Source organism: Gopherus evgoodei, chromosome 8 (genome assembly GCF_007399415.2).
Source record: "Gopherus evgoodei ecotype Sinaloan lineage chromosome 8, rGopEvg1_v1.p, whole genome shotgun sequence".
NCBI lineage: Eukaryota > Metazoa > Chordata > Testudines > Testudinidae > Gopherus > Gopherus evgoodei.
In genome coordinates this window covers 7167172-7304492 of record NC_044329.1, presented here as the reverse complement: position 1 = coordinate 7304492, position 137321 = coordinate 7167172, and the positions used below count along the sequence as shown (strand labels likewise).

The window sequence follows — 137321 nt, the reverse complement described above, 5'->3', positions numbered from 1 at the left end:
CTGAAGAGGGTGATCCATTTTTCTCTCAAATCTCTGAATTTTTGAGAGACAGTGGCTTGGGAGTACTGGGGAGATGATGCTTTCTGTCTCCAAAGGTGGCCAGCGTGCACATCTTTGTACCCTTCTGTGGGCCAGTAATGGAGATCTTTAAATAGCAATGTTCTTTTTCTGTTTCTCAAAACACTATTACAGCAGGATGGAAAAAAAATTCTGACTGCTGGTGTCACTTTTCAGAAATTAAGCTGTATGCCCGCAGGATCCTCAGAAATGTCCACTTTAAACAAAAACTTTCATTTCAAATGCAACTGACAGCATATACAGAATGAGAAACTTAGCTAAGAACAATGTGCAAAATGTAGTACTTTCTTTCAAAGAAGACATTTTCACTTGTTTCCTGTGTTTATGAAAATATTTACAGATCAGCCCAGTGAACTCAGTCAGCCTTTCCACCCCTAAAATAATGATATACAATATCTAATAGCCTGACATTGCTCTGGGATCAATTTGTGGAATGTATAGGACTGCACAGGGTCTTAAAGCAGTTTCATACTCAATGCAGAACAGTTTGCCACTAATTACACATACACAACAGGTCAACAGCACAGAATTTCAGCAGGATAACTGCCTGCACTAGCAGCTGATTTTATTAGATGAAAGGAGCCCTTATTCTAATGCTCAGATTTCACGTTTATACTTCTGGGATGGATGAGGGTTGGATTTCCCTATCTTTAGAGGTGGAACACCTGTAAAATATATAAATAAACAAATGAAACCAAAACCAGAAGCAGACCCACTAAATAGCACCAAGAGTGTACCTTACCTTCAGGCAGCTCTTGGAGAGTGTCTGAATTAATTATCAGAGAAAGAGTTGTACGTATAGAGCTCTCTGAGATTATCAATTCCCCTAATCCTCCTTCTGGGGGGGCTGTGTGATAGTTCTCTCTGTCAAGCTTTCAGTTAGAATAAATCTGGTTATTTTACTCTGCTGTTTCAGGGCTGACAGGCATTTAGTGGAAGCGAGAGATGGAATATAGGAAGGCTGTGGCAGCTGGGGTGTGAGTTGCCAATGGCTATGTCAGTTGCGCCTAGGGGGAACATTAGGATCAGGAAGCAGCGACTGTTCTTTTGTTCTGTTTGTACAGGATCTACCTGGTCCATGACTGGGATTCTTAGGCACTATGATAATACAAGTAATACATGATATAAGCTCCCCTGATAGAGTCTGTGTCTGTTGGGAGTAGTTATGGCAGTTGAAAAAACACTTTGGACTGGATGTGTCATTTAGAGTAAGAGCAGGGACTGGCTGTGAGTGCTGCAATGAGGCAGGAGTGGCTGTGCAGATTGGGATGAAATTGGGAGTGGTTGTGTGAACTGTGGGGATTGGATCTTGTGAATTAGGAACCTTGGTGATTGCCAGGGTGGCCACTCATGCATTCCCAGAATACAAGACATTTGGTAATTCCAGGAATGGCATGGGCCTGCCCCTGCTAGTGTGACCTACCCCCGCATCATGCCACATGGGGGGACGCCATTTTGAGGAGTTCACTTCCCTGCTTCGGTGATCTCACCTGCATGGTGTGGTAGGTCACACACAGGGCCAGCTTTAGGCCAATTCCACCAACTCCCCCAAATCGGGCTTCGCGCCTAAGAAGGCCCTGCGCCCAGTGGCAGGGCTGCCAGAGGGTGCAAGTGGCCAAGAATCCCTTCCCTGGCTAGAGGCTCCTTTTTAATTTTTACTCACCCGGCAGTGCTCCAGGTCTTTGGCAGCACTTGGGCAGCGGGTCCTTCACGCGCTCCAGGTCTTTGGCAGCACTTCAGCAGCAGGTCCTTCAGTGCCGTTGAAGACCCGGAGCGAGTGAAGGACCTGCCTCCGAAGACTAGGAGCGCCACCCAGTGCATACAAGCCCCACGTGTTTTTTTGTGTCTGTTATTTTTTTTCACTCATCCCTGCTGGGACTCCGTTTGAATTGGGCACTGCTCTTGCTAAAGCAGGCACAAGTTAGGGTTCCTATGGACATGGCTTCCCGACCTAGGGTTAGGGTTCATAAGGGTAGGGCACTTGGAGCTAGGGTAAGGGTTCCTATGGGTAGGGCACTTTGAGCTAGGGTTAAAGTTCCTATGGGTACGGCTTCCTGCCCTAGGGTTAGGGTTCCTATGGGTAGGGAACTTGGAGCTTGGGTTAGGGTTCCTATGGGTAGGGCTTCCCATCCTAGGGTTACGGTTCCAAAGGGTAGGGCACTTGGAGCTAGGGTTAAGGTTCCTATGGGTAGGGCACTTAAAGCTAGGGTTAGGGTTCCAAAAGGTAGGACATCTGGAGCTAGGGTTAGGGTTCATAAGGGTAGGGCACTTGGAGCTAGGGTTAGGGTTCCTATGGGTAGGGCACTTGGAGCGAGGGTTAGGGTTCCTATGGGTAGGGCACTTGGAGCGAGGGTTAGGTTTCCTATGGGTAGCACACCCTGCCCTAGGGTTAGCGTTCCTAAGGGTAGGGCACCTGGAGCTAGGGTTAGGGTTCCTATGGGTAGGGCTTTCCGCCCTAGGTTTAGGGTTCCTAAGGTAGGGCACTTGAAGGTAGGGTTAGGATCAGGGCCGGCTTTAGTCCAATTCCACCAATTCCCCCGAATTGGGACCCGCACCCAGTGCGACGGCTGCGAGGGGGTGCATGTGGCCGAGAACCCTATCCCTGGCTAGAGGGTCCTTTTTAATTTTTACTCACCCGGCGGCGCTCTGGGACTTCGGCAGGAGGTCCATCAGTGCCGTCGAAGACCCAGAGTGAGTGAAGGACCCACCTCCGAAGACTAGGAGCGCCGCCTGGTGAATACAAGCTCCACGTGTTTTTTGGTGTGTCTTTTTTTTTCCCCTGTCACCCCTGCTGGGACCCCGCTGAAACTATTCGAATCGGGCCCTGGGCACACAGTGGCACAGGGTGCTGCTCATAATGGTGTCTCCAACAGCCAATACGGCACAAATCCATGTCTGGTTTTGTCTCAGTCCCAGAGACGGAACAAACCCCCAACAGGTGGCCTGTCAGGTTTAAAAGCTCACCAGCAGCTTCCCTGGTGAGAGCTGGGGCAAAGGCTGGAGCGGCTGTGCCCGCTGGAATCCATGCGCAGCGCTGTTGTAGCCGTGCTGGGCAGCCAGGCCTCTCTTGCGTCTCACGCAGGGGAGGGCGGCCGTGCTGGGGCAGGCAGCGTCTGGCTTGAAGGGGGTGGCACGAGGCACAGGCCTTTCCAGACAAGCCAGGCAGCTGGCAGGGGCCATCAGCCCAGGAGGCTGGCTCCATGGGCTGCCCCCTGGGCAGGGGAGAGTCTGGCCCTGGGTGGGGCGAGCACATGGGGCCCGGCTCAAGGGCGGCTCACACCACCTGGGGCGGGGGGGGGGTCCCCATTCACCGCAATGGGGCGTTCCCCTGACACCTCTCCTCCCCCCTCACTCCTTCTTCCCAGGGACTCCGCCCCAGCTCCCTTTTTCCCGCTCTTTCTTGAACCCCGCCCCCCCAGGCTACACGACGCTTCCCTCCAACGCCCGGACGCCGGAAGGAATCCTGCCGTCGGGCGTGCTCTGACCCCGGAAGGGCTTGTGTTCGGGGAGGAACTTCCGGTGCGGCGGCCGGGTTCTTCCCGGTGTTCGGTCGCCAGAGGCGGGGGGTTCCTGTCCCCGCGTCCCGGGCCGGGCCGTCTCCCCGGCATGCTGAGGCGGCCGCCCCCGTCGCCGAGCGCAGCCTCCTGGGCCCGCGGCCGCCTATGTCGCTCCACGCTGCTGCGCCGGACTCTGTGCCCCGGCTGGGATGTGACCGGCCCGCGCTCGCCCGGTGCTGCCAAGTGAGTCATCGCCGTGGCCGCGGCGCCCTGGCCCCTCCCGGCTGCCGCTGGCTCCTGGCAGCTCCCCGGGCTGCCCCCGGCTGCCCAGCTCCTGGCGCGCCGCGTTCCCCCAGCAGCCCCGGGCTGCCTCCCTGGCGCGCCGCTGGCTCAGGCAGCTGGTATCCGTGACAGCGCCGCAGTCCCTCGTGGAGCGGCTGGGGCAGACCACGCACTGCTTGCAGCCTGGGTCTCGGCTGGTCGAGTTTGCATTTTGCATCTCAATTTAGGTGGTTGTGCCCTGTCGAGGCATCAGGCAGGTCTGAGGCCTTTTTCCGTATTCTGTTGGATTTTGTTCTGCTGTTGTGGGTCATGTGGATCCCGAAATCCTGACTCTCGTGCACTTACTTAATAAAACCTGCTTCAGAGTAAATGGAGTGGGCACCTCTCTGGATAGAAGGATTATTTAGCCTCCCTGCTCCTTCAGTGTTTGGCCTTGCTTTTGTGAGCCTGGACAATCAGATAAAGTGTTTTTTGGAACTGTCCACTGACATGTGGGTTAAAAAAAATCAAACACATTTCATGGTGGCTGCCCCCAAATCTGGTGCATAACAGCTTTTAGGTGCAAATACCCTGGACTGGACTTGAATTAGCAATTTAAAGGAAAAGGGCTGGTCCCATGAGCCACCTAATCTTATTGTTATTACCTTGAATACACTGGAGGTCTGGGCTGTACTTATGTCCACTGTGTCCCTCTGTGGTTTGTACTCTACAAAACTCAGGGAATAAAATTGTAAAAATAAATCTAAATATCTGATCTGTTAATGGAATCAAGGTTCAGTGCAGTCTTCTGTTTATGAAGATGAATTAAAGACAATTTACTAAAACTGAAGTAGTGTTCGAAATTATTGAAGTTATACATTTTTAAATAATGATCTGTTTTAGCAATGGAGGCTCAGTATGATGGCACTGAAGTAACTGTAGTGATGGAGGAAATAGAGGGCACCTACACCTATGCATCTCCAGTACCATCTAAGAAGAAGAAAAAATACAAAAGTCCTGGAGATCAAGGGGAAAAGGCCAAAAAACCCAGGTGAGCGCCTCTGTCTTCCTTGTTTAGGGCTTGGCTACACTGGAGAGTTGCAGCGCTGGTGATGGGGTTGCAGCGCTGCAACTCACTCTGTGTCCACACTTGCAAAGCACAGCCAGCGCTGCAATCCCTCGCTGCAGCGCTGGCTGTACACCTGGTCTGCTTGGGGTGTAGCGATTCCAGCGCTAGTAATGCATCGCTGCTCATTAAGTGTGGCCACCAAAAGCGCTGTTATTGGCCTCCAGGGTATTAGGAGGTATCCCACAATTCCAGTCCACAACAAACCGGAAGAATGGCTGAACTAGGAGCTCCCCAGCTAAAAAACAAACACAGCTGCTCTTTGCTCCAGCGAGCGATGAGCGGAGGCAGGGGAATTGCTTTGGAATGTTCACAGCTGTTTGCTTGAGGAGAGAGGGGAGGGGGGAGTCCGTGTTGAGCAGCTGCTTATGTGGTCTGAAGGCTATTTAGGAGTGCATAATTTGCATTTAGTGAATAAGAGAGAGGTAGGAGAAGGGTCAAAACTTGTAAAATGATTGAAGGTAGGTGCTGTGTATCTTCCAGTCCTTGGAACTTGCAAGGCAGGGAGCTGACACAGTGTCAGCGCCAAAACCCCACTCTCTCTGTCTCCCCCACGCTCCCTGTCACACTCCACCCCACTTCCCTGTTTTGAAAAGCACGTTGCAGCCACTTGAATGCTGGGATAGCTGCTCACAATGCACCACTCCCAACAGTGCTGCAAATGTGGCCACACTGCAGCGCTGGTAGCTGTCAGTGTGGCCACACTGCAGCGCTTTCCCTACACAGCTATACCTACCCAGCGCTGGCGCCGCGACCACACTTGCACTCCAAAGTGCTGCTGTGGGAGCGCTCCCGCAGCAGCACTTTGGAGTTTCGAGTGTAGCCAAGCCCACAGTTTCCCAGGTATCTGTCCTATCTAGAGAATTACTGGCCTCTTCCTTGTATCCCCAGGCTTGGCCTGAGTTAGTCACATGACCTTCCTATCACATGACCAAAATCACTTTGCCACCTGTGGAATTGAGCTGATCTTGTCACAAGTGGGTCTGAGGCCCATCTCCTCTTAGAGGCCATCCATCCATTTACAGTACCCAATAATTGCATGTTTAATTTGTGATCTACCACTTTGTCCACTAAATGGTTAAAGCACTATTAGTGACACAAGTATTTTTCACATTTTGTTGAATGATATTGGTCTGTGCGCCCTGTCCCCTAAGTCTTTACTTTTATTAATAAAGACTTTTCCAGCTGTCTATGGAAAACAAGCCCATAAAAGTTCTCATAATTGCCCTTGAGGCTAGTACGTGACTGGTGGTGTCTTTGTTTCAGGTGTGTTGTTAAGGCATAGACTTTAAGTTCACTGTCCACTTGTGTTTCAGATCTGCTTACCTCCTGTACTATTATGATATATACTTGAAAGTACAGCAGGAGCTCCCCCACCTCCCCCAATCTGAAATTAACAAGAAGATCAGTGAGAGCTGGAGGTTGCTCAGTGTGGCTGAAAAAAGCTACTATTTGGAAAAGGCCAAACTGGAAAAAGAAGGATTGGACCCGGTAAGTCAACTTTCTTAAATAGCTTCTCATTTCCTGCAATCCCTAGGCATATGAATCATCAGTTGCTGTATTCTTTGCTTTCTCCTGAAAATATGATGAGTAAAATATTAGGAAAAATCCTGAGTTGCCAGCTATTTTTTTTACTTAATGGAAATTTGATGTTTGTGTCAAATAAGCATTGTTTCCAGTGTAGTCAGAGGTAGTTGAGATGACCTCTCCATTAGAATTGAAGAGCTTCCCCTTTCCTTTAAATTTGCAAAGCATTTTGAGTCCAATGATATTTGATTACGCTGGACTAAGTCACATTATAGAGAAGTACAGTGTAAGGTAACCTGACAAAGCACAGTGGATAAAAGGACAGAAGCAGACTAACTGTATGTATGAGATGGATGTTTTAGACCAGTCCTAGAATATGGCTGGCTTGGTGGCAATGCAGATCATGATTATGTGGGGGAGACACACTTAATTACAGATTTTGGTCTGTAGTCCTGCTTGGGTTAGGATTGTTGTAGAGGCTTGGGGGTGAAAAGAAGGTAACTTCTTCTGTTGCTGCAGCCAGCTAGCTAAGGAGCAGCGTTGGCAGACTCCAAAAGGGTCCTGTCCAGTACCTACTGGTCAGAGGAATAGTGACTTTCTGGCAAGGCCTCCAGGATGAGTGGGATTAATGTAGGGGATAAGAAGAGGGGGGATTCTGAAGGCTCTGTTAGAGATGTGAAGGACTCGCCAGCAATCTGCCTTTGGAAGTTATCTGAACGGTAATGGAGGCACTTAAAAAAAAACAAACCCACCCCTTATCCGTAATCATGAACCAAACCTACTTCCTTCTATGTCCCTTGCTTCTCTCTATTCCATGCTTTGTCTTGTCAACAGAATTCCAAGCTGTCCACTCTGACTGCTGTAGTTCCAGACATTCCAGGTTTCCGTAAAATCCTCCCTCGTTCGGATTACATAATTATCCCCAAAACCACTCTTCAGGAGGACAGGAGCAAGCAGCACCTAGAACTCTGCGTGGCACAGGGCCAAACAGCATCTGATGGAGTAACAGCTTCCACCAACATCACGAATGTTGCCCATGATGCCATGCAAAACATCCTTTCTATGGACTCAAGCCATGTTGGCATTTCTGAACAGTGCATCGCCATTGAAGGACTGGCGGAAGAGACTGCCTCATTTGGTCAGTCAGACACTATAGAAGAAGTAGTTGCTTCAGAGATCCTCTCTCATTATGTCAGACCCATAGCAGATAAAATGACTGGAGATATCCTCCTGGATGAGGCTTCTTTGGAAATAGGAGAGGGACATCCATATCAGACTACTAGTGTGGTTATTGAAGAGACTCTGGTTAGCAGCTGCAGAGACATCTCCAATGGGAGCATTGCTGTGGCACAACCCCAGGTTTCTGATGGTTTGTCTGTGGTAACAGTGGTGACCGGGAGGGTAAGCTAAGCTAGTGATAACTAGTAACTCTATTTCTATTCACTTATTGCCTGAATTTTTTCCTATAGCTGCTTAAAATCTTTATAGTTTCAGAGTGGTAGCCGTGTTAGTCTGTATGAGCAAAAGGAACGGGAGTACTTGTGACACCTTAAAGACTAACAGATTTATTTGAGCATAAGCTTTCGTGGGCTTTAAAATATTTATAGTGATTCATCCTGGCTGAAAGTGACATTAATAAATTACATCACTCCTGCCCCAAAGCTCAACTAGCTCAATAGTGATGGAAACAGCAATTTTTGCTCATTATAAGCTAGTCAAAAATGCAGTGCAGTATCTCCTCTCCTCCCTTTCACTATTCCCCTCAGACCTAAAAGATGAAGTGCTGGATCAAGTTGTGAGGTGTGGGTTGGATTCCACAGATATACTAAAGCACTGTTCTACGGTAGCTCTTGTGTTTTCTCTCTCTGTCCCATGTGGCTAACTTCCCAGCTGCAGAGAACTGAATGAGGACTCCTTTCGAATCCCTAGTTGGTGTTAAGGATTCAGTGACATAAAGCAGTTTCTGTTTAGGAACAGAGTCTGTTGCTTTCATAGTGCTCAGATTGTGAAGAGAGTGACAATTTGATAATCCAATCTGCAGAACGCTCCTACTAGGCCTTCACTCCTGAAATTCTGTTAGTTGTACTGCCGGTGCCTCACTGCTCTACTGTATGATATGCTCTTAAATCTGATGTTAAAGAGACCCTCAATAAAAGGTCAGAACACAGCTAGCTAGATGTGTCCCCTGTCTGTTGCATATCTTTTCCTCTTCCTCTTTTTATTTTTAGGACACAGATGAGAGCAGCTCCTCCATGCCCACCACACAGTTTATTATGCTACCTCTCCCAGCTCACTCTGTTGTGGAGAACCCAACATCAATCAAACTGGTGAGTAAAGGAGGAGTTTGTATGTTTCTCTTGGGGCTTATCCACAGTAGTATATGGAACGTGTTAGTACCTTAAGGTAGACAAGGCACACTAACTTGTTTACATTAGTCTGTTAACATATATTGGTACATATATTGACACCTTCCAACTCCTAGCCTGGACGTAGCTTTAAGATGTTTTATCATGTTCTGCTCCTTTACCCTGACCAGATGGCTATAAGTTCCTATATACTCTAGTGCAAAAGCTTCAGATAAACTTAAAAAAAAAAAGTTTTATAATGAATATGGAAACAAATAATGCAGTCAATACAACTACCTTCTGTGCTGCTTACTTTGATTATTTTAGGCTGTCTTCATGTTTTTTTGTAATGCTGCATGACTATACTGTATAGATTGACTGAGGAAGATGGAGGAGCTGGTAATTGTACCGAGAAACAATTGAGGCTTTTGGTACCTAAGGAGAAATGGAAGGCAGTTCAGTTTTTTGTTAAAATCACCATCCGTGAGATATTTCACAATTTTTAAGAGTCACCTTCAGATATCAGTTAGCACCCACAGCGATGAATAGAGTAGTTCATGTCTCTTAGCTATTTACAGAGAGGTATGGCAATGAATCAGCTTATGCTTGGTTCATGTTTCTTCACTTTCATAAAGGATTGAGATAATTTTTAAAAATGCAAGTGTAGCTCCTGCAGCAGGGGTTATATCCTGTGCCAAATTGCACAGCCACAGAAAATATGGGCCTTGATAATACTTAGTGATCAGTAAAGGGACCTAGACTTCTGAACCTCTAGGTTCTGACTATAACTCTGACTTTCACTGACCTTTTACAGACAAAATATTTGCCCTTTGTGTGCATCAGTTTGTCATCTGTAAAATGTGTAGTATTACTTGGTTTATGGAGGATTGTGGTGGTTATGGAGTTAATGTTTGAGTGCTTACTGGTAGAGAATGATGATTGTGATGTGGCTTTATGTACCTAATTCTGCAAAGAAATTGTTGGCAACCCTTTTGTTTCAGACAACCACTTACACCCGCAGGGGCCATGGAAACTGCACCAATCCTGGTTGTTCTTTTACTTATGTCACCAGACACAAACCACCAAAGTGCCCAAAGTGTGGGAACTTCCTGGGAGGGAAATGGATCCCAAAGGTACCTTTCCACATAACTTTCTTTTATTTCCAATGACTGAGTCTGATCTGGAAAGTGACACTTGTGTGAATACCTGTGAAACCCCAAAGCCTGTGTGCTGGGCAAGTCAGAGACCTGGGGAAGTGAATCCCTGTCCTTTTCTGCCAGTGTCTCTGCTAGAGCAAGTCACCAGTGAGATGGTTAGACTTGTTTTCTGTCAGAGCTCTTTTCTGGATTTCTTGTCTCTGTGCTGAGGTAGTAATCATGAATCAAAGGGACAACCTTGGGAAGCCCTGACCCTTAGACAGGACACTGTTCCTTTCTTGCTTTCTGACAGCCACATGATGCCAGTATCTGAAAGGTGCCCATCAAACCTGCTTACAGTATCAAATGAGCTTAGGGACTCAGTTCAACTACTTGTCTCATAAGCATTGTGTTGTCTGGTATGGAGCCATTTTAGCAGGGTAAGATTCCACTACAGCCATTTTACCATGATCTCAAAGGGAAACAGACTTCAAAATACAAAGGACAGTTAGATCACTTGGGCACCAAGCCACAAGAATTTCAGAATCACCACCCTGCTCCCCACTACAGTCTGGGTCAGCAAGGTCCTGTGTGTAACAGACCTGGCTGCTCACTTAATATGCTTAGCTCCTAGATTGTGTGTGGTGGAAAAGGCAGCTCTAGGGAGCTGTCACTGTAAAAGAGAGGGCATCATATTTAGAGAAAGCAATGGATGAATGAGTTCTCAGGTGGCTACTTTGATAGTAATGCTGATGTCCTGAGTGGATTTAAAAAATGACTAAAGCCTGGTCTATGCTTAAAATTTAGAACAACCTAGCTGTGGAAAAAAATAGATCACACCCGAGTGCCATTATTAAGCCAACCTAACCCCTAGGAAGGATGTGGCTAGATTGGCGAAATAATTCTTCCATTGACCTACCTACTGCTGCTTAGGATAGTGGATTACCCACATGGGCTGGAAAACCCCCTCTTTTGCCATAGCATGTGTCTACACTATGGCACTACAGCGGCGCTGCTACTGTTGCACCTTTAGTATAGACATGGCCTCACGCAGTACAGTGACAAGTGTTTGTGAAAAAGGCATGACGAGATAGAACACTTTGTATGTAATGTTAGCAAGGATCTCAGTGTATGAGGGGTTAATGTTTGTTCTGGCTTTATATACACGTGTACTGCTCAGACCCTTGCCTTGCTGCTCCTCTAGCCAATGTTAAGTAGCTATCACCGAATCAGCCAAGATATGGATACGTTTTGGATGTGAAAGTCTGAAGCTCTGAAACATCTGGGATGTTCTGATCTTCTTGTTCTCTTTCTAGGAAAAGCAACCAAAATGCAAAGCTGAGCAGAGTTCAGGTATCCCCCTCAAAGCGCCAGGGGCTAAAAGAAGCCAGCAGCTCATAGCCACAGAGAAGGCAGCTGCTCAGGAGGATGCCACCAAGTCTACCCTGGAAAGTTCTGAAGCAGTCAGCCAGCTACTGAACGCAGTGCCTATTCAGGAGCAGATACAGGACACTGAATGGGAAGAAGTGATCATCTCTGAGGCTCACATCCTTGCAAACAATGGGCAAGCCCAGGACAGAGGGAATGCAGCAGCAGTAATGCTGGCTAAAGATAGCGATGTGCAGGGCAACTCCTTAGAGCAGCCCGAGAAAGACAACATAGGGATAGGGTCACAGCCATCTGCTGAGATGACAAGTCCACTTGCCAGTCCTCCTGCCACTGTAAAAAAGCCAATGGGGTGAGTCAGTTTTGAGTGATTCATAGAGCTATCACACTGAGCCATCACTTGTGTGTGGCAGTGTTCATGGTACGGATCAGTAGTGGCCTCTGAGCTTCTTGGATGGCTCATTTAGGTAACAAGTGAATCGGGATAAATCCAAGGTCAGAGATTTGTTCTTCAGAAACATTGTAGCTATTCGTTTTGGTCTCTTCCATTCTACCCTCTGCCATGGTATATGACTGCGCTTCACTGACATAGTGAACTTTTGCTACAGCTGCTCTTCTTGTCTTTCAGAATTGATGCTCTTGCTGCTGCTCCCAAAGGACAAGAACTGAAGAGCAAACCAAAACCCAAGCCCTCTTTACTGGCTGCTGCGAGACCCATGAGAGCAATCCTACCTGCCCCTGCTAGCTTGGGGAGGGAAGCCCGCACAGAGCAGCTCAGCAGCCGACAGGGCTTTCCAAGTAACGGTAAAAGCAAGAAGCCATCCACAATAGGCTTAGACAGCAGAAGCTCCTTAAGCATGGGGAGAAGGAGGCAATTAGCGCATGGCATGTTGTGGAATGCTATATTTGGAGTGACTTGCTGGCTTGATGTTACAGTGTTAATGCTCTGCAAAGACCTTTTAGAAGTACTTGTTTGGATTACAGGTGGTTTCGAGTTTAGTGGGTCTGTTGTAGTCACCAGTGGACTCTTTACAAAGTTAGCTTTCGACAGCAAAGGGCTACTTCACCTGACCCCTCAGCTGGACAAATGGGATTTACAAAGCCTGATTTGATCAGTTCAGGTTCAGAGGACGGCAGCTCCACTGTGTCCCATGGCTGCATTTGCCAAAGGTGTCAAAGTAAAACAAAAAGCAGATTTCACACACTTAACCTGCTGTTTTGTTTCCTTCTTCAAGATAAGCATTCCCCTGTGAGAGCCTCGGGCCTGAAGCCCAGTACGCTGAAGCAGTTGGGTCAGTCTGTCCTACAGACATCTAGCATTAGTGAGCGAAAGGTGAGTGATTCTTGCTTTTCCAAATTCACCTTCTCTTGCACTTGGATTTCTCTGCTAGGTTCAGGGTAGGATTTCACTCTTCTGACCCGAATGTGTAGAAACTGAGCATAAATCTGGTAACCCCTTGATGGGATTTGTGTCTGTTACTTCGTATGTGAGATTTGAGGCGGCATAGGCTAGTGGTTGGAGCACAGGACTTTGGAGCCAAGAAATGCTGAGATCTAATCCTGGGTCTGGTGCTCTGTGGCCTTGGACTAGTCCTTCCATTTGCTTCTTTGATAACACCTCCTTAGTTATCTCAAAGGGGTATTTTGGGGATCTGTTACTGCTTTGAAGATGTGGTGTGCGATACAAGTACTAAGTATTATTACTGCATGTGTGCGGTGAGACTGACTGGTTAAGAAGCAGAGCTGTTGGAGTAAGGCTGAATTTTAACCCTATGATTTGTGGGGCGGGGGGCAATACTAAAATCCTTTGTTACTTAAAGCTGTTCACTGGTCTTTTAAAGCCATTAATAGTTCCTGCTTGTGAGCTGCAATCCATGCCAGGTCTCTCAAATGTTTGATTTAGATGCTTTCCCTCCCCCCTCCCCCTCTTCAACTGCTTTCAATCTACAGCTCCACAGCAGCCCAACCGGCAGGGCATCTCAGGTGAAGGTAGTGGAGGTCAAACCAGACGTATTTCCCTCCTATAAGTACAGCTGCACCGTAACTTTGGTAAGGGTCTTTTGGTCATTTGATTCCTGATGTGGGGCATCATTGAGCCTGTTCTGAGAAGTGGCAATATTCTTGAAAGGCAGTTTGCTTTCCTCTTCATGGTTAGTGCTTTGGACCTGATAATTCTAAACTTGACAAGGGTGTTGTGCATACTCAAACAACCACTTCTGGCTCTGCAGTCTGCTCCAAAGGCACTGCTTAGGATTTGGGCGCTTTTAATTTTTAAATGCAAGTATTGTCTATGTAATATGCTGCATTAACAGCACTAAACATCTCAGGCTCCTGCATGGGTAATGGTAGTACCTGCATGGCAGTACTAATATCTCAGTTCTATCCTGGAGGAGCCATCATTAGTGGGAAGAATGAAGGCCACAGTTTCCATGCTGATGAAATATTTCTCTTGAGACTGCCATAAGAAACACCTGCAGTGGTGGTTTTTGTGAAGTGACACCTCTCTAACAGGACCTGGCCTGAGAGGTCAGATCCAGCTCATTTTTTCCATGAACTGCTCTGCTGGCTTCAGCAGGTAGTGATTTCAGGTCTTTACTGACCTGGGCTGGGTTTGAGCCAGTGACAAAGTTGAACGGTTCTGTGTGGTATTACAATTACTCTAAGTCGCACAATCCTTGTGATTGGCTTCTCAGTTAGGCTTATCTCTCTAGAATGGCTCTACTCCTGCAACTTTCAGGCTTGCATGGAAATATCCTGGCTCCTCGTGTGAGGGAAAACTCATGCTTTAGGTGTTTCACTGCTGACTTACAACAGCTGCATTGAATTAGAAAGTTTAGTGTTGTGTTGAAATCATATTTGCTACTAACCCCTTAAAAACTGGATTTTTCTTGGTTCCCTTAAGCAATTGTAATTCCCCCTTGCATTAATTCAGGAGGGTCAAATATCCTATTATTGCGGAATTTGTTTCCTCTGCCAAGTATCTGTGGTATTTGAAACTAGACTTAAAGCATACAGATTAATTGAACTGGTCCTCAAAGTAAGTGGCCATGCCTGTGTTTTATCCCCTGCAACTAAGTGTTAGACATTGGGGAACAGCACGTGCTATTCTAGCAGACTTCTGTTATCTTGAGCCTGTTGGCATATGAATGTAAGATAGAATAAAGTTTTGCCTGTCTCCTTCCAGGATTTGGGATTGGCAACATCACGTGGCAGAGGGAAGTGTAAGAACCCCTCCTGTAGCTATGTATACACAAATAGACACAAACCGCGGATCTGTCCCAGCTGTGGCTACAACCTCGCCAAAGATAGAGCTGAGAAAACTGTGAAATCCCTGGTGAGTTATATTCTTTCTCGCTTGTTGAACTATTGAGTTAACTGTATTTGGTCTTTTAGATTCATAGATTTCAAGGCCAAAAGAAACCATTGTGATTATCTAGTCTGACTTCCTGAGTAACACAGGTCATAGAATTCCCCTGAATAATTCCTAGAGCATACTTTAAAAAAAAAAAAAAAAAGCATCCCATCTTGATTTTTAAAGTTGCAGGTGATGGAGAATCCACCACAACATTTGGTAAATTGTTCCAATAGTTAATTACCCTCACTGTTTTTTTTAATTACCTCATTTCTAGTCCAAATTTGTCTAGCTTCAGCCTCTAGCCACTGGCTAGTGTTATACTTTGCTGTAATCTGTTGGCTTTCTCGGTTGTCTATAGAGCTGGTTGAAGCTCAGAATTTCCATTCTGTGGGAAATTGACAGTTTGAAATTTGTGTTTTGCTCTGAATTAGAACAAAACCAAAAAGATTAAAATTTTTCCACAAAAATGAAATTGTTGAAAAAATTTAGTTTCAGGTTGATAGCAAGTTTGGTTCTGATTTTGACTTCAAAAAATTTCTTTGTTTCTAAAGGACTATTCACTTCAAAGTAAAAACATTAATTCCAAGAAAGTCTAGAACTTTTCTACCCTATTAAACCGCTTGTGTAAAAATGAAAAATTTATCAAAATTGACATTCTCATCTAAACATTTAGATTTTGATATAACAGCATCTGGTGACTGAAAAATGATCTGCTGGAAAATTGTCAACCCACTGTAGATGTGTAGTGACCTCTTTTTGGGGCTATTCACTGCCCACAGCTGTGAATGGTAGTTTTCACTTAGAATAGGTACTGCAGACTAATTGAACTCAATCTTACCACTGGGGGCACTCAGCAATTAAAAAAAATGCCTCATGGAGGTTTTGCCCCATATTCATCTGCGCCTAAGACTAGTGAGCAGCATCAGCCTTGTCTGATTTGTGCAGTCTGAAGGAGGTGAGGTCCCACTTTTGTAATCTGATGCTGCCTTTGTGACTGAGCTGCGGTGGCAAATGTCAGTTCAGTCTGTCTGTTGTGTACTACAATGTCATATTTGCAAGAGCTTGTAACTCAAATTTATGCTGCACCTGAATTGTTGGCAGATAAAGTCTCAGCTAGGATTTTGTCTTTATTCAAGTTAAAAAAAAAAATTTGCTTTGGCTACTCTTATATCTAAAAGTGCTAATAATGAACTCTGGTTTCTTAAGCTGCTTTTTTGCCACTGTGAGCAAATATCTGCTTCTGGATATTATAAATTTAGTTTTGAAGGTCATTCGTGTTTTTGGTTTTATTCAAAACAATTTTGCATGTAAGAGTTTGCCCTGTTCTTATATGCTGACTGAGCCTGCTAGGTAAGCTAGCTGCATGCCAGTCTGTACAGTAAACTTGTTTACTTCAGAGTAAAATACGGCTGAAGGACAAAATTGTTCTGCATACTATGTGAAAGCTACCCCCCACCCCGAAAAAAACACCTCAAATAACCCCATGTGAAACTCTCACATAGACAGATAGTTAAAGAACAGAGTGCTTTCCTTTAACTGCTTCCTTAATGCACTAAGATGGGTTGGCATTTTTGAGAGAGACTCTGGTTTGGTTTTCTCCTTGTTTTTTTGAACTTTTTTGTTTTGGTCACAGCCCTAACATTCCTGTAATATGGTGGCTTTGTTTTTTTTTGTTCTGGAATTAATGCTGTCTGCTCTTTTCTTGACAGGTCATTTATCTTATCACTAGGCTAGACAGAAACACAAGCTGAAGTATTGACAGGATGGTTTGTTTTACTGATGAAGTAGATTAGAGGCTGTAATGTTCTGTGTCCTGTTGAGCCCCCTAGTGTTTTGATTCTTCTTTTCCTATGTACTTAATTCCTTGAACTTCTAGTCACTTCTATTTCCATAGACTGCAACATCATCACTTTTTTAAATCACAGTGCATTCAGTGCTGGACACTTCGTTTTCTCTTAACATTCAGTAGCTAATCACCTCCTCTGTGGATTTTTATCTTCTATGGACCATGCATTGTGTCTGACCATGTTTTATAGGGGAAGAGAATTTATGCAGTTGCCTGTCATTAAGTAAATAGTTTGCAGAAATGTTAGTGTAGATACCTTTGCTGTGCTCACCCCACGCTCTCCGTTATCCAGTCTATATGATAACACTTCATCACCAAATTTTCTGACGGCCTGCAAAGAGTTGTTGCTCATGCAGGAGCTGGTAAACGATGGTAGGTGAGGTTTACTCACTCCTGCATTCTACCTATTTTTATAAAGCAGTTCTACTGAGATAAAAATAAATAACCCAACCCTTAAAGCTATGAGCTGCAGAGACAGTGCACTGTCTAGCAGAGCAGGGGACTGGAGTTGGCATTTCTGGATTCTGTATTATGCTGTTCTGACCGAGGACAGATTACTTAATATACCTCTCAGGAGTGTTGAGGCTTCATGATCAGCTTTTTACTCCATATTTGTCTGACAAAATCCAAGTGACATTTTGGCTCTCTTTCTAGGAGGTCAGCTCTGGTCTTCCTGATGTGTTGAACACCAGTGAGCCCCTAACACAGTCTCAGAAAGAGATCCAGCGCCAATCAACACTGCAGCTGCTGCGCAAGGTAATGCAAATCCCAGAGAATGAGTCGGAACTGGCAGAGGTCTTCACACTCATCCACGAACTCAACAGCTCACGGCTTATCCTGTCCAACGTGAGTGAGGAGACGGTCACCATCGAGCAGACCTCCTGGTCAAACTATTATGAGTCTCCATCTACGCAGTGCCTCCTCTGTAACAGCCCTTTGTTCAAAGGGGGACAGAAGTAAGATTCTGTTTTAGATTTGTGACTCTCCTATTCACCCTTATTCTGATGTTCTGTATTAAAAATGTCTTTGAAGAAAACACTGCTTTATCCTCTCCATGTGAAAGCCATTGCAAACACCATGTAACCTACACCTCTGTAAGAAGTGCACGTTTCCCTTAGCTCCCAAAATCAGCCCTTACTCACATCTATGCTTATGTGAGTTTGGGAGTAGACGTATTGTAATATGTACTATGCCCTTTCTGCATCTGGGGTGGGTGATGATGTTGAATGTAGTTCTTCTGAAAGTGAAGGTCTTGCAAATGCTAACCAGAGGCAGGCAGTGTGTAAATTTTCTATCCATGCACCTCAGTCCTGATCCTGTAATACCATCTGCTTACTCCAGTTCTTTATTGTCTCATAGCTCTGCCTGACCTGCAGGATTTCTGTTACTCAGAACACTTCAGTCCTGAATGCTCACGCCCTTGTGTCAAACTGTGTCCAGGCATGAAAGCTGACAAGTATTTAATCCTTGTGCAGCTACCATCTTTGAGATTAACTCCAGATTCTTTTGAAGTGCAGCAACAATGATGCTCATCCTGTCACAGCTCTTGCACTCTTTTGCTCGTTAGCTTTCAAATGAATGCTTGAAGTTTAACACATGATGCATGACCACAACCTTAAACTCTCTTCTTCCATTGAATTACTTGTCCCTATGGCCCTTTTTGTACTTCGAGATTTAGGAGATTGGGTATGAGCTGTTTCTGGGTTCATCTGAACCTGGAGAAAAGTTTCACACCCTGGAGGTTTGCTTTCCTACAGTAGGCGAGTTCAGTGGGTTGAGTGAATGTTAAATCTAGATTTAAATCTTATTTGACATCGGCTTCTGGTTGCTAATCCCATTTTATTTCTCCATTTCTGATGCTTTGTGAAGTGCACAGTGAGGCAGATGTGAAAGATGCAGTAGTGTAAAGCTGCAGGATTATAGATGTGCTGTAATATCACATGTTCTCCCTGTTCTCATTTTGTTGCTGGTCAGAGTGCTTGCTGTGTGGATTCTGTTAGTTGTGGTGGGTCGTGCATAGATTCTCAAAGTTTAGCCTAGCTCTTGAGTTCTAAAGACAGAACCAAACTGATGGTTTTGGAAAGATTCTTGGCAATCAGTTGCCTTCCTATCTCCTCAACTAGTGGCTGGTGTGGTTGCTCGCTGGTGGGATAATAGCGTTTTGGTTTTTTCCCCTGCTTGTATGTTACAGTTCTCTCGCTGGTCCGCAGGAGTGCTGGTTGCTGACTTCGAACCGTTTACAGGTGGTTACTGCCCAGGTCAAAGTGTGTTTGAATCTGCAGTGCCTGGCCCTGCATAGCTTCACAGATATATACACAGGTAGGAAAAAACAAGCTATCAGTGGGCTAATCTGTAGAGACCAATATGCAGAAATCTAGGGTTTCTGGACTAGGACAGAAGAGTCCTCCTTGTACAGAAAAGATCTCTTCTCTCCACCCTACCAGACTTGAATTTTTGGATCAAGAAGTGAGCTGCTGCTCTTCCTTATCTGAGGTATATGTTAGTCACTACGTCTTTGTATGAGCAAATAGTAAATCATTCTTTCTGTGTTGCAGACCATGAGTGCTCAGGCTCAGCTGAAAAATTCTGAAATTCCATGGGCTTCCCAGCCCTTGTTGGCTAAGGGAATTGAAGCTGGGATCATTGTAGGTTTTGTAAAGCAGTGCAGGGCTGGGTGCTGTTACAATTAAAGGCAAGACTCGAAAGGGAGCTAATCCTGCTGTAGTGCAAGGAGAGGGAGTACACACCGCAGAAGGCCTTTTTAGACATAATGTATTTGACCTTCTAAACCAAACTCAGCATGACTAGTTTAGCAGTAAACAAGTGTGTTTTATGTTCGGTGTCTGTGGAATTCTAAATCTTCCCCAGTAACTGCTGTATTGTTTGTTAAATTGCAGGCCTGTTCAACGTGGGTAACAAGTTGTTAGTGAGCCTGGACCTTCTGTTCACTGTCCGAAACCATATTAAACTTGGAGAGGATCCCAAAGTAGCAGTTGGCAGCATCCTGGAATCTGTGCAGGAACAGACTGGTAAGGTGCTCCCCTGGTCCTTTCTTGAAACAGTGACTATTCTGAATTTGCTGACCTCTCTCTTCTCTGAGAATTGTGTGGAGAGGTGTTTGGGTTTAATTTTAGGTCAAAGTAGTAAGTGACTATTGGATTATAAAACTCAGTCTTTCTGAGGATTAATGTATTTCTGTTGAGCTGGGTAGGATTTTGGTTTTGAAAGAGGTTTCTACTGTGTGTGTTTAAAGAGATACTGAATTCTCTGTATCCAGACCAAAAGAAATGGCTCTAGTTAGCAATGAGTCAAATACATTGTTTGGTGGCTGCCATCTTCTGTGAAAGGGGCAAAACTGTGTCTCCCTCTCAATCTTTTACCTAAACTCTACTGGCTCCATCCCCATCTTCCCAGCATATAACATCCTGCCTGGGCTTCCTTAATGTCTCCTCTGCAGAAAGGAAGGGTTATTCCTTTCAGTGGCAGTTTGCAGGCAATAGGGGTGGGCTTACTCTGGCAGCTAATCTGTTTGCAATGCTAAGAACAGCAGGGAGTGAAAGAGGAGAAGGGGGAAAATAAGGCCTGAGTTCTTTGTTCAATCAGGTGAACCAGGCAGCTGGCCTGGAGACTTCACAGTGTGGTGAGTTCAGGCTGAGAAGGCAGCTAGGGTCCTAGGTTAGGCTGGAAGGGAGAGCGATCATAGATGCCTGGGGGGTGGGTGTTTGGAGCTATGGAATGTCACACACTGGGCAGATGGAGTTGTTGCTGGAAGTGTCCAGGTGATTTTGGGAAAGTGATGTGGCACCAGGGAATAGCCTTCAGGAAGTGAGATCGGAGCCAACCTTAACCATAGGCCTACTGATGACACCGGTGTTTCAGTGTTAATGTTGTATTCTTTCTGAACCTTTATTCATTCAGCCTTTGATAGAAAATGGCCCGTATAGCTATTAACTTCCACCTTTCCAAGCAACGGAACATGCTGATCTTTGCTTCTTGAAGTGCTTTGGTTAGGGGTTACTTGGGTTAATTTAAAACCTTGTTTATCTAAAAATCCTTCCTGGGGGATGTTTCACTTTAAAATGGATTGGACTATGTGTCTGCATCTTGTTTGCAACATGTCACTGACAATCTTCGTGAATTATAGATGCTTGTTCTTATTAAGTTGGGGTTTTATGGTCATACTCTGCTCTCTGAGGAATCCAGAAACATTATGTGCATCTCTCTTCTGGAACTGTCCAGCTGCCTCTGTGAGGCTTTTTCCTTATCAGTGATCTCAGCAATTGAGATTCCCAAGGGGAAAGACACTGACACCTTGAAATAAAATTGTTTCCAAGAACTACTATAGATTTTTTTCTTGTCCAGCTGTTCGGAGAGCTTGCCTTTGAAAGTACTCATGTTAGATCCAGACTTGGTCTGTTGCTTAGAAAAGCTTTTCAGCTGGCTGCGAAGGGACTTTGGACTAGGAAAGAGCCATTTCAAACAGTACCTTTATGACCAATTCTCCCCAAACGTTTCATGGAGATAAGTCTATGGAGTGTGCTTTCTCTGATTAATGAAATGTTTTTTCGTTGGTGAATAGTGTGCTCTGTCTCCGTTGGCTTTAGGAAGTGAAAGCTGTGTGAATGCAGTTTGAGTAAACAGTGCAAATTACCTCAAAAGTAAACTGCTTTTTTCTTCCCAGAGAAAACCCTGAGCCCCGAGGAGCTGAGTCAGCTCCAGGAGCTGCTGTGCAGTGGCTATTGGGCCTTTGAGTGCCTCACTATTCGGGACTACAATGATATGATCTGTGGAGTCTGTGGCATTGCACCCAAGATTGAGATAGCTCAGAGGAATGCAGAAAATGTCCTGGCACTAAAGAACATTGAGGTATTAGACAAAAGCTGGAGGAAGCATTTGTGACAAAGCATGTTTCTGTTCTACAGTCGCACCCCTGAGCAATCCCCACATGTGCAGAAGTGACTCACCAGTTAGTGCCTCCTTGTGGCTGGGTGCAGAATTGCTGGGCCTTCCCTTTGCCTCCTGTTGGTTGCCTCAAATGGTGTCTTCCATGGGCTAGCCCTTAGGCCATGCAAATGTTCCCTCCCCTTCTGGGTTATCTAAGTCCAGCTGTAACACAGGCCCCACGCTGGTTTCTCCCAGCTGGCCTCTTTATAGTCTCTTTGGGCCAGCAGCAAAGTCCTTCCAAATCAATGAGAATTGCACTCTTCTTTCGCAGAGGAGCATATCCTAGAGCTCCAGAATAAAACACAGCTAAATATCTTTCACCCCTCTCTGGGCTTTAGCTTCTCATCATCAGCTCCTGGTTCCCCTTATGGAATACTGGCCCCAGGACAGCCTGCTGGAGCCCAGCCCTTTGTTTCAGGGGACCCACCACAGAACCTAGCTCCACTCCTGTGGCTTAGCTCTCCAGCCACAACCCAGTTCAACTGCTCTCCTCCACAGCCAGCCCCTAACTGCTGGGTTTCCTCCCTTTTAAAGTCCTACACCCAGCACAGGTGTGGCAAGGTAGGGCTAATTAAAAAGGGCTGGCTAACCCCCAGGTCTCTTGGCCATAAAGGGGCAGACCCCCAAGTAAAGTCTCAGGAAGATGTTTGCTCAGTCTAATCTTAGTAATTCATAGTCATTACACTCAAGGGCTTTGTCTAATGTTTTCTGCTGATGTCTAACAGGAGCATGCAGCCTGACCCAATGCCGTCCACATGTTGTTGTCCTCTCGCGGGAGAGAGATTGGAAAAATAGAGTATGTCCTACTGTTTCACACCATTGATCCAACAGGATTCTGGTGTAAGAGAGCTGAGAGGAACTTTCAGATCACCATCCTCTTATGTATTGACTTAGAAGCATCCTTCTGATTTTGTTAGTAGCAGTTTCTCTGAGGTGTCATGGGGTATTTTCCTAACACACAGGGAAGCAGATAGTGCTATGTAGTAAACCCTGTTTCTGGTTAAAGTAAATTGGTCTGAATCCTTGTAGGCAGAAAGGTCCTGTGGACTCCAACCCCATATACAGTAAGGAGACCCCAGGCTCCTCTTCCTACTCTGGACAGTGTGCATGTTAGCCTTATGCCTCTGTTTCAAGTCACAAGCAGATACAGAGCTGTTTAGAAATGAAGCATGTGTGCTGTTGAATATATGATGTTTGTTCTCTCACCTCTGTTAGTTTACCTGGCCGGAGTTCTTGTCATCCAGCGAGGTAAATGTGGAAGATTTCTGGTCCACGATGGAGACAGAAGTGATAGAGCAGGTGGCGTTCCCATCTAGCATCCCGATCACCAAGTTTGATGCCTCTATTGTTGCCCCCTTTTTCCCACCACTGATGAGAGGAGCTGTGGTTGTCAACACTGAGAAGGACAAGAACCTAGATGCACATCCGGTGCCAGGTAACTCACTGCCACAGAGCCCCTAGGGTGGTACTGCTGGTGGATACCTGTAGGTGACCCATCTGCAGTTAAGAGCTGAGGGTTTTGTTACATGATGCTCTAAAGAGAAGTGCTTGGCACTTAGGGGGAGGGATAGCTCAGTGGTTTGAGCATTGGCCTGCTAAACCCAGGGTTGTGAGTTCAGTCCTTGAGGGGGCCGCTTAGGGATCTGGGGCAAAATCAGTACTTGGTCCTGCTAGTGAAGGCAGAGGGCTGGACTCGATGACCTTTCGAGGTCCCTTACAGTTCTAGGAGATTGGTATATCTCCAATTATTAAAATAAAATTAAATTTATTAAAATTAAAGCACTTCCTGGTGGAGTCTTTAGATCCACCAAAGCCATAGGGGGATGTGTAGGTCAAGTTTTGGTATTTCTAATTATGAATTCCAAATGGGGGACTTTGTCTACCCAGGGAGTCTGAATGCTTAGCTGTGATTTGCTGGAGACAAGATACAGGGAAATTTAAGTGAACATCCTATTGCTCCAAATAAAGTACATCAAAGTCTATAACTAGAATGCATGTTCAGAATGTTACATGGATATTAGTCACTCAGCACTTGCTGCAACTGTTAGAATATTCTTCGTTCTGTTTTGTGAAAACTTGTATTCTGTAGCTGCAGACACTACCTGCTGCTGAGACACCAGAGGGGAGTGTCTTAGGTCTGTATGGGGAGTAAAAGGAAGAAAGGACCAGATGATGGGCATAATACAGCTCCGATACCACAGCCTACATTTATTTCTGGTTAATGCCTTTAATATGCTGGTTCAGGACATCTTGTGTTTTAATCATATAGAATAGTGAGCCATGAGTGAATAACTTGCATCAGAGTTGGATTCACCATGACCAGCTCTTTCCTTACAACTCTGGTTAGTGGAGACACTGAAACTTTACCTTGCATTGGAGAGAACTGACTCACTCCCCCTTAAGTTAAAAAGCCTTGGGAATTTAAAAAAAAAAAAAAAAAATTCACCTCTTCATTCCTGAACTGAGTTTGAATTCCAGGGAAAAGGCGCAGGGCAGAGTTGATGATAGCATGTGGCCCTCCTGAAGCGGAAGGTGGATAATGGCCAATTTTTGGGGGAGGGAACTGGAGCAAGAAAGCTGGTGGAGAAACAGGAGCATCAACCCTTGGAAGTGGCTGGCTGGCCTAGGAGAGGGGCTCCAGCCAGGAGCCAGCACTGTGCACTGGAGGAACAGCATGCTGGCAGGCCTGTGTGGAAAAAGAGTTGTGGAGATCCAAATGAAGCGGTAGGCCAAAGGGTAGGCCTGGAGCTGCTGAGCCAGCTCTTAAAAGAAAGGGACTTGCAATGCAGTGGGAATGCAGCAGACTGGTCTCCAAGCTTGTCTTGATGCCCACTTAACACTTTAATCCCAGCAAATTACTTGAGAATATTTGGAAAGACTATGAGTGCTCCTTTGGTGACTTGGTCCTCCTGACTCCTAGAATTGGTGTGTGTTAAATGTCATCATTCTGTCAGAACCCAGAAAACCTCATTAGAAAAGTAAACATCTGCTGACTCAATAGTTCAGTAACAGGCTGGGCTTTGCCTTTGGTTCTGGGACTTTCCACATATTCTGCCTTTTCACTGTAGCCTTGCTGATTTCCCTTGTTTTTCTTGGCTACCATCCACCGACTTCTGGAGAAACGACAAGGTCCTTTCCCTTCTGAGGGTGGGTGTTGAGAATGCTTTCTGCTTCTGCAGGTAGTGGGAGTGCTTTGGTGAGGCTGCTTCAGGAAGAATCCTGCAAACTGGAGCAGATCAACTCTTATAGTGAGGAAGAGCTGCAGTATTTCTTGACACAGTGCAGCATCCCCTGGGGGGCAGCAGACACGAAGGTAACAGGCCTATTCCCTGTCCCCCTGCCATGCCCCACCACATCTAGATTTGGAAGGGGGACCATCCTCATGCCTTCTTGTAAGACAAGAGGAGGTGGTGGTTATTCAGAATGACAATATGAGAAGTAACTTTTCACTCCATTGTATTTAGGAAGGAGAGAGGTGATTAGAAAGGACAAGACCCTGCAGATTACAGGGTAACTGACAGGTGGGGAAAAAAATTCAACCCTGTTGGGCTGGAAAATGGAAACCTATAATTACTCTGTCATGGACTTCTCATCTTGGGTTGCTTGTCATCCTGATGGTACTGAGCAAGGAATTAAAAGGCTGTTGGTTACCATGTGTTGAAATACAATTTGTGTCATATTTCACTTACAGCCATGACCCTTTTTGGAAAGCCCCAGGCTTTGATTCTTAATTTAAATACGGGCTTTTCTCTTGGTCTCTCTGTTCTTAGGACCAGCTCTGTTACTCTCTCCTGGCTCTCTATGACTTTGTACAGAATGGGGCAGATGCCAAACAACCCCTAGTCCACCACACAGGAGGCAAAATCTACAAAGTGTGTCCACATGAGGTAAAGCAAGCTAGAAACTGCATTGTGGCTGTAAGGTGTGATTGACAGATGCTTAGACAATAACTTGACTGACATGACCCACAAAATGTGTCTTGTGTTTCTTTTCTGTCTCTCGGAAGAATAAACAGGAGGCTGAGAATAGGCAGATGGTGAATTTTGGATTCTTGTTTTCCATGTTCAGGGGTGAGGAGAGATGAGCCAGGTTCTCTCTTGGGGGTGGACTTTGCCTTCTAGAATCATTCATGCCACGTTGCCTAGTAGTAAGAGAATGTTTGGTGTTGAGTTCTTGATTCTGCCACAGAGATGGGATTGGAAATTATTGTTCCTTGTCTGGGATACAGTTGGCTTGTCTGGGGAGGAGAGAGAAAATCTTAAACATGAGGTTGCTGAGTCCAGGTAGTTTCCAGACACACTGAGGAGAGGAAGTGTAACATTGGATTTGTTCTATATTCTATGTTGTTCCTTGGAAATTCTCCTTTCTCAGCTCTAGTACAATGCACCAGACCAAAAATTCACATTTATCCTTTTCACCTTCTTCCCAGGTGGTGTGTGGCTCAAAGTACATTGTGAGAGGGGAAAGTGCCCGGGACCACGTGGACCTGCTAGTCTCCTCACACCACTGGCCACCAGTCTATGTGGTGGATATGGCGTCTTCGGTGGCATTGTGTGCAGATATCTGCTGCCCTGACCTGACTGTTCAGATGTGGGGGAAAAAACAGGGATGCTTCTCTGATCCCATGGAGCCCCCAACGGTTAGTTACGCTGTTCAGTCTATGCTGTCTGTGAGGATAATGGGAATTTTCAGTGTTGGTATCTGTATTGTGCGATCTGCAATTAATCTTGGAGTTTTGAGCACCACATTCTGCCTATTAAGATGACTGAACCTTTGGAGATGGATGTTTCATGACCTGCCCAGTGCTGTGGCTCACTTCCATATTGCTCCTGAGGAGGGTTACAGACAAATTGTACGGTCTGTATTCCATGACATTTGCACTCCTCACGGGGTCGCTGGTTTACCAGCGCAGTCTGTCTCTTGAATACCGTAGCTATCCAACTCACGGACAGTGGAGATGTGACGCATCCTGTATAACATGACCAATAGAAAAAGTTATTACTTACCTGATAGGGAGGCTGCAGAGTCAGAACATCACTGATGTGCTGCTGATGTTTCAAAACTGTCTGTGTGGTGGCAACGGGATGTATGAGACCCACCCTTCTAGGACTTTTGCAGAAAGCCAAGTATATTTGCTTCCATCTTGCTCCAGGTTATTATTCTAGTCTCTTTAATTCAGGGAAATTTTAGGGCTTTTTTTTTTTTTTTTTTTCCCCCTTGGGATCAGGCATGGTTGAGGGAAACATGCCAATCAGCTGGTATGTGTGCAATCTTTTTTCCTCTCTCTCCCTCAGTGTGTGTCCTGCCCGGAGCTGTTAGACCAACACTACAGTGTAGATATGACTGTAGCTGAACACTCTGTCCAGCACCCAGTCACCAAATCCACAGCCCGCCGAATTGTTCACACCGGGGCAGAGCGGAACAGCCAGAGTGATGCAACTGCTCGGCACCATTCCATCTCACTGTGCCAAGAGCTAGAGCCTTACAGTGCCATCATCACTGCCATCAATGACAGCAAAACCAGCAACGTCCGCCAAAGGCCCATCACCTTCAACAATGCCACCCACTATTACCTCTACAACCGCCTGATGGATTTCTTCACCAGCAGGGAGATCGTGAACCGGCAGATCCATGAAATCGTGCAGGGCTGTCAGCCCGGTGAAGTGGTGATCCGAGACACGCTGTACCGACTGGGAGTGGCACAGATCAAGACAGAAACAGAGGAGGAGGAAGAGGAGAACCAGGAAGATGATGGAGAGGTTGCTGAATAAACTGCTCTCAACTGGTGGTTAGTCCCTTTCTAACCATGCAGATGAGCATGCTGGGCTGCCTCAAGGTCTTGGCAGACTGGCCAGGCTTAACTGTGGGAGGTAGTTGGTTTTTGTTTTTTTTTTTTTAAACAAAGAAGCTAAGATACTGCTGACTTTGACTGCTTACACTGACCAAAGAGCCGTGTGCTTCCAGAGGATCGTGATTGCTGCTGTGAGCATAAGTTCCGTTAACATCCTTGCTTACAGGATGGGATTCCCTTCCAAGGTGCTTCTTGGACCCATTGATTTGTCGTGCAATGTGCTGTTCTCACGCAGCAGCTGGGTGGGTGAAGGTGCGGGGGATCAATTTCCAGTCCCTGGGAATGTCTGAGATGGAAAAGCACAGGGTTGTGTGTTTTTGTTTTTGGTTTTTTTTCTTCCATGGATCTTGTTTGCTGACCTTGTTAATGTCATCAGTACAGGGATGGTTGAGGAGGAGCAGGAAGGAAGAAAGGTGGATGAAAATGTCCAAGTCTCTTTCTTCCCGCCCCCCCCCCCAAAAAAAAAAACACCCCAAACACCCACCTTTGCTCTGAATGGATTAGCATCATACACTGACATTCCTGCTTTGGAATCACCCCTTCCACCTGGCTATGCATTCAAAAGGATTATGTTGGGTGGCCTGCAGCTTTAAAATAGTCATGTCTGGGTAGCCTCACGGGAGGTGTTGGTGCCCAGAACTGAGTTAAGCAGTCATATGGGGGGAGGGGGGTGCTCCCTGTTGTCCTGGTTTCAGTAACTGCAGTACTGCAGGTATTTAGCCTGTGGAGAGGTGTGTCTGAGTTTCTAGGACTGTTAGCTCCTTAACAGGAGGAGCAGTAATAATTATTTAGATCTTGATGGTTATCTGCGTTACAGAAGAGTTGAACTTGATGGGTTGCCCTTGACTTGGCTAGCCAAGGGCTAACAAACTTCTTTAAGGACTGCTTTGAGCTGTCTAAGGTGGCAACCTTTTAAATCAGCAAGGCACTCAAATTCCACGCACTTCTTTTTGGGCACTTTATTCTTTTAGCTGTTACATCCCATTCATGGACTTTGAGGAAAATTTATATTTGTCCTACAATTGGGGCTGAATGGCGAAAGACAGCCATGCAGCACTAACAGGAGGCAGTGAATGCATCGTAACCAGAGAGGTCCACGAAGAGAGATTTTTATAATCCTCTCCCTACTGAGACTGTGGTTGAGAGGGCTGCATCCACTCTGCTTTCTGGACCCTTTGCAGAGTGTGGTAACCCATCCTGCCATTATCCCCACAGCACTGTAAACCTTAAGTGGGTCTGTGCTATCTATACACTGCCCTCACGATTTTCTTTTGATGAGCCAGGTTGAGTCCCCCTTCCCTCCAGCATATTTAAACAGCAGCTCAAACCCTGTTTGTATAGCTGCTTGCATTGTCCACTGACACCCTTTCTCTGCTGCTGGCCATAAATCTCAAAATACACACGTCTAGTCCGGCTCAAACAAGGTAGAAGGTGGGATACTGGAATGGTGGGGAAACCAGGAAAACTTCCAGGAAGCCTGTTCCTTGTGTCGTCAGAACAGTGGAAAAGAGACTTGTGGTGTGGATGAAAATTCCCTTCTGTGAAGGGGAACCTACTGAGTACCATATCGTAAATGTATTAAATCTGAGCAAATGCAGTAATTATGGTTTGGGGGGTTTCTGTTTAAAAATGTTAATTTATTATAAAAGACATTAGTGACTTTTTTCAGTCAATGATAAATTTTAATAAATTATCTCCAATTTTTTGGGTGAAACTATGTGACAAAGTGAGTTTTTTTATTAACATTTGACAACCTAATGACTCCGAGCCTGTGAGAAAAGCTTGTAAATCAGCTAGTCAGTCATATGGTCTGACAGCTGATGCATTAGCCATGGTGCTGGCACAGAGACATGCCAGCTTCTCACAGCTACATGAACTTCCTGTGAGGAAAAATTAGGGGAAACATTTTTGGTCTTCTCTGCAGTGCTAAGTTCTGAAAGGGGTAAATACAGAAGCTACCTGGGCTCCTAACCCCAGTGTTGAATCTGTGAGGCTTTCAGAAAAAGTTGTTTTTAAATACAATTATGCTGTAGCTCCTATAAATGGAAAGAAGATAGTCCCTGACATAAATAATTAATACTGTTGTCAATTGTAAGATAATTGTCAGGGTCAAATGTTCCCCCTTCCCCAGCATTTCAGATGTTCATAGGGGAGATTTATGCATCATCTGCTCTTCTGGGGTAAACACAATATTTAAAAATAAATAACGCTTTGGGTTCTCACGGGTGTCTGCTTATCTTCATGGTGCAAGCAGTGTAGAACGAAGTCCAGGTTTTGGTTCACTGTACAACGGGTCCAATTCGTTCATTTGTGTAATGCCACTGACTCCGTTACACAAGGGTTGAATTAGCACTGGAGCACTGATACAAGTAGAGTCCTACAATTACTGGTACTGTGCGGATAATGAAAAAGTTTGTAGGAGGGAAACTGAGCAGGGGACATCTCACCAGAAAGCCTCTTCCCTCAGTGCTGATAAGGGTTTTTAAAATCATTTCACTTTCATCTTCAGCTTTTTGCTGTTTCAGTTGTGCTTTGGTGTGGAACAGATCCTGAAGGGGGCAGCAGAGGTAAAGAGGCACTTTCTCCCTTCATATGCCAACCTATCCTGTTCAGCCAGGTATCCACTCTACCCAGTGTGTGGCACAGGTGAATACCATAATCTTATCTATTTTCTTCCCAAAAGTGTTTTAACCCATGAATGAAAATATTCTGCAGTTGCACCCCTCCTCTTTCCATTACTTAACTTCTCCCAGTAAAAGAGAGGTGCCTCAGATCAAAAGAAGCTTGCCATTAGCAAGTTTGTCAGCTTCTAATCAAGTCAACGTGCCAACAACTGGAAAAAAAAGGGGTTAGTTAGCTACCTAAATAATTATTAGAGCAAATCAGTAGGTCTGACTGGCTAGGCTTTACCGTTTCTCTGATGCCTGAAGGGAAGGGAGGGGAGACTCCTATGAGGTCATCTGGAGGGAAAAAAATTAACGATATTGCTGTGCTAATCATGTTCATTTTATTTTTGTCATTATAATGCAAAGTGGAAATGCATTAGCTTGTATTTAGTGGAAAGAAATAATTTGTCTTAAACTTTACACCCACTTGACGTGATTTAATCCTATATTGAATTAAAAATAGCCCACAAAGTAACTGATAGTAGTAGTCTGATAAAGGCCAAATTAGATAGCTGCTATTGTACAGTAACAGTTGCCTAAGCCAGGTCCGTGTATATACCCTGTCATACTAATCTATGTTGGCAATGCAGTCTCGTAAGGCTAACATTTGTTACACTCCCTTACCGGAAGTCTTGCACTAATATAGACCAGGCTGTGGTATAGAATTAGTAATTAGTAAAAGAATTAAAGATTTAGAAAAGCTTCCTGTGAGGGCACAGGGCCCTAGCTTATGAAAAAATGATCTTGTATAACATTAAAACAGTCCCATAAGGGTTTTGTGGTACAGGCAGTAGTTGCTGAGCTGCTACATTAATTGTTCAGTAATTCAAACATACATTATAGTGTGTGTATAATGTTGAGCTGTTTCCAGATCAGTATAAAAAGCTGCCATTCCTTCCTTGATGGGGATTTACATCCCAGGCCTCTTGTGAAGTACAGCCATGCTCTCTTTAAATTTCACTTGGGGACATTTTCCCTCTGGAGCAGTAATGGTTCACAGGGACTGTCGTCTCAACAAAATCTGTAATGTTGAGCGTTGTCAGCAGCAGTTTGGGTGACATGAGATGCAGAATCCTCATCTTCACTTAGCTGGGATGGGGGTATGCCACACATTTAATGCTAGAGAAGCTCTTTCAGCTATAACTGATATCTTGTAACGTGCTGAGAGGAGAGGGAGGGAGACTGGTGAAGAAAAAAGCTGGTTGTTTCACTGTAACAGGCAAGGCTGTGTCAGAGTTAGAGACTTACTTTGAAGCTCTTGTGCCTGCAGGCACACATACTCACATACTGAAACAAGGATTCCATTATAGGGGCATACCAATACATATTCGTGTAGAACAATACATGGTGCATGCATGCCCGCCTGCAAAACTGGCCTTTGGAAACTTCTTAGGAGCCAAAAGCCAGCCAAGCACGAACTGACTAGCATGGAGTTAGGAACTGCTTGTCAGGATGACTGCATCAATGGGCCTGTATGTCACCAGTGTTGGTGAGAGACTAAGGGGATCTGATCCTCTCCTCCTATACATGCATCATGTTTAACATTCCTGGTGACTTTGAGCCATGCTTCCACATAACTGTAGGAATCACACATGAGTCTTGGCTCTTAGCTCCTCTAATGATGCCCTTTCAAGGGGGGAATTCTGTAATTCTTTCACACCTCAGAAAGCACAGAGATAAGGAGACACTGAGCATGAGGAACCTGCCTTCTAGCCAAGAGAGGGACCAAGCCCTTTGCAATGATGGGGGAAGAGCCATCCAAATTTGACCTTACACGTTAACAGAACTGGTAATTGTTGCTCTTCAGAAGAGGCTGACTGCTCTCTGCTTGGTCACAGGACTCTTCACAGCAGCCAGAAGGCTCACACACGCTGTCTTCCTCCGAGCTGCTGGGGAGGTTTGTATAGTCCTTGAAGTAAGAAAAGGCAAATAGATTTCAGTCCCTTGAGTTTACTTAAACCCAGCTGTGGCGTAGTTTTCCATATCACTTGCCATAACGAAAATGCTGCTCCTGCTTCCACACCCAGGAGACTCATCATTTTTGCATAGATTTATATTGGTGGATTTTCTTATCTTTTGGGGGGAGATGCAGAATTGCCTTTGATTTCAGTAGGGATCGAATGCACAGGAGCTGGGCACTACCCTGATATGTAAGGCATGAACTAGACTTCAAGTTTCCCCATGTAATCGGTTAATACGGTATGTGCTGTTGATACTGTCTCTTCTATGGCACGACTGTAACTTGTGCTCCAGTTGGTAAAGCAGAGAGGCTACGACACTGAGAAGTTGTTGTCCATCTCCAGCTATGCACAGTACTAAGTGAGGTATTATTTTTTTTAAGCCTTCTTAGCACTTAATTGATTTAAAAGCTGCTACTGGCCAGGCAAGAGTGTGGCATGTTTAAGTGTCAGGGAGCTAATGTTGAAAATCAATGTCCTGCTTAGGTGCCAGCAAATCAGTGCTTCCTCTACGGCCACTTGGATAGCTCAGGATGCTGTTCATAAGGTGGCATCTCTTGCCTCACTGCTTCTGTGCCACTCCAAGTTAGGAGTGACAAAGTACAGTTGCTGCCACCAGTTGCCCATGTGAAATGGAGATGTAGACGTGTCCACATCGCAGAACATCATGGCTGCTAGCAGCCTCAACTGAATCAGCGAGGTGGCTTACCCACTTTCTTAGCACTCACTAGTGGTCCCTAGTGCTGAAATAAATGGATGCTGTTGGAAAACTAGTGCTGCTAATGTACCTATGTGAGGGCAAGTTGGGGGACTTTGTATTCCAGTTCCATACCTCTCCGTGCTTTCCACCAGCACTAAAAAGTGTGTTTTAATTAAAAAATGAGAAGGACAGATAAGGCAGGGCCCTGGATTGCTGGCGGATGGAAAGGAGCATCTTTTTTCTCCCCCTACTTATCTGCACCTAAGTCTCCAAAGTGTCTCACCTGTTCCTTGTTGGCATCCAGTTGCTTTTGAATGAAATGGCATATCTCGTCAAAGGTGGGCCGTTGGGTGGGTTGCAGATTCCAGCATGCTTGCATGATGCGATACCTGCAGCATCAAACAGCAGTATCTAGTGTTAGCCTCACATTGAGCAAGGGGCATGCTGATGTGCCCAAGGCTGTCCCAGGGGGCTGTAATGGGATGGATGTACTTCATCCCTGGGGTGTATGACCTTTTGGCCTGAGCCATCCTTCACTCTCTCTGTGTACTTACCCTACATGCTTGCAAGGAAGGAGTAACTAATAAATATTGGTAAAGTGCTTTTGAGTTCCTCAGCTGGAAGTTGCTCTGGGAGAGCAAAGTACAGACTCCTGCTAGAAACCTAAAGAGCCAGAAGCCACATATTCAGGGTGTCCCTGATTTACCAGTGTGGACTGTGTATTATAGCTAGCTGCTTTTCTGCTGGCTGCAAGAATGTTTACATTCCTACCTTCAATAGTTAAGGGGATTCACTGGGATAAAAAACCATTTCCTTAATATTTACAAGGTGGTGCCGTGTCATGTCATGGGTGCTTTCTGGAAGGAAACTACAGTCTATTCCCAGAAAGCCCCATCCTTACATGCTAGTATATCCAGCGGCAATATCCCTAGACAATGGCCTTACTGCCTGTAGCATTACGCGCCATCTTCAGCAGCAAAATGACAGGCTCTAAGCAGAGTGAGTCTGACACAAAATCCCAGACCAAACACTCCCAAACTGGCCCTGTTGGAAATCGGGCTGGAAACTTTGTGGCTTGAGTCTATCTGTAGCGCTTTAATAAGTAAATCGTTAACTTTCCAGCAGCAGAGCTCATTGGCTCTCAGTACCCTGAATAACCTACCACTAGCTTTTTCACTGGCTGTGGTGCCTGCTTCCTTTGCTACCTGTGCATTGCCAGGGGCAGCGACTGCATTTCCGGGCAGCTGTACTTACATTTCCATCGGAGCAAAGTCTGGTCTGGCCATCTGATACCCCTGCTTCACCATGCTGTAAAACTTGCTATTCACTAGCATGCCAGGGTATGGGCTTTTACCTGCAACCACAACAGAAAACAAGCTCTGGTTTAGAGCAGAAGTGATAACGAGAGAGCTCGCAATCAAGCTCAATAAGCAACATGCCTTGGAGTGGTGCTGCAGGAGTTAGCATGGATTGAGTTTCTCGTGTCCGAGAAGGACAGTTACTGTGGCAGGTTGCTGATGGTAACAGACACTGACCAGGATGAGTAATTTGTACAGCTGGTGTTAAATAGGTTGCTTTGTGCCCTACTTCCCACAGCCCAGTTTCTCACTCAGCCCTTCCCCAATCTCGTTGCCTAAAGACATTTGTGTCTGGGTAAGTGGAGATAAGTGAAATACAAAGAGAACTCTGAAGGACCCTTCCTTACCCAGCGAGAAGATCTCCCAGAGGAGGATGCCATAGGACCACACATCGCTTTGCACAGTGTATATGCAGTCGAAGATACTCTCTGGGGCCATCCATTTCACTGGCAGACGGGCCTGTAAGGGCAAAACGTTCCACTCGGGCAACCTTGCCTCTTGCACAATTCTAGTCCTGTTCTCCCCCACCTGTCCTTAACCACATCCTCCCCGCCTTAAACACCCTACACCAATGGTTCTCAAACTATGGGTTGGGTCATGACCTTGTTTTAGTGGGCTTGCCTGGTCTGGCTTAGACTTGCTGGGGCCCAGGGCTGAAGCCTGACCCCCACCACCTGGGGCCGAAGCCTGAGGGCTTCAGCCCTGGGGGGCGGGGCTTAGGTTGCAGGCCCCCTGCCTGAGCCTGAAGCCCTTGGGTTTCAGTTCGCCCCACCCACCTCGCACAGGGTGGTGGGACTTTGGACCTCCCATCCTGGGCTGTGGGACCTGGGAGGGCTCTGGCCTTGGTCTCCCCTCCTCCGGTCATGTAGTAATTTTCTGTGGTCAGAAGAGGGTTGCGATGTGATGAAGTTTGAGAATCCCTGCCCTATACCTCATCTTTGCTAATGCTCCCAGTTACTTACATTGCCTTTGACAACATAGTTTGAATCATTCATGATATCTCTCGCCAGCCCAAAGTCACAGATTTTGGCTACTCGTCCGTGGGTCACTAGCACATTCCTTGCTGCCAAGTCCCGGTGGATGCACTGGACAGAACAGATGGCAAAACAGCATCCAAATAAATTATCCTGCTACAGTGATGGAACGCTCAAAACCTCTGCCTTTCTTCCCTATAAGAAGGTGGTAATTGCCTACCCAACAGTTGCAGGGCAGGTGAATTGATGAAGCCCTTTGGAAATACTAGATGTCAGCAATTACAATTTCAGGTGCTCTCATTTTATATGTGCCCCTTCCTACAATTTGTTATCAACATAAGAACTGCCATATGGAATCAGACCAATGGACCATCTAGTCCAACATCCTGTGTCTGACACTGACCAGTGCCAGAACTTCAGGGGCAGTGCACAGAACAGGGCAATTTGGAGAGATCCACCTGTCTTCTCTTGCTGGCTCCTGGAAGCCAGCGGTTTACGGTTGCCCAGAGCATGGGGTTACATCCCTGACTATCCTGGCTAATAGCCAGTGATGGACCTCTCCTCCATGAACTTATTTAAATTCTTTTTTGAATCCAGTTCACTCCACTTCGCTTCTGAAACACTTCATACTATATCCTGGAATCACTCAGCCTTGCCCTTGGGTGCCGTGTTGATGGAGTGTCAGATGTATGGGGTCTTTGCAGACCATGTCAACGGAGAACAGTCAGTACATTTGCTCTTTCTTAAAATATATATAACCAGGTTCAGGCAGAAATCTCAACTGTCACCGTCTTTTCCTTTTTCCTGAGAAAAAAGACTAAGTGCAGGGCTGTGCAGAGCCTAACTCTTGCCCTAATGTAAAAGCCAAGTGGAAGAGATGTGAAAATGGCACACAACATACACATACAATTCAGTTGTCACTCTCCAGGACATATAGGCAGGATTATGGAATGAAATCTGAACTGGCTACTGGGTGAGGCCACATCAGCAAGGAAGACCCATTATCCTGCATCCCAAAAAAGTGGAAGTTGAATACTAGAGGCCTCTTTGCTAGCCCCCTTGCCCAAGATGGAAGGGGCATGTATCCTCAGAAGGCTCAGGGACAGACATTCCACCCCAGTTCACAAGGCTGACAAAAGTTTTGTCCCTCAGATGATTTATGCTATGGGCTAACTGTGTATTTCTTTCTTAACCTGGTGGGCAGCCCTTGGGCCACCATCTTCTTTGCCACTTACGTTCTTTGAGGCAAGGAAGGCCATTCCCTGGGCCACCTGATTGGAGAACAGCAACAGGTCATATAGATCCAGGGGCCGAGTATCCTGTTCTTCCTCTGCATTCTTGCCTGGGACAGAGAAGAGCTCTTTATGGTTAACTCAAGAAGTGTCTTCTGGCAAGAGATGCAAGTGCTGAGTGCACTGGATCCTGGCCCACAATGGGGAATGATACAAGCAGTATGCCTATCAGAATGCAGAGCCCAATGGGAGATGGAAACCATACCTTGTAACTTACCTCTTGCTGGCATGGAATCTGATGGCACAGGTCTCATTTCAACATAGGTCTCCAAACACTGGCTTGCAAACCCACTATCACTGAACCAGAGAGAACAACAGAGAGGGGACAAGTTAAAAACAATCGGGGCTATATCTGTCTTTTCATCCTTTGACCCCAGGGTGCTGGGCAGAGAAAACACTTCCAAGTTACCTGTTAGGTTTGGCATATTTTAAAAGCTGAACTGCAGAGCAAAAGTGAATAATGATGTATATACCCCATGCTAATTAGATTGTGTGTGGGAGCATTCAGCAAAGAAATAGATTGTAACTACCCTTTCTAGAAATGCACTTTTCCTTCTGTAAAAGGTATTTCCTAGATCCGTGTGACTGGCTAGATCTCATTCTGAGACATGACACCAGTTGCAAACAATGGAATAGTTTTCTCTCAGTAACAGATGAGGAGTGCGAGGGGGGAGAATGAATAAGAAGCATAAAATCACATTTGTGTGGAAATCGTTGTCAGTAATTTTCAGAGGTTTCTGAAATGTGCCAGTCACAATTTTCCACTCCAAGGCCTGGCCAGGTGCATTCTGGCTTTACAGAGAATTTTCAAAAAATTAACTATACTTTAAGTGAAATATTTCTACGTGTGACTACCATGACCTCCCAATTTCACGCCAATTAAACCTTCCCATTGCCTCCTGCTGTCAGGCACTAGAATTCTACATGGAATCATAGGACTGGATGGGACCTCGAGAGGTTTTCTAGTCCAGCCCCCTGCACTCATGGCAGGACTAAGTATTATCTAGACCATTCCTGACAGGTGTTTGTCTAACCTTCTCTTAAAAATCTCCAGTGATGGAGATTCCACGGTCTCTCTAGGCAATTTGTTCCAGTGCTTGCATGTACAATCTCCAGTCCTGAGTCTTACCTTCGGACATACTTCTTCTCCAGATAGATGTTTTTGTAATCGGCTGTGCTTTCCAGAGAGGAGTCCAGGCTTGAGTCCTGGATGATTATGGACTCTGCGTTCTTCCGCAGGAAATTCAGCAGATCTCCATAGCGACAGTACTCAGTGATGACCAGAATTGGGCCTAAAAAGTAGGAAGTGGTAATCACCAAGAGGTGACTTCATTGCACCCTTTCCCTCTCTCTCCTGGTGGCCTGCTTTCCTCTTTAGAATGGCATGCTTGAATGTGTGGGAGTGAATAGGCGCATGAGTACATACATCGGTTTGGTGCGAGTCTTCATCTCTAGTGAAAATGGTAGATTCTAATAAGTTAGATAATCTTGAGACTGCAGCTTCGGTCAGATATAGGTCTCCATGATAATGGTCCCTAAGTCTTGGAGCCTGGCTAAGCAATAGGATGGGCAGCTTTGCTAGCTCAGGCAGGCAGGAGCTCCCTGAAGAAGAAATAAGCATGGAAAGCCTTCACAGGAATGTTCCACCATTATGATCATCCAAGCAGACCATCTCCTTGGGACTATAGGAGGAGTCAGCAACTTAAGTGTGTAAAGGCCCTAGTGTTCCCCTGGGGGTGGAGGTGTCACTGAAAACAGAATTCAGGAGGATGTCTACTGAGGCTCTTAGAGGGAATGGTGCCATCTCATCCTACCTCCATAAGTACAGGCTCCCAGCAGGTTAACAATGTTCTCATGGTGGCCCAAGTGACTCATGATTTTCAGCTCAGACATAAGGGCCTCCTGTTCATCTGTGTGGGCTGTTGCTGGAATCAGATTGGAAAAGATTACCTCAAGTCTGACATGGAGTAGGGACAGAAAGAGAAGAGGTGGGGGGAAGGAGAAAAGAGAGGGTGAGAGAGAGCTGAGGGAGGCAGGAAAGGGGATGAAAGAGGAAAAAACGAGAGAGGAAAACAATAGAAAAAAGGAGAGGGAGAGAAGAGGAAAGAGCTGAGGCATGAGAAGATGATGAACATGCTTTGTTTGCCTGGATGTATATCTGCCTAGGACAGCTATGGCTGCCTTGCCACAAATGGTGCCTAAAAAACATGCATTTTAATCCATTATTGGCAACCAGTGCAACAAGCACACCCCAAATTTTATGCACATGTGTTTGTGTTTTCAGTGTGTCTTGCTCTGCATTCTGCTCTTGACTTACATTTGAGCATCTTCACAGCCACTTTGAGGACAGTGTCTTCCTTCCCCAGCCCGAAAGCAGTGGCTTCTACCACTTTTCCAAAGGCTCCTGCTCCCAGGGTCTTTCCTACAAAAAAAAATGTGCTTAGAAGAACCGACCAACCAAACAACCACCCAGTGATGGTGATTTTCAAAAGAACTGCTTTGGACAGACCCTCCGGATGGCCTAGTCACATGTCAGCTGCAGAACCCGGGCAAGATGCAGAACATGTGAGCAATATGGAATCCACGAGTGACATGGAGCTCTGCCCACATGTATGGGACATTCACTGGGAGTGGAGGCAGAATTGTAAGGAAGTGAATGTCCAGACATGGAATCAATCTAGCTCTACATGTCAGAAAAAGTCTAGAGAGGGTGATCTCATTCTGAATGTGTGAGCCTGCATGTGACAAGTCAGGACAGAATCATATCACCCTAGCTCTGTATGTGAGAGCATATGGAAGGCTGCAGAAAGGGCAGGATCATGTTGTTTGTAGTTCTGCATGCAAGAGGAAGTGAGCATTTGGATGAGGGCAATATTGTATTGCATTGTTCAATCCTGTACGCAAGAGAACGCAAGGGTTTGGACATCGTCAGCGTCCTTTTAGCTTTGCACATCAGAGAATCTGGATCTGCGAGTCAAATCACCGACCAACAATAGAGAAGCTCTGAATGTTTCTCACCAAACTGCAGGTTGTTCCTGGGGAATTCCCATTTCTCATTGTAAGGCAATTGGGTGGGGTCAATAAAGATGTAGTTATTCCCTTCGCAGGCCTCAATAATCTTCCACCGCACCTGGTATTTTGGTTTCTGTAAAGAAGAGAATCTGATTAATCAAGATTCCTTCTCCTGCTCTACAAGGCTCTGTAAAACCAATGCAGCTTATCATAATGACTTTAAATCCCCACCATGTTCCCTGGGGCATCACGCTCTCCTCACATAGCTCCATAGATTTTGTGGAGAGTCCTATTTTTATACCATCTAGGGCTTCTTGCTTTTGAATGTGGGGTGAATGGAGAGAAAGCTGATAGGCTGGTCTTAAGCATTATGACCTACATCATGGGTCCTTCTGGCTGGTAGTGAAACATGATTGCCCCCTGTTCTTGGTTGAATGTTAAGGACTACACATTCCATCAGCTGAAGTCGGCATTTAGGCTGGCACTCCCATTTTCCTCCTCGAGTAGCAGCAGGGGGGCCTGCAGTGTTCTCCTAAACTGTCTGTCTCTTTTCATTCTCTGAATGAGCAGGCTAGAGCATCTGGGAACATGGTGCTAGATCAGCTGGTGTGTCCCACAGATGGAGGAAGCACCTCTCTAGATGGTTTGAGTGGGCAGCAGATGTCAGCATAGCAGGTGCTTTCATTTCAGTGGAAATCTCCTGAAGGGGCCTCCCTTCCTCCCCATTGCATTCCTGAACCAGCACCGCCTTGTGCTCTGACTCCATTTCGCTGAGCACAGCACTGGCATGTGTTTTGTTCCTTTTAAAACAGAGAAGTAGAACTTAGCATTTCTCCTCCTCTGCCTGCTTCTGATTCCAGCAGAAGTAAACGGGCAGGGAAGCTGCCCTCGGCGGTGGATAGAAGCAGCCATCAGCTTGAAACGGTTGTTGTCAATATCACGTCAGAAGGATGGGGGAGACCAGAGTGATGTAAGGAAAAAGAGGAAGTGAAACAGTTTGGCATTAGAGTGATCTGTGCTGCCCATCCCCATGAGACATCTCCTCTGTCTGCACAGCAGGGCTTTGGTCTTATCTTTGTCCACTGGCAGAAGGAGTGGAGCGTGCTGGCTCAATGCGATGATTCACTTTGCGGCCAAGCTCCTGGATGTGGAAATTTTTCCTCCTCCACCGCTTCTTCCTCCTCCTGCTGTTGCTGGGCAGCTGCAGACAAAGGTGAGTCACCCGTGTGGATGGTTAGAGAGCTGGGTAGGCCACAGGCATGAAAGGGAGAAAGACTGAGGTAGATGGACACCACCTAAGGCTAGTGCAAGTTCTCTGTGTTTCCTGGCTGGGCAGTTTTCCCTTCTTCCTGATCCAAGGTCTAAGGATTAAACACCTGCACCTACAAAGGTCTGTCCAATGATAGAAGAAGGCAGCAGGTCCAAGTCCCCAGAAACTGCTGCAATTAGGGTAGGTCCTACATTGCATCAAAGGTGTGCACCTGGGTTTGGTTCACTGTAGCCTGTACATGCATGGGGAGCATTGCTGATTTTTTTCCCCATGAATTGTCTCAGGCTGCAGGGATCCAGGGTGGATTAAGAAACCCAGCAGTGATGCATCCTTTCAGAAGCACCTCCTGTTTCTCTGTGTGTTCCAAGGCCCTCCTAAATTCCCAGCATCATTGGTGCTGTGCTTGTGCTCAGGTCCTCACTGGCCCCTCTCTCCATATCGGTGGCTGAGGGCTTCCAGTGATGGTAGAATCCAGAGCTGAGGTCTCAGTTACTCTGTCTGGGACTGAGATTTCTCAGAACGGAAGACACCTTTTCTAGCTTTTCCTCATTTCATAAGAGATTACATGCTAATTATCAGCTTAAACAGACAAACGAGTTCAACTGAGGATAAAGCTCCCTTATGCTCACTTGCTGAAACGCATGTCAGAAGAGCCGTGGGGGAAACAAACAAACAAACAAACAAACAAAAACCCTTCAACTCTGATGGAAAAAGAAATCCTGTTTTCAGCAGTTGTGCAAGGAGGGACAATTAGTGGTTTATTACCAAAATTCTATCACTGATTTCCCCAAAGCAAAAGAAAACGGGGGCAGTTCCTGTTTGAAGACAATAGAGAAGTCTCACTAGAGACAATTGGGTGTTAGCATTCCCAGCACCCACTTTCACTGTGGAAATAGCTTTTTGCTTAGTGGGGAGAAGGGGAAACTGAGGAAAAAATTGCAAAACTCTGGTTGGTAAGGCAAAGTTTTGCCCTCAGCTGACCCATGCAAAATACTCTTACAGTTCACATGTGACAGTTCAGAGACGCAGGAGCTAGCACCTTTGCCCAGTGCTCTGAGTAATATCTTGCACAGATTTGTGAGCCAGTGACACAAGCCTGTACAATTCATGGCTGGGCTTTTGGGGGTTTGCATCAGACTTCCACTGGTATTGAGTGACTAATGAGAGGTCAGGTTGAAGCCACATTCTTGTAGGGGGGGAGGGGCCTTGAGGCAGGCACAGAGTTAAAATTCCTCCTGGGGTTCTAGATCAGTGTGCATCAGAAGGGCAGATCTGCCTCCCTTTAAGTGGGCATAGCCTGACTTTGCCTGCTGTGCTCACTATAGCCCCATCCTCACCCTGCCCCCTTCCAGCAGGCTGATACAACCACTGGCGTTTGCCAGGTCCAGGGCTAATGCTTCCTACTGAGAGTGTGCCCAGCGTGGGTGCAAATGATTGTGGGGGATACTTCTTGTACTCTCCCCCTTCGCTTTAGCCCCCAGGCAGGGGCAGGTGCAGCCCAGCTTATTTCCCCCCTCCAAATTAATAGAGGAAAATAACATCAAATAGAAGATGAACCCTCAATTCCCTTTTCCATCGCTCTCATGTCAGCCCAGGGCAAGAGCAATGGGCTCAGGGACTGGCAATCATTCCCCGATCTTGCAGTATCCCAGCTAAGAGCCAATGGAGCTTCAGTGAGATGTCAACTCATTGGCACAGATCCTCAGGCTCTTAACTTCCATGGCTTGGAGTGGAAGTTAAAGGAGCCTAAATGTTTGAGGCTCTGGGTCATTGTGGTGAACCCACTGGCTGAATCGCTGGGTAGGGGCAGTGCTGCGTATATGGACATTTATGCATGCGTGACAGTCCTCTCTCTCCAGAGAACAGGAATCAGAGTCTGACCTGATTATATTTGTACAGCAGGAAGAAGAACAGCAGGAAAAACAGGACCAATATTCCCACACAGGTGGAGAGAGTGGGGCTGAAGAGCTCATGTGGGAGCATCCGGATTTTTTCTAGAGAAACAAAGGAAAGAGAGTGAGAACCAGCCATTCAAGTGTTTATTTCACTAGAGCATCATCCATGCTAGCATTTTACCCAACCAGCTAGTTGCTCTAGAATCCCCCTGTACCTAATTACATGGAGGTGGCCCCAGAGCTGATGTGCTGCCGCCAAAGGATCGGGGAGGGAGGTCTTAATTTTTCAAGATAAAAGATATTGTACTACAAAGTATATACTAAAAACAAGGATGAATAACACAAACCACCCAGCCCTTCATAATACACGGACAGCTCCTGAGACCCATATTCAGTGAGCATGTGCCAGAATAAGGACAGAGTAAAATCCTTTTGAGTAAACACCTCAGGATTTGACCCAGAATGATTAACAATAAAAGAAGCCTATTAGTCCATCTGCCCAGGGCCAACGCAGGCCTTGTCCATACAGAATGTTGTCTAGTGCTTCCATTCGCATATACCTCTGTCCTGGCCTGCATGTGGGATATCAGCACCAGCAGATGCATGTCCCTTATGTTACAGTAAGCACTAGTGGAGGAACAGGACAGTCATACAGTCCTAGTAGAACCAACTGTCCTAATAAACCCAGGAAATATAACTAACCTCCACCTTACCATCTACATCTCAAGCATCTTGTTGTGTGACTTTACCCCAGTGCTAACATGGTTCATATGCACTAAGGGGTGGACAAAATATTCTCATGTGGTAGGAAACAGGCGGCTATTATGCATTTGATCTTTGTCAGTACTTTACTTATAAATGTAACAACTAAAAGCAGGTCCTTCTGATGAACAATGGCCATTTTGGGGGATGTCTAAGATGGGACGTTTCGCTGTCCTCTCCACGCTCAGCAGCCTGCAAAGCGAAGTTTCACTCTGGATTAAGTAAGTTAGCAAATCCATATAAATACCTGAGAAAAATGGTATGGCTTTGAGCATGAAAATGAGTGGTTTGGCACATTTTTCGGTCTGAGCTGTGTGTGTGTTGATGCCCTCTACTGGAATTGGACGTGCTGATACAACAGTTTCTTTTGTCATTGGCATTGCTTGCTTAGCTAAGTGAGTAGCCTATGTTTGTAGCAATAAAAGTCTTGAGATGAAATCTCTGGGTCTCTATATAATAGTGCCTTATGTAGGGGATAATTATCCTAGTGCATTACCTTCTCTCTGATTTCACAGGGTCAGGAGAACAACATGCAGTGCAGCAAGACCTACCCTTAGAAATCCAGGATTTACCAACATACCTATAATGCTATGGGTCGGAAATGAAATTTCCCCCAAGGAAATGCCAGTATTTGGAAATGCCAGTATGAATGGATTAGATTAAACTCGAAGACGTGTCTTTTCCCCAAAAGAGCCATTTAGGACCAAGAGAAGGCCAGGTAATCCAAGATGATGATATTTTCTTCTTGATTTCATTAGGTTTGAATTTATGCTGACAGGCATGCTCTTTTGGGTGTAATTTCAGGAATTAGTCATGCATCTCCTATTGATGTTCTAAGGAGTTGTATGGCTAAAACCCCTGGCACTGCACTAAAGATTTACCCATCATCCCCTCCAGACTCCAGAGGATTCAAACCCAAATTATCCAGGTCACCAATGATGTCCTCACGGATGCAAGAAATGAAAACTGAAGTCCTCCTTAGCAGTATGTTATCAGGGATTGGGGTGGGAAGGACAGGGGGGAGAAGAGACATACTTAATCCCTTCAAATTAGGATTGATCTGTTTGCCCTCTTAAGGAACTCAACAAGAGCAGTTAGTGGGGCATTTGGCACATATGTACAGGAAGATTGGATCCCCAATGGCCTGTAGCCATCTTTAATTGAGGTCTGGATTAAATTGATTAATGATCTATAAATAATAAATGCTCTGATTTATCTCACCTGTGCTATGCGTCTGTGAGTCATTCCCCTCGCTGTTAATGGCCCAGCAGCAAAAGGTAGCATTGTATTCAAACTCTTTAATCTGAAGGATGCTCTCTACTTTCACCTTTCCAAAGGGCAATTTGCTTATGACCCATGGGTTGGTGTCATTCTGAATCAGTCTGGACACAGCTGCAGAAACACATCTTCCCTGGTCACATCTGCAGAAACACCAAGCAGGGGAGAGAAAACATTTCCATGGAACACGCCTGACTACAAATGGAATCTATTGCTACCTCATCGCAGAGGGCTAGACAAGAGGTCTGGGGTCACAATGCTCCTTGTTGCCCCTCCAACGTCAGAGAGAATAGACCTGCCTAAGGAAGTAATTCAGTGGTGGCACCACACTGCCCTCTTACCCCTGGCATGCAGGTGATAGAGATGGTCAGCAAAGCAGGGCCCCTGCACGTGAATGAAAAAACTGGCCACAACCCTGCTCATTGCATGGGCTGCATCAGCTTGATTGTGCCAACGATCTCCTTCCCTAGCAGCTTCATGATTGGGGAATGGCTCCTCATTTACATCTCTTCCCAAATGATGCACCAGGGCTGGATTTTGGGGCAATAGCACATTAAGCAGGTCTCCCCCCTCAGCAAGCATGTTTTAGAGGGGATTCTACACACTGCTGTTAGGAACTGGGACCCATCACCTTCTAGTGTTGGAAAGGCACCCAGTGACAGATGCTGAAATCTATAAACATCTATTTTAAATAGCAAAAGAATTCTCTGTTGTTATATTGGACAGAACTCCGATATATTGTCATGTATCTTTTGCAAGTCTGTGCTGAGCAGTTTAGCAAATACAGATGACATCTACGGGGAATCCTACTGCAGAGGCAGGGAAGGAAGCAGCAAGCCCTGGGATTGCGATTGGGTGCATTGCACAATGGAAGGCTTCCCAGGCCTCTCTGATGTTTCTCACCTGTCTGCATGCCCAGGGCACTGATACCACTCAATATGTGGAGGAGGGTAACCACTGGCTATACAGTGAAGGCTCGTTGAGTTATTGAATACCGTCCCGACATGATGGACCTCAGGCAGGACTGAATAGGGAATGCAAAGGAGTGTTAGGTACGGAAGTTGTATGAACGCAGCTCTCTCTACATTTCAATCCCACTTATTTATGTGCAGTGTCAAAATGGCAGGGGCAATGTTATATGTTTGGGGGAAAGGGAGGTACTGTAAGAGCTCCCTTTGGTCTCTTGGTCTGGTCTTCAGGATCCAGATTCTGCACTCCCCCTTCCCTGTGCTGTATCTTGGTAATGTGTCTACCCAGAGAATGAGATCAGGGAGCTAATATCTTTTACTGGACCAGCTTCTCCTGGTGAGAGAGAAGCTTTCCAGCCACACACAGCTTGTCTCTCTAACCAGCAGAAGTTGGCCTAGTAAAAGATATTTCCTCACCTCCTTTGTCTCTCTAATATCCTGGGACCAGCACAGCTACAACAACCCTGCCTATCCAGAGACCCTGCAGTACCATTGGATAAATTCACCTCTGCTAAGCTGGAATTTGTAACAACGCTGTGGATTGACTACAGTAATGAATGTAGGAAGATCTGTACAGTGAGTCCTGGTATTTAATATAAATATATAATAATATATTTGTCATCATCTACTTGTGGGTAATCCACCAAATACAGTACTGTAGGAAGCTTAACACCATCCCTATATGCCGACTCTGCCATGTTACCGTCACTGTACATTGGAACTGCTGGCTGTGGCACAGGGACAAATGACCCACCATTGTAAAGGACCTGGAGAGCCAGGGTTGAAAAGCACCATGATTACTGTGAAAGGGCCACTCTGGCAATTGTTACTATCACTCTCCCGAGTGCACCACCCCACCCGCATAAGTGAGGCAGCACTAGGCAGCTTTGATGTTCTCCATGGCTGCTGTGATTGTTCCTGTGCCAGCTGCCTTCCTGGAACTAAGTCTGTAAGCTCCTCGTTTGCTGGCAGGAAGAGCAAGAACCATCTCCGCTCACCCCCTTGCTATCCGCTAGCCTGTTGGCTGCTGTGTGGTTTCCATCTGCTGTCTCGCAGATTTGGTGGCACGGCAGAAGCAGCACAGAGCAGGGCACTTACATTTCAGGGTGATGCTGAAGGTCACGGATGCATTGGCCGCATCATTCGCAGCATAGAATGTATACAGCCCCCTTTCATCTTCTGTCAGCCGGTTCAGGGAGAGCGTGGTGTTGTACCTGCCCCGAGAGAATAAAAATAACTGAAGGAAGCTGCATATTAAAAAACAATCAGGTCTCTCAATGCTGCACAGTGCTGCTGCAACCACTGCATGCACATTGGCAGCCGCCAGTGCGTTCCTAGAAATAATCCACATCGAGTCTTTCAGTGGCACCAGTGGCAGTTAGCTGCTTCACCCCCTGTGAAAGGCAATGAAAATCTTCTCCGTGGACAGGAGACCTGTTCTTCTGAGAGCGAGGATTTTGGCCAGGACAGCAGCGTTACTCTCTGTTCTGTTTGGAAAGTGCTATGGAGACTTCGATCTTCCGCTGGCTGGAGACCTCTAGAGACCTGTAGGAGGGATCTCCAACATCATATCCACAGGAGCTTCTGTCCCTGCCTTGACCCAGGAGCCTGGACTAGACACCTGCTCCTGTGCTGTGCCGGCCTTGGAGTGCTATGAACACTTTCCCCTCTTCAGGCCTGATTTTCAAAGGGATAAGCACATCCAGCTTCCACTGACCTTGAATGCATCTTGTGATGTAAACAGTTACATGAAAGGCACCAGGAATCGGTAAACAGCTGCCATGTAATATCATTGGCACTTCTGGATTGCCAACCCAGACAGGTTAAAATCCAGTGGCTAAAGCAAAAGATTGAAAGTTTGGACTCTCATTCTGTTCCTAGCTCTGCCACTGACTTTCTCTGCGACCATAAACAAGTCACTTAGCCTCTCGGCAAGAGGGTCTCTGTCTGTGAAATGGAGATTACAATATGACGCTTCTCTGGACTCAATCAATTCAAGTTTGCAAGATACTTTTATAGTAGCACCTTCAGCCAAGGATCTTAAAGGGCCTTGCAAACATGACTTGATTGAGCCCAGAGGGATGGTCATTATTATAATCCCTATGTGTGTGGAGAGAAGTTGGGGACACTTTTCTCTCCACACCCTCCATAACGATATCTTCTTACCATCCCCCTGGCTGGAGCAGGAGATGAAGTGAGCAGCTTGCTTCCATGTGATGTTCCCCTATTTCCCTTGCTATCTATAGTGCTGACCCAACAAAGTGTGTTGGAAGATAGCAAACTCCGGAGAGGTTACAGTATGCCCTCCCCAGTGGAAGAGAGAACTCAGACACTGGGGAGAGTCAGTCTCCAGTTTGTAACTGAGAAGGACCGGGAATGGCCAGCCACATAGATTTTGAAAAGATGGACTTTCCCCTGATTACTCAACTTGCCCCACCATCTATCCCATCCCATTAGTGCTCCTGAACCCCAATACAGCCCTTTAGAACCCTGACTCTGAGTGACAGAGGTCTCTTTCCATAGTTCAATGCTCCAGTTCCTCGTCCGGTGGGTAATTGTTTCTGAGAAACAAAAGGGGAAATAGCCAGTTTTTCCCAACTAACAGAAGGTTCTGTTCTTTAAATGTGCTATTGTGGTCTAGGTCAGCTCCAGGATTTGTGGGGCACTGCGTGTAGTGACACGTGAGGTCCCAGCCAGCTCTTTTCCTATGGCTTCTGGCCACATCTCATCTGTCTCTGACCTGCCTCCAGCATTGGCCATCATCCCCCAGCCTGTGTGAGTGGCTCCATGGCCGCTGGTGAAGTCAGCAGGTGGAGCTGAAGTGCAAGTGGACATGGGAGAGGCACTTAGGGAATTCGGTCTCAGCTGGAGTCAGCTGGGACCACAGTGGAGGATAGGGGCTGTTGCTCTGGGTGGTGGATTGAGTGTGGATCTGTGGTGTGCAGCCCCTGGTAATGGAAGGGGCTGATGCAATAGGAGACACGCAGGCGTATGGCTGCCTCCACCCCGTCACATCCCATGGGAATTACAAAGACATGGCTGTCTTTATCGCAGTGTCTGTTTGGATTGAGAGAAGCCATTCTGTCCTCAGCCCACATTTGCATTTTCTTTGCCTCCCAACCAAAAAATGAACAAACATGAACGACAGTAGCAAATGCCCATGAGAGTGATGGGGACTTCCCCTGTGGTGCCGCCCTAGGAAAGGCTGCTTTGCTCCCTAGATAAGGGAGGATAGTCCCCTTGCCCCTTTAAACTGAATAATTTTCTACCAGACAATCTCCCCTAGAAGGGTTCTGCTGTAGGGGACCCTGTTCCCAATGGAAAGGATCCAGCTGGCAGTGTTGGAAATACTCAGCTGATGAGCACAAAGGCGAGAGGAGATACTCTACCTGTTGTTACCAGGGACCATTTGGTCGTTGAGTAGGGTGCTCACAGAGTGTTGGGTAAGATTCTCATGTGTCCAACTCCAGTTGTGAAGTCTGGGGTAAGCCTCAATCAAGACCCGCAGTTCCAGATTTCCTCCCAACTTTACTTCGTGGCTGCTGTTCTGCATGGGCAACAGACGTACATAACCTCTCTCTGAGGGACAAAAGGGCAAAGATAATCAGTGGGTGTGTCTGCGAAGGACAAGGGTCTTCCACATTTAGCCCTGGCATAGCCCGCATTCAGCCCATCTCCACTGATCTCCATAGTTGCCCACCTTTACACCAAGACTGGCTTGGGCGCAGAGAAGTCTTTGCTGATCCCAGTTCCTGGTGGGATCCATCTCAGCCTGATGCGGGACAATGAAATTACACTCTCTCAGTGCAATGCTGTCTTTTCCTGATGGGCTTTCAGCTACTCTCAGAGGCTGGGGCGTATCCAGGTCACACTTCATATTAAGGTTCCATTTATAAAGGGTTAATAGATGGCAAATCAATTGCTAGAGATGGTTAGAGTCCAGCAGGTTAATTGGTTGCATAACCATGGCTTGTGGGTATCTTTAACACTGTCTGCTGGTGTTCTTATAACCGTGTGTGACCTACACTACTCATGTCTGCAACAAGCATACAGCATCTATGAACCATCCATTAACACTTTATAAACAGAACCTTACTATAAAGTGTGAGCCGCACCCAGCTAGTGGAGGGAACAGCTGATATGACAAGGACTTGAAGGTAACTGATTAAGTGACAGGGTAGCTGGTAATGAGGAGGAGCAGAACGCACTGGCTGAGTCAGCTATGCTAAAGAGTGATGTGGCTAAGCTAGCAAGCTGGATCACCTGTGCATCCCCCTGGAGTCCAATCCGTCACTTGCGCCAAGCCCCTGGTCTCTACTTATCTGGGGAGCACATTTAGATCTGAGCTCTCCTTTCCCCAGCAGCGCACTACAAACCCCTGCCTTGGTCATCAGCTAATTTGAACCCAGGAGCTTCAGAGCTAAAAGGATGAGCTGCCTCTTTTTGAACTGCCTTGGTCATCACCTAATTTGAACCCAGGAGCTTCAGAGCTAAAAGGATGAGCTGCCTCTTTTTGAACTGCAGAAGTTGCTCTCTCAACTTGCATCTGCATTAGAGTTTTATTCTCTTCTGTGGATCTGCCACAGGAAGGGGGCCGGGGCGGCTTTAGGGATTTTGCCGCCCCAAGCACGGCAGGTAGGCTGCCTCTGGCAGTTTTACTGTGGAGGGTCCGCTGGTCCCGCTGCTTCGGTGGACCTCCCGCGGGACCAGCGGACCCTCCGCAGGCAAGCCGCCGGAGGCAGCCAACCTGCCGCCCTCGCGGCTCCGGCAGAGCGCCCCCCACAGCTTGCTGCCCCAAGCACGCGCTTGGCGTGCTGGGACCTGGAACCGCCCCTGAAGGGGGCACAGACCCACCCTCTCCTAGTGTGGGACACGCAGTCAGCTTTTGTTTCAATGGCCTCTGGGGTGACTTTGTCCAATGAATTTTTTTAGAGGCTGTTTATTAAACTTGTAGAAAAAGAGAAGATCTTCCCTGGCTTTGCATCTGACTGCACCAGCGACCAGATCACTAACTGGATAATGGCACCTACCCCCTTTCCCTCAAGACACCTAGACTTCCCTTTTCTATCCACTGTAGAATTCTGGGATTGAACCATGTGGGTCTAATCAGGGAGTCTCCATTGGGAAACCGATGTAGGAATGAGATTGTGATCTTAGATACAAATGAATAAGGGAGACGAAATTGTGCGTGTGTGCACATGCGCACACATTTCATGATCTCACTTTTCTTGCCCATTCAGGAATTGCTCACCTACAACCTGGAGCACAGTTGAAGAATTACTGGATCCCGCAGAATTGTTTGCTACACAACTGTATTGCCCACTGTCTCCTATTGTCACCGCTGGAATGCATAGGGTGATGGAAACGTAATAGACCTCTTGTTCAAAGGTCCTGTTGGTTGTGATGGTGACCTGCAGCCATAGGGAAGGGATGTTAGACTGATTTGTTTTGGAACAAAAGTCAGGATTAGTGATTACTGTGCCCTTCATCTCGTTTTCTACCCTACTAGACCTCGTCTGAGAATTTATATGGCTAAAATGCAGACAAGTGGAGACAAACAGATACAGTTAATTGAAGTCGTCAGTGCAGATACTTGTAGCATAGACAGGGCATATAGATTTCTTTATCATCATTGTCAATGCTTTGATTACATTGCATTATCTGAACAGACTGCTATATTTTGTGTGCTAATACTGTATCATTGCCTACACTGAGACATTAAGAACTCTAAAACAGGGACTACTATTTTATCTAATCTAACCTAGGTTTTTAAAATGCACCCATCAAAGTTTTATCTATGTATGAAAAGTATTAAAATCAACCCATAATGTATTAAAGTCAACACAAGAAAATCTCCCTCGCTCTCCCCTTCTCTAGGGGAGTGTGTACGCATTGAGCGTGTTTGTTGTTTTCTAAGATAGGATGTTGATGGGGTTACTTGGGCAAGCCTGGCTGAGAGAACTGGGGTTTACATGTCATTTTGCAGGCACTGCAGTTCATGTTTAGCGAACCCCGATAAAGTAACTCCCATTTCATTCTCTAGTACAGTGAGCCACCAAGAATGTATGCAAGTGTCTCTTAACCCTTTGTAAACTGTCACCGCAACAAAAGAGAGAGAGAAAGGATGGCTGTGCTTCGGTCTCCTGCGTTTGTGTACAATACACAGTCTAATCATGAGCTTCAGTACTGTGCTCCTGCCAGCTGCTACCATATGGAAGGCTCTGAGAGTCAGGAATGATTCTGGTCAGCTTCACCCTCCCCATTTTCCAGAGAGATCACATTCTCTCTACAAACAGAGGATAACGACTTACATTCTGAGCTGGATGGACCCACTTGATGTTGTACTTGTAGGAAGGAGAAATTAAATTGCAGGTGATCTGGAAACTTTCCCCCTGTATTCGCACATGGTCTTTTTGCTCCACCGTGACTGAGAGCGGATTTTCTGTTGCTAAACAAAGGCAGAGAGGGGCAAGGATTAGTTACAGGAGGGCTTAAAGGCCTCTGCATCCTTGAAGAATCCCCAAGGACTTGGCTGCTTAGCTCTTGCCGCCATCCACTTTAATCCCTTCGCTCATCATTGCTACCATCTTCACCACCATCATCTTCCTCACTCCTCCCAGCACTACCACGTTCAGGGCGGGGCCATCACCACGAGGTGGCTCAAAAGGCTTAAAGGATAAGGAATCCCTGTCCCATCTGCCTGTTTGCTGATCTGCAAGACAACTGCACCAAGGCCTCAGGATTTGCAGTGTGCCAGTAGGAAGAACAGATTTTCCTTCCGGCTGCTGGATGCATGTGCAAGGATCAGCATGACACAAACAGGAGGAGGTGGAGGAACCAGGTGCCAGGGGTATTATCAGTATTAATAGGAATCCATTGATAAAATGAATTAGTCATGTAGTAACAGCAGTGTACATGGGACTATCCAATAGCACATCAGTGCTAAACAGAGTACAGAGAAAAGGGTCCTGTCAGGCTGTGGAACAGTCTCCCAGGGAACCCCATCAATGGGAACTTTTAAAACTAGACTGGACAAAGTCTTGGCAATACACAGTCAGAAACAATCCAGCACTGGTAGAGGAATGGACTTGGGCTCTGCTTTATAAAGGTGTCTATGGGGATTAGGTGACCAAATCCCATTGAATCTCAGTGGGAACTGTTCACCTAACTCCATTAGACTCCTTTGAAAATTCCAGCCTCCGTGGCCCGGTAGGTCATTTCCATCTCCAACTTGTCTGACCTTTCCCCAAACGAGCTCCCCCAGACCTGCTCCTGGCAGAGTTAACAATAGCTGCCTCCCCAAGGCACTGCTGGAAGAGTGATCAGAAACCCAATCCTTTACCTTTCAGAACAATCAATCGGATTTTCGATGACCTCTCCACTTTTCCGTTGATCAGGGCCCCACACCTGTAAGATCCTTTATGAGCTTGCTGCACACTGTATATGGTTACTCCATCCCGAGGGCTGAAAGAAAACTCGGTCCCTGGTAAGACTGGAGAATTATCATCCTTCAGCAGGGTAACGTTGGACCCATACTCTGGGTCAGTGATCAGACATGGCAGCTGTGCATCACGGCCTTCGCTTACTCTGACACTGATGCTATGGACATACCACACCTTCTCGGGATCTGTCAATGGAATAAGAAAAGCCAGAGAGTGGAATCAAGCAAAGTGCATACACTTGGGATGGGTTTCCAGCAGGTACATTTCAGTGTAGGTTCAGCTTTCTGTCTGCCTTGCATTAAACTGCTATAGCGCTGAAAGGCCTGCTCCTATTGATAACTCTACGGCTCCTTAGTTCTTTACAGCTCATTTGGCATGACAGGGAAAGCCTATGATACCTAAGGAGAGGGGACATAATTTGTAGCATGAGTACAGGTGTGATGGCGTGTGTGAGACAGAGACTGAGAAGGACAGTTAGAGAAGCACCAGGCACTCAGTGAAAAATACCTTTCAACTAGGGCTGCCGGTTTTATTAATAAAAAGGCTAAGCTTGAAGATGTGAGCTGATTGGCTAATGAGGTTTCCATTAATCACATTGGTAAGCCCTTTTTTAAAAACCATTAGGACAACCATTTCACAGGCACAATATCACACTAGGGGGTGATCTGCTGCATGCCTTCACAGAATGGTGGGAGCAGAGCACCGTGGCTTACAGCGCACCGTGACGTCATCACAGTACCCCAAATAGCAAACCCTATGCCTGGCAGTGTATATTCAGCAGAAGCCAGGTGACAGTCCCCAGTGTGTGCACTAGACAACGTTTCTTAACAACTGATCCAAAGACTAGTGCCGGTCCCTGAGATTTCCCCTGATGCAGTTTAGGAAGGCAGCAAGCTGGTCCCCAATGCCAAAACAGTTGAGAAACACTGCACTAGAGGAATGTATTAGAAGCAGTAAGCAAAGCCTGCCTACACGAGAACGTTATAATGATATAAGGTGTGAATTTAAACTGGTCTAGGTCTCAGCGAGGTCTCTCCAGTATATGCTCTGGCATAAGAGAACCTTCTGGTTTAGCTTATGCTGTTTTGGGAGAGGTTTAAGCAAAATGAAAAAAGAAAGCCACTCTAATCCCGGAGTAGCTCTTATCTGGAATATCCAGCTCTTACATAGCATTTTCCATCCACAGATCTCTAAGCACTTTACAAAGGAAAGCAGTATCATGATCCTAGGATGACCAGATGTCCCAATTTTATAGGGACAGTCCTGATTTTTGTGTCTTTTTCTTGTATAGGCTCCTATTATCCCCCCGCCCTCTGTCCCGATTTTTCATATTTGCTGTCTGGTGACCCTACATGATCCCCATTTTACAGAAGGGAAATCTGAGGCACGGAGCAGTGACATGACTTGCCCAGCTCATCTAGCAAACCAGTGGGAGGCCAGGAATATTGATTCCAGGCCTCTTGAGGCCCAGTCTAGTGCTTTATCCATGAGGCCACATTGTCTCCTTAAGGGGGAATAAGAGCGCCCCCAGTGGGGGGAGGGGGTTATAATGGTATTGGTATTGCTATAATTATATCGGTGTAACAGGTAAAACTATCCCTTGCAGACAACCCTGAAACGAGTGTGGCAGTACGTGAAGGAATGGCATTAGCTACCTCTCACAAAGAGATGGACGGCTGCTCGTTCCATGTCACTGCTGTTGGTATAAGCACAGTGATAGGTGCCGGTGTGCCTGTAACTGGCACTGGTAATGCTGAGTGTGCTGGTAGTGCCAGTGGAGTACACGATCATATTGTGTCTTGTGCTGACCCATTCCACGCTGAAATCCCCAGAGCAGTGCAAGTTCACAGGGGCTCCCTTGTTCACAATCATGACCGTGACATTAGGGTCGAGTGTCAGAGATGCCAAGCCTGCAAACAAGAAAGAGAGGATGGGTGAGCAACCGACGAGCCATACAGATAAACTGGTGAGATCTCATCTCACCTTGCAGGGAATATCTTAGCAAGGGCACAAGGAAGAATTGTCATAAAGACTGGGCTGGCTGGCCAGAACTGGAGTTTTGGTTCATTTCATACGCATAGCAGAGATTCTAGGCTGATTTGGTTGGCTAGGCTTTTTATTTTAATTACTTCTCCAATGGCTTGAATTTTAGGCTAGGAGGGGTATTTGATGTCAGAACATTCAGAGGCTTATCTGGCAAAATCCACTCTTTTGCGCTGATTAATCCAGGCTCTGGAGTTTCTTTGTTTTACTGTCTTAGAAGTTGTTCTTTTCCTATAGATCAGGATTTATTTGGCTGTAAATTTCACTGTGGAGCTGTAAGCACATGATGCAAATTGTGTTGGGACATAATCCTACTCCTGTATTTTTAATACAGCAGCAATCAATGCAATTTTCTTCTGTTTACTTCTTTCTGTGTACTACATAAGTGCTGTCATCAGAACAGAACAGGAAAGAAATGTGCCAAACTATTTTGTGCAGAGCCAATTGAAAGAGTTCAAAGCACTGATTTTGTATCAAAAACTTTTGGGGAAACTAATTTCTTGGTGGTGGAGTAGTGGATTTTGAAAATTACAAAATCATACATAGTACCTATATAACTACTCAGATACTATGGTGATAGAGGCCAGATAACTACCCAGATCTGATAGAACTTTATCCTTAGTACTCAAAGAATTGTATAAAGGGAAGTAGTATTATTCCCATTTTACAGATGGGGAAACTGAGGCACAGAACAGTTAAGTGACTTAGCCAAGGTCAAACAGTGAGTGAGTGGCAGGGCCAGTGGTGGAACTCAGGCCTCCTAACTCACAGTCCTGCACCTATGCACTAGGCCACATGATCTCCTAGCACAGGGGTCAGCAACCTGCCGCACATGTGCCAAAGGCGGCACACGAGCTGATTTTTACTGGCACACTGCTGCCAGCCGGGGTCCCGGCCACTGCCCCTGCTCAGCCCACTGCCGGCCTGGGTGAATGGAACCCCAGACCAGCAGCAGGCTGAGTGGGATCGGCGGCTAGGACCCTGGCTGGCAGGAACCAGCAGATGGATTCCCAGACCGGCGGTGGGCTGAGCAGCTCAGCCTGCTGCATTAAATTTCTCCCTGTAGGATTGTGCTACTTGCGGAGCACCAGGACTGGCAGCCGTAAGTAGTACACCATAAGTAGCACATTCCTACGGGGAGAAATTTAACACACTACACCTGGCCCTGCTCAGCCCGCTGGTGGTCTGGAGTTCTCAAAATATGTTCTTGCACCTCTTATAAAAAATTACACTACAATTAGCTTAAAAAGTTGAAAACTTTGTATATTACAGTAATCGTTAAAAAATGTATAATGTTAATACATAGGTTTGATTAAACAAAGTCGTTGTACTTACGTGCCTGTGCTTAAATTTGAGTTTTTGATGATTTACCTTCTAAGTTTAAGAACCATTGCACTAAACTGATAAGATCTGTGTTTTAATTTAATTTTAAATGAAGCTTCTTAAACATTTTTAAAACCTTATTTACTTTATGTAGAACAATAGTTTAGTTATATATTATAGACTTGTAGAAAGAGACTTTCTAAAAACATTAAAATGTATTACTGGCACGCAAAACCTTAAATTAGAGTGAATAAATGAAGACTCAGCACACCGCTTCTGAAAGGTTGCCGACCCCTGTCCTAGCCTAACGATCACCATTTTGCAATGGGTCAGACTTCAGGCCTGAATTTGAGTTGCCCTATTTGCCTTTAAGAGACATTGTGGAACTAACTCCTTCATCAGTTTGAGTAAAGGGGAACCTGGAACCTCCTTCAGCCATCGCTGTCAGAGAGAAACACATTATTTTTATCTTGTCAGCAAGTTCTTTTAGTCATTGCCTGTATTTATGGAGATGGGGGAAGTGAAAAATGAATCAGTGCCTTATGGGGAAAAAGCGGCAATAACACCCTCATGACAGGCCTTCTTTCAGGGAACAGGAAACACATTGCAAATGGCTATCTGTGCTCTGAGGGGGTTGGCTTCCCCCCCCCAATACACAGCAAGCCCCTTCCAGGAGCCAGCTATTCTCCCACTTCTGCTTTTCCTCAGACACTAACCCCTTCCCCAGATCTTAAAGGAACAAACACTCACGTTAAAAAGCCCTTCCTATACTGGCAAAGTGCTCTTAGTGTAGACGTGGTCTAACTCAACAGGAACTCAACCAACAGACTCCAACAGAGCTACACGTATGAGAAAGCAGAAAGGACGAGATATGGAATATTTCACTTTTCTTCCTCTTGAATTTTTTCTTGCTTTTTTTGACTTCTTACAGAAACAGGAAAAAAAAAAACCATTTATTCCCAAGCAGAAAAGGAAATATCTTACAATCCTTTTGAAACCATATTTTCCATATAGCTACAGTTTCCTGCTCCCTTCTGTGCTAGAGCTCTGTATGAAGGTATGGGAGTGGATCTGCTTGTATGTTGGTTTCTTGTCCAGCCATCAGTGTGCCTTGTTGTCTCTGTATCACCTAACTGGTTTGCTTGGTAAACTTAGCGTTGGCCATTAGTATTAAGGAAATGTCTACACGGCAGTGGGGAGGTGTGATCACAGCACATGTAGACATACCTGAGTTAGCTTTGATTAAAGCAGATAAGGCCTGCATCAGGCCAGTACCCGGGTGTGAGCGGAGTTGCTGGTGGGACGCATTAGGACAGTAAATCAGCCCCCTCCCCCTCCTCGGTAACGCGGCAGGAGCTCTGGCTCAGGCTTCTGTTCTCCCGCTGACCAGAATGCAATCTCACAAGAAGCTAGAGAGTGTCACCCACCAACTTCCTCATTGTTGTCGGTAACTGCTGGCCATTGGCTTTACCACACCACGGTTGTGTAACAATGACCTCCAGCTGCAGGATGAGGCCCATCCCCCTCTACTATCCCAGCCATGACAGTTAGCTAGACCCCTTCATCTGGCCAGAGCTGCTTGTTCTTTTTGAAACTTATTTTCCCGGGGACTGTAAGCTCAGAGGCAGATGCTGGTATCCAGGGAGGTTCCAGCCTCACACAGAGGTCAGCAGGACTTAAAGCAGGTGTTGGAAAATGAAAGGACATGGGGCCTCATGGCTCAGTGTCCTGCATTAGATGCAATTCCCAAGGCACTAACTAACCAGAGTCAACTGCAGCATCCTTCAGTGCCCAATCTCTCTCTCTCACACACATCCCAGCTGTCCAGTCCATATTATTCTAATAGCCAGGAAGCCTCCAGAATCAGGAATAACCTTACGTCTGTGGACTGCTGGAGCATAGCCCACATTCCATCCCTCAATGTCCTGTGGGGATGCCCAGTGAAGTGGCACTCCGTGCCTTTGTTAGGAGCCCCTGGAAAATGGAGTAGACCCTTGGTAAACACGTCCCAGCATGCAAGGAGTCAAACACTCAGGGCTGAACGTTCTGAAGAAGTTAAGCTTCTAAACTTCTATTTAGTTTCCGAACATCCAATGAAATGAACAGATGTTAGAAGCCTAACTCCTTTGGAGCGGTCAGCCCAATCTTCAAACACAGGCACCTTAAAAGGAGGTCCAGATCCCACACTTGGATACGCAAACAACCAACCCCTGCATGCAAGTTGAGCAGCTGATGTGGGATTTGGCCTGCCTATTTGATCTGGGGGCAGGGATCCCACGTTTGGGAACTGGGCCCAAAGTTATAAAAGAAACATAGCATATCTGGGACCCAGAACTGTACCATGACCTAGCAGGGGGAAACACAGCAATGCCAAAAGAAACAGCTAAGGAGTCAAGAAACAGGTTAATCAAATTCAGACAGAAAACAAAATACAACCCACTGGAGACTTATGCAGGGATAATACTGCTGCACGCAAACCTTGGGATGCTTCAAGAGTCTTGGTGCTGTGGGATTTCTGAATAACTGTGATAAAACTCAGCTGCCAAAGGTTTCATGGGGCAACTCAGCAGGGAAACACCTAGCAACCCTAATGCTATGGACCCCCTGAATGTGGATCTACATTGTAAACGTGTCCATGTTTCCAGTGGGGATCCTGACAGAGTTCTCTAGGCTCCAGGAAACCTTGTTTCTCCCCGGTAACTGCCTAGTCCCCATTATCCAAGATCCCATCCTGCCCAGGGTTCCCAGCCATTGTCTTCCTGGGACAGTACCAGATGCTCAGTTTCATGGAAGAACTGCACAATTCCTTAAAGAAGTGGGCGTAGCAGGGTAGGGGGGCTAGGGAGGGAACCTCTCCCACAATGTCACCCTTGCTTGAGATGCAAAACCAGAAAACACTCAGTTTCCAGAGGGGCCCCCTTTCCATACTTTATTTTGGAAATGTCTAATCTGGGCTGGAGAATCCTGCATGCTTCTTTTGGAGGATTGAAAAGAGATAGTGACATGGAACGGGTATAGCATCCAAATCAGACTAGACAGACCAGACTTTGCTGTATTCCTCTCCCATCCCATTCCACTGAAAAGCTTAACAATACCCTTGGCCAAGCCCTTATTCGTCTGTATTCACAACAGTTGGAGAAAGCAGGCTGAAGTGGCTTAGGCATGTTGTAGGGATATAAAAAACACAGTATTCCTAGACAAGCCCACTTGGTGCAAGACAGAAAAGGGAAGGAGAAGAGATGACATAAAAAAAACTGTCGGAAAAGACGTTGCTGCCATGGGAATAGATTATAATGGAGCAAGAAACGTGGCACTAGACAGCTGGAGGTGGAAACACTGGGTCATAAGGCACGAGAGCATCAAATCTATATGCACCACCAGCATCACCAAAGGGCTGCAACCCTCAAACACAAGCTGACACAGCATAGCAATACCCTAGCCCCTGCGTAGGTTACAGTGCATCTGCAGGAACCAGGGCAGGCTAGTCCGCTGGTTCTCCCACATCCTCATAGCAATGAATCGCTGGTGCTCTTGAGCGGAGGGGGACTGAGTGGAGAATAAGCGCCCCTCAGATGCAGCACCTGGTTTTCACTGAGGATCCTGCTTTTTACACAGCCTTCCCAAGAAGAAAAGGCTTGCCCATCCTCATCCAATAACACTTAGTATGTCTATAGGTTCAAAACAACGATACAGGTGTTACTACTAGAACAAGCCCACAGCTTAACTGAGGTCTGTCCTGGGGCTCTATCAGTTCCTAGCTCTTTGCTCTAACAGGTCGACACAAGGGACCAGATTGATACAGGCAGATTGGCACCTAGACACATTTACAAAGCTGCCTCAGTACGTTAGGTGCCTAACTCTCGTTGTTATTTATTATCTGGATTCTCAGAGCATCTCGAACCCCTCGTCAGGGACCGGGACCCCCGTGCAAGGCGCTGTACAGACAGAACAAAAGTCAAGGGAGTTAGGTGCGTAACCTGATTTGTAAACTCCACTTGGTGCCTCTCTGCATCTTTAGGTCCCTAAATACCTTTGGCCCCAGGAGCCTCAAATCGTCCTGTAAATCCCTGATAATGTTGGCATGTTGCTCTTAGCGCATAGTCATTCTCTTGTGCCCAGTGCTATATGAGCCATAATGAGTCTGCAAGGCAAACCACCCCTTGCCTATTCCGTCTGTGTTGTAGGGGCCACCTGTTAACTCTCCCACCATTGCAGCAGTTGCCCCTTGCAACAGTCTGCTGAATGAGGGGTTTTACCGCTTCAGCCCGGCTCCCCTTGCTTGGCAGGGGGTGTGATCGTGAGCACTGTGCTCCCTTTTGGGCTCAGGGCTGCATGCTCTTTGCACTATACCCAGAGCACCTTGCTGAGTTCCATCCTGACTCAGGCAGAGCTCTCAGGGCCAGGTTTTTAAAGGTATTTCTGAAGCCGTTAGGTGCTCGAGTGCTTTTGCAAGCCCCACTCGGCGTCTATCTGCATCCTTAGAGTCCTAAAAAGCTTTTAAAATCTGGCCCAGTGACTTTAATGAGAGTTTGCTGGAGAAAAGACGGAGCAAACGCTGACCAGGGAGCTTGGGATCTCTCCTGTTCTGCACAATTACCTGTAGGTTGTGCAGAAAGAGTCTCCCCAACGTGCAAGTATCTCTCTAGCCACATCCTACATGCTACTGCTTTCCAGCTGCCAGGGGCTCACATTGGCTCAGCGCAGTTGGTGCTGTCAGACCTACCATGCCAGACGTCAGCGGCCACCAGAAGCACCAGGAGGGCAGACTCCATCTCCCCTGGGCTGCAGGTGCCTCTTCAGCAGCAGGTGAAGGAACAAATGCTTCAGCTCAATGGATCCTTCCGAGTAGAATGGAGACGGCTGGACTGGGAAGCGCTGCTGAGCCGTCTTCAACTGTTCTCTGCTGCTGTCGCTCTCCGGGATAAACTTCTCCTTTTGACAAGTCAGGAAATCCCTATTTATTTATTTATTTATTTTTAAAGAGAGTTATACAGTGTCACCAATGGCAGAGGACAACGCTGCACACCGCTCTGCCCTTCCCCAAACCCACCCTTCATCGCAGGCCTGGGTTAGCCACCTCCCACCCTTGTCTCTCCTGGGTGCGTGAGGGTCAGAAAAGCTGCAGCATGAAGCAGACCTTTACAGAAAACAATTCTTGATGCAAAACAGCACTAGTGTAAGCTGCAGGGACAGGCCACCGCACTGCAATAGCCCGATGGTAAGCTGCAGGGCTGGGGGCCCAGCTGTCGAGAATTCGACTGCATTTCCACCATGGCAGAAATGAATCCCAAATCATTTCAAAGGGATTGTCAGGGCCAATTTGGCACCAAGAGCAGGTTGTGTCAAGTCAGGGAGCACACTGGGGTACAGCCGTGGAGGTGCTGGCGCATAGAGTCAAACCCTGAGGGCCTTCATCTGTGGCTTGCCAGTGAAATCAGAGAGAGTGATGTCCACATAAGGACTGAATCCTCAGGATTCAGTTTGTAGAAGCAAGGTTGTACCTGAGGCCATTATTCCATAGGGGCTTCAGGCATCCAGTGCATGGGAGGAGTGTTGTTTGGCTTATATAGGTACATTTTAAATGCAAGGAGAAGCACCCTAGGTCAAGCCTCCCCACTAGCACCAACAGTAGGACAGTTCAGTGAGCCACATGCAAGAGCATTATCCTCAAGCATTAGCGAAGTTGTGACCACTTCTCACTCTGCTGAGACCATTGCAAACAAGAGCCACGGGCTATATGTGCTAAAGCAGCAGTTCTGTGTTGAACCTTGGTGCAAAACAGCTTTATGGGGCTACGTGCGGTCAGTGGGCCAGGGACTCCGTTGGTGTAAATCAATGTCACACCAGTGAAGTCAGATGGGGTTATTGCAATTTCCACCCTCTGAGGATGTGGCCCGATACATAGCACATGGTGCATTCTGCAGATGGCACCAGCTGCCTTTTTCTGTAGCACTTTGCAACTTGTAAATGGTCAAAGAAATCCTTGTGCCAATGCTTCTGCAAAATGTCAGGAGACCTCAAACACAGGTGCTGGAACGAGGGATGCGGGGGATGCTGCTGCACCCCCTGGCTTGAAGTGGTTTCCATTATATACAGGATTTACAGTTTGGTTCAATGGTTCACAGCACCCTCCACTATAAAAATTGTGCCAGTGCCCCTGACCTCAAATGCACGCAAGGAGCATCGCTGCTTTTTTCTCTCCACCCTGGAGATGGGAAAGGCAGGCTTGCAAAACTCCTGTCAGTTATTTGGTACTCTGATGCACCTAGCAAGGGAGACAATTTACCCTAAACTTTGTGGTGTTCCAGCCCCACTTCCGCTCTGACAGTATTTTTCCTGTATGGAAGGAGCTTAAGAAAGGATTTTGGTTTTTCCATATAGTCTTATGCTCTGAGGTGACACTCACATTGCAAAATTATATGTCTGCCTTCTTGCCATAATGAGACACCCTTTTCAAAGGCATGGCTCCGAACAGGTTTATGGAAAGTGAGGTTAGGAATATGCTTTGTGACCTGTACCATGAGATCCTTCCAAATAACTCCTTCAGCTGCCAGAATCTGGCAGATAGGTGTAGTTAGATGTCTCAGCCAGGCACCATCTCCAGTTGCATGACTGCAGCTCGGCTTCTCTGGTCAGGCCAGAGGATAGGGTGGGGTGGAGAAGCACTAGACATGAGCTCAACCATTAGTGATTCATTGTTTCCTCCATACATGCATCTGACGCCCATGAGCAGCAATGGGGATTCCACACGTGCTGGTGAGGTAGAAAGCGCTTCTTAACTTTACATTTCTTTAAGGGGCCTCAGTGCTCATTGTGAGACATGCCTGAAAGCTGCAGTCCTCTGTTGATCAATAGAGAAGACGAAGCACAGACTATGGCAGTGCAAGCTTTGCCCATTTGCACTGCCCATGTGGGGACACCATACTGTATCAGATCCTTGGCCCATCAAGCCTGGGCTCTTGCTAGTGGTCAGTACCAGCGTTCAGAGGAAGGTGCAAGAAACTCTTTGGCAGGTACCTATGGAATAAGCTGCCCATAGGGAAAGAGTCTTCTGATCCTGATGTGCCTCAGCCCTGACCTGAAGAAATCAGCCCTGTGAATGACAGGTGATGTGGCTCATGCTCTCTGCTGAGGCTGCCAAGAAGGGAGTCAATAAATGCTCACTTTGATGGGGGTTTATGATGTGGGAACTTGCCCACTGGGCACGTGACTGAGACCACCAGTTTGTTGCACACCAGTTAAGGCTGGCTCCAGTGTTTTTGTAGCCCCAAGCGGCCAAAAAAAAAAAAAAAAAGAAAAAAAGAAAAAAAAGCCGCGATCAGCAGCACTTCGGCGACAGCGTTACCGCCAAAGAGCCGGACGTGCCGCCCCTTTCCATTGGCTGCCCCAAGCACCTGCTTCCTTTGCTGGTGCCTAGAGCCGGCCCTGACACCGGTCACCACAGAGTTTCCAATATCTTTTATCATTACCACGCTGGGTTTGTCCGTGCAGGCTTTGCTGGTCCAGCTGAATCTGTTGCCACCAAACGACCTGTTTATGCAAGTGGGAGGCTTCAAAGCGTCCTCTCTCAAATAGGTGTGCGATCTATGCGTTACTGATTACTTATTTATCGGCCAAGCTCTTAGGTAATGACCTATTTCTGCAAGCAGTCCCCTTCTTACATAACAGTAGCTGTTCAAGTCAAATCAAGTTCAAAGCCAGGAAAGAGAACTGAAACCAAATTAAAGCTAACTCGAAGTGTGTTAAAATGAACACAGCAGGAAATACACTGCATGCAAATGCCAAAGCATAAAACCAAACTGAGGCTGATTTGACCTTGTCCATAGCTAAGTGGAGGCTTCACTTAATCAAGCGCAAGAACCAAAGGTGATGATTTATCTGCTCCCTTCACTCTTCTGTCTGGCAGGAACAAAACAGCGGGGGGTGGGGAAGGGAAAACCAGAAATGGCATAAATGTGGTTTGGCACTAAATAATCAAGATTTGTAACGAGAGCCCCTGAAAAGCTGTGCCACAGAAATGCTACATAGTAGCATAGATGTAAAGTCTCTGTGGATCAGGGTGTCCAGGATTTGGGTCAGAGTTTAATTAACACTGGCTAGCCCTGGAGGCTGTGAGGGAAGTCCATGGGGGTTTTAAAGAGAAGACAGCTTTCAGAAGGAAAATCTTTCCTTTCAGCAGTTTTCCTGGCTTAGCCAAGGAAAGCAGAATCACCACTAAAATCTGCAGAGCAGGGCAGAGAGGGGGATTCTGTCTCAAATGAAGGTCACATCCCAGAGCTGGCTGTTTGCAGGTGAGGTGCATGATGCAGACTGTCTGCTCAAAAGGGCTAATTCTCTCGCTCTGTCTTCCAGGCCAGAGGGGATTTTTAAAGGCTGTTTCTCCTCTTCTTTTTTTCCAGGAACAAAGGCCGACTCAGAGGGAACTGACTCATCAGAAGGAACAAGAGCTAAACCAGGCCAACACATTACAGAAACAGGAACGAGCTCTCAAAACGGCTCATCCATTACGTCTTCCCTCTGGACAGGCCCATGGCAGAATGTGTAAAATACCAGCAAACCAACCAGTGAAATCCACAGGTAACAAAGTAAAGCATCGCTGGTGGGACTGGAATGCCAGTGGACCTGGGATGCCTGAGCTGTGATAGTCTAGATTAGTGTATGATCATATCACCCCCAGTGGCTGGTCCCGGCAACTACAACAGGCTGCTGAATGCAGACAGCTAATCGCCTTATTCCTGGCCTATCCCTTAACGCTGAAAATATTCCTATCATGTTAGCACCAGATCAAATTTGGGAGGGAGGAGGAAAAGCTAGTGTAGACTCACCTTCTATAGTAGGGACTGTGCTTTTGCTACTGAAGACCCCAGGTTCTTCCCTTCTGGGGACTTTGGTCATGGGCACTTTGGGGAAAGAGATGCTGAAGTTCTTACAGTACGTACGTGACAGAGTCACTTTTAGGAAGGCTTCAAGGGAAGCTGATGGCTGCAGCAAACTGCTGGCCCATGTGGGCTATTGCTGGTGGTTGTTTCTCCTAAGCTGTGATGGCTGATACTAATCCATCTCCAGTAGCAATGTTGGCATCCCATCACCTAAACACACTGTATTCAGTACCACAGCGTAATCGCCCAGCCTCATTTCAGGCTGGCGTTAAGCCTGTTCCGCTGGAGCCCATTTCACCAGATGCCAGGCATTACTACCCAGGTAACTGGCATCAAAGAGCCAGAGGGCAAAAGCAGAGCAACCTAACGGATCCTGATGTGGCAGAAAAAAGGTAATGAGGGCTCCCTGAGCATCGCCAGTAAAGTACCCCTGCTTCACTCAGAAGCATAACATGATCATAGAAGACTTCCCTGTCAAGGAGAGAAGAGAGACAAGGTCACCATGGGACATGTGCTTGGACACTATCGATAGATAGTCCACAGTGTGAGGTGACAGCTCAGCACATGCCAGGTCTTCCACATACAGAGCAATTTTACTGAGGGTACCAAATCTTGCTCAGCGTTCCTGGGAACCAGTTCAACATATAGCGCAGTGATACTCAGTCTGAGGCTTGGGAGCTGAAAATGGCTCTTTAATGTGTCTCTGGTGGCTCTTTGCCGCACATGATATTAAAACACTGGGTCATTTAATTATTAGCTAATCTAAGTTATCAACCAATCAGGATGCTTTTACTATGTTGTTAACCAATTGTAGAACACTTGGCCAGTCACTTTGCTGTGAGAATAATATAGCTATATATAAAAATAGTAAAGGAAACAGTGAATTCACATGGCGGTGACTCTTTTGGGTAATGTTGATCGCTAATTTGGCTCCTGAACCACTGTTCTGAAGCCTTTCCTGGCCAATGCGTAAGGGGCTGTAATTCCATCTGGGAAAAGCAAACAGACCCCTTTGGTTTTCCTCAGTAAATTGTGGAACATTAGCCTGGGTTGTGGGCCCCCACAAGGAGCTGCTGGTGAGAGCTGGTTTTCTTAAAGGGGCCCCCTCCAGATTCTTACATGTTCTTCAGCAGTGTTCAAAATCCATGTGTGTCCATCTGTGCGGAGGTTCCTTCCATGCAGTAGTGTCCATGAACAGAGCAGCCCTCTGCAAATAGCTCTGCGCAGATGTACTGGACCACAGAGGAAAGAGGAAACAGAACTGGTACTTGGTGGGATTTCTTTATAGGCACATTTGTCACATCTGCTGCCATCAGAACTGACCGAGCTGGGCATTCCTGGGTTGCAGGAAGAGGACAACTTTCCCCAACCATCCCATTGAACAAAAGTTCCAAGTCCACTCCCTGTTCTGGGAGAACACTTGTCCCCCTCAGGGATGTGGGAGCCCCAAGTCCTGATTTCCAGAGGTGCTGAGCACTTGCAGCTCTCACTGATTTGAAATGGAGATATGGGTGCTCAGCACCTCTGCAAATCAAGCCCCCAACCAAAAAGGCAGCCGTTGAGCTCATCCCCACCAGCAGCTCACTGCGATTATCTTCGGAACTGATGAATTGGGAAGGCGAGCGTAAGGGTCATTCATCCAGGGGCTGAACATACCAGAGGGGCAAAGAACACAAAAGTAAATGTGAACCCAAAGGAACTGCTGCTGCATTCCAACAAAGAGAAACCAGAGCTTCAGAGCTGTCCACAGACCCCAGGGGCAGCAGAACATTTGAAAGGTATGACAAAGTTCCTCCTTTACCTTGGTGGGTCCTGCGCTTATTGGCAGATTTGCTCACCTCAGTGATCTTCCCCTCTGGTGGAACCCACAGTCTGGGTCAACTCCTCCTGTGTCTGATCAGGAGTTGGGAGGAACCCAGGCCCACCCTCTACTCCGGGTTCCAGCCCAGGGCCCTGTGGATTGCAGCTGTCTGTAGTGCCTCCTGTAACAGCTACAACTCCCTGGGCTACTTCCCCATGGCCTCCTCCAAACACCTTCTTTATCCTCACCACAGGACCTTCCTCCTGGTGTCTGATAATGCTTGATTGTCTGATAATTCCTCAGTCCTCCAGCAGCGCACACACTCTCAGTCTCAGCTCCTTGCGCCTCTTGCTCCCAGCTCCTCACAAGCGCTTCCGCTCCTCCCCGCCTGACTGGAGTGAACTCCTTTTTAAACCCAGGTGCCCTGATTAGCCTGCCTTGATTGGCTGCAGGTGTTCTAATCAATGTAGCTATCTCCACTGCCTTCTAGAAAGATCTTAATTGGCCCCAGGTGCCTCGATTAACCTGGAGCAACTGCCATTTGGTTACCACGGTCCTAGGGATTTGTTTAGCCTGGGGCTAACGTACCTGTTCCTCAGTACTTTACTGTAGCCATCTGGCCTTGCCCCATCACAAAGGGTACGTTGTGTGTGCTGGCAAAAATACCTGATCCACATCCCAGAGGCAGAATGAACTTTGTCTTCCTGCTCCATTAAGACACAGATTGCTGGAGAGGTATTTCCATAAGCCACGACTGGGAGGCCAGGCCATTGTCATCCTCCAGCTCCTTCTCACCAAAGAGCACAGGTAGGCCACGCTCCAGGAAATGCAGACGGCACTGGCGTAGCTGCACCACTTTAGAGCGTCAGTGTGTGGAGAACATATGCCTTTCTCTCACTGGAAACCACAGGCGCAAGAGCTGACATGCGGCTGGGAGAACTGCTCTCCACTGAGAAGTTGGCTACAGGCTTAAGAAAGAAAAGCTATCCTCTGTGAGGGATGCCCCTCATTCAGCGTACTCCCAAAGGAGGGCAAGCATGTGCAGTGTTGCTAGTGGCACTGCGACCGAGGAAACTGCGCGCCTGCTAATTTTAAGGCTAAATTACTGGAGTCAGAGGAAGTCATGAAATCTTGCTACATAGTTTTACACTGGAGAGAGCAGGGAGATCAAGTCAGGTCCCGCACATGAGACTTAGGATAACTCTTTGCTGCACCAGTGTCAATGCGGTTCTTCGAAAAACTGGCATTCCAGGCACTTCGGAGGAGATGAAGCAGAGATGAGCAGTGACAGAGGATTTGCACCATGTACACTAGATGCACTGTATTACACAGCAGACCTGCGCTAACATTACTAAATCTACTTAAGAAATGAGTAACTAGGACTAACAAACCACAACTTAATTCATAGGGGTTGCAGAATTCATGTTAATCCTGAGCCTGGTAAGTAAAATGTGACCTCATTCCAAGGAAAGTTTTGTAACTGTGCTCACTGGGTGAGCAAACTCTCACAGGCTGTGACCCTTCCTAGTCAGAGGTGACTGGACAAGTCTCTAAGCGGACATCAAGGAGGGTCTTCTACCAAGGGAGCAGCATTCAGTGTTGATGTCTCCATGAGGATGGACACCTGGCATCATGCAGGGGTCATGCATGTCAGTAGCCGACGGGAGTTTAGCGGCTCAAACAAAATCTTTGCATTTAGGGGTTTTACGGTTTGTATCCAAGAAGACACGCAGCCAGGTCAGACCCTTTCACTGTCTGTGCGTGAAGGACATTCAGCTGTTCCTGTTGTCCCATCCCTGTCCGATCCATGCTCAGATGAAGAGACGAATCAGTCTGGGCCTGTTACCTCTGTTACTGCTACTTGCCCTTCCTTGTAAATGTGATAGTTAAGGCAGAGGCATTACAGATGAGGCTCTCTTGCAGCCAGGCCATTGAGAGAACTAGAAAACATCTCGGATTTTACACTGGCCTCTTACTACTATTGTCTCCTCCCTCTCCAGTGCCTAATTTGTAATGAAAGAGGTGCCAAGGCTCAAGCAATTTTTTTACATTAATAACTGACATGCCAGGCCCAGAGGTGCCGGGGCCCTGAACCGCCAGGCCCAGAGGTGCCAGGGCCCTGAACTGCCAGGCCCAGAGGTGCCGGGGCTCAGCCTTGGCACAAATTAAGCAATGTCTCTCTCACAAGGGAGCCACCTGATCGAGACCTTTCCTCCAGCACAGGGTGGGCTATACGGGAGCCCCTTTGAAGTCCACTGGTACCACTGCATGCATCCTCCAGAAGGTATCTCTAGATAATCACAATGACACTCCCACAATGCCTCAGCTAGCCCATGGGCAATCCTTCTGTCAGTGGGTCATTGTTTCCCTTCCTGCTTTGGCTATGGCCATGAATCATAGCATCATAGAATATCAGGGTTGGAAGGGACCTCAGGAAGTCATCTAGTCCAACCCCCTGCTCAAAGCAGGACCAATCCCCAACTAAATCATCCCAGTCAGGACTTTGTCAAGCATGACCTTAAAAACTTCTAAGGATGGAGATTCCACCACCTCCCTAGGTAACTCATTCCAGTGCTCCACCACTCTCCTAGTGAACAAGTTTTTCCTAATATCCAACCTAAACCTCCCCCATTGCAACTTGAGACCATTACTCCTTGTTCTGTCATCTGCTACCATTGAGAACAGTCTAGATCCATCCTCTTTGGAACCCCCTTTCAGGTAGTTGAAAGCAGCTATCAAATCCCCCCTTATTCTTCTCTTCTGCAGAATAAATAATCCCGGTTCCCTCAGCCTCTCCTCCTAAATCATGTGCTCCAGCCCCCTAATCATTTTTGTTGCCCTACGCTGGACTCTTTCCAATTTTTCACATCCTTCTTGTAGTGCGGGGCCCAAAACTGGACACAGTACTGCAGATGAGGCCTCACCAATGCCGAATAGAGAGGAATGATCATGTGCCTCGATCTGCTGGCTGATGGGATGGCACCAGGCCCAAGCACATCCTATGTGAAGAGCATGACAGTGTTATCACACAGCCGGACTAAATTAGCACCATTTTTATATCACTTGACAAGAAGTCTCATGTGTACAGTGCAGACCTATTAAAAACAAATAACCTCAGGTGCCTAATTAATGACCAACTTACTTGTAGGAACTTGCAAACAGTTTGCATCTGCCTTATCCTGAGTAAATAGTAACAGGCATTTTGCACAGAATGTGGACAGGGAATGATGGGAAAAGGGGCGGGTGGGGGAATTCCTTACTATGCCCATGATACCAGAATAAGCTTCTGCTAAAATAATCAGAAATGAGTAATGAACAATATTAAGAATCATATCATTAGGCTTCAGAGACAACTTCCCATTAGAGCAGGGGTAGGCAACCTATGGCACGGGTGCCAAAGGCGGCTTGCGATCTGATTTTCAGTGGCATTCATGCTGCCTGGGTTCTGACCACTGGTTGGGGGAACTCTGCATTTTAATTTAATTTTAAATGAAGCTTTTTTAACATTTTAAAAACCTTATTTACTTTACATACAACAATAGTTTAGTTATGTATTATAGACTTATAGAAAGAGACCTTCTAAAAATGTTAAAATGTATTACTGGCACGCAAAACCTTAAATTAGAGTGAATAAATGAAGACTCAGCACACCACCGCTGAAAGGCTGCCGACCCCTGCATTAGAGTGATTGTTTCAGTTCCTCTGCAGACTAAGGAAGACAACACTCCATGGTTCATATTTGGACTGGGGCATGAGCCAAATTCCAGTACTACCCCACCATGCTTCATTGCTGCTGCCACAACATGGAGGGGGAAACAGAAGAAGGGAATTCCTTCTCACTTCATGGCCAGGTGAAGTATTCTGCTAACAAGACCTAAGCTGGCTCTCCTGATGACTGGCGCTTCTTCCCTGGGCATTAGGGTGTTCACTGTAACACTAGCAGCTTCACTTTAGTGCTTGCGTTCATACAAATGATCTGAAATCCAACGAGGGGACAGGGAGTGAATGGACGGGGAGGGGAATGGGAACTGGATCCCACAGTAACAGCTAGCTACATTCTCCCAACCTGTTTTCCAGCTGTCCTCTCCCCAGGGAATTCAGGACCGTGCTGCAGTTTTCATTGAGAAGAGTATTTTTTTTTCCCCCTTGCTGAGTCAGCTCCTGCTGATTCAGTTTAGGGACAAAAGATGCCAGCCTGCCTGTGACAGCTCAGCCTTGCCACATGAATCAGAACAAACCCGTCTGTCTTTTCCTTGGGAGAACCATCCCGAGCTTCTCAGAAACCCATCAGCTTCATGTTCAGCAACAAACACTGCACTGACACTGCACGTCAGAGACAGGAGCACAGGACCGGCCATCCCAGCGGCCAAGGGCAGGCGACTTCACTGTCTCCTGCTGTAGTCTATGCCTGAGACCTTGGCTACACTGGTCAGGCTAAACAAGCAAGGTTCATTATCCTGGGAAGTAGCCTGCCTGGGTCCTACTGTCCTCTATGGTTCTAGGGGACTGTAGAAGCCCTCCAGAGGCAGAGAGGGAAAGCCGGGATGGGAGGCAGGGAGCCTGGAGTGAGGAGTATATACGAAATGGGTAATGTCCCTTTAAATAGTTTGGGAGACCTTCTCCACCCTGCTTCTTCCGGAGGGCTCCCAAACTACTTAAAGAGACACTACCTAATTTCTGCACATTACAGTGGGGAAGGAGAGGAGGGTGGGTGAACCCCAGTGGGAGGAGAACCAGGGGAGTGGGAGAGATATCTACCCAACCAAACCAAGCGTGACTTCTCACTCAGGCTCCAAGGCTAGGCACTCTGCCCCAGCTATCGCCCTCCCCACTCTCAATCCTGCACTCCCAGAGTGTGCGCTGTGCCTGGCCTCCCTGAGCTATTACACCTCACGCGTCAGGGTTTAAGCCAAGCTCCAGATGCTTGGGATTAGGATGAGCCATTAAGGGCAAGGACAGGTTACCCCACATCTGCTATTGTTGGGTTTTTACCCCCGAAGCACCTGGGCCACATCGACCTTGCCAATTCCTGTGTTCCTATTCTGACTCGGAGAGATAAGCTGTGACTGTCCTCCCGGACCTGAGAGACCAGCATGGCTCCAGGCCCAGTTTGGTGATGGCTGGGCCTGAACGCCCAGTGTTTGGGTTTGGCTCCGGCTCCACAGCCAGCGACGCAGCAGGTTTGGGTGCATTCGTACACCAGCTGTTGGCTCATCCCTAGTCCCATGCCGGGTGCCTTGCTCACAGGCCGACCAGGACTCGGCGTGCTGCAGAGACGTGCCCAGCCGTGGATGGGGTGGGAAGAGTGGATCACCCTACCTCTCTGGCATAGCTGTACCATGCTGGGGAAGCTCTCTGTGACACAGGCTTTTTGCAGGTGGGGAGAAGGAGGGGGTGGAATCTTCAAGAGGGGCTCATGGGCCCTCCCTGGGAATTGTTAGAGCCCAGCTCTTTGCACATCTCCCCGAAACGCTACTGAATGGCATCCATCCACTCACCTGCCTCCACTCAGGGCACTGACCCCCTGAGCACTCAAGGACTCGAGCAGGGCGATCTGCCTCCACAATAGCTGGCTATACAGACCATCTCGCCCCGCTACGATGGCTTAGCTTTGCCTAAGCCTGGGGAGCTCGACAGAGCATATTAACATTCCTCTCCCTTAGCCTCTCCACAGTTAATCTTCATTCCCACCAAAACACAAACACAACCAGACAGGAGATTATGGAAAGAAAAACAGCCAAAACCTCCCCAAAAGGCAAACGAATCAGGAACCAGCAAGAAAACAGTTGAAAAAGAAGAAACACCTTTAATTTTAAAATCTTTCCTTAAAAACATGTATATAAAGTTTACAGCATAAAAAATAATATCTCACTGGTATAAATGTGGCTAATAAGAGCTCTACAAATACATTTGTAAACCTAGGATAACGTTAACTCTTTGGTACCTTAGTTTGAACGCAGTTCCGTGTCTTGCCCTCATGATGGCTTAGGAGAGGTTAATAGGAAAAATGCAAATACAGGCGCTGTTCTGTTCAGAGATTCCACACAGGCCTAATAACGTGCTATAAAAAGGTGCAATCCCAACAGATTATCCATATTGTACCGTGCGAGGGTGAGGGAGGGGCTGAGAGGAGAGAAATCAATGGGCAAACTCACTAATGTGCTGGCATTGGTAATGCAGTCTATAAAGAGGGAAACAGCAAACGGGGCGCGGGTGAGACTGACCAGTCCCCTGTGTCATGTGCCCTCCCACTGCTTGGCTCCTCAATGTCATTCATCCCCCAAGTCTAGAGGGAACGAATCACGTCTGGCCAAGCTCTTCTCACAGTAACCCAGGAGCAAACCTAGAACTCCTGCATGCCTGCGCTCTGGCACTCCAGATTTACACTGGGGTCTCTGTGTGCACGGTTGCTCCTCCAAGGGAAACTGGGAATTCCATTTAACTGGTCCAGTGGGGAGGGTGCTGACTTGGGAGTCCTGGGTGCATTTTCCTGCTCTATCACTTGTGTGACCTTGGACAAATCACTTAGCCTCTCTGGGCATCAGTTCCCTTCGGTACAGTGCCTATACGAGGACTGTCCTGGCCCACAGGGGTGCTGTGAGGACAAATACATTAAAGACTGTGATGCGCACAGATACTCCTGTAATGGGGCCCAGAAAAGTACCATAGAGAGAAACAAATGGGTTGAGGCTGATAATCTGCTTGGCGGGCAGGCCCCTCCCCACCATTCCTTGTCTATAAGGCGTGGAGGTGATCATGACTGCAAGGTTGCGTAAGCACAGACTACCAGCATCAGTGTAACTTCACCTTTAAAAATGGCACTGCTGAGTGGCCCCAAGCAAAAGATGTGATTCTCTTTCATTTAACTCTCCATCAGGCAATCACGGCTCAAGATGACCTGCTTCCTAATCCCGTCCCTTCCCTGCAGGGTGTTCCCTTCCGTTCCAGCACTGCCACTTGAAGCCCAGGGCATGACCGAAGAGACAGCCTGTGTCAGATGTCCTGCGTCGGTTCTGACCTGGTGCTTCACACTTTGTCTCTTACCCATTGAATACCTTCAGAAACGCAGAAGGTTGAAACAAAGGTTAGAGCAACTAGAGATGTGCTAGGTCTGAAATGACTGCAAGTAGGAAGGAAGCTGCTGAGCCTATAGCAAGGCTTGAAAGTGAGGGGAGGAGGAGCCCAGGAGACATGCTACGGGGATGGGTGGCTCATTTCACTGCAGTTTGATTTCACTGGGCAGAATTGCATTAATGGTTCTCCCCACTCCCAATGTGTTACATTCCCAGCTGCTGCCACATCACTGAGACATGCTATGTTAGGCTTGTGTCAGCGACCTGTCTGAATCAGCCCAGGTTTCTGGATAGGCTTGACCTAAGCAAGTATCCGTACAGGCCTGGAAATCCAGGGGCCGCAGCAGCTCGGTCCCATGGGTCATGGAGCAGAGTTGCCACCTGCACAATGTGATGTAAAAGCTGCAGATCAGTTGCCCTTCTGCTGTCTGAATAGAAACATTGCAGATAAACCACTGTGTCATATTTAGGGTCGCCAGCGCTGTAGGGCAGGGTCAGGAGCCAACCACTCTCTTAGCATTGTCTTAAGTGGGGAAAGGAGAGCATTTCCCTGGTACCCTGCATGCGTGTGTGGCAGTTGTGTGAGCCTATGCCAATATTTTAACCCCTTTGCAAAAACTGGCAAAGCTGGGATTGGCATCAATTGATGTGGGGGAAGATGAAGGGTCAGAATGAAGGCTCTGTCTCTTTAAATTCCCCCTCCCTTTATAGGGGAAGAGTGGGGGCAGCTGGCCAGTCACTCTTCGCTCCCCACCTGTTCTGGGACTGCCACCTGGCTTGCTATGAGGCAAGAGCGAGGGTCAAGTTAAAAGTCAGCTGGAGCAGGAATCCTGTAGGGAACAATCCTGCATGGTTGGGAGGAGGAGATAGATTAATGATATGGTAGTCTAGTTCTTTTTCTAACCTCTGTGCACTGGAACAAGGAACGGATTCCCCTCCCTCCCCAGTGCTTGGGATGTGGCAAATCTCTCCCAAAACAATACAGCTATGAGATATCCCTCCCCTACTTAGTCCAGGATTGTGTACTGACATAACATGGCGTTCCTCAGGATCTCCATCCGACACTTATCAAGTACCCCGGATACTCCCCGCCTGTTGGTGCTGTACCACCCAGAGAGTTGGCAATCTTAAATTAGGTGGGTCTTTAACATCAGTTTGGCCAACTTTCTTCTGATTGCTCCTTGCCACTGCACGTCTAGCTCCCGTCTCACTGCTCCGACTCCACCAAGGACCTGCTGGTCCCCGCACGGGTGAATAGAGACAGCTCAGTTCCAAGTAAAGTCCACTGTGCTCCAGACTTTATAATGCGATGCAAAACACTAAACACGACTCTCCTTACATAAAACCCACCCAACCGAAAATGACAAATGTTAAATAGTCAAACATGTCAGTCTGAGAAGCATCTTAAATATGGAGAGAGACACTGTAGTGTAGCAAGACCCCTGGACGCACAGAAATTGTGACTGGCAGGAGGAAAGTGCATATATTGGAGCGGATAACTTTGTAATGACTGCAGATTAAAATAGGAGTTAAAAAAATATACCGGCAATGGGCCCAAACTGCAGCACTGGGTTCCCTTTTGGGGTTTTGGAGACACCATCATTTGGGGTCCTTGGAAAAGGGGTTCAGTCTGGACCCATCCCCCAACACTAAAAACAAACAAATAGTAACAATATAAAATAAAAACCCTAAAGGAATCAGTTCCCTTCAGGACAAATTATGGCTACAAAATTGATGGCAACAGACGGGTTAAAACATTTGTTGTCCCCAGAAGTCTGATGGATCCGGGTGGGGAGTTCAGAAGCAAAGAGAAAGAGAGAGAGGGTGTGAACCTTAACCCCTGGCAGGTTTTGGCCACAGAATTTCTTCTGGCAACTCTAAGGGGGTAGGTGTACTTTGGCCATGGAGCTGCCACCATTGTATCCATTGGCTGGTGGGGAATTCAAACAAGCAGACTCCTTTCTTTGAAAAGGGTTTTCTCTTCATGGTGTTACTGAGGTTACCCAGCTGGACTCAGATTGGGGGAGGCTCACCTGGTCAGCGCTGTCTGCCCTTATCCGAGTGGGTGTCTCACTCGGACACAAGGCAGCGAGTCACTGCACGCTCGCAGCAGGAGGTGAAACCAAAAAGTTTTCCAGCCCAGCGGACCGGAAGGCAAATCCAACTGTTCATGTCAAGCGCACAAGGGGCTGGAAGTAGCCAGACAGTGGTCAGCACCAGCACACCTTTACCAGACTTCCCCTAAGGTCAGATTTGTACAGCTAAATTTTGCTTAGGGCTGGTGTGCGGGCGGGAGCTAATGGGTTCTTTAAATCACAGGTTCTATTTCAAGTAGTAGCATGGGAAACCATAAAAAGAGAAATCTGCCCTGGCGGATAAAGGCTCTGACCAGAGAGGGGATCTATTAAATCCACCCAGATTGAGAGGTTTTAGAAATCTGGGACAAAAGCACGACACTATTTGATAAAAGCAGTATCCCTTCCAGGGAGGTTGATAAGAGGAGTGTCCCTTCATCTCATAGACTCATAGACTCTAGGACTGGAAGGGACCTCGAGAGGTCATCGAGTCCAGTCCCCTGCCCTCATGGCAGGACCAAATACTGTCTAGACCATCCCCGATAGACATTTATCTAACCTACTCTTAAATATCTCCAGCGATGGAGATTCCACAACTTCCCTGGCTGAAGTTGTGGTGGCTTGTGCCCTACAGAGCACCTAAGAAACCGAGGAAAGGTGGGCTAACCCCCAGGATCTATGTTTTGTTGCTTCCCTGTGGTTTGGGGCATTTCTTGAGTCATGTCCACTGAACATGGATCTTGCACTACGATCAAGAGGATGCGTGTATAGGAAAAGAGTTGCCATTCACAGAATGATTCCTGAGGAGGATGGGATATGAGAAATCTGACCATATTTGTAGGAAATAGAGAAATGCCCCTGGCCATGGTTTTCTGTATTGCAGTTGCACTTGGCTGGCTACCACTAACAGTGCTACATTTAGCTTTCACATTTTATTAAAAACATAACCCCCCTGCCACAGGTACCTGTTCCTCTTGATTTAACTTTACAAATATGTCACCATTAATGAGAGCTGATTGGAAAACACACCAAAATTGTCAATGCTTTTCGGTGGACAGTCTTAGACGGTTCTATAAACTGGCCAACAAACCTCCACAAAAAAGGTCATTGAAAATTTGAACATTTCCAATCATCTCTGTTAATAAGAGCACAGCCACCACGTGTGTGAGAGGGACAGGGAAGTGGATGAGCTAGAAGGAGCTGCGTGTGCGGAGGAAAAGACTGCTAAGCAATTTGATGCTATTCAAAAGGCAGAAAATGCTGGTTTCCAAGCTGAAGACATTGTCATAACCTTCCTGTTTTGGGGGATTTTCATGGTTTCTTTGTTTTCCACCTGGTTTAACTCTTCGAATAATGAGTGGAAGCTCAGAATGCTACAGGTCACAGCCCTGCCAATGGGGTAGAGGAGGGGTTTGATGCAAGATGAGGGGTCTCCAGCACTTCCATTTTGCATTCCACTTTCTAAGAGAAAGTCCCTGTCGTAGGCCCACTTCCCATCCGACAACCTGATCCTTCCTCCTCTGCTTGGGTCCAAAAATGTACCATCCTGCAATGCTCCATGGATCCTGTCAGCATGAGAATGGCTACTCCTGGCAAACACAAATGCTGCTTGTTGTTTAAAAGTTGGCTTCCCCCCCATGTATTTGTACAGTCCAAAAGACTGTAAGTGGCAGGACCATAAACCCTATACAGCTCTTAGATGACTTCACAACCTCTCTCTCTCTCTCTCTCTCGATGTCCCTGGACCGCCTGGGCTTGTGTTTATGCAGCCTGGTTACTCACCTAGGGCAAAAGGCTGCAATTCATGTGAGGGACCCAGACGGCACGGAAAGGGGAACTCGTATGAACAAAGTAACATCAACTTCATACCACTGCTTTCCAAAGATAAAACAAAGTTTCGGGAGCCAGCTGGGCTGAGAGACTTTCCCAGCAGGTGAGATAGGTTCCGTGGCACTAGGGGATTAATGAATAGCCATTTTTGTTCCTATACTGGCCCTGGCTAGTGAATTAAGAGATCTTATTTGTTCCCTTTAAATGAGCAATATGGAGACTATCTAGGCTTAGAGTCCACACAGAGGAAGATAACGCTGGAATGTGCTGCTGCTGCCACAGCAGAGTCATTATCAGAGCATCCCTGATTCCTGGCAGGCCCTTAGGAACCCAGAAAGAGGGTCAGCCTATGACACCTCCTTGGGGGTGGAGGAAAAGGGTGCTAATACCTGTACCACAGTGCTTGTGGTGCCGCATTCCTCTCAGAAAGGCTGGAGAGGACAAGAGGGGAAGAACGTGACTGGATTCTCCATGGCTCGTTTCTCCTCAGTGGCTGTAATAGCTCTGTTGTGCTTGAGAGAGAATCCAGTCAGTATGATCCTGTTCTCTAGTGACTGTGGCCTGGTCTATCGGCTTCCCAACACCCCACCAGGGAGCTGCAAGGAATCTGTCTGTCCAGCCCAGCCACGAACGGCAGTTGTACCACAGCATGGCAGGTACGCAGAACATCAAAGAGGCAGCTTCGGTCCAGATGGACACTGCAATTCAGAGCCACCTGTTGCACCGGGGTGCGGGAAAGAGGCTGGGATATCAAACAAATGGAGTGAACGGCAGCATCTCCTCTGGAGACCCACTGGAGCCCTGCCCCTTGGTCTGGGAGCACTGCAGACTTCACTGTGAGGAGAAGAGGTTTGTCTGTGAGGAGAACCCACCTCGTCTCATTAGCTTGATCAATGGGGTGGAGTGTGGCAGTGAGGCTGGGGGAGGGGAAAGGTGCCTCTATGGTCCACGTTGTGCTGGGAGGTGGAGCGGAGGGTGGGATAAAGAAGCACCCATCCAGGTTCTCCACCAAGTCTGGTTGCCCCCCAGATGGTCTCACTGGTAGGGTGTGGGGTAGCATCAGCCCTGCCCCTTCTACAGAAAACTCTCTTCCATGTCGTGGTGTCCTGGGCTTGGCTCCTGGCAGCCCGACTTTGGGTCAGGTTCCTCCTGTTCCCCTTCCTGCTGTAGGTCCAGGGGGCTGTCACAGGATATTGTGGACGCTGTGTTCACTTCGTTCAGAGTAGAACTAAAGGGGGAGGAGAGAAAGGAGAGAAATAAATGTGCTGTCTGTAATCGCTGATGACCCAATCAGACATGCTGGTTTTCTTGTGGCACTAGGAGTTACTACCTACGCCCCACAATGGCCTAGTGCCATCCTCCATCTTAGACAGGCTCCAACTCCCACAGAACGATTGACAAAATGGAACTTAAATTCACCCCCATCACACGCACACAGTGCAGCCATCAACACCCCACGGGCTGTGCACACCTGGAGCGCTACCTGCTGCGTATACATAACGTGCTGTCCAGCCTCTCCCTGGGCCCCCAGCCCAGCATGGCATGAGGACCTTGAATGCCAGCTGGCAGTGCAGATAGAACTGGGCAGCTGTGAAGGGAAAGACCAGGCTGTGGGTAGATTTAAGGATCCTGAGAGCAAAGGGAGCTGATCCTGGAACTGCTTTACCTGTTCCGCCTCCCACAGCCCTGACCCCTTTCTACCTGACCACACCCTCCTGCTTCCACTTTTGTTGTGTGAAGCATTTGTTGTTTAGGTCTCAGGACAGTCAGTGGTGACAGAGATCAGATTCGGGGGAAGCATGAAAGGGCCTGTGTTTGCTACCTGGCCCGGCTGACTGAAGCCTCCTGAGGGGTGTCGTCGATTCCGTCGGGCTTGGGGTCAGGAAGGGGGATGATGTAATCGTTGTCCCCCCCGTCCTGCTGCACGGCTGTATAGAGGACACTTCCGGTGCCGGAGCTGTGGGTGAGCCCGGTGCTGCTGACCCCGGGGATTCTGGGCCTTGTGCGCAGAACAGCGGGGTGGTCACTCTTCAGGAACTCTTCCTCGACCTGTTGGTACCTCTGCTCCCGCGGGGCAGGTTACAAAAGAAATGAGGTGGGTGAGAAGGGGTTGCACTAACCGGGGTCAAGCCGGCATCCTCAGGCATATAAAGAGAAACTACAGGGTCTGGGCCCTGTTCCCACTGGAAGCACCACATGGTGCACAGCTACAGTGCCCTCCACTGCAGGATCGCCCGGTGCTTCCCAGACACGAGTTAACGAAGCCCTCAGGGCAGCCCTGGGAGAGAGGAGGCTGATTTCCAAGCATTCACTGAGTGGCTCCATTTCTGGGTGAGCCATCTGAGCTATCAGGGTAATCCTGCTGTTCTCCATTGTTCTCTATGTCCGTGTGAGTGAGAGGAGAACCAAGCCTTCTGTGTCTAAAATCCGAGGCATGCCCGCGGATGGCTGGACAATTGGGGAAGCACGTGGAATGTAGTGACCCGAGAACACTGGTGAAGAGCCAGGAACAGAACTCAGATCTCCTGAGCCCCAATCCTGGGCGTCAACAACTAGACAATGCTCACACCTGACACTTGTCCCTCTCCTTTTGTGTATCCAGGCCACTCTGGGTATTACCAATATGCCTAGCCACGCTGGGAAATGTCACTTAACAAAAGGCTGCTGGTTTTTTTCCTACGGCAAATTGATCTTTACAGCAAATTGCTAGAAACAGTGTCGCTTTTCATTTTTTTCTCTAAATTGACCAGCAAATGTATTTCAAGCCTTATGAATTAAACTGTTAACATTTCATTATCACCACTGACCCCGAAAGAGCCGGAAGCACTTTACCAAATCTCATACAAACTATACACAGGGAGCACTTTGCCACCAAAGTCCAGCCACCTCTGAGAAATGGCAAATGTTTAACTGCACACAGCAACGCTACACAGCATTTAGGGCAGGAAGTGAAGAAGAGTGCTGTGTCCAGTTTGAACTGCAAGAGGGATTTATATCGCCAGAATGTAATTGCTTGAGTTGGCATATGCCCTGGAAAACACAGGTGCCAACTTCCCCTCTTTCTCTGTGTGCTCAACCTCCCTCCCCCCACCCCCGCTCCACCCCTTCCATGGGGCCCTGCCCCCATTTCAACCCCTTCCCCAAGGTCCCCGCCCTAATGCTGCCCCCATTCCAACTCCTTCCCCAAATCTCCACCCTGCCTTTTCTCCACATCCTCCCCTGAGCAAGCCATGTTCACAGCTGTTTGGTGGTGGCCGGGTGGGAAGTGCTGGGAGATAGGGGGAGGAGCGTGGATGTGGCATGCTCAGGGGACGAGGGGAGCTTGGCTGCCAGTGGGTTTTTCCCTGTGGGTGCTCCAGCCCCAGAGCACCCACGGAGTCGACGCCTATGCTGGAGAATGGGATTAAGACCCCTTTCCCTCCCCAAAATACCTGGGGCTCTTATAGATCAGAATTTGTCAGAGCCTCAGTTCTCCAGCTCATCTGAAAGATGTATCATCAAGTATCGAATATGTTTGGCTGTAAAATGGGGCTGATTTCTCATACAGACTCTGTATATTTCAAGGATAGGTTACATTGAATTTAGACAAAGGAGGAAATGCCTGTGATATATCTAACTAAGGTACTAACATGTCCCACATTACTATAGCATCAGAACACCTCATAATCTAATGTATTTATCCTCACAACACTCCTGTGAAATAGGGCGGTGCTATTCTTCCCATTTTATAGATGGGGAACTGCGGCACAGAGAGACTCATTGCCCAAGGTCACACAAGAAGCCTGGCAGAGCAGGGATTTGAACCCGTCTCCCAAGCCCTAGGCTAGTACGCTAACCACTGGAGCCTCCTTCCTCTATAGTAGCATCCTCCCCACATTCCCAACATAGCATTCCTGGGACATACCTTCTTGTATCCATCTGCCAGGAGGTTCCCCATAAGTACCACCAGCTGAGAGAAGGAAGGTCTTATCTCAAACTTCTCTTCCCAACATTTCTGCATGATGTCATAACTGAAGATATTTGGGGCAGGGGGAAGAAGGACACCACAAAGAGTTAGATGGCGGAAAGGGTAATGGAGCCAGTTTGAGGAGATGTGGCTAGTGCAAACGTGCACGGTGAACACTTACATCTCATTGGAAGCATGAGTGGGTTTAGACATTCGATAGCCACATTTGATGGCATTGTAGAACTGCTCATTCATGGGTAGTTCAGGGTATGGAGTCCCACCTAGGAGGAGAAAGAAGAGCTAGAAACCAACGTAACGGGGAGGCTCCACCACACTGTCAGTGTTGTCGTTATGACACCAGCACCACCCTCCTTCTCGTCTGTTCACCATTCCTACCCCACCTTCATTACCAGTCCTGTGTGAGTCAGTGTGTGATAGGACAAGGCTCTGTCACAGAGGACTACTCCTGGCATGGGTGGGACGCGACTCAGGGATGGGTATCTTTCTCCCACAGTGGGACTGGAGGGAGATTCAGGGACAAGTCCTGTGGGTCCTGTGTGGTCCTGGAAGGTAGGTTGTGTTCTGTTGAAGGAAGGTGATTCTCAGGGAACTTACCCAGAGTGAATATCTCCCAGAGGAGGATCCCAAAAGACCACACATCACTCAGGGTTGTGTAGAGATTGTTGAAGATGCTCTCAGGCGCCATCCATTTCAAAGGCAGGAAGGTCTGTGAGGACGAGAGAGAGCAGGAATGGGTTAGGCCCATGAGTCAGCCAAGCCTCTGGGGACAGCTCACTTCTGCACCAATAAGCAGGGAAGTTGGACACCTTCTCCTTGACTCTTCAGAGAGCCCAGTTTACAAAGGCTGAGGAGAGCCCCTTGGAGCAACTCTCAAGCACTTTGCATCAACTGTTTCCCTTAGGGCCTTGCGTCCCGTTTCCCAGAGCAGGTGTTACACTGACCCTTGTCAGATGGGACAAGGAGAACTGCAGTCCCCTTCACAGTTCCACTCAGCACCGACACTTGCTGTCCCCCTGCTGAGGTCTCTCCCCCACTCACACCATCATGGAGAGGTTCTGGCCCTGCAAAGCCACCTCCCTTCCAGGGAGGAGTTCTCCTGCTGGGCCACTACACCAGCCTGGCCAAATGGCTATTGGCTTTCTGAGACAGACCTGCAGCTGCTGAAAGGAGCCAAAATGACAGCCCGGGGATAGAAGGCCCCAGTGTCCCCCTGTGCAGCTGCAACACGAGTGTCCCTCACGTTCGCTCTCCGGTGCACCTCAGCTCTGACCAGGAGAAGCTGCCTTCTCAAGTCAGGCACCAGCTCAGTTTCTACATCCATTCTCATCTCAGACAACAAGCCTGATTGCTGCAATGGAGGCTTTTGTGACATGGACACCCAGCCTTCGACTGAGTCTACTGACTCAGCTGACCCCAGGCCATTGAAATGCAGGAACAGGGTGACTTTCCACCCATCCCAGTCTAAGCTGGATGTTTGAAACCTGGCAAATGTGCATCACTATGAATTAGGGTGACCAGATGTCCCGATTTTATAGGGACAGTCCCAATTTTTGGATCTTTTTCTTATATAAGCTCCTGTTACCCTCCATCCTCTGTCCCGATTTTTCACACTTGCTGTCTGGTCACCCTACTATGACTAGATCTGACAGAACAGGACCTGACTGGAGATTTCTAAGAAGCCAGGAAGAGAGGACCAAGATAGAGATCCTACTCCTCTTCTCTCTGTGTTTCCTGTCTTTGGCCCAATCCGGCCCTGCTTGTGCTGCGCTGAAACTCGCCTGGCTCTATCAGCTTGCGTGCAGGCACTGGATGTGGATTTCCTTGCGCAACTGGTATCAAAAATAATCCCCAGGAAGGATTGCGAAGGGGGCTAGTTTCATTTCCTATTTTATCAGGAACAGCAGCAGCAGCAGCAAAGCTGGATTGGAAAGCCCCAGCCCTGCTGTGGAGGGAAAAAAGGTGGGGCCTTGCCCCCTGCCCATGAACTGAGTGGGTGGCCAAGGCTCCTGTGTTTCACTGGCTGCTTCTGGCTTCCAAGCAACGAGGGCAGCTCACCTACCCCTGCCGAGCTCTCCACTCCCGGCTTTGCCTGGCTAGCAGTGATTCAGCAAGAGAAGGAGAGTGGAACAGAGGAGCCCTGACATGATTCCAGTGTGGTCTGGTGGCTCAACCCCTGCACTAGCACTCAGGACCTAGGTTCTAGCTCCAGCTCTGCCACTCACCCGCTGAGTGACCCTGGGCAAGTCCCTTCGCCTATCTGTGCCTCAGTTTCCCCATCTGTAAAGTGAGGTAATAACACTGACCTCCTTTGTAAAGCTCCTTGAGAACTGCTGATGTGATGGGGTAGGGATTATTCATCTTCCCCCAGCACTGCCTCACCTATTGGAATTTAAAACAAAGAGAACATCCTGGAGGATGCTCATTGGAACCTAGGGCCCTTTTCGATTTGAAAGACCCGAATCTCCTTCCTTGAAAGCACTCACATGTGAGCCTGCAGAAAAGCGCTTCCTCTTTCTGTGCGGTCTAGTGGTTAGAGCAGGGGCCTGGGAGTCGGAAGATCCGGATCCCATCCCCAGCTCTGCAAGTGACTCATGGTGATGCAGCTTTGACTCTCCAAGCTCCAGCCTCTCAATCTGAAGGATGGTTCAGAGCGACTAGCCGCATAGGGATAGGGTGAGGGGTGGTCCCGTGCTCTGGGGTCCTAGAACAAAAGGGGCTGTATTCATGGGCGGTTACTAGTGCTGTTTTCTAAGTTCCTGCATAGGACCCTAGAAAGCACATTCATGTGGTTCCATTAGAGGTAAAGCTGGAGTTAAAGTAAGAGGGGTAAAGGGGGGGCAGAGGTAAATCTCCCCCTATTCTCCCTGACTTGGGGGACCAGTGCACCCACAGCTCCCCCTCCTCTGTGGCTGGTGGGGACAGTTCCCCATCTATCTAGTTTAACCACTATGTAACACTGCAAGGCAAAGCACGCTGGGAACTGGGATGCAAATGGCACTAATTACCCTTAGCACTTGTTGCCATTTCAGAGGCAAGGGAATATTCAAGGAGCTGACTGAGGAGATATCTGAGCCATAAGCAATTATCTTTGAAAAGTCATGGAAGACGGGAGACATTCCAGAAGACTGGAAAAGGGCAAATATAGTGCCCATATATAATAAGGACAACCTGGGGAATTACAGACCAGTCAGCTTCTGTACCCGGAAAGATAATGGAGCAGATAATTAAGCAATCAACTTGCAAACACCTAGGAGATAATAAGGTGATAACAGTCAGCACAGATTTATCAAGAACAAATTGTGTCAAACCAACCTGATAGCTTTCTTTGACAGGGTAACAAGCCTTGTGGATGGGGGAGGAAGCAGCAGATGTGGTATATCTTGACGTTAGTAAGGCTTTTGATACTGTCTCGCATGACCTTCTCATAAACAAACGAGGGAAATGCAACCCAGATGGAGCTACTATAATGGGTGCATAACTGGTTGGAAAATCATTCCCAGAGAGTAGTTATCAGGGGGTCACAGTCATGCTGGAAGGGCATAATGAGTGTTGATTCTGGGTCTGGTTAAGTTCAATATCTTAAATCAGTGATTTAGATAATGGCATAGGGAGTACACTTTTAAAGTTTGTGGATAATACCAAGCTGGGCAGGCTTGCAAGTGCTTTGGAGGATAGGATTAAAATTCAAAATGATCTGGACAAACTGGAGAAATGGTTTGAAGTAAATAGGATGAAATTCAATAAGGACAAATGCCAAGCACTCCACTTAGGAAGGAACAATCAGTTGCACACATACAAAATGGGAAATGACTGCCTAGGTAGGAGTATGCGGAAATGGATCTGAGGGCCATAGTGGATCACAAGCTAAATATGAATCAACAGTGTAATGCTGTTGAAAAAAAGCAAACCTCATTCTGGGATGTATTAGCAGGAGTAAGCAAGACAAGAGAAGTAATTCTTCCACTCTACTCTGTCTGATTAGGCCTCAGCTGGAGTATTGTGTCCAGTTCTGGGTGCCACATTTCAGGAAAGATGTGGACAAATAGGAGAAAGTGCAGAGAAGAGCAACAAATATGATTAAAGGTCTAGAAAACATGACCTATGAGGGAAGATTGAAAAAATTGGGTTTGTTTAGTTGGAGAAGAGGAGACTGAGAGGGAACATGATAACAGTTTTCAAGTACCTACAAGATTGTTACAAGCAGGAGGGAGAAAAATTGTTCTTCTTAACCGCTGAGGATAGGACAAAAACAATGGGCTTAAATTGCAACAAGGGCAGTTTAGGTTGGACACAAGGAAAGACTTCCTGTAAGAGTGGTTAAGCCCTGGAATAAATTGCCTAGGGAGGTTGTACAATCTCCATCATTGGGGATTTTTAACAAACACCTGTCAGAGCTGGGCGAGTGCTGGGGACTGGACTAGATGATCTCTTGAGGTCCCTTCCAGTTCTATGATTCTACGATTTATTGTCAGGATAACAGACTGTTTGGACTATTTGGGGAGGCAGAGAGGATCAAGAGAGTCAGGTAAGAGTTCTGCCCCCATCCTTGGGAAGAGAATTCCCACCTGGTAGAACAAGATGTGTGTGTGTAGCTGCTGGAAGGGGCAGGAAGAGAGGGGACCTGGGTCCCTGACTCACGCTGCCTTTGGAGATGTAGTTGGAATCCCTCATGATATCTCTGGCCAGGCCAAAGTCACAGATCTTCACCAGCTTCCCCTCGCAGATGAGGACGTTCCTTGCTGCCAGGTCTCGGTGCACACACTGTAGGGGAGAAGACAGGGTGCCATTAGATGGGGGACCCGGGCCACAGAACCCCAGCAACAGAAGGCGCCACGAAGGTTGTCATGGTACCAGAGCAATCCCCCCTAGTGATCAGTGAAACGAGCAATGATGCAGACTAGAGATGGACAGTTGGAGTCTAGGAGCAGCAGGGTTAGGCCAGCCTGGATTATGTCTTCATGTACCCTGGGCATAGCATGTTCACTGGATTTGCTCAAGCATTGCACTGGCACCAGCAAAGAAAAAGGGTTCCTCCAGTATCAATCCATTACTGAAGCACGGACAGTTGATATTCCTGGCATCTCATTTAATGCAAGCTGCCTGGCCAGGCATGTGAAAGGGACTGGGAGACCCGCCTGTCTCATGGGGGCACCAGAAATGTCACTCTAGGCTTCTCTCTAGGGCTGTCCCCATTGCTGTCACACCCCAGCTATATACTTTTCCTAACAAACAATAGAGCTTTGGTTACACTGACAATTGACCTAAGCTCAGCCAGTTGAATTAGCCTTGGAGGCCCCGGGAGCTCTCTCCTCATTGGCAGTTCAGCTTTAATACCCACTGACACATCTGTTTCCAGAAGCCTTTAGGCTGTGAGTGTGCTAGTCATGGCTGTTTGTTCATTGGCACAGCACTGGCCTCTGGTGAGGATGCTTAGGCTGGCTCTGAGGAAAGGAAACCAGACGGCACCAGGACCATGCGGAAAGCGGCTCTCAGGGGCTGCAGGCTGGGGGTTTGGAAGGCAGTGCTTGGCCTGATTGGAGCCAGACCTACTTTAACATGTAGTATGGCTACACAGGCCCCAGGACAGTGCCAGCAAGTCAAGGCAGTCAGTGGCTATTTGATGCAAAGGCCTGTTCTCTCCTGAGGGAGGCAGCATTGTCAAAGAGGCAGAGTCGGCTCCTGGTGAAGCCCAACTGAAGGTTTGGCTGGTCAAAAGGGCTTTCGTGTCACACACCAAGAAGGAGCTTTGATTTCTTCCCTTTCAGAGTCGACTCCCGCCAAACCCACCTGGAGACTCGGCACACGTACGTTTTTGGATGCAAGGAACTCCATCCCGTTGGCCACCTGGAAACTAAACCCAACCAGGTCTGTGTAGCTGAGGAGCGGGGACTCGTTTATCAGGGTCATGCGGTCCGTCCTTTCGGGAGCTGGAGGGAGGAAAAAGGCACAACGGCTGTTACCACACAGATTAAAGCTGGGGCTTGTGTCGGTGGGAACAGAAGCTGGTCTGGGGTTTTTCAGGCCTCTACAGAGCCTCAGTGTAGGAGAAACTGTGCCAGCACTGTTCTGGCTCAGCAGACCCTGGGGGAATCAGCTCACATCCCAACCAGCTCCTAAAGGGAAGGAAACCAGTCATTCTGTCACGAACACCATCTTCCTCCCTTCTAGAGACTCCCGTTACCTGAGGGGGAATAGCTGTCCAGCTCGTAGGGGGTGCCGTAGTTGGAAGACTCAATGTCAGCATACTTGATCTCTCCCTTCATATCAGACATGGGAACGTAGTCCAGGGAGTCATCTTTGCTCATATCCATGTAGCCCCCGTCGCTTTCGACAGAGAAGGAGGTGAGGCTGGAATGGGGAAAAAAAGAAACCATTCAGAACAGATAGTGTAAGAGAAAGGTTGGAGTGGATTTCAGATTCAGAGAAGGGAGGCTTAATTTCAGGGACTGTGGTTACGGGGGATCAGAATTCCAAACGTAAGGCATGGACAATGGCACACGTATCATTGCTCAGGCCTGAGTTGTGGGTGCAAATTCTGATGCACGAAGCAGGTACTGGCACTTGCATGGCCACATGTGAGCAAATACCCCTTTTCCACATGCACCTTGGAAATCTGTTGCATATCTGAGGTGTGCACAACTGTATGCACATATCCGCACGTGCCTAAGGGCAAAAATCTGACTCTGAATTTCCTTCTCTCTCCACAGGAGAGGGGTCCACCCCAGGTGAGGCTAGGGGGAGCGCTGGTACCTTTGAAAGCACTGGGAATGAATGACTCTGCAGATTGAACTGCCTTCTTCTCTCAGGAGAGGTGGCAGGAGCCACGCTATAGAGTTTTTAAAATCCTCATTCTTTAGTTAACCACTGGGCCACATTTCCTACAAGGCCTGAGCCCAGCCTCTCTAAGCACACCTGCAATTTGGTGCCTGCATTTTTTCCCCTGTGAGCTTTTAGACGGGGAGGCAACTCACATTGGTGCAGGCGAACGGGGTCCTTAGAGGGAGGCCTGTGGTCTATATGCAGAAGCATGTGCAAATTTGCCTGCTTATTCTTGTGTGCCTGTGTGTAGGCGGGCAGCTGGGCTGAAGCAAAACACCCCTTGCTGTGAGCGCAGTCTTTAAATTTTTAATGCTAAACCAAACTCAGGGTTGGCTCTGTGCCTTTAAACTAGTAAACACAAGAGATGACTGCTTAGTTATAGTGTTTAAGGAGAAGCCAAGCCCTTGAGCTGTCCTGCCTCCCCCCACCCCTAGCATTCTGGGCTGGGACTAAGAACTTTCTCTTCTGTCCCTCTCTCACTCAGCACTGCCCAGTTCAGCCACAGGCAAGCCTTCTTAACTGGCCTGCTGGCTCCCTATTGGTCAGTGTCTCCTCAAGGCCCTTCTAGGCCTCGGGAGGACTAAGTCTCATTGGCAGTCTGGCCCTGAGCAGGTTTTCCTTAAGCAAAAGAGTCCAGAGACTTGGAAGATCTGGGCCAGGCTGCCAGGACCCAAAGCCTCTAGCAGGCAGCAGAGAAGGCCTGACAGACCCCATCACAGTGTCATATCTAATTACCCATTTGCCTGTGCTGCTATGGTAACCCTGTACACAAAACTTGAGGTCTCCTTTTGGGCCTAACTGCCTAAATAGTAACTATCAGTTGTAGGGTTGCTAACTTTCTAATTGCACAAAACACAGCACCCCAGCCCTGTCCCTTTCCCAGGCTCCTTTCTCCGAGGCTCCGCCCCTGCTTGTTCCCTTCCCCCTCCCGCCATCATTCGTTCTCCCCTACCCTCACTCACTTTCACAGGGCTGGGGCAGAGGGTTGGGGTGTGGGAGGGGGGTGACGGCTCTGGCTGGAGGTGCAGCTCTGGGGTGGGGCTGGGACTGAGGGTTTTGGGGTGCAGGAGAGGCCTCTGGGCAGGGGGTTGGGGTGCAGGGGGTATAGGCTCTGGGTGGGGCCAGAAATGAGGGGTTCAGGGTATGGGAGAGGGTTCCAGGCTGGGGCAGGGGTTGGGGTGTGTGTGGGGGGGTGAGGACTCCAGCTGGGGCTGCAGGCTCTGGGGTGGGGCCAGGGGTTTGGGGTACAGGAGGGGACTGGGGTTTTCTGGGGGTCTGGGCTCCGCCTTGAGGGGTGGGTTCTGGGATGGGGCTGAGGATGAGGGGTTTGGGGTGCAGGAGGGGGTGCGGGGTCCTGGCGGCACTTACCGTGGCTCCTAGGAAGCGGCTCCCAGGTCCCTGTGGCCCCTAGACAGATGAATGGCCAGGGAGGCTCTGCAGGCACCGCCTCCACAGCTCCTATTAGTTGCAGTTCTCAGCCAATGGGAGCTGCGGAGCGGGCACTCGGGGCAGGGGCAGCGTGCAGAGCTTCCCAGGCCCTGGCCACCCCAGCGCCTAGGGGCCGCAGGGACCTGGCGTCTGCTTCCGGGAGCTTCCAGGAGCCGTGCACAGCTAGGGCAGGCAGGCAGCTGCTGCGCTGCCAAACGGACTTTTAACCACCTGGTAAATGGTGCTGACCAGAGCCGCCAGGGTCCCTTTTCGATCGGGCATTCCAGTTGAAAACTGGACACCTGGCAACCCTAATCCATTTAGAGTGCACAAATGCAACTGGCATGCAGAAATCCAAGGTTTTGCACCTGCCAAAATTCCCCCGTGAAAAACTGCTGCATGCACAAAATTGCAGTTAGCATTTTCAAGGCCTTAATTTGAAGACTGAGCCCAGATTAACATTCTTTTGTTCAACATTTATTATTGTCTCATCTGACTTGAAATGGAAACTGCAAGAGCTTCCATCAATGTACTGACTGCCTGTCTCATTTCACTATTGTTTCTGTGTGCTGGGACAAAACCCTGCTTTGTAACATCCATCTGCAATGCCTCTCAGTCAATCCACACAGAGATTCCCACGCCTCTTACAGCAGCCGGACAGTAACAGGAATATTTTCCTCTTTGTCAGCCGGGGAAGAAACGCTGTCACAAAGCTGCGCTAAATTTGCCCACTTTGGAACTGAGCGCAACAGGGCCTGTTCTGCAAATGAAGAATTAAGAGGAAAAATTCCAGAGCGGGACCCAGATCCGCAAAGGTATTTAGGTTCCTAACTTCCATTGAAATCAGTGTAATGCAGATCTGCTCCATAGGTTAGCCTATCCGTAAGTCACTAGTCTTCCCCAGTGTGAACAAGAGAACATGATCTTTAGGGTTTAGTGCCCCAAAAGGACAGGACCCTGCTGTGGCTGGCTGGGATGGCTGCATTCATAAAGGAAATAGAAGGCAGGGGCGCCAGAACTGGGTGGGCCGTGGCCCCCCCACTTTTAAAAGTGGGAGGGGATCGTCCTCCCACAGTCTACTGGTAAGGCTGAGCGACATGGGAGGGGCTAGAGAGAAGTGAGCAGGGGGTGGGTCTTGGGGGGAAGGGGCGGTGCAAAGGTGGGGCCTTCAGGGAAGTCAAAGTGCAAGGATGGGGGCTCAGGGAGAAGGGGCGGGGCCTTGGGGGAAGGGGTGGAATAGGGGCGGGGCCTCAGGGAGAAGGGGAGGCATGGGGGTGGGGCCATAGTCTTGATCGCCATTGGCCTCCCCTACTTTATAGACGTTCTGCTGCTCCTGAGAAGGCTATTTCTTAAAAAAGGCACCTGTACACCTTGTCCTCTTCGGAGGCATTCCCATACACCTCCATCTCTCGCCTTGCTTTCTCAGTGTAGTACTGGAGGAAGGTGTGCTTGTTCCGGAGCAGATAGTCCACGAGGTCTCCATAGCGGCAGTACTCTGTTATGATATAGATGGGGCCTGCAGGAAAGGAGAACGCTCGAGTCAGGTGTGGGCTTGGGGCAGCTTTGCTGGCTCAAGGCCAGGACTGTCCTTTTATTACTAACCATAGCTGGGTGGGAAATGCGTTTCCTGTCTTGTGAAAATTTTCAAAATAAGAAAAATTTTCCTGTCCTGAATTAAGATGAAAAGTTGAAATCTTGAAAACTGTCATGAACTGAAAAACCCCTCAGATGTTTGGTTCTGGGTCAGCTGAAACATTTCCGTTTTGACCATTTTTTATTGACAAACAATTTTTTGACTATGCTTACCTTAAATTTCAAAACAAGAAGTCACTTTGAAACAGAAAATTGGCATCTTTCATTGTGAAAATGTCGACAATTTCTACACTTTTCTTTTCAGCATTTTCTTTTTAGTTGAAAAATTTGTCCAAACTGACTTCTTCCTGAGAACAGGTTCAGTTTGACAAATTGGCATTTTCCAGTGAAATTCCTGACCAGCTTTACTGCCAACCCCTTTGCAAAGAGGTCACTGCACGGTCTCACAACCGCTTGTAAGGGGGCTCAGGGAGCCCCAGGGAGGGAGGCTCACTGCTTTTCTGGTGATTTGGGACACTCAGATGAATGGAGAGCAGGCAGGACCACTGGCCTTCAAGTCTGGAGCACCGTTGGCTACCTGGGCTCTCCACAAAGCATCAGCCCCTCTCGTGGGTCATGCTGCTGGAAGGAAATTGGATGGAGATCATTTTCTTATGCCTGCTGCTGGAGGGGGATGGACACACAGCAGAGAGGAGTGAAGTCTTGCAACTCATGCAGAGTTTTCTCCCGTTCATGCAGCAGGCCCATGTGCACAGATGGGCCACCTAAGCTCAGCCTGATGACCATTCTAAGGGTGGTGGCCTCTAAGCAGGATGTTAATGTTTGGGGCAGTAGTGGGAGGGGACAGGCACCAGCTGTGATGAAGGGGGATCATGTCCAGGGGAGGGGCAGGGGAGGGAACAGGTACCTCCTTTGGTGCAGGCTCCAAGCAAGTTGACAATGTTTAGGTGAGGCCCCAGGTGGCTCATGATCTTCAGCTCAGACATCAGGGCCTGCTTCTCGCTGCTCCTTGCGGTAGCTGTTAAACGGATGCATCAGTAAGATGAAATAAGAATGCTGAGGTGTGAGAGCACGACCCTGACATATGCACGGCCCCCAAAGAACTGGTGTAACATACACAGCAGTGGGTCAGTGGAAGGAGAAGTGCTTGGAGAACAAGGCTGGGAGCCAGGAGCTCCTGAGTGCTTAGCCAGGCCCTGATACTGACATAAGCAACTCCTTCTGATTCCTGCTTACCTAGACCTTTGCCTTTTGGAGAGAAGGCAAGAAAGACAGTGGTGCTTTGAAATAAATCCCTGTCCATGCCAGGCAGTGGCCACAGAACCCTGCTAGAATCACCTGTGAGTGAACAGACCTTAGCTAGTACCGTCCTGGTCCCCCCATGGGCAGGGCTGGGAGAGGTGACACAAATGACTGACCCAGCTGGCGTCTATGCAGGGGGAGGGAATGTCTCCTGGCGGGAGGGAAGGACACAGTGGAAGAGAATGACAGAAGAGGGGTAGAGTGGCAGTGAACGAAGGGGAGAGATGGTGGGAAACTCACATTTGAGCATTTTCACGGCCACTCGCATCGTGGATTGCGAATGGCTCAGGCCATGGGCCGTTGCCTCCACCACTCGGCCAAAGGCTCCGGATCCGAGAGTGCGCCCTGCAGCAAAACACCAGGGAGATGCAGATTTCAGCTGCAACGGCAACCCTCAGAGGGCCAGACAGGAGGGGCCCACAAGGCAGCTGCTCAGAAAATGTGAGTCCCTTTACTGGAAAGACAGCAACACTGCACACCCACAGCTATTGCAGCAGGGAGTGGCGGTAGCTGGGAGTTATGATGTCTGTGCCAGGCTGATTTCCGCCTGGCTGGGAAGCACGTTAATAAAGAGGAAAAGCCTGCGGCTCCTTTCCCAAACAGAACTGTAGCTATTCCAGATGTGGTCACCAGGGGTAGCACTGTTTGACAATTCCATACCCGCAGAGGTTCGTTCTCAGAGATGCTTTATTCTGCCTGGTTTCCTTCTGACAGTTCAGCAAGCATTTTGACCAGGGCCTGGATGTATCAGCCCTGAGATTTCTAATGGGTCCTGTCCCCCACTCTCTGTTCCCCCATGCATGTCAGCACCAGGCCTACCAAAAATTCCTGAGCCCAAGGAAAGTCCTGGATGTTTCTACCCTACCCATATGCCCCCTGCTCTCCGACCCGGTCCTGCTCTCCCAGTCCCACAAGCGGTTGTGAAGGGTTTCGAGCTCCTCAGGTAAAGGGCTGTAGGACAATGGGGAATGCTCACATTGTTATTCCCACAATGGAGGCGGTTCTTCAATGCTGAACGTGGGTTCATGGAGGGTCCCATACGTGCTAGTGTGCTCCCCTCCTCTGGGGCTGCCTCCGGTGCCGGGAGCACAGCCAACATCACCCTGATGCTGCCCGAGAGGCTAGGCCTGCAGTGATGAGCTGAATTCCTGTCTCTGATCTGCACAGCAGTGCCCCTGGTCCAGGTGGAGCGGAGAGAGAAGCATGGCCTAGAGGCAGGGCCACCGGACCTGACAGCCCTGCTGAATGTGCCTCACTTTCCCACCCCAAAGCAGGCAGTAGCCCCGTGAATTCCCCTAAATGCTCTAAGGAACACAGGCTCTGGGAGCGATCTGGATGTGCTTCCCATGCCCCATCTCTCAGTGCTAAGAGCGTCGGTGGATTGGTGACACACATCCCATGAAAGCGCATCTGTCGCACGCCTCCTGCACAGCTGGCCCTGGCCACAGGCCCACCCTCTGGTACTGGAGGCTTGCTCTCCCTCTGTGGGGTCATGGATTTGTGCCCCATTCTTTTACATCCCTTCCACTGAGCATCCCACAGTGATTCCTGCTGAGCACACGGTACCTAGCACTAGCTTGTCCCTGGAGAGCTCCCAGCTGCAGTCGTAGGGGAGCTGCATCGGATCCACATAGATGTACTCGTGTCCATCAGAGCTGACCGACTCAATCACCTTCCAGCGGATTTCATAGCGAGGCTTCTGGAGAGGGGGAAGGGAGGGGAGAAGAGGGAGCTGAGAAAGGGGCTGTGCTGGGAGGTGTCCCCTGCAGACAGTGACCCTGCACCCTTTGCCTCCCGCAGCCTCTGCAGGGAGACGTCCCAGCTGTGCAGTCACAGTTGCTCTCGCACGGACACTCCTCGCACGTTATGGCCAGAGGGAAGGTCTGCTGCTGCCCGTCACACCAGAGAGCTCACGGTGGCTGCCCAAGCCCGGTGGCACACATGCCAGCTTCCTCCAGGCCCTGGGAGTGCTGAACCCCTGCTCTCTGCCTCAGGCCCCGCCCTCGCCTGACTCCTTCCCCCAAACTCCCCCCACCTCTACCTCACCTTTTCCCACTCAGATGCTGCCCCCACCCCACCCCTTCTCCCAAGCACCCATCCCTGCCCCGCCTCTTCCCGCCTAGTTCCGCCCCCACCCCCAACCATCCCTGCTCCTCCCTCCTCCCCCCCAACGCCTCCTGCACACTGATCCCTGCGAACAGGAGGCACTGGGAAAGAGGGTGAGGAGTTGATCGGCAGGGCTGCCAGCGGATGGGAGGCACTGGGGTGAGGAGGGAGCTGGCTGCCTGTGGGTGCTAAGCACCCACTAATTTTTTTCCATGGGTGCCAGCCCTGGAGCACCCACAGAGTTGGTGTCTGTGCCTGGTGGGTTCCAGCCCTGCACCAAGGAGTTAGAAGAGGGATCTATTCGCCAGCTGCCCATCACAGCCCGGCCAGGCCCTCTCAGTGCATGTAATCAAAGGGAGGAGACCTCCCAAAGAGGGAGATGGTGCTCGCCCTGACCTTCAGCCACAGGACGACGAGGATCACCAGGAAGATGAAAGCAAGCACCACCACCAAGGCCAGGATGGCTGAGATGATGATCACCTTAAAGGGCAAGCCTACAACAAGAACCACATGGAAAACAATCAGATGCCTCCAGCCCCACGTGGCCTGGGGAGCTCAGGGCAGCCACTCGGAGAAACTAGCCAAGAGCGCCTCATCTGAAATGCCCCACTCTGAGACCTCGCCCTATCTTGTCCCATAAGTCCTGCTCCCCCCTTCCTCTCCAAACCTTCCCGGATGACTTCACCCCCCGGCAGCCAGTGCTGGGCCTGGGGCACATCTTGGTTCTTTTGGACCATCCCTTGGAAACAGACAGAAAGTGATCCTTAGCCAGGCATTTGTGGTGTCCCTTGGCTGGCTTTACCCAGCCCTTATTCCCATGAGAAGTGTTCACTGATCCAGAGCAGCCAGGGATGACCCTGCTGAGGGCTCACCTGGGATGCCCAGAGAAGACCCTCTCCCTTCTCTGCTGGACTCAGGGTAACTCTGGACGATTATTCCCTGTCCCTAGAACTAACCTCCTGAAGGGGTCCTGGAAAGAGGCACAAACACATGGGTAGGGGGGCGCCTCTCCATCAGGGTGTGGTGGGAAGGAATTAGTGGTGATGCTCCAGCCCCTTTGCTGCAGGAGAGCTCCCCAGGGCCCAGAGGCTTTTGGAGGAGATTTGTATGGAGCCATGGGTGTGTACGGAGCCATGGGTAATAGGAGGCAGCAGTCTCGCCCTTGGTGGGAGCTGGCCCGGCTGACCTGTTCGCCTAGAGCATAGGTTCTTTTTCAGTGGCCTGGTCTCAGCCCTCTTACAGCCTATAAATGTGTGTATGTGGCTCCCCATAATGCCTGCAACCTGGATAACAAGCTGCTAACATGAATGCTGGTGAAATACACTAAGGGTGATGCCCGCTTGCTATCTGTTTGTGCAAACACCCTGCTCTCCCTTCGCACTGATTCCATGGGGTCTGGCTCTGGCACATCCACCCCCTCCTGGTTTCTACACTAATGTTACTGCTCGGTGTCAGGACAGAGGACATTACAACTGGATTGTGCAAAGAAAGGGATACGTAAACTTTATCCTTCGGACACAGACTCCAAAGCAGGAGGCAGGAGCCCTGCAGGAAGAAAAGCCGGGAGAGGGAGGGGAGGAACAGGGATATTTTATCCACATAGGCAAAGCATGCACATACCAGACACTGAAGTTGCCTCATGCAGGTAGCACAGACTGTTGGTCACATCCAATGGGCACCAAGGCCTCCAGCTACGCTGCTCCATAAAGAAGCCTCTTCTGCTTGAGCTAAAGGTGCAGGCTGCAGACACTAGGGGCAGCATAGTCCCCTGGCCTGGGCTAAGCTTCGACCCCATGGCACACAGACCTGCACACGTGGGACAGAGCGGGTGCCAGCCAACTCACCATGTGGGACCAGGGTGATGTCCTGAAAGTTATTGCCCAGGAGGTTCTGCACAGAGCATCTGATAAGCAGCGGTTCGTCCACCCTGCGGAGCTGCAGCATGCTGTTCACTCTGTAAACCTTCAGAGTCTCATGGTACATGGAGCTGGTCTTCAGGTTGATCTCCTCTGAGCTGTTCTCCAGGACCCTGGTGGGCTGCTCCTTGGTGCCGCACCTTCCAGTTGAAAAAGCCACACATGGGAGACAATCCTGGCTGCATGATGCTGCAGGATGCTGTATTATAGCTGTTATATCTCAGCTCTTCTTGACCCTCCCTGTGCCCTGCAAATGATGGGATAACAGCTCTTCCTCCAGTGAGCTTCCCTGCCCCGCTGACTTCCCTGTTGCTTTGTCTCTACTAGAACTGCCAGCACAGATCCCTTTGCTTGGTCTCTTGCATCATCACTGATTAGCTGAGGGGGACTCAAAGAAAACAAAACTGGGAAATTCAGGACCGGTGTGGACAAGCTGTGCCAGTCTGCGGAAATAGGCCAAAGGTCAGCCCCTAAAGGATCTGATTCACATGTGCTGCGCCTACTGCCTACCACGTTGGCCAACAGCTTCCCGTCTCTGTCCATATTCACCTGTTGTTTCTTGTCTTTCACGTAGACTGAAAGCTCTCTTGGGCAGGGGCTGTATTTTTGTTCTGTGTCTGTAGCCCTAATGCACTGGGTTTCCCATCTGTGGCTGGCACTGCTAGGCACTAGGTAATTCAAATAATAACTGAGGTGAAAAACCCAAGATCCGTCTCCTTTACCCCACTGGCAGAGATCTAAACCCCTTCAGGGCTGAGATTATGGAGCACTAACTAGACACACAAGTGCATCAATTACTCAGTAAATTCAGTCCCAATTTTTCCCAACAGGAGACACAGTAAGCGAGGGTAGGAGGTCTGAGCACGGGGCAAGAAATGCCCAGAGATGCCCAGTTCCCAGTTTCTCACAGCAGGAAGTGCTACAGGGCCTAGTCCAGGAGCTTTGGGTGAGAGGACACCCCCAACTGTCAGTCCCATCCTCGCCCAGCAAGAGGTGCTTTATACACTTTTCCATTCCTGCGCCGGGTCGCCAGGCCCCCTCACCCTTTGATGTCGCTGCAGGTGAACCACATGAGCTCCGGCTGGGGCATCCCTTCAGTGAAGCACGTGACCGTCTGCTCCCCACTGCTGGCATTGCTGTTCTCCTTCAGCAACAACACGTTGGCGGGCACTGGGAAGGAAGAAGAGAGAGTCAGCCATTTGCTTTGCCGGCGGGAGGGGAGCAACCGTCATGAAACGTGGGTGACAGCTGATCTCACTGGCAGGAGGAAAGCCCCCCTATTGGAGCCATGTGAGATCCCACTGTGTGTTTGGAGAGAGACTGCCTGGGGGCAGGAACCCATCCATGCTAGAGAACATGAATGAAGTAAGTAGCCACCCTGCAGAGGGCCCAGGAGGGGCCTGGGCTGGTGGTCATGTACACAGCAACAGTGCCTTCAGCAACAGCTATACAATTTTAGGGCCCCCAGCTGCTGGAATGGAGAATGAGGGTTTCCCCTCCCTTGAATTCCTGCTGGAGGCAGAGGTTGAGCCGGGGCGGTGTGGGCAGTAGGTTTCCCTCCCAGACTGCCCTGTTAGCTGGTGGGGGACTGGCAGGGAAATCTTCAACACCTCAGATGGGCTGAGATTTCAGGGGCAAATTTAGACCCAGTGTAAGTGGGGTCAACTCCACTCTGCTGTATCTGCTAGACCAACACCCACTTCACGACGAGCCCCCAAGTCACGCCGCACTGTGAATGCCTAAGGAGGGTCAACAGGTTTCCAGCAACATCTTTTTTTGAAAAAAGGCTTTTTGAGCAAAATGAAAATATGTTTTGCTAAAACACTTTGCGGGAGTTTTGAAAACTGGAAAATTTGACTGGAAATGGGTTTTTGAAAACTACAAATCTTTTGGGGTTCTGGTGTTTTTTATAGAGACACAAATAAAAAAATCCTGGAAAATTAAAAAACAAACCCCAAACCTCCATAACTTTTCTCCCACAAAATTTCCAGCAAAAAACAACTGGCATTTTTTGGCCGTTTTTAGGCAGGAACATACACAGACAGTATATACTGCCACCTGATGAACCAAATGTGAAGCATTCACCTGCCTTTGATTGTTGTGCACATATGGTGATAGTATTGCTTAGTTTCAATTGGCAACAGAGCCAATCCTGTTCCCTGGCTAATGCGGAGCCTAGTTCTGCTTCCTGCGGCAAATCCATCTGAGACATTTAGAGTGAGGGCGTTGTCTGCTTCCGCCTGTTGTCCTGACACAAATGACCCAAAGAGGCTACTGTCAAAGCAGCCGGGTCTTTGTGTCCTGCTGTGAACTGTGGAGGGAGCTGCTAGGACCCTCTCTAACCCAGTGTGTTTCAAAGGCCGGTGGTGCTGCCTACTCACCGTTAATTTGCAGGTAGAAGGACATCTCCTGCGTGTCATCCTCATGGGATGCCCGGACGGTGTAGAATCCCCCTTCTTTCTGCTTCACTCGCACCAGGGTCAGAGTGGTTTGGTACCTGGAGGGAAAAGGATCCCAGAGTAGTGAAGATGGGAAGACAGTCCCTGCTGCCCAAGGGGCATGCTGGGGTGAGTTGCTCCCATCCAGCCAAACCCTGAAGTTTGCACAGAAATCGCACAGCAAACGGTCGAGTCAGGATCAATGTGGAGGATCCTCCACCACATAGATGGCTAGTTCTGGCTGGGCACCGAGAATTCCGGTCCCCCTGCTCCACTCAGGATGGGAGCAGTTGTATCACGGGGCTTTAGGGGGAGCTGTGTCCCACTCACAGGGACCGCCTCACCTGTTTTCCGACAGATTCTTGCTGGCGATGGCGAATTCACTGCTGTTCCCCACCCTCAGGGTCTCGTTGTCCTTCAGCCACAGGATGGTTGGCTGTGGATAGGCCTCGATCTGCACCTGGATGGTGCGACTCTTGTGCACCTCGGCAAACTCAACATTGTTCAGACCAGTGTGGAACCTCACAAAGCCACGCTCTGCAGAGGGTTCAGAGAGGGGCAGGGTCAGCACCCCCATTCCAGGGCCTGCTCCCAGGAAAGGAGAGGGAGCAGGGAGGCTGAGGGGAGACAGAGAGAAGGGTGGGAGAGAGTGGGGTTGCCAACTTTCTACTCACACAAAACCGAACACTCTTGCCCTGTCCCCATCCCACCCAACCTCTGAGGCCCCGCCCATGCCCCAGCCCTCCTTTGAGGCCACCCCTCCCCCTGTCGCTCACTCTCCCCACCCTCACTCACTCATTTTCACTGTGCTGGCTCAGGGGGCTGGGGTGAGGGAGGGGGTGAGGGCTGGGGGTGCGGGCTCTGGGGTGGGGCCAGGGATGAGGGGCTTGGGGTGCAGGAGGGGGCTCCAGATGAGGGATGGACCTGAGAGGTATGGAGTATGAGAGGGGGCTCCAGGCAGAGGCAGGGGGTTGGGGGCATGGGGGGCTGTGAGGGCTCCATCTGGGAGTGCAGGCTCTGGGGTGGGGCTGGGGATGAGGGGTTTGGGGTGCAGGAAGGTGCTCCAGGCTGGGACTGAGGGGTTCGGCAGGCAGGAGGGGTGATCAGGGCTGAGGCAGGGATTTGAGGTGCGGGGGAGGCTCAGGGGTGCAGGCTCAGGGTGGTGATTACCTCGAGCAGCTCCCGGACGCAGCAGCATGTTCTCTCTCCGGCTTCTATGCGGAGGCATGGCCAGGCGGCTCTGTACGCTGCCCTGTCTGCAGGCGCCACCTCTGCAGCTCCCATTGGCCATGGTTCCCAGCCAATGGGAGCTGCGGGGGTGGTGCTTGGGGTGGGGCAGCATGCAGAGCACCCTGGCTTCCCCTACGTGTAGGAGCTGGAAGGGGGACATGACGCTGCTTCCTGGGAACCTCAGGACATGGAGGCTAGCAGGGAGCCTGCCAGCCCTGCTGTGCAGTGGCACCAACTGGACAGTCAACAGCCCGGTCAGTGGTGCTGACTGGAGCCGCCAGGATCCCTTTTTGACCAGGAGTTCTGATCCAAAACCAGACACCTAGTCACCCTAGGGGGCGGATCTGGCTACTTGCCACATGGATACACATCTGTCTCTGTTAAGGGTAGAGATGGCCCAATGCCCCTGAAATCTCAGGGCAATTTGATCTGGATCAAATTGGAGGATGGGCCTTCCAGGGTCTGTGAGGGGTGCTCTGGAGACGGAGGGCTTCTAGAAAGCTAGCAAAGCTCACAGCAGGGGAGGAGTTTGTTATTCTGAAGGGGAAGGTTTCACTCAATAAAATCCAGTTAAAGATGAGAGGAATTACACACACAGCGACACTAGGCGAGTGCGTTTAGCTGAGTCAGCTCCTGTATCCAAGGGAGGCTGCAGCAGAGTTCCAGCCATATCTCAAGGGGCCTCAGAGCTCCCAGGCCCAGCATGGATGAATAGCTCATTGTCTCTTGCCCATGGCTATAAGCAAGATGCTGGGGTTCTCCTATATGTGGGAGCAAGTGGGGATGATTCTAGGCCTCTTGTGGAGGGTGGGGGGTGAGTGACTTTCTGAGAGCAGGGGTTGCCAGGGCCATGTGGAAGAGGAATGAATCCAGGTGTGTGTGGCTTGGGGAGAGAGAGGTTGGAGGGCTAGCTGTGTCCAGAGCTAGCTGGCCCCAAGAGTGTGGCAACGCACCGATCACGTTGACCTCAATGTCCTTCTTGTCTGTATTCTGGTGGTAGACCTCAGAGACATGGCACATGTAGGTGCCGGCGTCCTCCAGCTCTGCGTTCTGGATGGTCACCGTGGAGCGGATGTCATGGCTGGATCCAGGCAAGAAGTCCGTCACAGGCTCCACCGCCTTACCGGCCTGCGCAGGGGAGAGAGGAGACCCCCGCCCCGCGAGATCAGCAATGATGAGACCGCCAGACCAGGCAAGGAGAGGAACTGCCAGGCCGGTTACAGAGCGCGGGCTGCAGCACTTACCTCCTGGCGAGGGTAAAACCAGCTGAAATCGACCACTTCGTTGCCGCTCACAGTGCACATCACGGTGATGTTCTCGCCTCGCCTCACCACAGCCTGCACTGCGCTGATGGAAACATTGAGGGACGAGACTAAAGAGGAGGGAGTGAAACAGCAGGGGGGTGAATCAATGCTTGGGAGAGCCAAACCCTAGGCAAGTGGCATGCTGGGACCACTGCCTCCCATCATTGTCTCATGGCTTCCTTGTTCCCCATCTGTCTGCATCCACCTGGTGTCTCTTGTCTTTTACTCAGCCTGTAAGCTCTCTGGGGCAAAGACGGCCATGTACCGCCTAGCGTTACAGGGCTCTGGCCACTAGGCTTTACTGCAAATACAAATGAACAGGGATTACAATCTCAGCTGAGTTCAATGGCAGAATGTCCCAGACTCTGACCAGCACTCTGGAGTCGGGCAGGGACATGATCTTAAAGAGATCCTGGGGAGCCCAGGGACCTCTGGGGAGCCAGGAGAATTCTGTAGGGGGAGGCAAAGAGGAAGCCATGTTCTCGATGGAATCCAGCGTGGCTCTGACATGTTCCACCTTGTGCCCACTTTACCGCCCTGTGAGAACGTTCCCTTCCCCAGGAGCTGGAGCTGGAGGGAAGGAGTGCATGGGCCCACGCTGAGCACTACGCCTGCCATCAGAGCTTGTCATTAGGAATGGCTCAGGGCGGGAAGGACAGGGGTCTGCAGTCCTGAGAGGAGAGCCTGTTCCTCTCCCTGGGGGTGCTGCTGGAGCGCTGTGGCAGAAACTCAGGACTGAGCGAGCCCAGAGGCCTGGATTCTGCTTTTATTTACCATGGTACATGCTCATTATGGCAAAGCCAGTGGAGAGCCACTGAGGTGAACGAGGACAAAATGTAGCCCATAGAAAGCAGCGCCCGAATCTCTCCAGCAGGGCCGCAGACTTCTAGCAGACTGTGCACTGGGAACTCCCCAAGGGGCAGCATCAGCCTCACCCAGGGATGAGCCAGATGCTTTCAGAGCCCTGGGACCATGGTGCTAGGCTGAGGCAGGGAGTCTGTATTTAGCCTTAAAAAGGGAGGCATCAACCCAGAAAACCGGGAGGACTCGGTGTGGAGCAGCACATGGTGGCGCCGCCCCACACACCAAGCCACAGCTCCCTTGGAGGAGAACAGACGTGCTCATGAGACAGAGGAGTGACAAAGGAGGAAAGAAAGGGCATAACACTCCAGCCAACAATGACATCTCCTCCAAGACCACCCTGCCACTTCTGTGAGGAAATCAGCAGGGCAAGAATTGGGGTCCTCGGCCACTTCAAAATTCACCAATGACCCCCCTCGGCAGACACCATCCTCGCATCGAGGGATAGCCAAAGGAGATATTTAGCCTGGGGAGAGGCTGAAGCTGCCCTTAGACCAGAGGTGGGCAAACTACAGCCCAGGGGCCACATCTGGCCTGCGGGACCCTCCTGCCCAGCCCCCGAGCTCCTGCCCCAGGAGGCTACCCCCATCCCTCCCCCGCTGACCCCCTCCCCCGCAGCCTCAGCTCGCTCGCCCCGCCATCGGCGCAGTGCTCTGGGCGGCAGGGCTGCGAGCTCCTGGGGCAGTGCATCTGCAGAGTCAGGCCTGACCCGGTCTCTGTGCTGCGCGGTGGCGTCGGTGGTGGCAGCAGCATGGCCTGGCTCCAGCCAGGCAGCACAGCTGTAGCGCCACCAGCCACTGGTGCTCCAGGCAGCGCGGTAACGGGGCAGGGAGCAGGGAGGGTTGGATAGAGGACAGGGGAATTTGGGAGGTGGTCAGGGGATGGGAGTGTGGATGGGGGTGGGGCGGTCAGAGGGTGGTCAGAGGGGGGTTGAATGGGGGCAGGGATACCGGGGGGGGGGCAGTCAGGAAGGAGAGGAGGGGTTGGATGGGGCAGCAGGGGTTTTGGGGCGGTCAGGGGACAGGGAGTGGGGGGGTGGATGGGGCAGGGGTCCCGAGGGTGTATGTGGATGTGGGGGCAGGGACTGGGTTACGCACCCTCCCCTAACCAGCCCTTCATACAATTTCCAAAACCCAATGCGGCCCTCAGGCCAAAAAGTTTGGCTGCCCCTGCCTTAGACAGCCCAGCCCAGACCCCTCTGATCCATCCCACTGGCACAGACCTAAGAACTGGCTCACCCTGGATTCTGTAGACGTAATATGGGTCAGAGTCCACCTCCCGCTCGTCCAGCATTGCCCTGCAGATGTAGGTCTTGTCTTCGAAGAACCCCTTGAAGCCTTGTTGCCTGTCATAGCCTGCGGGAATTGGGTTCTCCACCTTCTTCTCATAGAGAGTCACCGTGGTCTGGGGGTCAGTCACGCGGCACGGGATGGTGGCCTCGCTGTAGCCGGTGATGAAGATGAATGATTCCTCGGAGCCTGAGGGGAGGAAGACGGTGGACGGGTCTGCAGAAGGGAAAGAGGGAAGGCAATCCAGTTACAAAAGACAGGAGAAGATCTTGCTTTTCAGTCCTGATTGCAACTGCCCACTAGCCACGGGATGGGACAGCACCTCTGCTTGGAGATGGATGTGTTGAATTCCAGGGACGTTTCTCTCCCGAAGCAGCTGGGGTTATTACTAGGGATACGTCCCATCGGGGGTGCGTACCTTGTTCTCCAAGATGCGAGTTTCATTCACTTTCTCTTTCCAATGATCTTCTCCCACCTGGGGCCCTTAACCTAGGGCCACTATACTTCTAACGGTCTGCACCAGGCCTCTGCACCAGGGGTGGGGGGGCTGCAGGGCCACTTCGATACAGATAGGAGACTCCAACCTCCCATGCATGTCGCTCATTCTCTTAGGTCCTGTCGTCCCCGCCAGCCCTACTGCAGAGCAGAGGAACCCCCCTCTACCATCTTCAAATTCAGCCCCATCCATCCACTGGCCTCCATCCCCCAGAGATGCACACAGAGAGGGGATGGGGGTGCTCTGTCCCCTACCTGGCACAAAGACATAGACGGCTTGTCTCTCCGGGTGCTTCTGGTTCTGGGATTGGTTGTAGGTGCAGACATACTCCCCCGTGTCAAGGCCTGTCACGTTCCAGAGCGTGAGCGTGCTGAAGAAGGTCCCGTCTCTCCACTCCGCCGTTGTGGCTATGGGCTGCGTGTCCCGTTCCCAGACCACCTCGGCCTCCCCGGAGCACGTCAGTGAGAAGCTGCTCAAGAGACTGAGGACAACTTCAGGGTCGCTGGGTGAAATGTGCAGCTTGCTGCTTCCAGACACGGCGGCTGGCAAACCTAGGAGAGGGCGCAGGGGGTAAACAAGAGGGGGGCAATGGAGCTGCTGAGCTCAATGGGGGCTGGATCAGGACCTAGAGCAGGAGTATTGGGTTTGTAAGGTTAAGTAACCTGTTGTCACCATTTGCTGAGATACATACAGCAACATGGGAGCTCCCTCTGCTGGCTTCACTGCAGCTGTTAATACACACACACGTTGGCTGCTGCCACCCAGCCTGGGGTTTTCAGAACCGACCAGGGGATTTAGACACACAACTCCTATTCATCTGATTGACAGCGTGTGTCAAAATCCTCTTGCTGGCTTCAGAACCACTGCCCCCCTCAACCATTCACGTTTTGAATGGAGCTCCCACATCGGCCAGCACACACCTGTCATATCTGCCATCAGCAATAACCATACCATCCAAATGTATACTTCCCTCTGGAGATCTCAAAGCTCATTACACTCTTTAATGCATTTAGCCTCCCAGCAACACTAGGAGGTAGGTACGTTTTATTATCCCCATTTACAGATGGGAAAACTAAGGCCCAGCATGAATAGAACCCAAGTCCTCTCAACCCCCAGTGTTGCGCTGTACCTTACTGACCACCTCCCATGTATACGAGGTAACAGTGCACCCCAAGGGGCTGTAGAGCTCAGTTTTCATGTGCAAATTCCGGATGAGAAGGTACAGCCAATGAGTGTGCAAACTGTCTGGGTGTGAGTCAGGCACCAGCCTTTGAAAACTTGGATGCTAAAAGTTTGCGCACTGAGCCAAATGCATCATCTAACAGCGTGATGCCTTTACACCTGCCCTCAGAGTCTTGGGTCAGGGGGGAGTCTTTTGGGGTGGACAGTGCTGTGAGACTCTGGCCAGGTAGCAGCCAGAGGGCCCCTCACAGCCTGCTGAGAGCCGGGCTTCCTATGAATCCCCTTGCTCTGGTCTATTTGTCCCAGAAATGCTGAGTCCAAGAGCTGCATTTATAGCCAACAGTGCACGCGCCACAGAAATGACCCTGGCTCTGCGGCAATTTTCCCCACTCCCTCCTCACTGAGGGTCTCAGATGCATATTCTGAAGGCCCAGAAGAGTCCCGTGTTAGCTGTGACAGTTGGACTGCTCGGGAGCTCCCTCCCCGTCGGCTTTGTTCCCACGGGGCCATGTGGGAAGAGACATGGAGGAGGTTGGACCATGTTGTTTAAAAAATAAAAAAGAGGAGCAAAAATAAACTTTCCAGGAAATCCTTTGGAAGCGATACAGAAGGCAACTTCTTCCTGAATTGCTTCCTGTGCCACTCCCCGTCAGCAATTCCTAGCTGCGCTCTTTGCTCAGACTTGTCCCTGCACATGTGTCCCTGGCGGAAGGAGCACCCTGGAACTGGAGGGCACACACAAGATTCCACCCAGTACCCTCCTGCCCAGGGCTCCTAAAGCATTGCGTTCCCACCGGCAGGCGGGGTGCAGCTGAGGTGAGGTCCCAGGCTGAGCTACAAGCACCTCACCGGCCCAGAGCAGTGAAGAGGGAGAACAATTTTTGAAGCCCAGTTTTTGCCCTATTGTGCATGTACCTCGGAGGGAAGATTCAGTGAGCCGGAGAGCCTGCAGCAAATGACTGTGGGGATACCTGCCTCATCCCCTGCATGCGATAGCAGCTGAGTCCTGACTCAGCTTCTAAGAATTGTTCAACCCTAGGCTGGCAGAGCACCCCAAAAACATGTGAGAGACACGCGTGTAGCCCCTGGAATCCTCCTCTTGACACAGCTCACATGCATCAAAGGCCCATAGGAGAAGGAAATTAGGCCCCAATTTGGGCCAGAAATGTGTGACACTGGCCCTTTAAATAGGGATGCTGGTGTGAGTGTTTGTCTACCTGTTCAGGGATGTGTGTGGATGTCTATGCATGGGATGGTGGGTGCAGAGGTGTGTGTGTTCATCCCAGCCCCACTGCCCCCTGTTGCCCCATTTATTCTGTCCCTGTAGCAGGAAGTGTCCTTGAGGAATTCACACGTTAGCAAAGAGTCATCCTCACACCCAGCCACACGCTCACCTGCGAGGAAGAGGAGGAACATCTTCAGAGATGGAAGCAGCATGGCGGGGTTCAGCTGCACTGCAGGCCACGTCCTATCCAAAGCAACCCAGAATTAGTGCAACGATACCAAGATCAGAAAGGACTCCTAACTACCCCCGCTCAGCCCCCAGACCAGCTCAGTGCAGTCCCCAGGGAGCAGGACCTTTTATTTCATGTTTCCAAGGGACTTGGATGATGACATTCCAGACTTGTGGAGTTTACTCCCCTTCTCAAGCTTCCTGGGGTCCCCCTCGCTGGGGCCCCTAACCCCAACATCTGCCCCCAGCCTCTTCTTGAGAACTATCAGGCCACAGGTGAATACACCAGGCAAAAGGACCTATCTTGTTATTCTGACATTACTTTGGCTGTTGATTCTCCTCTGCTGAAGGCTATCCCTGGGGCATTCTAGGTGACTCTTTCAAACACACAGACAGGGCCTTGGCCGTGAAACCACTAGGAGCAAACTGTACAGGGGCTGTGTCAGGGCATCCCTCGCTGGCAGCCAGCATGCCAAGAGTCTCATGTTTCCTTCCAATCTTCTGAGGCCACAGGCCATGGTCCAATGTGAATTTCTCTCTATCCCTCACTCTTTGCAGGCCTACCTAGTTTCCCTCGTTCTGGAGTCACTTAGAGGCTGATTCTAAAGCATCTCTTCTGAGCAGGGATTTTGCTGAGTGTTTCAGTGAAATGGGTTGCAGGGGAGGTTGCGGGGGAGACTAAGAGACCTAGGCTGAGGAACTGACAGACTAGTGAAGGGAGTGGGTGGTGGTCTGCCAGTGTTCGGGTGCCTGTTGTGTGTGTGTGTGTGTGTGTGTGTGTGTGTGTGTTTTTGTTTTGTTTCGTTTTTTGACTAGCAGGTTTTAGGTGGGAAGGCCATGACTGATACAGAGGCAGCAGTGAAAGATACAATGAGGATAACTGGATGTGGAAGCTACGGCATGTACATGATCCTGGAGGGAGTACCTGAAAAGAGTTTTGTCTGCATGAAGTGCCGCCTGATAGAGCTGATGGAAGAAAAGATCCGAGGACTGGAGATGCAGGTGGAAACTCTGGTCGAGTTTAGAAGGGAGTTCAAGCAGATGATGGAGCAAAGACATGAGGAGGCTGAAGGGATAAGCTCAGACTTGCAGATGGAAGCAGGACCTAAGAATTCTGAGGAGAGACGGCTGGGTGAGGAAAGTGGACGGTGGAAGCATGTGACTAAGAGAACCAGGCAGAGGAAAAGACGGGCCAGTGAAGGAGAAATAGAACTCAGGAACAGGTTTGCAGAGTTGGAAAATGAAGAAGTGGCACAGCAGGTGGTCGCTGAAGGAGAGAGGTCAAGGAAAAAGAGAAGAGCTGCTAGTCCTACAGGAAGAGGGGAGGAGTCAATGGAGACAACACCAAATATGAGCCCGAGGAGAATACAGGAAGGGTTGCAGAGGATTGCAAGGGCGAATAGCAATCTGGAGGACTTGCAGCCAGTGGGAGCAGGGGATAGACCGGAGAATCACACTGTCACCAGGAAAAGGCAGGTCTACGTGATTGGAGACTCCTTACTGGGAAGAATAGACAGGCCTGTAACTAGAGCTGATCCAGAGAACAGAAGGGTGTGCTGTCTGCCGGGTGCTAAGATACGGAATGTGGACCTGAGGCTGAAAAGGATCCTAATGGGAGCGGGGAAGAATCCGTTGATTGTCCTTCATGTGGGAACGAATGATACTGCTAGATTCTCGCTGGAACATATCAAGGGAGACTGTGCCAGACTGGGGAAGACGCTTAAGGAAATCGAGGCTCAGGTGATCTTCAGTAGGATTCTGCCGGTTCCTAGAGAAGGGCAACAAAGGTGCGACAAGATTATGGTGATCAACAGATGGCTCAGGCAGTGGTGCTATAAGGAGGGCTTTGGGATGTACGGCCACTGGGAAGCATTTATGGACAGAAGACTGTTGTCTCGGGATGGACTTCACCTGAGTAAGGAGGGAAATAGACTTCTAGGATGGAGACTCGCCCAACTGATTAAGAGAGCTTTAAACTAGGAATTTGGGGGAGATGGTTGGGAGATGTCCAGGTAATCTCCACGCCAGAATTTGACCTTGAGAGGGAAGACAACAAAGAGCGGATACAGCCGTGGACAGAAGAATTGACATAAGGAGGAAGGGTAGTGTAGATACCAGTCTAATAGGTGATGCTGGTGGTAAGATGTCTGTGACTAACCGGGTAAAGAATGTCAGTAAAGCCAAACGGCAAAAATTAGGATGTCTGTACACTAATGCGAGGAGCCTAGGTAACAAAATGGAGGAACTAGAGCTACTGATACAGGAAGTGAAACCAGATATTATAGGGATAACAGAAACGTGGTGGAATAGTAGTCATGGTAGAATAGTAGTCATGACTGGAGTACAGGTATTGAAGACTATGTGCTGTTTAGAAAAGACAGAAATAAAGGCAAAGATGGTGGAGCAGCATTGTATATCAACGATTAGGTTAACTGTAAAGAAATAAGAAGTGATGGAATAGATAAGACCGAGTCTGTCTGGGCAAAAATCACACTGGGAAAGAAAGCTACTAGATCCTCCCCTGAGATAGTGCTTGGGGTGTGCTACAGACCACCGGGATCTGATTTGGATATGGATAGAGACCTTGTTTAATGAAGTAAACACTAATGGGAATTTTGTGATCATGGAAGACTTTAACTTCCCAGATATAGACTGGCGGACAAGTGCTAGTAACAATGATAGGGCTCAGATTTTTCTGGATGTGATAGCTGATGGATTTCTTCACCAAGTAGTTGAAGAACCAACAAGAGGGGATGCCATTTTAGATTTGGTTTTGGTGAGTAGTGAGGACCTCATAGAAGAAATGGTTGTAGGGGACAACCTTGGTTCGAGTGATCATGAGCTAATTCAGTTCAAACTAGATGGAAGGATAAACAAAAATAGATCTGGGACTAGGGTTTTCGACTTTAAAGAATTAAGGAAATTAGTTAGGGAAGTGGATTGGACTGAAGAACTTGTGGATCTAAAGGCGGAGGAGACCTGGAATTACTTTAAGTCGAAGCTGCAGAAACTATCGGAAGCCTGCATCCCAAGAAGGGGGAAAAAATCCATAGGCAGGAGTTGCAGACCAAGCTGGATGAGCAAGCATCTCAGAGAGGTGATTAAGAAAAAGCAGAAAGCCTACAAGGAGCGGAAGATGGGCGGGATTAGCAAGGAAAGCTACCTTAGTGAGGTCAGAACATGTAGGGATAAAGTGAGAAAGGCTAAAAGCCAAGTAGAATTGGACCTTGCAAAGGGAATTAAAACCGATAGTAAAAGGTTCTATAGCCATATAAATAAGAAGAAAACAAAGAAAGAAGTGGGACCGCTAAACACTGAGGATGGAGTTGAGGTTAAGGATAACCTAGGCATGGCCCAATATCTAAATAAATACTTTGCCTCAGTCTTTAATAAGGCTAATGAGGAGTTTAGGGATCATGGAAGGATGACAAATGGGAATGAGGATATGGAGGTGGATATTACCACATATTAGGTAGAAGCCAAACTTGAACAGCTTAATGGGACATAATCAGAGGGCCCAGATAATCTTCACCCAAGAATATTAAAGGAACTGGCACGTGAAATTGCAAGCCCATTAGCAAGAATTTTTAATGAATCGGTAAACTCAGTGGTTGTACCGTACGACTGGAGAATTGCTAACATAGTTCCTATTTTTAAGAAAGGGGAAAAAAGTGATCCGAGTAACTATAGGCCTGTTAGTTTGACATCTGTAGTATGTAAGGTCTTGGAAAAAATTTTGAAGGAGAAAGTAGTTAAGGACATTGAGGTCAATGGTAATTGGGACAAATTACAACATGATTTTACAAAAGGTAGATCGTACCAAACCAACCTGATCTCCTTCTTTGAGAAGGTAACAGATTATTTAGACAAAGGAAATGCAGTAGATCTAATTTACCTCGATTTCAGTAAGGCATTTGACACGGTTCCACATGGGGAATTATTAGTTAAATTGGAAAAGATGGGGATCAATATGAAAATTGATAGGTGGATAAGGAACTGGTTAAAGGGGAGACAACAAGGGGTCGTACTGAAGGGTGAACTGTCAGGCTGGAAGGAGGTTACTAGTGGAGTTCCTCAGGGATCAGTTTTGGGACCAATCTTATTTAACCTTGTTATTACTGACCTTGGCACAAAAAGTGGGAATGTGCTAATAAAGTTTGCGGATGACACAAAGGTGAGAGGTATTGCTAACACAGAGAAGGACCGGGATATCATACAAGAAGATCTGGATGACCTTGTAAACTGAAGTAATAGTAATAGGATGAAATTTAATAGTGAAAAGTGCAAGGTCATGCATTTAGGGATTAATAACAAGAATTTTAGTTATAAATTGGGGACACATCAGTTGGAAGTAACAGAGGAGGAGAAGGACCTTGGAGTATTGGCTGATCACAGGATGACTATGAGCCGCCAATGCGATATGGCCATTAAGAAAGCTAATGCAGTTTTAGGATGCATCAGGCGAGGTATTTCCAGCAAAGATAAGGAGGTGTTAGTACCGTTATATAAGGCACTAGTGAGACCTCATCTGGAATACTGTGTGCAGTTCTGGTCTCCCATGTTTAAAAAGGATGAATTCAAACTGGAACAGGTTCAGAGACGGGCTACTAGGATGATCCAAGGAATGGAAAACCTGTCCTATGAAAGCAGACTCAAAGAGCTTGGCTTGTTTAGCCTAACCAAAAGAAGGTTGAGGGGAGATATGCTAGCTCTTTATAAATACATCAGAGGGATTAATATTAGGGAGGGAGAGGAATTATTTAAGCTTAGTACCAATGTGGAAACAAGAACAAATGGGTATAAACTGGACACTGGGAAGTTTAGACTCGAAATTAGACGAAGGTTTCTAACCATTAGAGGAGTGAAGTTCTGGAATAGACTTCCAAGGGGAGTAGTGGGGGCAAAAGACATATCTGGCTTTAAGACTAAGCTTGATAAGTTTATGGAAGGGATGGTATGATGGGATAACCTGATTTTGGCAATTGATCTTTGATTATCAGCAGGTAAGTATGCCCAGTGGTCTCTGATGGGATGTTGGATGGGATGGGATCTCAGTTACTGCAGAGAATTCTTTCCTGGGTGCTGGCCGGTGAGTCTTGCCCACATGCTCAGGGTTTAGCTGATCGCCATATTTGGGGTCGGGAAGGAATTTTCCTCCGGGGCAGATTGGCAGAGGCCCTGGAGGTTTTTCGCCTTCCTCTGCAGCGTGGGGCATGGGTCATTGGTGGAAGATTCTCTGCAGCTTGAGGTCTTCAAACCACAATTTGAAGACTTCAGTAACTCAGACATAGGTTAGGGGTTTGTTATGGAAGTGGATGGGTAGGATTCTGTGGCCTGCTTTTTGCAGGAGGTCAGACTAGATGATCATAATGGTCCCTTCTGACCTTAAAGTCTATGAGTCACATCTTGCTCATTGTTTTTGTTTGTTTGTTTGTTTGTTTTGAAATCTCACTCCTTTGAACTGGATCAGCCACAGAGCCCTGCTCTCTCTCCCTTCTTTCCTTATTCTCTTCTCCCCTTGCTCAAGAGTAGGGGTGAAAGGTGGACCCTGGGTTCTTTTTCTCCTGAAAAATCCAACTTTCTGTTGAAAAACAAATACATTTTGGGTGGTTTGGGTTTTCTTGCAAAATATTGAAAGTTTTGGAGGAAAGTAGACCTTACCACACACATTTTCATTTAGTTAAAACCCTGACTTCCCCTCCGAAAAAAAAATGATCATGGTAAATTTTCTACCAAGCCTAGCTGTTGGCTCAGGCATCCTTGTGCAGTATAGGTGATGGGACATATGAAATCAAGTGAGCTCCGTGTGCTGAGGCTTTTTCCCTGTTTCAGCACAACCATCTATCTCTGCAGATGCTGGGACAAATATTTGAAAAAGTGAAAGAAAAGAATGGATGAAAGGAGCAGGTGTCCCCACTGACCATGAGGAAAGACAATAGGAAACAAAGGGATGGGCTCTGGGGAAAAAAAAGTGGGAGAAGAATCCATTGGAACTGGGACCCTATTCAGCAAACAGTGCAGGCTGCAAATCCCCCTCTCGCTTGCTGTTGGAGGAAGCCTGGTTCCTCAAACATGGACAGCAGGGAAGTTTTTCAGGAAGGTGGAGTGGGGAGAGGGTGGCTGGATCATCTCCCAGCATTGCTGTTCTCTTGGGCTTTCAGTGGTATCTGAAAGGTGGGCATTGTCAGTCTCCCTCTGCTATGGTGGGCTAGTGCCATATGGTTTCCATTGTGAGTCCCAGAGGTACATGCCCAGAGAGATGGACACTATGCACTGTTTGTCAAACTGGGGTTCATCGACCCCCACTGCTCAACTCTTCCCCCTCCCTCCCAAGCAGACTCCCTACCTACTCTGGTTCTGCGCGGCTCCCAGAAGCAGCCACTAGGACCCTGTGGCTTCTAGGCACAGGGGTGGCCAGAAAGGTGCTGCGTGCTGCCCCCGCCTGGGTGCCGTCTCTGCGGCTCCTATTGGCTGGGAACCATGACCAATGGGAGCTGCAGGGGCGGTGCCTGTGGGCGCAAGGGCAGCGCGTGGAGCCCCACTGGCTGCTTCTATGCCTAGGGGCCACAGGATCCTGGCAGCTGCTTCCGGGAGTCATGGTAAGCACTGCCAGGACCCCGTACCCCAACCGCCTGTCCCATCCCACACCCAAATTCCCTCATGGAGCTGCACTCTCCACCCCAACCCCAGCCCAGAGCTCCCTCCTGCACCCAAACCCCTCTTCCCTGGTCCCATCCCAGAGTCCACCCCCCCAGCTGGAACCCTCACCCCCTATCCCCCAACCCCCTGCCCCAGCCCAGAGTCCCCTCCCACACCCCAAACTCTTCATCCCAGCCCCACTCCAGAGCCCGCACCCCCAGCCAGAGCCCGCACCCCCATCCTGCATCCCAACCCCCTGCCCCAGCCTGGTGAAAGTGAGTGAGGGTTGGGGAAATCGAGCGACAGAGGTTGTTGGGGATGGAGTGAACAGGAGGTGAGGGCTCGGAGAAGGAGCAGGACAGGTGTGGGGCCTCAGTGAAGGGGTGGCATAAGGGGTCCTTGAAAATTTTTAAATCAAAATGGGGGTCCTTGGGTTGCTAAAGTTTGAGAATTGCTGCGCTATGCCATGGTCCAAAATACCCAGGAGTCTGACCAAACCCTTCCTCCTGCTCTCAGATACAGTACAAGGGTCCTCACTAAAAACCCTGGTGGGAAAACTCTCTGTGACAGGGAGGAGCCCATACAGACCATCTCACCCCGCGCGGCCACTGAATCCAAAAGGGGCAGTAACACTGAACAGACCCAGAGCATGGAACCCCATCCCTAACGGCAAGCCACCTCCTAGGCACGGCTACCTGATGAGTTAACAAGAGGTGGGCCTTGGATCCAGCACCTCTGAACTTTGAGAAAGCTCAGATCCAGACCTGAACTCCAAAGTTGCGCCTGACCACTGTAATGGGCTGAACCACCTCTCACCGGCACTACCACCCACCTCGCAAAGCACGGGGGAATGTTGAGCTGGAGCTAATGAAGAGACAAATGCAAATGCAGCTCTCTGCTTGTGATCTCATTAACCGTGTGAACCTGATCAGGTGTCTCTTTGTCATGCCAGTATCTAAAGAAATAATGCTGCAGGAGTGGCACACAAAATGTCGCTGACACTGGCTCTAGGTACTGCACCGAGGCATTGCATCTTGTCCATGTGGCTGTGCCTGTGTCTGCTTGGCGTTAGAGGGAAATGGTTTTGCAGTGACGTGCAGTCATCCACTGTTTTTGTTATTCTCTTGCTTTGGCTTGAAAAGAACTGATTTACCAGCAAATCCTGCCAGGTTGCTGACTTATTCAGCAACTTTCCCCAAAGCTTTATTTTTCTTTCTTTCCTGCTTTTTCAGAGGTATATTTCCCAGAGAGCGAGTCAGAGCTCTTAGGGTATGTCTACACAGCAAAGAAAAACCCATGTCTGGCCCATGCAGCCAACTCAGGCTTATGGAGCTCGGGCTGTTTCATTGCTGTGTAGGCTTCTGGGCTCATGCTGAGGCCCAGGCTCTAGGAGCCTGTGGGTTGGGAGTGCCCAGAGCTCTCCAGCCTGAAATCTATACAGCAATGAAACAGCCCCACTGCTGGCCATGAGAGCCTGAGCCCCAAGATCCCAAGTCATCTGGGTTTTTCTTTGCTAGTAGACACACCTCTGTGGAGAAGAGTGAGATGTTGCTTAGGTTGCAAACTTCTGTAAGATCACTAGTCAACTTCTCTAAGAAGGGATAGAGAGATTGCTAGCTAGCCATCTTTATATTTCTTAACTGTGCAGTAAAGGTAAAAACAAACAATTGATTTTGTTCCACAATCCACCTTCAACAAGGTTTGTTACTCAGATTTTAAGGCCAGAAGGGGCCTTAGTCTGGCCTCCTGTGTTAAGACAGGGCCCAATCTATGCAATGAGCCCATAGCTTCTGTTTGAGCTAAGGCAGCTCTTTTAGAAAGACATCCAGTCTTGATTTAAAGAGGATCTAAAGATGATCACTATTAAACTCACCTAAGGCCCGGCTTTGATCCACATCCCTCATGCTGAGTAGCACTTTACTCCATGAGTATTTCCTTTGATTGCAATGGGGGTCACTCATGGCGTAAGGTATTACTTGCTACTGGACACAGAATCGTAGAAGTGTAGGGTAGGAAGGGACCTTGAGCAGTCATCTAGTCCAGCTCCCAGCGCTGAGGCAGGAGCAAGTAAACCCGGAGCATCCCTGACACGTGCTTGTCTAACCCGTTCTGAAAAACCTCCAATGACGGGGAGTCCACAACTTCCACTGGTAACTTATTCCAGTTCTTAACTATTAGAGTTAAGACATTTTTCCTAATACCTAACCTAAATCTCCCTTGCTGCAACTTAAGCTCATGACTTCTTATTCTACCTCCAGTGGACATGGAGAATAACTGCTAACTGTCCTCTTTATAACGGCCTTTACCATATATGAAGACTGTTATTAGGACCCCGCCCCACTCCCCCTCAGGGCTAAACATGCCCAGTTTTTTAAATCTTTCCTCACAGGTCAGGTTTTCTAAGCCTTGTATCATTTTCGTTGCTTTTCTCTGGACTCTCTCCAATTTGTCCACATCTTTCCTAACATGCGGCACCCAGAACTGGACACCGTCCTCCAGTGGAGGCCTCCCCAGTGCCAAGCAGAATGGGACAATTACCTCCCATGTCTTGCATACCACAATCCTGTTTATAGATGCCAGAATGATAATCAGCCTATTTTGCAACTCCATCACACTGCGGGCTCACATTCACTTGGTGATCCACTATCACCCCACATCTTTTTCTGCAGTACTGTCCCCTAGCCAGCTATTCGCCAGGTTGTAATTGTGTATTTGATTGTGCCATCCCAACTGTAGTAATTTGCCCTTGTCTTTATTGAATTAACATTGTTGATTTCAGAACAATTCTCCAATGTATCAAGGTCCTAATCCTGTCCTCCAGCGTGCTTGCAGCCCCTCCCAGTGTGGTATTGTCACACATTTGGGTTCTCAAAAGAAATTTTTTGGTGGCCTCAGAGCGTGGCCACGAACTCTGGCTGGTGGACACTGACAATTTTTCCTAAAATACTTAATTAACTTTAGGAAAAACAAATAAATATGCACATATCCCTGTCCAAATCATTGTAATTTATTTATGTAGAGTTTTTTTCAGACTCAGTAATAAAAATAATGTACAGTTGTCTCTATTCTTTAGTGGACCTAAACAGAATAGAAACAAAATAAGGTGCCTTGCATGTTCTTCTCTTTTGTTGTTGTTGTTTCTTTTGGGGGGTTTTGTTGCTGGTTTTTTGTTTTTGTTTTAGACTTGCTAGCTAGTAAGTCTGCTCCTGTGAAAGCTGATATTTGTCGGTTTGTTACTATCACGGCAGACTTACTCAGCTCTGGCAAGCTGGGGGACAAATTAAGCTCTGAATGGAGAGGTGAGTAGGGAGGCAGAGGGGGCCAAGGGCAATGGAAGGCTGGGGAAGGCAGCTGGGGCCATGGGTGATGGTGGTGGTAGTGAGCCCAGAAACAGAGCCTGAAGCCCCTCGGCCAGGGGATGGAGCCTGAAGCCCCATGGCCAAAGCCTGCCACCCAACACCCCGGGCTGAAGCTGGAAGCCTGAGCCCCACTGCCCCTGAAAAAGTGGGGAATTCACACAGACTGTCTGCTCTGCTGGCGTTTGTGGCTCCAGAAGGAGGCAGGGCTCAACCCTTACTGGTGGCCTCAGGGAAGGGGTGATTGCTTTCCTCCCCCACCCCCCTTCGTCCACTGCCCAAGAGGCTGTGGCCACAAGAAAAACCCCTGGGGCCACATTTGAGAAATGCTGCTTTAGAAGCATACGCACCACTCCATTATCCAAGTCACTAATGAAAATAGTGAACACTACCAGATCCAGCCTGACCACTGGTGAATCCACCAGCTACGTCCTCCCAGGAAAGGTGTCGGGAACTGGGCCTCAGAACACAGTTCAACACTGAAACAACACCAGTAACATTTGCCCAAAGAGCAGTCAGGACAGCGCTGTCAGCAGACTCCTTCCCGTGCCTCTGGCTGCCTTCGTAGCAGGTTTTAATAAACCTGCTGTTTGCAAGAAGGCATTTCCATCGGAGACGCTTCCCGTACGGCGTACAGATGGCGACATCTCACTGACTGCAGTGACCTTGCCTTTGTATATCCGCCCTGGCAGAGTGAGGGGCGCACACAGACCCTTCCCATCTTACAGGAAATGCTTAATATCTTCTCCAGTTGCTTTACTACACAGCTGGCATGTTCTCCTTGGCCTCGAGGATGGAAAGGAGAGGAGGAGACACTGTCATTGAGGGAGTGTGTTTGGTTTTTATTTACATGGCGTCTTTCTGGAGGCTGGAGTGTATTTTATTATCCAGATTCATCTTGTTGTCACAAAGATGGCACTCTGTCTCTCTCTCTCTCTCTCACACACACACAGGCTTTACTACCCAGCCAAAGGCTCCGTGCATGACACATGGATCCCATCAAATGTTGTCAGGTTTGACCTCCTCAAACCTAACCCAAATAATTAGCCCCAGACTTTTGCATCTGGAGCTGGGAAAGTGTCTCAGGAAGTGGGCGTTGCGGTGGCTTGCAGGACTGCCAGCTCTAGCAGGCATATTGCGATTCTTGTGATATTTGCTTCTTTCCTCCTAGCTCATCTCCTGGAATAAGGGTGAGACCCTCGACTTTTATCGAGACCCCAACAAGTTTCTAGCCCTCCTGGTTGCAGAGAAAAGCCTGTTCGCTGAGCTGGGGCATGCTAGTTCAGTGTCTGGAGGGCTGCAGCACTTCAGTCTAATCTAGGTTACTGGGCTCCATACAGGAGTGGCTGGGGGTGCGGGCGGGGACGTTTAGTGGCCTGTGTTATACAGGAGGTCAGACAATAGTCTGGCAGCCCCTTCTGGCCTTGAACTCTATGATTGTATGAAAAGGCTGCTCCTGTGACCCGAGCGTGCTGCAAGTGCTCAGAGACCAGAAGGCAGACGTAAAGGAATTGCCAGACTAGCTCAGACCTGAGGTCCTAGCCCAGGCCAGCACCAGATGTTCCAAAGTAAGAGACAGCCCTCCCCAGTCAGTAAGCAGGTGTGTGGTAATTGCTCTCCATGAATCTCTCATCGTGGCTCTTAATAGAGGCCACTTGCCTTAAGTCCTGGTGCATGAAGTTTCATATCCCCTTTGTCCTCCAGCTGTGGGGGGCAGTTCGGATCAGAACCCAAACGTCACACCCTCTTGCCCTGGCCTGGAGCAGCTGAAAGGCTGTTCTCCTCCTCTCCCAGCCCCAGATAGACACCGCTCCACCTAGTGACCCTGCTCCCGGAGGTGTCTTTGGAAATTCCACTGCCACCGGGGCCCCTGGAATGAACCGCTGCAGCCTCCCACTCCAGGGCTTGGCTCTCTGCACCAACCAGGAGCAGGAGGAAAGAGAGAGTGGGGGGATCCACTGGCTTGGTTCAGGGCTAGGACACAGCTTTCGCTTCTCTCCCCCCCCCGCCAACTTGACTGTCCCTGCTAAGCGGGGCAGCGGACTCCTCCCAACTTTACAGCAAGTAGCCTTCCTCCCCTCCCTCATCCCAGCACCCAATGGCGACAGGGTGGGGTTCAAACCAGCCAGGCTGGAGTTCTCTAAACATCGGCATAGGCCTCCCCCACCCCACAGGGGAGATAAACGTGGTTCTGACCATGCCAGTGCTGCCCAGCCTCCCTATCTCTGCCCCAGAGGGCTGTGCAAAGGGAAATTGTTAGCAGCCTGTCAGGGGAGGTTTTCTGAGCTGAACTGTTTATTATTCTAAAAGAGGAATTTGGCTGGGAGAGGAGACGGGAGGTCACTTGGCTCTGGGACGCAGCCCAGGCTGGATTGGAAACGCAGGCCCTTCGCTCACTGAAAGGCACATTGTCAGCTGCTGCTGCTGCACGGGGCTTAGCCCTGTGCTGGCTCCTACAGGCAGCAGCGACGGCAGGAGCTTTCCTCTGCGCTAAGCTGCTGTCACTCCGGTCCAGTCAGTGGGATTGCACCCCCGTAGGTCAGTGCTGAAAAGTGTCCCAAAGCCTCCAGATTCGCTTCTTGCCTCGGTGCTTCGTTCCAAAATGACAGGCCTGGAACAGGCCTGAAGTCTGGGATTCTAATCCACGCCCCCCCCCAGCTACCCTGAGATGGGCCCGACCCAGGACCCCTGAACTGAATCCAAGCATTGGGGATGTAGACAAAATGGGACCAGGACACAAAGCTACCTTCTTCTATGCATCTGTACCATGCCCGGATTGTCATATCTTATCTCATCTCTAAACCCGTCTGTCTGCAGTCAGCAAGCACAAGGCAGGGGTGGCTCCTGTTGATCAGTGGAGACATTCTGCACAGCAAGCCGGATGAGATCAAGGACAGGGGCAGCGCTGGTGCTTTCCAGTTTACAAGCCCATGGAAAGGAAGGTCTGAGAACTCTGTCTAGAGCCAGGCATGGCGCAGTTATTACATGGTATCACAGCCCTGGCCCTAGGTAGCTGCTTTTCTGGGCACGGCCTGCGGTGATGGAATAAAAAGAACTCCTTTGACCATGCCTCTTTGGATTGACTGTTAATATTACAGTCCCCAGCAAAGACTGGGAGCCCTCCGTGCTACGCTGTGCGTGGACAGGGTCCAGGCTTTGAAGACCCGACTACCTAACTAGGCAAGGCAGCCAAAGGATGGAAGGGCAAACAGGTGACATGACATGACCCAGGTCACTGACTGAGCTGGGAATAGACTCACGCCTCTCTGGAATCCCAGGCTTGGGTCCTATCCGCTGGAGCATGCTGTTTCTCAGCGCTCAGGGGACTGATTCTCCCCTCGCTTCCTGTCTGCATGGGCTGGTTGCAGCTGTGGCTTCTCAACCGCCCTCTGGCAAATGATGCTCAGCCAAAGTCACATCTTCTAGGGCAATGAACTTGCTTTGGAAGTCCTGCGGTGGGAACAAGGTCAGGTCCACTTCCTCACTCAGCTTAATGTTAGTCATTGGTACATCCTCTGTCTGGGGAAAACATCCTGCCTTTTCTTGGAGACTCCATGTGCTCATGTTATCCATCTCTGACCACGTTGCAACATTACCTGGAGGAGCGTTATCAGATTAGTACTGGATCACACTGATTCATGACATTTCCACCCCTTCTTGGCAATGATCTTGCACAAGGATGTTATTAAGCCAAAGACGCCTTTGCTAACACTGGAGGTAGATTGTGAAGGATCAGGGGTGACGTCATGGATATTCTTTTTATGGGACGAGTAACAGGACGAGAAATTGTGCTGACTTCACTAGCACGTAGCGCATCTGCTCTGAACGCCAGTCCTTAGTGCTTCTACAGGGCAACAGCTTCCAACGAAGCATCTCCCATGTGGGCACAGGGAAGACTGCAGAAGTTGGGGGAGGGGGGCAGCATGAGGCCAGGTAGCAGCCAGCAGTGTGGCATCAGGCAGACAATCCCCTGGGCGTCTAGTCTCAACTTGTTTCCTGATGAGGAATGAAGCCCTCCCTCCACTCTGGGTACCCCCACAAGGAGCAGCAGCCCTGCGTGTGCGCCCCCACACACGCTCCAGCAGCCTCTTCCAAGGCAGGTGGCTGCCTTCCAAACAAGGCAGCGTCACAGACTCTGTGTGTCCCGCTTGGCTCGCGAAGGCAAACACAGCCTAGAGGCCTGGGGCTTGCAATGCTCAGAGCATGGCCATGATATAGTGAAGGGCGCACCGGCCGCCATCAGAACCAGACCTCAGTTCAGCCCTGGTGCAGCCTGCTCGTAGCTGCTCCTCAGCGCTCACCAGGGCTGTGTGACGAGCAGAGACCCATAGGAAGCTAACAGGAGAGCAGTGCTGTGATGCCCTAGGAGAGCCCTCCACGCCAGGCTGGCTCAGGCACTAGCACAGGGACTCGGACGCGCCTGGGTAGATCATCTTTTCTCTGATTCACATCTGAGTGGCGTTGTGATCCTGGGAGCCAGGTCACAATGCTGCTCACTCACATTTGGCCCAGCTGCCCCTCTGTCTTGCCCATGGGGAAGGGACTCCACCGTTACACCACCTGCTCTTGTCATGGGCCGATGTAGTGGGGAAGGCCTGGGTCCTCTGACCCCTCTCCCTCCTTGTGCCCTGCTGAGTTTGGGTTCTCTAAAGAGGGGGATCTGCCTCCCCTCCGTTTAAAAGGTGGGGTGGCAATGGCCCTTTTGCTCCCCGTCTCCAGCACTCATGATCTCACAGCTCTTGCAACCATGAGTGAAGTAAGCATCACACACAGTACCGCTCAAGTCTGCCCCTCCCCCCCTCAAAATCAAGAGGTTGGCTTAAAATGCATGAGATTGAAAATAAATGTAGGGTTCTCTTGGGTTCTAGCTTTTGAGCCTTTAGGGCAGGGCTGGTTCAAGGATCCCCTTGCTGGGGGAGTGGGTATTTTGGGGCCCCTGGATGTCTCTATTTGCAAAACAACTAACCAACCCTCCAGGCTACTGAGACCCCTGAAAAATCTTGGATTGCAAGACTTAAAAAGGTAAAATGTGACCACTGTGTCAGTATTTTGCCGTGATTTATAGTAAAGGAGGAAGACTGCCCAATCTGCTGCTGCTCCACTGCTTCACATTGGAAAATTCTGGACCTACTTTGGCCTTTCTGACAATAATCTGGGGCCTCGTGAAGATAGTTTTGGGCAGGGGCAAATGTCCCCTTTGTGTGCCCAATAGCACCAGTCCTGCTTTAGGGTGCACTAAGGTCATGTGTCCACCTTTTCCCCACACCCATGAGGGCTACAGCCACATGGGAACCTAGCTGGAGTCCCAAGTTCATTCTGCTGGGCAGGAGGTATTCTGGAAGCAGTGACCTTGAACTCTGGGGAATAGGGGTAGGGGAGAGAACACCTAGTATTCTGGTGAGCAACCGCCCCCTGCAGCTGAGGTTTGGAGTGGCATATATGAAACCCTTAGGGCGGGCTTCTGGGGGTAGGGCAGATGAGATGATCCTGTAGGGCTCCCTAAAATACAAATATACTGGGAACTCACCATGCAAATCAGGCAGGTTGATAGTGAGAGCGGCCAATGGGCTGAACAGAAGGAAGGTAACTTCTGCACAGATAGCAACATAGGAGCATTAGACAACAAGCCCTGCCATGCTGGGCCAAGAAAGACAATAAGGACCCTGCATGCCACCCGCCAGGATGCTGAACTCTGACCCAACCATTAAACTGTTCCTGTCCCACGAAAATCAGGATGGATGGCAACCTCTCAGCAAATATAACTAGAATTCAGCCATAGCTAGAATCCATGCCATCACACTTCCGTGAAGGCAGTCCAAGCCCTCTGGCAAAGAGTCGCCCCATCCTTTTCTTTTATTTTGTTCCTCGTTCAATCCCAAGTCCCTCTGCTGGGCCCAAACCACCCCCTGCTTCCTCAGGCTAACCTGCCATTGGAGACAGTGGCAGATAAAGGGGGCGTTAATCAGTCGTGTTTTGCTGGAATAAGGACCCCAGAACCAGGTCCCAAACCATTGGGGTTTTTGATATCTGATATTTACTGTCTGCAGAACTAAGGCAAAGAAATGAGCAGAGAAGTGGGGAGAAGCCAGGCCTCAGCACTAAAGCGAAGCCACTTCTCTTCCTCTCATTTTCTATTTCGAGCTCTTTTTTATGAGGTCCCAGCCTGCTTGCGATTCCAGGATCTCCCACAATGCTTTGCTGGACCCCAAATTCTGCCAAGCAGGCCAAGTGCAGCTGTTGTAAATTAGCTGGAAGTAAAACAGACTTTATTTTTGCTTTGTTTCTCTGTATCTGAGTCAGTAAGTGAGATCATAGGTGCCCACGTGCAATGAAAAGCATCATGAGGATCCCATGACCAGCGTGTACTGGCTCCATTCATCCACACCGGGGACTTTCTCCTGCCAGGCTTTCCCTACTGGGGGCTCTACGGGTTCTCACTTTTGGGGACCCACTGTTCTTCCTCAACAGGGCAAGATGAGTTCTAAATATTTCGATCGCCATGGCTTTGCAGTGAGTCTCCTCTTTTGCCTTGTCTCCTCCACCCCCACCCCCACCCCACCTCTGTAACTCCAGTTCTTTCCCACCCTTTAATCTAAATAAACCAGAGTGTTTTTTGGCTGGAACTGTCCTTAATTGCAACATCCCCTCTCTGGGGTCCAGAGGCTCCCATGACACTGCATGTACTCACAGGCCAGATTATCATCAGAGAGCCTTTTCCCAGCACATGGCTGGAATTAGGAGGCGCACACATGTGGAGAGACTGTCTTTCCAAGCCCATAAACAACCGATGATAAAACACAGAGGTATGAAATCTGAAACCAAGCCAGGGGGCTGGGGGGAAAGTCCCAAGAGATGCGTGGTAAATACACACTCGCTGAAATGTAGCTTCCTGGCTCCAGCCTAGGCCGTTCAGACTGGGACTGATTCGCCAGTGCTCACGGCCTGTGTTGCCATTTGCACCAATGCAAAGTGGGCATAACTTGCTGCCAGGCTGCTCGGGAAATTTTGGGCCCGCTTTGCACAGGTATGAATGATGAGAATCAGGCCCTGCGTGGTTATCTAGTACATGCCAGTCTCGCTCTTCCCCTGCTGAAGTCAGCAGGATGTTGCAAGCCTTTCCTCTAACAACCTCTGAAAACCCCACAGCTACAATAGTAAAATCCAGCTCTTATGTAGCTGTGTTCTTCAGGAGATCTCAAAGCGCGTTACCAAGGAAGTCAGTAGCATTATCTCCATTTCACAGACACAGCCAAGTCAGGTCAGTAACGGTGGTGGGAATAGAACTCAGGTCCCTTGATGCCCTCAGCAGCATGCTATCTGCTAGGCTACCATGCCTCCTCAACAAACAGGGACCACTGTTGGTGGGTTTTCCAACGCTCCTTGATCTGCTCACAATGAGTAGATTAGACTCAGAGACAGATTCATATTATATACAGGCGGCCCTTCCAAATTCCCTTCCGTTAGTGCCCCATACATACGTGTGGCTTTCACTGCATGCCCTGATCAGACAGCGTAGCTAGCATGAAAGGAGTCACACTTGAGGGCCGAAATCTTCACACTTAAGTGCCTATGGATTTGTTAGATCCATATTTAGGCACCTAAATGAAAGCTGCCTGCTTATCAGAGCCCATTGAAGTCCATGGCAGCAGTGGGCTGAAATTCAGGTACCTTTAATTTCAGAGTCCAGAGATGGATGTGGGTGCCTGACTTTAGATACCAAAAATGAACATTTTTAGTAAGAATCCTAGTTACCTAGGTAGGGCCAAATCCATCTTTCGAGTGACTTCACGGTGGTCAGTGAAGTGACGTTACAGACGAACATGTACTGCTCCATGCGTGAATATTGCACTGGAAGGCTCTCCACTCTGGTCCTAGTAAATTTTACCCTTGAGTTAAACACCCAGCGGCAGATCCTCAGTCGATGTAAACTTATGTGGCTCCATTGAAGACAATGGCTCTGTATTGATTTACCATGGAGTTACACCAGTTGACACCAGCTAAAGAGCTGGCCCCAGATTGTCACAGGCATTAGAAAGACTAGGAGGGTGGAGGAGTTAAGTGGCACACTGGATGCATAAACAAGCCTTTCACAGCTGGAGGCCTCATCTTAATCATGGCTTGAGTCCCCTGGGAAATGACTCCAGTGGCCTTGGACATCTAGAAGAGGCTCAGCACTGGAGCAGCATGAGGGTGGGGAAGGAGGGAGATGGAGCAGCGCGATGGGATCTGGCATGGTCATTTCCAGCTCCACATGTGAGTGACATCAGTCCTTTAGTTTCCTGAATGCCCAATTCATTTCTTTTTAATAATTGATTTTACTGGTTTCATATGCAGAGATTTCCCGCCTAAACAGGCCGGTGAATCCTACAGATAATCAATGCAAATGCAAAGGAAAAACCATGGAAATTAGCCCAGGAATAAAACTCTCTGGTGTTTAAAGTATCAGCCCTTTCTCGACACAAAGGGAAAAGAAGCAAGTCCGGAAGAGACATTGCCGGTAACGAGCAGCATGAGGCTGGAAGAATTTAACACTGGCAATGGGTTGGGAAGCCAGCCCATAACAGGCCTGCTCCCAGGCCCATCGCAGTCTGTGGAGAGCCTCCCATTGACTTCCATCACCTTTGGAGTAGGCCCATATTTAGCCTGGCTCTAGCCTTGTTACTATCTGGGCCTCACTTTCCTGAACACCAGAATACACCAGAGCAACCCAGATGGTCCTTTCCTTCAGGACCCAGCTGCCTCCCATGCTCTCTCTCCAGTGCATCTCCCGCAGTAACTCAGTCCTGGCCCCGCACTCCTCCTGCCAAAACACAGCGCTCCCACGCCCAGTGCCCACCGCTGCCTCGTCGGCCTGACAGCCTCTGACAAAGGCCCAAGATGAGGGACACAAAGCAAAAATAGAGGGGGAGGAGGCTTGACATGATGCAGGGTTCCTCTCTATACCATGTGTAACCCTGGTCATGTGACGCAGCATTTCTGCTGTCAGCAATTCAGAGTAACATAAAATGGGGCTAGCTCGGAGGTTGCCTGGAGGATCACTCTGGGCTGGCATGGATGCATCTGTTGATGTATTGTGTACGTGTGTGACTACCCTGTCTGTCCTTGCGAGAGTGTGCAAGCTGTGCTGGCATGCCTGCTCTGTGGGTGTGTGTGTGTGTGTGTGTGTGTGTGAGAGAGGGTGTTTCAGTGAGTGGCTTGCTGTGTATGTGCATGAGCATAGCCACATGTGATCACACGCCCGTGTGGTTACGTGTCCATTCAAGGAAGCTCACTGCATCACCTGGTCGGAGTTTGGGATCAGGTCTTGCCCATCTCATTGCCCCACTCTCCATCAGGCCCACGGGAGAAGTAGGAAAGGAATGACCTGTTTTGGATAAATTCCGAATAAAAGAAAACATCTGTTGGGAGAGGAGCCAGTGTTATAAATAATCCCCCTGTCCCGGAGGGTCGACATTCATCACCCACTCGGCTGCGCATGCTTCCTCCGTCTCCGCCTTCAAAATAAAGAACAGGCTCCGGAATCTGCAAGGCTGTTCCTGAATGCAAGGGCATGTGGAACTATCTGTGGGAAAAAGTGTTTGCCGGGTCAGGCAGGAAGAGGGGCTGGGGATTCACCTAGGTCCAGGGGCAAAGAATGGGAGACAAGGCCTGGAACTGTTTGGAAAAGGGGCAGCACACACAGCAAATCTAGAGCAAAGCAGATGGGCAGCATAGCTCTGCCACTGCTCGTGACTGATGGATGACGTGCGGCCTCTTCTGCTCATTCCAATCTTGGTCTTCTTCTGTGCAGTGACAGCCAAAGCCTGAGAAGCAGGGCCAGTTTGGGTGGCAGCACTGTGATTAGGGTGACCATGTCCTGATTTTATAGGGACAGTCCAGATTTTGGGGTCTTTTTCTTATATAGGCTCTTATTATCCCCCACTCCCTGTCCCTATTTTTCACACGTGCTGTCTGGTCACCCTAGCTGTGATTTGGGCTGACATCTACAGGGGGACTCGACTGAGGCCATGAAATTCTGCTTCACTGGTGACCTAAATTAGGATTTCTAGTCAGAGCTCCCAAGGCCAAAGAGCAGTCGCTATCCAGCTCCATAGCTGGCTAGAAGAAATCAGGCCCTGGGTATCCCGGGTGTCACTCAATTCCAATACACAACCCACGGAGACATCAGGCCCCTCCTGTCTTCCTCACCAGTTTTCAACACACTCAGGGCCATCTGCGGGAACACAAGAGGGTTTTGGGGAGGGCCCACAAGGAACCTCCCCACCCACTGCTTGTGCCCCTGCCTGGGCCAGCCAGACATGGGTGAGGAGTCCATGCTGGGCTTGTGACAGCAGAAGAACTAACCTCTCCAAAGGACATGAGGAGAGGTAAAGTGAGGATGGGCCCAACAGCCCTGGTGCCCTACTGCACCCCAGCCAGCTGGGCTGAGGCAGCAGCAGGGAGGCGGGCAAGGGGATACATGCAGCACTCTGTCAATGGTGGTGGGAGATCCTGCTCCTGATGGTTCATAGTAAATTGGTCAGAGTTCTGCCAGGGACTCCAGCTCTGTGCTGACCCTGTTTGTCCTCTTCCATTGCAGCCGATGGCTTAAAGCCACAGTCAGGTCCATACTAAAGATATATGCAAAAATATCTGCTTCCATGTAATGGAAAGGAGGAACAGCTCAATAGCACTGAACGACGCATGGGGCTGGGGCAGTCTAACCCCAGCTCCGACAACTAGTCCCTCTGTGGCCTTAGTCAAGTCACTCGATCTCTCTCCCCCAGCTCTCTCGCTGGGGATAAGAATATTTGCCTGCCATCATCAGGATGGAGTGCCTTCAGCTGAGCCCAAGGACTAGCCAGCCCAGCCTGCAGGAAGATTAATGAGCTCAGCTGGGTTGCAGCCGGTCTGCCTGATTGACTGAGGGGAGCAGGCAGGCCTGCTTTTAAGATCAGCAGCAGTTTATGCCTGCAGCTGTGACTGCTCCTGAGCTTGTCTTCCTCTCAGCCTTGCTCCAGTCCTGCTTGGTTCCTGACTTTGACCCTCGGCACAGATCCTGGTTGCTGGCTGCTGCTCTGGCCACCCACGCCTAGTCCTGACAACCTCAGACAATCTGTGCTGGTTTATTCGTGTTTGCAAAACAATAACTATGAGAGGAACCAGGAAGTGCACTGCTCCACTACAAAGTTGGCAACTAAGACTGGCCACAGCACCAGCAACTGGGCTCCAGCTCCCTCCCAGCCGGAGGCTAGGAGCAGCTCAGAGACCCTCTTCCCCTCCTCCAGGGGCATTTCAGATGCAATGAGCCTGTTCCATTTAGGTGCATAGAGGTGTGATGGGAGAGAACAGCAGTCAGCTGTAATTGGGGGGGGGGGGGCATGTTAGAAACAGCTTTGCAGGCCATCCCAGTGTGCTAAGGCCAGCACTGAACTCTTCCAGGCAGGAAACCAGCCAGAGAGACCCACAGAGCTTCATGCCAGAGGAAGTGACCTGTTATCAGGGCTCAGAGCAGCCACCCTTTCATCTCCTTGCTGGTCTCTTCCCCTCCTTCTCCCCCATCTTATCTCAGTGCAGTCTTCACTGCATCCACTCTATTGTCAAAAGGGAGCTAGGAGATGCTGGGTATCAGACTGAAGTGGTGAGTAAGGAAGGGACAAAGGTGAGATGCTGTCTCCGATACTCTTGTCTGTGCAGTTGGCTGGCTTTAGAGGGGCAGACAGATGTTTTCTCACTGTCAAATAATTCTGCGCCTTGCAGGAAGCTGTGATCTATCCTCCTGCAGTAATTAGAGGGAAATGCTGTACTAAGGAATACAAGAGATAAAAACCCATGCTCCTGGTGCGTGGGAGTCTTCCCTTCAGCTGTTCGGATGCTGTCCTTTCAGCATGGCTGCTTTGGCGAAGTCTAAGCCAGGGTGGGATCCGGAGAGCCACCCATGTACTGACTGGCTGCAATTATTTACTAATTATAAACAGAGAGAGCCTGGGGGATGGAGCAGGAGATGATGACAGAGAAGACAGGGAGAACTCACGTTCCTCTCTGAGTTTTCAACACCTGCTCCTTGAATGGAATCAGGGACCTCCTCAAAGCCCAAGGACAGAGACATCTCTAAGCCCCAAAAGTGAAACCCACATCATGCAGTGAGCAGCTACCAGCACAGCAGAGGGAACCAAGGAAGATGAATCTGCCTCTAATTTGAAAACGCAGTTCTAGCCAGTCACTGCCAGGCACGGAGATGAAACAGCTCTGATGAAGGCGTTTGATCTTCTGTTCTCCACCATCTGCGAAGGATCCAGGCTTAATCGCTTAGTTATGGAGCTTCTTGTCCTTGTGCCCAGGATTAAGCTGCTCTCCAGATTTGAGGTCGGGGAGGAATCTCTTGGAAAGGGCTTCGGGGGCACTTTGCCTATTTGTGGAAGTGCGTTCAGGGCAGCTCCTTGTGATTGCAGAGGCTGCAGCCAGGAAGGGGGCCCAGGAGGAGGTGCAATCAGTGGAATGTGAGCGACCCCTTCCTGCTCTCCTTCTCCTGTAGCATGGCTAAGTGGATAGTGCACCAGAACCAGGAGACTAGGCTGCCTGTGACCTAGGGCAGGGTCACTTCCCCTCTCTGTACCTCTATTTTCCCTCCCACTCTTTAGAATTTGCATCACACTGGAGCCTAGAAGCCCCAGTAACAGACCGGGAGCCCACGGTGCTAGGTGCTGTACAAACACAGGCCACTAGGACAGCTGCTGACCCGAAGTGTTCTGCCTCTCTTGTAAGCTCTCTGGGGACCAGGCCTGTCCCTCACTCTGTAGACGTGCAGTGCTTGACATACTGGGGCTGGTAGGGGCTATTGTAATGCAAATAATTAATGATGATAATAATATGTCTCAGTGCAAAGAGGCAGGTGGAGATACTCATGGGACATACTGGGGTGCAGTGTAGACCCTCTGCTCAGAGGCACAGCAGTGAGCAGCAGCTTAGAGAGAGACAAGAAAGGAGGGAGTGGAACGGAGCAGAAGACGAATACCAGGTATGGTCCTGAGGGGGCCCTTGCTTAGCTATGCAGTATAGCTGACATATTGATTGGTGGTGCCCAGAGAAAAAAACAACACAGGGTAGGAAGTGCTGGGCTAAATGCTACAGGCAAGGGGTGGGAGTGAATGGTCTTGTGGTTAAAGCGCTCAGAGTGGGACTCAGGGAGATCTGGGCACTGGCCCTGCTCTGCCACTTACTCCCTGTGCGACAATGAGCAAGTGGCTTCTGCCCACCGTCACAAAAGCATAATGCAACATGGACGTGCACACAGAAGTCTGATCCGTGTGATGGGAGAGGGTGTGCAAACACCCCTCACTGGTGCAGCTGTAGTGGGGGCTGGGGGGTGCACACACAAGTCAGGCCCGTGCACAAGTGTGAGAATGGGGCCCCTGGATCTCTCTGTGCTTTGGTGCCACTACGTGGAAACATAGGTGGGGATGCTGTGAGGCCTCACCCGATAGTGTTTGGAGCACTCGGAGATCCCCTAATGGAAGGTGCCACAGACACACAAAGTGATACCAGTGGAGGCATTTGTGCCTTGGACCATCTGCTCCGAAACCAGTGGGGCTGAGATTTCCTGCCAGCTGGGGGAATTGTTCCATTCAGCCAGTGTCAATGCCTTGGAGAAGCTGGCAAAGCACAATGGATGTAAGGGTGGCAGGGCTGGGCAGCCTCTAAGGGGCAGCTGGACGTTTGGGGGTGCAGCTGGAGGGGAGAGGAGAATTCCATGAGGAACTGGTGATTCGACCTTCTGGGACACCCATGGGTCAGACTGGAGCATTGCAGTCACACAATGGAAGAGGAGGGTTTTGCTCACTGAGTAGCTGGTGGGTCAAAAACTTCCCGCAGCTTCACACAAGGGAGACCGGGATCAGTTTCATTCCCTGTGTAACTCCACTGACCACTCGGCCCGAAGCCAGAGCTCCCCGAGCCCCTGAAACAATTAGCTTGTCAGCAGCTCCATTTCCATCAATCCCTGCCACCAGCACCGCTCCTGGGGTGCTGCCTCTGTCTTTATGGGATCCAAAAGCCACAGATAGGAAAAGGAGAAAGAGAGCCAAGGCCTCCTCATTCCAGGCCTGGCGGTCTGACAGTCACAGCCGCACGCAAAGATTTCTGCTCTCTTGCAAAATGCCAAGCAGCAAACCTCCTGCCAGCTCAGCAGGAAGCTGAGGTCAGACCCTGCAATACAGCTGCGCAGAGCTGCAGAGGCCCCCCCCCTACAATCATAACATTTTGAAGGGGCTTCTAACGGGCAAACAGGAGAGTGAGTGGGAACAGACAAATAGTGGCAGAGAACAAGCCCGGGTGCATCTGCCAGGAGGGTGATGCAGCACAGGCAGGGATGGGAACCTGCCGCTCTCACAGGTCCCCCTGACGTACACGGTCCACCCCTGCTTCCTGGGGACAGCCTCAGAAAGGCCTCAAAGGAGTCGAAGAGATTTTCTCTCAGCAACGTGTCCCTGGTCCTGCCAATGCCAAGCTCAGCCTGAAGGGCAGCAGGCATGGCAGAGAGCAAGGGACATCCACCCGCGAGTAGTGCTAGGTACTTCCACGAGGATCCCAGTGCACCAGAGATGTCCCAGCACACATTGAGCTCTGCTCTAGGCTGCAGGAGGAGGGAGTGATCAAAGCAAAGCTCTTGACCTACTCTCCAGCAGCAGGGTGGGGCGGGGCGGGGAGCCCAACCACTAGAGCGTCCATCCTTTAAAAATGTAGTTTCATGGCTCCAGCAGAGGCGACGGAGACATAAGTCACTGGAGCTGCCACCCTCCGTGGATGCAGGGGGCCGGGGAGCCTGTCCTTTATAACCTGGAAATGTTTCCTCTTCTTTTGGTGTCTCTGTGCAGGGGCAAGGGAGCTGGGACCCTGGCATTCCATTCTTCATCCCATCACTCTAATGCCCTGAGGCCTCACTCAAGATCAGGGTCCCACTGCTCTAGGGGTTGGGCAAACAGGCCCTGCCCTGAATAGCAGGTAATTGCTTTGGGAGGACACTAATCTGTGCTGGATTTCCACAGTTTCTGGCTGCAGCCAGCTCCCCAAATCTACCTTCCCTTCTCGGCCCTCCAGATGCAGCCTTGAGAACGATCAATATGTGTTCCTAGGCCTGGAGGAATTCTCCTTCCTAAATAAAGCCACATCCATGTTCTCTTGACAAGCTCCCAGACTGGAGGAGAAAAGCTTGGCAGCTGTGTGCAAGGGGGGTGGGTGAGCTCTGAAAGGTGGTCGAAGCTCCCAATCCCTTAAACAAGCTGGGCTTCTATTCTGCAACCAGTTTCCAGGCAAATAAATTGAAACTGAAGTGACTTCCAATTTGCAAGGGGAGAATGTGCCTTCAGAAAAAGCGGCTCGCGATGGTGTATTTTCTCCTGGCTTCAGTTCAGAGAAACCCACAAGCAAATGTATTTTTTGTATAAATAAGACAGTGTGTCTCGCCAGTTAAAGCAATTCAAACATGAATGTAGCAATTTAATTGGTGCCAATTACTGTGTCTCGGTAACATTAAGATTTCAGTCACAGCCCCTTAAAGTGCCAAGAATATGAAGGCAGAGAACCCAGCGTGGAGGGCAGGCAAGCAGGAGACAGGCCTGCAGAATCGATCAGCTGGCTTAGGTTGTCTGCCAGCTCTCTGGCTACTCAGTGCCACTAGTAAGGGATAAACCCCCTTCTGGGCAGGGCAAAAAGTCCATCTGCTCCATGAGGTGTTGGAACCATGGGAAGCTTATTCTCTTCCGGCCCAGTGCCCACTCAGAGACAAAATGTTCCAGCTTTCTCTCATCTTGCCCTGAGTTCTTTGGTAAGAGGGACAGGAACTAAGGATTCTCCTCTTCTCCTGGTGAGATGAGGGCACAAGGTGCCTTGGGAACCAGGTTTGTGATCCAGGCCTGTCTCTGCTCCCAATATACAGGTACAATGTGCAAGTGCACTTACCCATCTGCACACCCTCCCAGCAGGGCTTTGTTTCTGTTCCCACCCCCACTTCCAGATTTTCTCCAGGGGCACAATATTGGGTACTCTAGTGCTAGGGAGAGGTGAGCACAGCCAGGGATGTAGGACAGCTGGCGTGATGGGTGTAGGCGGATGTGATGCTCGGAGGCAGGCGTATGCCATAGCAATTGGGTACACTACAGGCATAGGAAAACCAACACCACAGAGGGATGTACGTCATTTACACCACCTCTCACTGAATTTTAGTTGCCTGGGGGCATCATCTCTTATGGGGACTTGCCGGGGTTTGTTTTCTGCAGTTGCCTTTTCAGTGACAATCTGCTTTCTCCTTATTTAACCATCCTCATTCTTACTGACCTCTGACATTGATCTAGCCCTCTGGGAAGGAGGGCAGTGTCTAGCCAGCAGGGAGTGCTCTGCGCTGTGGAGGAGGAGCAGCAGTTGTGTCTCCAGCATCCTGGAAGTGGAACATACCCCCTGTTTGTGCTGCAGGGAGAGGCAATGGACTGGTAGCACCTGTGCATCTTTCAGAGTGTAAGCTCCACCCCATGACCTTAGCACTTCCTCTCCCTCCACACTGTCCCTTGTCCTTCCTCTTCTGGTTACTGCCCCCTTCACTGGGCAGTGCGGGCTCTCAACACACACCATGCAGCACAGCACTGCAAGATGCAATTTGCTCCTGTGGCTGAAGAGTTGGCTTGAGGCCCAGGAGAGATCTCGGGTCAATTTCCACCTCTGCCACAGGCTTCCTCTGTGACCTTAGGCAACTCACTGACTCTCTGGGCCTCAGTTCCCCATCTGTAAAATGGGGATACTAAAACCTTCTTGGTCTGCTTAGGCAGGGAGCTCTCCTGGCTCTTGCTAGGTGTATGTGCCACATTAGTGCAATGGGGCCTGGATCTCACTAGGGGCCTCCAAGTGCTACCGCAACAAAAATAATAATGCTTAGTTTCAATATATTGCTCAGTTCCAGAAAGACACTGCAGCTCCTGACCCAGGCAGGCCCTGCTCAGGGGGTTGGAAGCTGAGTGGGCCAGAGGGGTGTTTGGTTCAGGGAGCCCAATTAGGCATTTGGGAGGTGGGGAATAAAAACCCAAACCAGCCTCATTATGTCCTGTTTGCCCAGCAGAGCAGAAGGAGCTTTCTGGAGTGGTTCCAGCTCTTGGGGAAACAATACCGGGTTTATACAATCCCCTCAAAGATCCTCTTTGGGATTTTGGGTCCCTTTGTTTAAACTAAGCAGACAAACTCCCAGAGGCCTTCATTGAGGTGACATTGACAAAGCCAGAACAATCACAACCTTCAGGCGGCCTCCGGGCCAGAGCTGGGCTCCATCAAAGTCAACAAATGGGGCCAGGATTTGGTCTAGTCCCCAGCTCACAGCAGCAGACTCCCACCCACCTCCGCCTCACTGCCATGGAGGGGTAGCTCAGGGCAGAGTGGAGCCTGCAAAGCTCAGATATAGTAGGTAAGAACCAAACTTCACCTGAGACAGTCACCACCTCACAAGCCCCCCAGCCTTACCTGTGTGAGTGAGGCCCACACACCTGAGGGCTGTAGGATATGGCTCAAAGAAAATGCTCCCCTTTCCTGCTGCTGGGCTGATAACCAGCAGGCCCTTATCTCAGCACTGTCATAGGCATGGCTGTCCTGCCCAGGGCTTTCCGCCCTGTAGGAGGCACTAATTCCCTTGGCTAATTGCAGGTTGTGACTGACACCTGTTCCATATTACCCAGTCCCCATAGCCCTTGGAAAGTCCCAGCCTGCATTAATAACCCTCTGATGTGAGGACAGAGAGTAAATGTGGCCACCATCCCATCAGCTCCACCCATGGACTTGTTATTCATTCAGGAAGCCCTGCCTCCTTCACTTTCAGAACATCATAGCTGCCTTTCCTGGCCCTGGCCCTCTCTCGCTGAAGCAAGTGCCTGACTCCCATTGAAATGGGAGTCGGGGGGGGGACTGGAGCTGATGCTTCACAGCTTTCCTGAAACAGGGCCTAAAATTTGCCATTACTCCGGAAGGGCCTCCCTTCAATCCTTGGTCTTTTGCAAAGCTCCCACTCAGATGAGCACTGCTGCGCGCCAGAGCCAGGCGAGACTAGATTGAATTTTGTAGCTGTTGACCAAAGACTACACTTACAAGCATAACTCAGCGGACTCTGTAGAACCAGAGTGACACCCCTGCGTTCGAGTACCAGAGTACTGGCCATGTGGGTACATGCTTCCTCCCACATTACCCACCAATGTGACTTTGATTGTAATTCAGTCTCTGGGGCCCATTCAGCCTCCAGCCTCTCAGCTTAAACTACCAGCAAGCATGTCACCGGTGGTGGTGCTTTTTGTGACTTGAGTGCCTGTCTCCAGTAAGAGCTGGAGGAAGACCCCAACTCACGCCCCAGAGAGCACTAAACAGCCATCCTGCTGGGACAGATGCAAAATAAATGCCCAGGAGGTGAAAGGCCCCTGCCCATCTCCTGAGCCCTCCTGCCTTGCTGCAGAGGCATTTCTCAGCCTCATAGTTCCCCTTTCGATGACCAAGTCCTGGAGAGATGCTGCTAAGCTTTGCGACTGCTGCCATCCGAATCAGTGTGGGCTGCGCACAAGGCTCATCAGGGAACCAAGCCATGAGCCCCTGAGGCGCCTGTTGCCCTTGGGACAAGCCAGCCAGATTTGTAGCACTGTCAGTATGGACACGCCCTGGGGAAGGCTGACCTTGTAGTCACCAGCGGTGCCCGGAGTGACCCAAGGCCCCCGGGGTCTGAATCGGTCTGTCCCGCTAACCCAATCTACCTAGACACTATTCCAGCATCCAGAGCCTTGGTCTCCAGCGCCCAGTCCCTGCTCTACAATAGCAAAGGGCTCTTAGTGGGCAGGGGCCAAATGATGGGAACAACACAAGACTGCACAGGGTTGCAGGGACCCAGCAGCAAAGCAGGAACCGCCCGGCTTCCCCAGCTCTCTGAGGTCTAACTGCAGGACCTGCCCCTGCGCTCAGCCATGCGGGCTGCGCATCCCCGCGACTCTGATCTCTGCTCCCGCCCCGGGCACCACCAGCTCAGGACCCCCAGCTCCCTTCCCCGGCCGGGATGCTGCTCCGCCCTGCAGCCCCCTCGCCTCCCGGCCCGTCTCCGGCAGCTGGGCGCTTGGCAGCACGTCCTAGGAGCCGGAGCGAGGGCCAGGTGCGAATCCAGCTGCCTGGGCTGGCGGCTTCCAGGCTGGGCAGCGGGGTCCCTTCTTCTCCCTTCCCCTCGAAAGCTGCTCCTGGCCGGGGGCTGAGCGTGACCCAGCGCGGCTCGCCCGACTGGATTCCCGGCCAGCGGAGCGCAGCGCAGGGGAGCGCTCCCGGGCGCGCATCTTACCGTGCGGGGGGTCGCTCCGCAGCCTCCAGCGATTCCTCTCCCTCCGCCTCTTCTCCCGAGCGCCCTGCCCAGCCCCAGCGGCTCGGTTCCGCCCGGCTCCGGCCGCTCTGCGCTCCGCGGGGGGGTCCCGCGCTCCTGGACGTGCCCTGGCTCTGCCTCTAGCGCATCCCAGCGGACCCGAGCATCGCCGCGGGCCGTGCGCCTGGGGGCCCTTCGGTGCCGCGCTGCGGAGAAACAACCCGCAGCCGGTGGGGGGACATACAGCTGGGAAAAGCCCAGGACTTGGGAGGGGGGGAAGGCTTTGGTCCAATAGGCAAAAGGCTGGAGCCGTCTTTAAAACTTCTTCCCGTCCTGCCCCCGCCCCCTGCCAGCTGGAGCCTTTTCCAAAACTTTCGATTCAAAACAAACAAAAAGGATCCGAGCTCCAAGGGGGAGTTTCACTCAGAGCGCGGGGGGCGGGGGGTGGGCTTGGACCTGAGCTCTGCCGCAGCTCCCGGCTCAAAGCAAAACAAAAGCAGAGACAAGCACCCTGCCCTGCCTTTCCTCCTTGGACTTGAAACAAGAATGGGCTCCGCTCTCTCTGTGTCTGCTTTCAGTTCTGGCCTTTCTCCCTGTCCTTTTTTCAAACCTCCCCCCGCTTTCCATTTTCCCCCTTTCTCAGGATGTTTAGAAAATC

General features: G+C 49.3%; 3 protein-coding genes across 6 annotated transcripts; 1 reads left to right on the top strand and 2 right to left on the bottom strand.

Moving 5' to 3' along the window:
• The first annotated feature begins 3631 nt into the window (after positions 1 to 3631).
• On the top strand, positions 3632 to 29070 carry HMGXB3 (HMG-box containing 3). Of its 2 annotated transcripts, XM_030571723.1 has the most exons (20): positions 3633 to 3818; positions 4740 to 4887; positions 6279 to 6453; positions 7324 to 7890; positions 8718 to 8816; positions 9836 to 9967; positions 11287 to 11708; positions 11985 to 12160; positions 12592 to 12689; positions 13307 to 13405; positions 14541 to 14690; positions 17212 to 17513; positions 18749 to 18876; positions 19455 to 19586; positions 21239 to 21423; positions 22717 to 22936; positions 24681 to 24814; positions 25272 to 25388; positions 25931 to 26140; positions 26796 to 29070. In XM_030571723.1, exons 2-20 carry the CDS (start codon positions 4742 to 4744, stop codon positions 27270 to 27272), a joined length of 3969 nt encoding a protein of 1322 aa, XP_030427583.1. In that variant the 5' UTR covers positions 3633 to 3818; positions 4740 to 4741; the 3' UTR covers positions 27273 to 29070. The 2 variants fall into 2 exon arrangements, with proteins under 2 accessions (XP_030427584.1, XP_030427583.1); XM_030571724.1 differs by lacking the exon at positions 13307 to 13405 and having other exon boundaries at positions 3632 to 3818.
• Positions 29071 to 30340: 1270 nt separating this feature from the next.
• CSF1R (colony stimulating factor 1 receptor) lies at positions 30341 to 61238 on the bottom strand. 2 transcript variants are annotated; one of them, XM_030571735.1, is made up of 21 exons: positions 61017 to 61238; positions 54583 to 54837; positions 52828 to 53112; positions 51797 to 51933; positions 50737 to 50896; positions 48875 to 49064; positions 46584 to 46699; positions 45421 to 45541; positions 44461 to 44660; positions 42464 to 42576; positions 39319 to 39445; positions 38618 to 38722; positions 38115 to 38225; positions 37430 to 37592; positions 36506 to 36597; positions 36244 to 36350; positions 34997 to 35119; positions 34382 to 34493; positions 33931 to 34030; positions 32960 to 33065; positions 30341 to 31927 (listed from the first exon to the last, which is right to left on the bottom strand). In XM_030571735.1, exons 1-21 carry the CDS (start codon positions 61063 to 61065, stop codon positions 31796 to 31798), a joined length of 2904 nt encoding a protein of 967 aa, XP_030427595.1. In that variant the 5' UTR covers positions 61066 to 61238; the 3' UTR covers positions 30341 to 31795. The 2 variants fall into 2 exon arrangements, with proteins under 2 accessions (XP_030427595.1, XP_030427596.1); XM_030571736.1 differs by having other exon boundaries at positions 36518 to 36597.
• A 15490-nt stretch (positions 61239 to 76728) lies between these two features.
• On the bottom strand, positions 76729 to 136975 carry PDGFRB (platelet derived growth factor receptor beta). Of its 2 annotated transcripts, XM_030571726.1 has the most exons (24): positions 136646 to 136975; positions 120591 to 120926; positions 107277 to 107350; positions 104955 to 105251; positions 104154 to 104420; positions 101995 to 102122; positions 101704 to 101878; positions 99865 to 100057; positions 99464 to 99579; positions 98126 to 98252; positions 97011 to 97222; positions 95563 to 95660; positions 94627 to 94759; positions 93301 to 93405; positions 92666 to 92776; positions 91528 to 91681; positions 88100 to 88266; positions 87727 to 87845; positions 86557 to 86679; positions 82513 to 82624; positions 82079 to 82178; positions 81856 to 81961; positions 79774 to 80012; positions 76729 to 79179 (listed from the first exon to the last, which is right to left on the bottom strand). In XM_030571726.1, exons 2-24 carry the CDS (start codon positions 120683 to 120685, stop codon positions 79026 to 79028), a joined length of 3405 nt encoding a protein of 1134 aa, XP_030427586.1. In that variant the 5' UTR covers positions 120686 to 120926; positions 136646 to 136975; the 3' UTR covers positions 76729 to 79025. The 2 variants fall into 2 exon arrangements, with proteins under 2 accessions (XP_030427586.1, XP_030427587.1); XM_030571727.1 differs by lacking the exon at positions 120591 to 120926 and having other exon boundaries at positions 136646 to 136973.
• Positions 136976 to 137321: the final 346 nt, after the last annotated feature.

Bases quoted from the DNA above. Each gene is read 5' to 3' on its own strand.
- HMGXB3 (XM_030571723.1), top strand. From the start codon at position 4,742: ATGGAGGCTCAGTATGATGGCACTGAAGTAACTGTAGTGATGGAGGAA. The intron at 8,817-9,835 runs GTGAGTAAAGGA...CTTTTGTTTCAG, and splicing joins ACCCAACATCAATCAAACTG to ACAACCACTTACACCCGCAG. The intron at 9,968-11,286 runs GTACCTTTCCAC...TTCTCTTTCTAG, and splicing joins GAGGGAAATGGATCCCAAAG to GAAAAGCAACCAAAATGCAA.
- PDGFRB (XM_030571726.1), bottom strand. From the start codon at position 120,685: ATGCAGACAGGAAGCGAGGGGAGAATCAGTCCCCTGAGCGCTGAGAAA. The intron at 104,421-104,954 runs GTAGGGGACAGA...TCCCTTCTGCAG, and splicing joins CGTCTATGTCTTTGTGCCAG to ACCCGTCCACCGTCTTCCTC. The intron at 97,223-98,125 runs GTGAGGGGGCCT...TTCAACTGGAAG, and splicing joins ACCTGCAGCGACATCAAAGG to GTGCGGCACCAAGGAGCAGC.
- CSF1R (XM_030571735.1), bottom strand. From the start codon at position 61,065: ATGGAGTCTGCCCTCCTGGTGCTTCTGGTGGCCGCTGACGTCTGGCAT. The intron at 53,113-54,582 runs GTAGCTAATGCC...TTCCATTGACAG, and splicing joins CGTCCATCTCTTTGTGAGAG to ATCCCGAGAAGGTGTGGTAT. The intron at 50,897-51,796 runs GTAAGTCGTTAT...CTATGGCTGCAG, and splicing joins GGGTCCATCCAGCTCAGAAT to GTCACCATCACAACCAACAG.